Source organism: Diplotaxodon limnothrissa, linkage group LG20, assembly GCF_057381915.1.
Source record: "Diplotaxodon limnothrissa isolate DT_005_m linkage group LG20, D_limnothrissa_male_GT1.1, whole genome shotgun sequence".
Taxonomy (NCBI): Eukaryota; Metazoa; Chordata; class Actinopteri; order Cichliformes; family Cichlidae; genus Diplotaxodon; species Diplotaxodon limnothrissa.
In genome coordinates this window covers 36,419,633-36,536,810 of record NC_140615.1, presented here as the reverse complement: position 1 = coordinate 36,536,810, position 117,178 = coordinate 36,419,633, and the positions used below count along the sequence as shown (strand labels likewise).

The following is a 117,178-nucleotide window of genomic DNA, read 5'->3' as shown; positions in this document are numbered from 1 at the left end:
ATTTATGCTAATTTTGGCTAAATGTCAGGGTTAGCTCAACATAGCACATCAGCTGAAGTATCAAAAGACACGTTAATGTCTCCTCTATTTTGTGTAAAATAATAATTTGTAACATCTATACCTAACAAAGTTGTACTGACGAAAATTTAAAGTGATTTATTTTTCCTTTTAGGTCAAAAAAATAAAAAAGATGTGCTCACCTCAGATTAGAGCAGTCTTGACTACATGTGAACAGGAGGTTGACTATAGAAGAAGAAGTCACACAAAGTGGCTATTTCATTTTTGAGATAGAGCCTCTAGTGTTGGAGTTATGAACAGTGTGACAACTTACCCGTGTGACAACTTACCCCGCTCTCCCCTACTGTTGTGAGCTGTGTTGGGACTAACGCGTTATTAAGTAACACGTTACAGTAACTACGTTATTATTGTGGTAACGAGCACGGTAAGTAGTTATTATGCCAAAACCAGGAACGCGTTAGTCGTTACTGGGATTTAGATAGGCTCGTTATTCGTTGCTTCGTGTGGTGGCTATCGCGGAGCTTCCACAGATTCTGTAACATTAGCAAGTGGTGGAGGCCAGCAGGTGGATGAGGGAAAGGGGAGGCAGGAGGAGAGACCCGAAGCGGCCGCCGGTCCGAGTGTCAGGTGAACTGAACTTCAGGTAAGAAGTTATGACCTGCAGTCTATCTGGGTCAGATATAAACCAAGTTTAGGTGGAGTTTATTTTCCTTGTGCTGACGTTTTCATACTGCGTACTAGCTAGCATGACAGAGTTTCTATACAGCTGGGTGGGTGCTATGTTACTGATGTTAAACTTTATTTTGTTCATAAGGTTAATTATTAGAGTTTCCAACCGTCCCCTAAAAAACTGAGTCGTCTCGTATTCAGAGAAAATATTTTCGTTTCATATTGAGGTGAAAAGGAACACAGTTTGTCCCGGACTTCAGCTACAATGAAAAAGACACAAAGCTGGATTTATTCTGCATCTTTGCTGCACAGCTGCCTCTTCTTCTCTCATCCTCTCCCCTCCCTCTCCCGTTTCTACTTCAATCATGAAAACTGATCAATGATCAGCTGATCGGCTTTTCTCTCTTGTTTGTTTATCGCCCAGTGGATGTCGCACTAAACAGCAGCAGCACGTTTAAGCATGATCAGCTGTTGTTAGAATTTATTTAATATTAATTTCTAGTATTAGCTGATGTTTGCTGGAGCCACAGCTGTAAAGCTGCTGGTCATGATATGGTTTGGTTATGTGGTGAGAGGGAAACATGAAGATGAAACCAGGAGATGTCCTTACTGAATCATCAGAGCTGAACAGGTGATGGAGAAACAGGTTTACCTTTTAGGTGACATGAATGAGTTGAAGGGAAGTTATGAACTGTTTCTGAGAGACAAATAACACCAGGATCCTTTTCTGTGTAGCTGACAGCTGGTAACTGTGCAGGGGCGGCTCTAGCAAAGTGTTGCCAGGGGGGCAGGTGGGGCATTAACAGGGAGAGGGGGGCACAAAGAAATACTTTTCTTACTTATTCTCATTTAAAATGTCTCACTTTTAATAAATAATTATCTGAATCTTACAACAAACGATAGATTGATACATATATACCATCAGAACAGTGAACATCACTGTCACAACAGTGTTTGTTTTCATTCAAAGGCTTTATGATTTTTCCTATAATGGTGGGCCGGTCAGTCAAAACGCCCGGGATGATTTTTTGTCCCAGTCCAGCCCTGTATGCAGCTCATCTGCAGTCTGGTGTTACCTACATCTTCCTATTCAGAAGGCAGAATTTCAGAGTTCTGAGTACAATCAAAGCACCACGACTGCAGTTTTTGTGTTGGATGTAAAAAGCACACATGACGCTGTGACGTAGGCTAGAATCATGGCGGCGGTCAACGACGGTCCAGGCGTGGGATTTCTCTCGTGGAAATATGCACATTATCTTTTCCTTTCTATTGGTAGGTGGCACAGTGCACTGTGGCAAGTAAGCAAGCTAGAAGACTGGAAAAGTTATGGAAGCAACACATTAACAAGAGAAGTCTGAGTAAAACCAAAGTTACTTTCCCTAGTAACTAGTTACTTTGAAAGTAACGAGTAACTTGAAGTAACTGAGTTACTTTTGATGGAAGTAACTGGTAATGTAACTAAGTTACTAATTTAAAGTAACTTACCCAACAGTGGTTGTGAGTCCACTGCCTAACCACATGAAACCAAAGAGGGAGAGTTAACTGAAAGCAAAACAAAGTAGTACTTTCTTACACTCATTTCAGCTGAATCCTCTGCTCCCACAGGAAGTATGCAGTGTCCTCATTCTGACAACCGCATACATTAAAATCACTGAAGACAATTTAAATGAACGACGAATTTGTCACGGTCTGGTTGGCAGACCGTGGGGATGTGGGGAAGGAGGACCCAGGCGCGGAGCTCAAAGTTCAAGCAGTGTGTTTATTTACAGAGTGGAACAAAAACAACAATAAATCCCCGTGTTCTCCCAGACTCCCGTGTCGTGTCTCTGCGTGAATAGTTCGTGTCTCTGTGCTCTCCGCTCCCGTGTCAGCACCCCCCGGTGCTCGCTGCTCTTCGTGCCTTCCACGCTCCTCCTGCGGGAAACAATCCGGTTGTTCAGTGATGACGCGACGAATCCTACTTCCGGGTCTAAAGTAGTCTGCGTTTAATATGGCTTTTGTGTTGTTAACATGTTTAATGTTATGTATTTTCTTCTATTTGATCTCAAAAAGCTCCTAAAACAGTCAGTGATCACTGTTGACCTCCCTCGGCTTTTATTACCGCTAATCATTTATTTAAGCTCAGTTTTTAAAACCTTAGGATGTAACTACAGCCCAGCCCATGCAGCAGTATATGAATGACTAACCTCGTATTGTGGATGGATTATCTCAGTTGTTCTCCTGGCTGAAGTTTGGTCCTTTTACAGCATCCTGCCATGCGATTACATTTGTTCCTGACCACCGAGAACACTCACGGTAACTTTTATCGAGTGGAAAAAAAAGTTAGCTTGTTTATATTATGCTAACGTAGCTGTGTCGCTAGCGGTCACACAGCACATCATTATATACCAGCTAGCCCAACTTCAGTAACCCTACAAACGTTACTGCTGTTTAGTTTTCTGTCTTCATTTATGCTGGAAGTAATAACAGAGCTGTACGTTTTAATTTGTTTCCAAAACCCCGCAGTCAGGACATGCTATATTGTATTTAGATAGAAGCTAGCGAGCTAACTCCCTGCTAACTTCTAACTCCGTTAAATGTCATAAATTCCGTTTTCATGGATGCCTGGATGTTAAACTCAATTGTTACACCTGGGAGAGCAGAACGCTGATCATTTTATTAAAGATGAAAGACTTTAGACAGTTTTTCAACTCTCAGTAATGCCACAGTGATCGTTTGATATATGGACCTGCAGCGGAGTTTAGACCCAGACACGGCTAGTGACGTCAGACTGAACAACCGGATAGACGCAGCCGTCAGGACACAAATAACCGCGGGCATACACTTACACACATTAACTCTATTCAATGGGACGACTAACGTGGAGTCTCAAGGAATGATCCCGCGTCGGTGGGAGCTCCAAGACTCTCTTAAGTAGCTCCCCCGACGAGGCCTGATCAGCAGCAGGTGTGTGGCTTCGGGTGTGGCCAGTCCCCTTGCAGGGCCACACCCTCCAGGCCTGACGCCGCCTATAAACAAGTGCTCAGCCACCCACACACACATATACACAAGCACAGGGAAGGGGGAGCAACACCAAAATACACAACAACAATAATAATAATATAATACATGACTGCTCAGGGATCCTGGGTCGCCCAGTCCCCGGGCTGACAGAATTCATTTTATGTTATAATGTTTATAAATAAAATTGAAAAATGTAATTAAATTTTGAATTAATTTTCATCAAAATGAGACATTTTCAATTTTTTAAAGCAAAAGAAATACTGAAACTGAACAATCACTTTTATGTATGAACAATACAATTTTTGTTTTAATCTTATTTTTATTAAATACTAGGGTTGGGAATTTAATGCGTTAATTGCGATTAATTAATTTGAAAAAATTTAATCGCACTTTGCATTCCAAGCAAAGGGGAACTTTTGTCAATGCAAGATTTCCTGGTATACTGATTACACTGATGCACACATCAGAGCTACAAAGAATCAGGAGAAAGCATGTTGCTTGAACTGATCTGAGGCTAATTTCATTTCAAAAGACTACCTGACCAAAGCCTTGATAAAAGCGTGGTTTTGTGCAAATTGTGCAAAATGGAGCTTGCATACAACCGAAGCACTTCAACCTTACAGTACCATCTAAATGCAAAACACGTTGCAGCATTCCACAATTTGGGATTGAAACAGAGATCTTGGTAGGGAGGCGAAACTGTCTAACAACTATGCCCCCGAAGGCCGCTGTTAAGGTTCAAATATTGAGGAAGGAGAGTACAAACAACCATGGTCCAGAAGATCTTGGTCAAACAATTGATTTTAATGAATACACGCGTGGGAAGACCATTCTGTACGCAGACAGCACTTGATCTTCGACTTAATCAAAGCATACACAGATTTTTATAGCATCAGGGTTTAAATTAACGACGCCCCTTCATATGTCACAGACAGAATATATACACACGTCAAATCAAAACCACAATGACTTTTAACACAGTTTAAAGGAACGTTGTCTTCGTCTCTGATTTTTGCAGATGATGTGGTTCTGTTGGCTTCATCGGGTGAGGGCCTCCAGCTCGCACTGGAACGGTTCGCAGCCGAGTGTGAAGCAGCGGGAATGAGGATCAGCACCTCCAAATCTGAGGCCATGGTTCTCAGCCGGAAAAGGGTGGAGTGCCCACTCCGGGTCGGGGATGAGTTCCTGCCCCAAGTGGAGGAGTTCAAGTATCTCGGGGTCTTGTTCGCGAGTGATGGGAGAAGGGAGCCGGAGATCGACAGACGGATTGGGGCTGCAGCTGCAGTAATGCGGACGCTGCACCGGTCCGTCGTGGTGAAGAGGGAGCTGACTGTAAAAGCGAAGCTCTCAATTTACCGGTCGATCTACGTCCCTACCCTCACCTATGGCCACGAGCTGTGGGTAGTGACCGAAAGAACGAGATCGCGGATACAAGTGGCAGAAATGAGCTTCCTCCGAAGGGTGGCTGGCCTCTCCCTTAGAGATAGGGTGAGAAGTTCGGCCATCCGGGAGGGGCTCAGAGTAGAGCAGCTGCTGCTCCACATCGAAAGGAGCCAGCTGAGGTGGTTCGGGCATCTGACAAGGATGCCCCCTGGGCGCCTCCTGGGTGAGGTGTTCCAGGCATGTCCCACCGGGAGGAGGCCCCGGGGCAGACCCAGGACACGCTGGAGAGATTATATCTCTCGGCTGGCCTGGGAACGCCTTGGTATTCCCCCGGATAAGCTGGAGGAGGTGGCTGGGGAGAGGGAGGTCTGGGCCTCTTTGCTTAGGCTGCTGCCCCCGCGACCCGGCCCCGGACAAAGCGGATGAAGATGGATGGATGGATGGATGGATGTCTTCGTCTCGTCTGGAACACGAGCCCCACATCCTGCCAGACGCTGTTCCTCTTTCCAGAGACAAACATGACCAACCTCTCACCTATAAATGAGTCTACTAATGTGTGTGTGTGTGTATGTGTTGACCCTACATGCTCTCTCATCTCACCCGTTGCACTTCTGACCTTTTACCAGACCAGAGGCTCATCCTTATGTGTAATAACCTAACTGAAACTACATGTACTATGTTGAATAAATGTTTTAATCAAGAACCTCTACTAAAAGCTTAGTAAAAGAATATAAAAGTATAACAGACAATTTGAATAAGCTTGTAATTCAAATAGCCTCGTCTAACCTGCTACTCAGAATAACTTGGACTCTGCTTTCAGTTCTACAAACTCTCTGCAACTTCCTGTCAACTCCTGCCTGCAACTTAGTCTTTCTGAAAGACACACTGTTTAAACCTCTGAATACAATATCAATGCTGCAGATTATATTATTAATACAATGGTAATGATGATGATTATTTAACAATAGCAGTAAAATAATTTCCCTGCTCCACACCGCTAAGGGGCTAACGGTAGAGGATGACAGCTATGTCAGTGTTTGCACGCTAAAAGCTATGCTGGAACAGCAACGTGAGGATCTGACTCATCAACAGCAAGATAGCTTCAAGCCATTTGTCAAATTCAAATCATAGATAGAACTAACAAGAGGTTGGACAGCATTCTGAAGGAATGATGGTGCTGTTGATGAGCTGCAAACTGAAGAGAAGCGTGTGAAAAGCAAACTGAACGAGTTTGAATCAGCGGTCAGCAGCATGCACGAGAAAAACAAAGAGTTAACAACCAAGATGGATTGTTTAGAAAATCAGTTGAGGAGGATGGATGGAGGACGTAGCGGAGGATTAATAGAAGAAAAAGCAGAAACTTGGGAAACATCGGAGGATAAAGTCCGACACTTGCAGAAGAAGAAGCTGGGCCTGGCCAGTGACAGCACTGAAATTGAACGCGCTCACAGAGTCGGTCCATACAAGTAGAATGGACGAGCTGGCAGACTGTGGACAGATGTAAAAAGAGACAATTAATCCTCTCATTCGAAAGAAAGCTTTACAGTCTTTACATCAATGAAGATGTTTCAGAGTCCATCAGGAAGATGAGAAAATTACTGTTACCACAGCTGAGAGTGGCCAGAGGCAGAGGTGATATTGCCGTCCTTAAATATGATAAATTAATTGTCAAACCGTCAGACGTCAGTAATTTTGTCATTTGTAGCTTTTATGCTTGGTCTGTTTGTAAATGGCCGACTCTATACTTCTATATACTATACTACTCCCAGATTCTCCAGAACAGATTTTTCAGTAGCTCATGTTAATATTTCTGAGACACATTTAGAAGCTGCCTTTGAGAATAATGAATCTGAAATGAATGGTAAGTTGTATAGGAAAGACCGAAACAGATTTGAAGGAGCCGTAGCCCCTTATATTAAAGTGTCTTGCAAGGGGAGAGTGAAAAGAGGTTTATACCAGCCTTGAGGCCCTGCTGCAGGTACAGTGTAAAGATGCCACCACAAAGGAGCCAAAGACAAGGAGCCTCATCCTCTCTGATTCAGATGAGGAAGCCCTGTATAACTGAGCCCTGAGCTTGTGCAGAGCAGAATCCACCATCAGCTAGACGACTGCCTGCTGCAGTGAGGGTCCAGGTGAGCAGGGACCCACCCACAGCTGTCTGTACTGGCCCGCAAGTATTTGATTAGTCCCACCACTTCTGTCCCATGTGAGTGACTGTTCTCACTTGGAGGTCACATAGTAACAAAAAATGTACTTAAAGTACTTAAAATAACACTTAATTTTTAAGTCTGCCCAGTTTTGTCCAGGGATATTATTTTTGTTTCCCTGTTTTGAATCGGAATGTAGTTTAAATGTTGTTGTTTTTTTCCATAAATTAAAAGAGCTTGAGTTTACAATATTCATGTCCGTGTCTATTATTTGATTCTGCGCCCACTAAAATCCTTTTAAAGTAAATAAAAAACCCTTCTGACAGTTTCAGCTGAAAATAGTTTGACTGGTAAAGATTTTTATTGAAACAGTGTAAACACATTATGATTGATTAAGATGACATGTTTCAAAGACATTCACAATACATCATCTGCAAGTTTGTTGTTGCTTATTTAAGATATTCAATCAACCACTTAATCAGCTTAGCAAGTTAGCAAGCGTAGAACAATAATTAATCAATAAGCAAAATATGAAATCTTTAAGTCGTCACAAGTAATTAAAATCATGATAAATGACAAACTGACCAAACAGCATGATTCAAGTCTTAGTAACAAGAGTGAACATATATTAAACATATTTTAACTTCATTAAAAGGAACAGTGATGGCATCAAACAACACTTTGACATTTTATCTCATGTAAAGAAAACAAACTAAGTACAATACATTTTTTGAGCAAGCTAAAACTATGTTGCTGTTTCATATAATTTTAAAAAATATAATTCTGGAAAACGTTCAGACTTCTGAGATGCAGAATCTCAAAGGCCCAGCAGTACTTCTTGTGCCAGCTGCCTCAGGAGTTTTTATGCAGTAACCCAGTGTGCTCATCTATCACTGTATACTTTAGATCAGCCACCAAGCAGGAAAAAAAAGACTGCAATGCACTGTGATGTCTGCAGAAAAAATAATTTGTGCTGACTCGCTCTCGATTCAAGATTTTTACAAATCCAGTATCAGGAAGCAGGAAATATCACTGCAGAGCCATCACGCCCTCCTCACAGCCTGATCCAGCTCCTCCCTGCTACAGAGCAGTGCACGCCAGGATGGCCGATCGGAGCAGCTGATAGGAGAGGAGGTGGCAGCAGGGACTGAGCTGACATGGCATAAAATAAAACAGAAAGTTCACAAGCATCCATACATACATACCTTACACATACTGTATATATATGAACTAGTTATGCATATTTTAGATTTGCATTTAGGCATACGTATTCGATAAATAATCGAGAATCTCTGCACCATAAATGTGCTATATGTGTTTTTATTGTCTGTGACATTTTGATGTCAGGTTGTCAGTACTGTTGCTGTCAACTGTGTTCTGTACACTGAGAGCAAGGGAATATCTGGAGCCCCCCCACCCACACACACACACACGTATGATTGACCAGTATAGAACACTTATTAATCTATAGTCTATCTAAGTTCACTTGCTAATGTAAACCTGTGAACAAATTGTGGTTTCCTGCTAAAAGCAATTTAGTTTCAGGCAGTACATGGTGTATTATGATGATTTAGTTTCATATTGAATAACAAAAAGTTTACTGGATCTATTTATTAAATTCCTGGCTAAACTTGGATCAGGGTTAGGTTAGGTTAAACTTCCAAACTAATGAAAATGCAGAGTATTTACATAGTAAACTTTGAAGTAAATGGCAGAATAAAACATTTCAACTTGGGGTTTTATAATAATGTGTTTTAGTTTTCAATAGATAATTGAAAGGCTGATTTTATTGAGCTCTCTTTTACGTCTTTGTGATTGCTCCTTAGCACTTTTCATGCAAACAATAAACAAAGCTGGGGTTCAAAATGTCAACATCTGGTTCGATTTCCAACAAAAATATCCATAATCCGGAGAACTGTTCACCTTCCTGCTGCTACACTCCACTTTTCTCTTTTATCCAGCTGCGGTATTTGGTAACTCGGGTGTAGACACCAGGTCTGAAACTTAGAGCACAGCCTTTGCCCCAGCTCGTCACGCCTGCCAGGAAAAAACGCCCATGGGAGTTGGCGACAGACAGGGGCCCGCCAGAGTCACCCTGAGAGTTAGAAAGAAGAGTCACAGCAGAACTTGACATTCAGCTCACTTAATTTACTGAGAAATATCTCCGACTGAATCCCAACAAGCATCACAATACAAACCATGTGAATTTCTGAAGGCTTTTACACACTAAAAACTGATGTTATTTTGCTGGAAGGATTTGTGGAATTTCTTTTCTTGAACCAGGCTCGATTTTCTGATCCGAATAATCATATCGCTGATTTTGGAAATCAGATGAAGCTGCCAACAAGAGCTCAAACTGCCTTGCAATGTGTACGACAGCTTTACTGCTGTCTTTGCCAAAAAGTGATTTCTGGTGTTTGCAGGAATTTAAGGTCTTATAAATAACTTGTTGACCTAAAATCTGTCAAAAATAGGTCAATCACATCTCTCATGAAGAATATCAATTAGCCAGAAAGTGACTTTTATATATGCTTTAATTATCCAGGTAAAATTAACATTGACATTAAAAATGTATTTTAAGCTTACTTGAAGTGATCAAAAAAGACCTGGATTGATGAGAATATGGGTACAAATAAAAAGAGAAGATATTTGAAGAATATTATGAATATTATGAAGATATTTCAAAAACAGACAATTTCTTTGTTTTATATGTAACCCTGTCATAAATCTTTTTCACGACAGTCTTTTTACTGATATAAGTAAATATATCAGACGTAAAAAAGAAAAACCCACAGACAACCATTGGAAATCACTTTTTGGCACAACACTGGCAACAAAGGAAATTTCTACAAATCAACTACAATAATTTCTACAATCAAATCAGTCGATCTGAGTCGAGTCGAGTCGTGGCCAGTCGATCAGAGTAGGCACTAAAGAAAAGGTGCTAACAACCAGATTGCAAGCATGTGTGAATGGTTTGTACCTGACAGGTATCCACGCCTCCTGAAAGGAATCCGGCACATAACATGTTATCTGTGACCCTGTAATACAGGAGGAGATTACACAACCGACTGCTGAAGATCAGAATTTCCGCCATCTGGAGGACACTCGCTGAGACACCTGAGAGACAACAAGATCAAATCATGTAGAGCTTGTGGATGAATAACAAAAAAAATAGATTCTGTTTGTAAAAGTTTATATTAAACCAAACTACCTCCACAGATCTGCTCCCACTAACTACTCAAATGTTTGTCTTTCTCATTATTTTATTCAAACTCATCACTTCCAGTGTGGAAAGAGCTTTGAGACGGGCAGTGTTTCAGTACTTCTTTATTATCAGCTCACCTCCCTGCAGGGTAGTCCCCCAGCCGGTGATCCAAGCCTCTTGGTCTGAGTGGAAGTAGTAGGTGGAGGAAGGCAGGCAGATGGGTCTGATGTGCTGGGTTAGGCTGACTCTGGTGTCCAGCTCCATCAGAGCGATGTCATTGTCTTCAGTGTATCTGTTGTAGTACCTGTGAGCGATGATCTGCTTCACACCCCTCTTTACTGTCCACTCATTGGTCTGGTTCTGCACATGGAGGCCTAAAAAGGCCTCCCATTGGTCAGCGTGAGAGAGCCTGTATCAATAAAACAGACAAGGCTGTAAACAACTTCTTTAACCTCAAATCTGGAATTGAATTTAAAATAAAATACTGAATTAGATCAATGATTATTAGCCATTCAGTGAAAAGACTAACTGTCAGGGATTCTAACAGCTAGTCCTTTTACTGAATGGCTAATCATGTAAATTAATAAATAGATCATTTTAAATTTATTTCTACTTATATTTAAAGGCATCTTTACTTTTACGTGGTTTTAAACAAAGCATTAAAAGGATTGAGGAGAGACTTGCATAGCCTCTTGTTTTTCTTAGTATTTAATGATGGCACAATAAACTACCTTTTGCCTGTAATAAGTCACTTTTGTATAATTAGTTTAAATACTCTCCGAATTCTGTTGACACTGTAAAACTGTCAAAGTATGCAAACGTTAAAACAATGTTTTGAACTGTTCCAAACTCAGAGTAAATTTGTTTGTTTGTTTGGTTTTTTACTGTCTTAAAAGTACAGAGTTTGTCTCCTGAATCCAAATTGGGAGTTGGTTCCCACATAAGAGGTGGCTAAAAGGCTCTGACTCCCATTCTACTTTTAAATATCCTGGGAACAAAGGTAAGCCAGGAGTACAAGACTTAGGTACCTGATTGTTCAAGACTTTAGGCAATTGTTGTTCTATTTCCCCGCTATATAAATAAAATGAAATTGAAATGAAAGTTGAATTGACCTTGTGTGTGATTAGAAGGGTTTTAATTTTGATTTTGGATTTAACAGGGAGCCAATAAGGAGAAGCCAGTACAAGAAAGAGATGCTCTCTACTCCCTGTCAGTGCTCTTGCTGCAGCTTTTATGATCAACTGAAGGCTATACAGGAAGTTTTTAGTACCGCCAGATAATAACGACCTACAGTAGTCCAGCCTAGAATTAATAAATGCATAGGCTATTTTTTTTAGCATCACTCTCAGGCAGGATATTTCTAATTGTAGAGCTACTACTGCAAGAAAGCACTCCTACATTTCTGTTTAACATACACATTGAAGTACACATGGTGGTGAAAAATTCCAAGATTCCTCACAGGAAGCCATAGGAATGCCATTTAGAGAAAGTATACAATAATAACTAATAATTCAAAAACATAATGGGGTTCTTAGGATAGAGTTACATAACCTCCACATATTATTTAATATAGTCCACTACTTATTGGCAGTGAAAGCCCTTTTCAAGGCCATATTAACAGTGTCTGTCACACATGAATTGTTATAAAAGGATCTGTGACTGGCCTCAGACTACAGACTGAAACCTTACCTGAAATAAATTAAGCTGATCTGTCATTCAAGGTCATCTTCTGAATCTCGTTCAGTGTGTCTAAATGGCAATCATTAAAAAACATTTTTGTTTTTGTGAAAAAAAAGCATCCAAAGTGAGGCACATTGGATGCTCGGGGTTAAAATTTTGGGTCTGAGATGGAATTTCAGACGACACAACCAAAGAGTGAGAACTGGAATCCCAGGTAGAGAAAACTAGCATTGCACTGGAAGCTGTCTAGAAATTCCAGAGTAGATGACTATGAACGAGAGACTCAGGCAAGGTTTTAAAATTTTAGATGTCTGATCATGGATCCAAGTACAATCAATGATCAAACATCTGAACACTACTAAACACTCAGTACTTCAGATGGAGGAGCTCCTACTTGTAAACTGTAGTGTCTTGGACGCAGTGGGCAGCAGTCAGCAGCCAGCGGTCACTCAGCACAGAGGCTCCACACACGTGTCCTAGCCCCTTGAAGTGGAGGCTCACTTGCCAGGGCCACTCACCCACACTAGCTGACTGACCTCCCACGATACGAGTGCTACTGTACAGATTCGTCCCGCAATCTGAAAGCAAACACAGATCTCAATGTCCAAGTAACTAGAAAAGTCACACTGCAACCATCTGTGGGTGAGTGTGTGGTAAACGTACCACAGTTAGCCTCGTCAGAGCCGTCCTCACAGTCCTGCACTCCATCACACTCTGGGTTCAGTTTACTGATGCAGAGTCCATTACTGCAGTGGAAGGTGAACGCTGAGCACACTGAAGCTAAATGAAAGGAGACACACATGATATCAGTCCCTAAGAAAACTCTAATCTAACATGTCTGTGAAGGTTCTCAGTCATCCAGGTCATCGTAGTCTAAGGAGCTTGGAAAGAAAAGTTGCTTGAAGATGTTTCACCTCTCATCTGAGAAGCTTCTTCAGTTCTAAGGGTCAAATGGTGGAGAGTCCCAGATTTAAACCCAGTGGGAGTTTCCCCCAAAGAGGGACAAAGGACCCCCTGATGATCCTGTAGCTAATCACATGAGCCAAGGTGTGAAAACGGGTGTGGGTCACAATCAGCCAGGGTTTCGAGTGAGCTCATTGTGAAACCTGGCCCCACCCTATCATGTGATTTCCTGAGGTCATATGGCCCAGGGTGTGAGTGGGCGTTAAGGGGTCTGGGAAGGGATCTTAAGCTTATGTCTTCTATATTGTGTGATGATTCATGTGCCGAGTTGATTTTTTTTTCTATTCTCAAACTGATCTCCCTGTTGGAGCTCAGTCTGGGGGAGTTCTTTTTTTTCTCCTCGTCTTTCTTCATGTTGTGCATTTTCCATTGTTATAACTCTCTGACCTGTCTTCCCCATGTGATGTTTGTGTAATGTATGTATAGTCGGAAGGAATTCCTGCGCTGAAGACACGCACAACTGTCGTCTACAAACTTTGCCGGGTCCTGATGATTACCCTCGTCAGTGGTCCACAACTTAACAGTGTGTGGCTGAGCTTCAATCGACACTGGATCTTTGAGTGACCTAGTCAGTACAGCCCTGGCTCTGATATGAACCTGTCTTTTGCTCTTGTCTGTGTGAACGCTAAATTGATCATCATATCCTGTTTTATTAGGAACCTGAAAAGGAGTGTGTCACAGGAGAAGAGCATTATTGTAAATATCGAGTGTTGGGTTTTCATCTTTCACACCATGGACCACGAGCACTGTGCGGGAGTCGGGAGTACCATGAAGAAGTCACGTCTTTGGAAACTGTTACATTATTTATAATGAATAGTGAGTAAACAAACTAACTGTCACTAACCACAAAGTCCTGCATTTGGGTCCTGTTCGTGCCCTGAACCTGACATGGGGAGGTAGGTAGGTAATTGGCGGGGTAGGGAGGTGGGCGGGGTGTTGACATGCAGTTGTTGCTTGTGAAATGAACTATCAGTTGTATGTCTGGGACTTTTGTATAAAGAAAAGAAAAAACTGTTCTATAGATAAAGTTGGGGGGGTGGGAAGGATTCTATCAGAATATTTACTTCATCTCCTTTTAAACAGGCTTTGTGTAGCTTTTAGCTCTTCTGAGACCAATTCAAGTTGAGATTTAATCCACATTTTTTGCTAAACCTTCTTTAACTCCTTTTACACAAAGAGATCTTTGATGGTGTGGACTCACTGCAGTTGAGCTCATCACTGTTGTCTCCACAGTCATCCCTGCCGTTACACTGCAGAGTCTTCTTGATGCACCGGTTGTTGCTGCACTTGAACTTTCCCGGACAAGCTGACAAGACAGAAAAAAAATCCCTTCATCTATTTGCCTAGTTCAGAGAATGCTGCAATCCTGTAATTAAACATTTATAAAATAAATAAATAATTCTATTTAAAATGATTTGGGTTCAGGCCTCCTCCTGGCATCTCCACCTCTCTGCTCATGTCATGGTCCAGAGTCTGTGACTCCGTGTTTATGTTTAGTTTATTAGTATTCTGTGGTTTTGGTTACCTTGGGTGTTTGTACTCTTCTGTTTCATGGTTCATGTTCCTATGTTCTGTGTCCCCCAGTCTGTGTTAAGTTGGTGTGTTATGTCATTGCGTGTATGTGTTTCCTGTTTTATTGTGAAGGTCTGCGTCTTATGTGAGTGTTTTCAGTTTGCCTCCCTAGTCTCGTCACGTTAATCACTCCCAGCTGTGTTCCCCACCTGTGTGTAATCTCCCTGTGTTCAATTCAATTCAATTCAATTTTATTTATATAGCGCCAAATCACAACAAAAGTCGCCTCAAGGCGCTTCTCAGTGTTCTCTGAGTGTATTTAAGTTGTGTCTTCTGTCATAGTAGTTGCTGGTTCGTCTGTGTTGTTTCCCCTCGGTCTCCCTGGGTCTCTCCGTATGTATTTCCCCAGACCTCCCTGCATCTTCGTTTCTGGTTTGTTTTGTTAGTTTTACCCAGTTTAGGTTTTCCTGTTTCACCTTCACCCACGCCATTGCTGTTTGTATTTTCTTTTGTTAAATAAATGGTAAATGGTAAATGGCCTGTATTTATATAGCGCTTTACTAGTCCCTAAGGACCCCAAAGCGCTTTACATATCCACACATTCACACACTGGTGATGGCAGGCTACATTGTAACCACAGCCACCCTGGAGCGCACTGACAGAGGCGAGGCTGCCGGACACTGGCGCCACCGGGCCCTCTGACCACCACCAGTAGGCAACGGGTGAAGTGTCTTGCCCAAGGACACAACGACCGAAACTGTCCAAGCCGGGGCTCGAACCGGCAACCTTCCGATTACAAAATGGTAAATGGCCTGTATTTATATAGCGCTTTACTAGTCCCTAAGGACCCCAAAGCGCTTTACATATCCAGTCATCCACCCATTCACACACACATTCACACACTGGTGATGGCAGCTACATTGTAGCCACAGCCACCCTGGGGCGCACTGACAGAGGCGAGGCTGCCGGACACTGGCGCCACCGGGCCCTCTGACCACCACCAGTAGGCAACGGGTGAAGTGTCTTGCCCAAGGACACAACGACCGAGACTGTCCAAGCCGGGGCTCGAACCGGCAACCTTCCGATTACAAGGCAAACTCCCAACTCTTGAGCCACGATCGGCCAAATAAATACTCACCTGCACCAGAGCTGCCACCTTTTGGGTCATTTCTACAACTCCACACGTCTGCCACACCGCGGTCGTGACAGTACGAACCAGCCAGCATGGACCCTGCAGCACTCAATCCGTCCGAGGAGCTCCAGGATGACATCAGCTACAATGTGGAGATCCTCCTCGGGCTGTGGCTGGAGAATCCTCCGTACGAGCTTCGCCGCACTGTTGAAAACCGGCTACAACGGCTCTTTTCCGGCCTGCCATTGCTTCTAAAATCGCTTCCTCTGACCATGCAGGCTTTTCTCCGGCACACACCTCACCTTCTCTCAGCCACTCCTGCCTCGCTGCCCAACTCGCCGGATGTGATCTTGCCCGGCCCGTCGGAGCCGTCTGCGGGGAGGAAACGCCGATCGCGCCGCCGGCGCGCCACCCCACAGCCGGACGTTCGGGCTTCTAATTCGCCGGCTGTGGTGAGTGAGGACTCTTTTCCGTTTTCGGACTGTGTGACTGTTCATTCAGGGGCGGTGTTCTGTGCGGCAGATGATATTGTGAACAGCATATCACCTGCCCTGCAGCCACTCTCAGTTCTGTCTCCAGTGTCACCAGTGTCACTTTAAGTTCAGTCTCCAGAGCCTCCAGTGTCATCTTCAGTTCAGGCCCCTGCGCCTCCAGTGTCACCTGTAGTTCAGGCTCCAGTATTACCAGTTTCACTCATTCACTCCATGCAGGGAGAAAGTCTAATTTCAACTCAAGGTGCTTTTCATAGTTTAGCCGCCATTGGCACAGTTTGCCGCTCCAGGGCTTCCCCAGAGGCTAGGTCTCAGTCCCCAGCTCATTCTGGACCCCTGAAGTTTAAGCAGCCACCTGAGAACTGCACCATGTCAGCGTTGCCTGGGCAGAGCCAGTGCTCAGTGCATTGCTAGTCGCCTTTGTGTCAGCTAGTGGCCTCCATGACTGCTGGCTTAGTAGTGACTTCTGCTGGAGGGTCCGTAGGACCGCTCCGGTCTTCGTCTCCAGTCTCCGCTGGAGGGTCCGAGGGGCCCGTCCGGCCTTCGTCTCCTGTCGTCGCTGCAGGGTCCAAGGGATCCGTCCAGTCTGCAGCGCCTCCGGCTTCCACGCCACCGCCTGCAGTGCCCCCGGCTTCCACGCCGCCGCCTGCAGCCTCGTCTGGTCCAGCTTCAGAGCCGTCAGCCTCGCCAGCTGCAGCCTCATCATCCGCGCCAGCTGCAGCCTCTGCTTCAGCGTCGCCTGGCCCAGCCTCTGTGTCTTCATCCTCGTCTGGCCCAGCCTCCGTGTCTTCAGCCTCGCCTGGTCCTGCCTCCGTGTCTTCGCCTTCAGCGTCGCCTGGTCCTGCCTCGTTTGGGTCTGCAGCTAACCGGCCACTTTCTAGGCCACTGGCCAGGCGCCATCGCCGTCGTGGGCGGCCCCCAGACCCTCTTCGCCTGAGTGGCCGCCGTTGCCTTCCGCACGGCCGGCCCCCGGTCCGCCATCGCCTGAGTGGCCGCTGTTGCCTTCTGCACGGCCGGCCCCCGGACCAGTGCTGTCGTCGTCACCGTTGCCTTCCACATGGTCGGCCCCCTGAACTGACTCCTGTGCTGGCCGGCCCCCTGACATCTTCTGTTTTGGACTCTGTTTTCCTGTGCTCTGGTGTGCTTCTTTTCTTTTGGTTTTGGACTCGTGTTTTGTTTTTCTTTTTGTCTTTTGACCTTCTGGTGCTCCTGTTTTGTTTTTGCCATGAATGAGGAATTCCTAATAAGCATGGGACAAAATCTTGTGCTGTTCAGTGGTAACACTAATTGTCTTCAGAGCAGTACATCAGGAGTTTAAATCCCAACCACTAATGGCCTGTATTTATATAGCGCTTTTTTACTAGTCCCTAAGGACCCCAAAGCGCTTTACATATCCAGTCATCCACCCATTCACACACACATTCACACACTGGTGATGGTAAGCTACATTGTAGCCACAGCCACCCTGGGGCGCACTGACAGAGGCGAGGCTGCCGGACACTGGCGCCACCGGGCCCTCTGACCACCACCAGTCTAAGGTGGTGGTCAGAGGCTAAGGCCCCCAGGCTACATATACCAAAGCTATCCAAAGCCTACTTCAGTATATGAGAAAGAAATATATAAATGAAGCAATGCCCGCTCGGACGTTGCCTATATTAACAAGATCCACATCAGGTGTTGAGGGGCACGGCATGTTAATGAGTGGCCACTGGAACCAGGTTATGGTTCCAGTGGACAAGCTATGAGAAAGGGTATTATCAGAATGCTACTACACCAGTTACCCCTATGAAAGAGATTACATGAGGATTTGGGACCTATGAATTATTTAACGCCACAATTTACACTTACACTCAAACATATAGTTGCTCACTGTTCCAACATCTGTAAGAGTCCACAAGAAGCAACTGCTATTACTTTCTATGAGGTCTTCTACTAGAATATCTGAATACTGCATTACAGACAATCCCCCTCTGGCAGCACCATGTGGAAGGTCCTGTCCATTTGGCTAGGATAAACAAGCACATGGCTCAAAAATGAGCAGTGCCCAGAAAGGAATTGGCTGAAACACTAGAGGGGCAAAACACCATCTGCAGATAGCACATTCACTTCCTTTCAACCTGTGCACTGCCTGGATTGACGAAGAAAGCCTATGAATTAATGTGTCACACATTGGTGGCCACAACTGCCCGTGTGCTTAATGAATAACGCAGGCAGCAGAAACCCAAGAAAGAAGAGGAGCAAGAAAGTGAACCATCGTGAAAGGACGGGCCCCTGCATGGCATGTAGCAACAGCAGAAGAAGTGGCTGAGAAATCTTCCCAACAGCTGGACCTAACGACAGCACAGAGACACTGATCACAGCACAAGAACAAGCTTTAAGCACAAGATCGATAGAGACTGGGGTCTACCACAACAGGGAAGACCCTACGCTAGCAGGCAGGGCATACATGAAATGCCACAACCTAGTGGCTGACAGTTATATTTGTGCCACAAAACCAACCAATCACAGACTTGGATGCAAAAAATTCTGATTGGCTGTTTTGGTCTCCAGTCAGCTCACTAGCCACTGTAGCTAAACCCAGGCAAATATCCCAGAATGCATTTTGTCCAAAGCTCAAACGAGGCAGTTGTGGAGGAACGCAGAGTGGCGGAGTTTGAAATATTACTCTTTCTGGGTCACAACATAAACTGTGTTCATTTCTTCACTCAAAATAAATGTCTGCTCAAAGTGCAACACTTATACAATTTTTTTTTAAAATTTTTTATATACGCTCTGAATAGTGGCACAGAAATAACGCCATACTCCACAGATGCTCGACCTATTACAAAGCCATGATTTTGGTTTACTGCGAGTGATTTCTTTTTCTTTTTTTTGTTAGTATCCAAGACACGTCACACACAAAGCACAGTCACAAAGAAAACCCGTGTTTGTGTCTGGACTCACTGCAGTTGATCTCATCGCTCTTATCTCCACAGTCGTTCCAGCCATCACATTGAGAAATCTTGCTGATGCACAGGGTGTTGTTGCACTGGAACCTTCCTGGACAAGCTGATAAGACAAAAACAAAAATCATGTCATCTATTTATGTCATGGTACCAGAATTTTAGACTTCTGCATTCTATTTTTTGCAGGGTTATCTTTAGTTTTCTTCTTAGTTGTTATCAAGGTTTCTGCTTTGGCTCCAGTTGTGATTATGATAGTCTGTCTTTCAGTAACACTGCTTCTCCAGTAAGAACCATGTATTATGAAGTCTTCTTTCTGTGATTTTTCCTTGTTTAATCGCTTCCTTCTTTATTTTGCCAACCCTAGTCACCTGTGTTTAGTGTTCTGTTTTATTTTGTCTTGTTTCCCTGATTAGTTTCAGCTGGGTTCCCTCGTGTTTCCTGGTTTTTCAATGTTTTCAATACTTTCCTTTGTTACCTTTTGGGTTTGGATTGCCTTCAATAAAGAGTTAATTTAATTTAATCCCTGCCTGACAGTCTGCATTTGGGGTCCTCATTCACACACACACACACACACACACACACACACACACACACACACACACACAGCTTTGAATGAACAGATTAGTAGAATATGTAGAAATTAAATTTCTGCTTTACTCACTGCAGTTTTGTTCATCTGTGTTGTCTCCACAATCATCAATCCCATCACACAGCCAAGATTTGGGTTTACAGTGACCATTTTTGCATTGTATCTGAGATGCGTCACATGCTAAGCAGAGAAACAAATTGAACACAACAACAATAAAATGCTACAGACTGAGAGTGATTTACAGTTTTTTTGAGGTCAATTCCAGTTGATATTTAATCTGGATTTTTTTTTGCTAAACCTTCTTTTATTCTTTTTAGACTTCATACAAAGAGATGTTTGATGGTTTGGACTCACTGCAGTTGATCTCATCGCTGTTATCTCCACAGTCGTTCCAGCCATCACACTGAGAAATCTTGCTGATGCACAGGGAGTTGTTGCACTGGAACCTTCCCGGACAAGCTGATAAAACAAAAAGTCCCTTCATCTATTTGCCTGGGTTGGAAAATGCTGAAATCCTTTTATGAAAATGTTTTTTAAAAGTCCTCTTTACAGTCAGTTGGGATGAAGGCCTCATACTCAGCAGTGAAACCCTGGTCAACATAGGAGGAGTCCGAGTTAAACGTAATGGTCACCTTGTTGCTTTTGATGGTGATCACTCTGCTGTTTAAGCCATTGCCACACAACCTACAACAAAAAAAGAGATAGACAGACACACACTGAGCTGTCTGTCAGTCTGTCCATCTAAACAGACATACATACAAGTCCTAAAATAGTGTTTTCAACACAGTCTAGTGACAGGGGATGAATAACTAATACTTTCAGTACATAATAATGGATTGCATTTATATAGCGCTTTTCAAGGCACCCAAAGCGCTTTACAATGCCACTATTCATTCACTCTCACATTCACACACTGGTGGAGGCAGCTACAGTTGTAGCCACAGCTGCCCTGGGGCAGACTGAGAGAAGCGAGGCTGCCATATCGCGCCATCGGCCCCTCTGGCCAACACCAGTAGGCAAGTAGGGTAAAGTGTCTTGCCCAGGGACACAACGGCCAGGACAGAGAGGGCCTGGGATGGAACCGGCGACCTTCCGGTTACAGATGCGATTCCCAACCCCCTGAGCCACGGTCACCCATACAGTGTGATTCTGTTGAATAACACAGAACAATACTCGTCCAGCTACAGAGAAGCTTCATGACCAAACAGCCAAATGTATAAACTCAAGTTTGTTCCTGAAATGTAAATTTGAGCCAGAAATCTGAGCTACAGACTCCTCAAATAGATCCAATCAGTCATAAGCTCAGGTACTTAAATCCCCCCACCCCACCCACTCAGTGTGCAATATCACTGATCACACTCCACCTCACAATGCACCTGCTCCTCAGAGGGCATGTATGTGTATGTATATATATGTAAACGTGTATGTGGAAATATGTGTGTGTACATATGTACGCATGCATGTATGTATGTGTGTGTATGCATGTATTTATGGGTGCATCCATGCAGGTGTATGTGTAACTTGTACATATCTTTCTTGTGTACATTTGTCTGTGTTATTGTGTAAATACGTATGCTTTTGTGTACTTCACACACATGGAGAGATGCCAAACTGCCTTTCATTGTTTTTGTAACAATGGCAATAAAAAGCTATTCTATTCTATTCTATTCTAGTCTATTCTACATGTTGAACTAGTTGGATGTGAGAGAGTAACTTCTTATTTGTACCAGAAAGAACACCGCTCCAGTAATGTAGCCAAGAAAAAACAAAAGAATATGTGACTTTTTCATGCAAAGCATGACTGCACAACTTACTGATGTGTGGCTCAAAGGTTAGAACTGAGTCTAATTTTACCCCCTTTAGATTGTAGCAGTTGGCTTCACATTAGCATGTATGGGGATGAATTTCAAAATTGTTGATGTAACTTTCAAGTAATTTTTCAAGTGGCCTTGAGCGAAAGCTTTGCAGGCATGAAGAACAATGACCCATGAACCATTCAAGTATAAAAAAGGGATGGGGCAATGTTGTGCCAACACATAACCAACTACAGTAATTCTACATTAATTCTGATTCTGTGGTCATCACCCAGTGTGCCAATGGTCAGCACAAATGCAGTAAGACAATTTTTTTTTGTTTTAAGCATGCTGTCAATTCTAAAATAGGAGTTTTTCTACACCTGGGTCTGTATGATCTCAGATATTAGGAAAATCCTTTATATGGTCACCGTGCGCACACAGCTGTGCCTGTGAGCACACAACCTCCATCCACCTGCTGTTCCAACATTCTGTTTGTGAGCATCAGTTCATTAGTAAAAAGTTGGCTTTTTAGAGAGGAGCTTGTTTCAGACTGCGCTTAGAGGCTACATCAAAAGCCCATTATCCCATTAAGCCCATTATATTATTATTATATGAACAGTGAATCATGCAAAGCTACTCTAGTCCAGTCCAATAACAAAAAATTGAGATGAAAATGAGCAGAATAAATCAAATTTAAGGCAATATTCACAATTTGAGTGATCAAGTCATAAAACTCTTCTGACACATTGACTTGTGGTCTTTATTTGGGACTTGCTGACTCAGAACTCTGCAGTCTTAATTTTGGACTCATGCAATCCCACCACTGACACGGATGATGTACAAAGTCAGTAAAAGGAGGCATAAACTGATGCTTACTTACCTTTCACCGTTGATGTCAACATAATCATGGGGGCAATGCTCACTTTGATTTCCCACAAAGAACTTTTTGAAGTCAACCTTCACAAATTTTTCCTTTGCAACCTGAAAATCAAATACAGCTCAAATGTGATTATTAACTGAGAAAATGTTGTGAAAATGGATGTCAAGGTCATCACAAATCTGATGTAGATGATAGCAACCCCTTATTCATTTTTTTATTCTTAATTTTTTAATTTTTAATTTAAATGAAATTAAAATAGGATCTTGAGGACTTACCTCGATGTTCCACACACATGATGTGCTTGGAGGGTAATTGGAGGGGAAAAATGGTGAAGAGAACAAGCCTTTGTCTTCAGTCATTGTGCCACCACAATCTGAACAACAGATAGTTCATCACTATACTCAGCTTCCATCTATTAAGTTTCTAATATCACAAGAATCAGCAGAAATGTCAGGAGATGGCGTTTACACTGACACAACATAATCCTGCAGGTCAACTGAATTCTATTTCCGTACACATTCAAGTGCATAATCCCAGTTACAGTGACATGTTTTTGCCAGTGAGCTCAAACTTATGGGTTTTTTTTTATTGAATAATTATACATTTCTGAGAATGCATCAGTTTCTTGGAAGACAAAATTACACATTAATCTATGTATATAAGTGCAATATTATTTTCATGAAATTCTTTGAGACCCAGTGAAAACAATTGTTTCTTTTTTTCCTTAAAAAAACATGAAGAAGTGATAACTGTTCACAATGTGTCTGCATTTACTTAGTTTAGTCACAGGAATCTGGAAGTAGCTTGCTTTGAAGCCAGGGAAGTTGTTCTCCTCATTTGTGACCAGCGTCAGTAACATGACGTTTCCAGAGATGAAGGATAATGATTTTTGAGGATGACCACACTGTCTGAGAAAAGAACGGATATATTAACTTTTAAAGAGGAACTTTAAAGAAGCCTGAAAGGCCTGTTTTATTTCTGATAACACAGAGCAGTGATACCACAGTCCTGGGGCTGGATGCATGTAAAGATGTGAAAAAGAAAAAAGAAAAAACATCCCAAGCATTTATAAAGGAAGAATGTGTCATAAAAATACACAGCTCTCCCATATAGCTCAGACCAGATCTACACAGTTTGGTTTTTAAGTTAGGCAGGAATTAAGGTAGCTTACCAAACTAAAACATCTATCTACATTATTACAAACTTAGCGTTCAAAAACTTCTTTGCAAACAAATCCAACAATAAAAAGAATGAGTGTACCGGTACCTTTCTGCCTTTTCCCATACACATAGCTTTAGCTGTGAATTTGCAAAAATTCATGCATCCACCCCTGAAGTATATCTGCCCATCACTGTAATAAGCTAAAATCTCAAACACACAGAGGTAGATGACAGTTTAAATTCTGGGAGAGGGATTATTTGTCTCACTCTGTCAGAGCACGTTTCTCTATGGGAGCCAGCGAATCATAGGCTTTGATGAAGTCGTGCTGACAGTCGTCCTCCAAGATCAGACTGTGGAAGTCGAGCCTAACTCGGTGGCCCGGGTCCGCACGAAGCCTCCACTGCAAGTTGAGATTTGGAGGATAAAGATAATAGGGAAACCCTGGAGAATGAACAAATCCAGGGTTTCTGACGTGGATGTCGAAGAACATCCTCTCTGAAAATACATTGAAAAAAGTTCTTGTTTGACCCACACCAGCACTCCCATGAATGCATCACTTTTTTTCCCCAACAGGATATGAAGATACAAGCTTTTATATTTTGTAACCTATTTACCTCCATAAACAGACTTCTTTACATTTTAATTTTAATAAAGTTATATACTTTACTACACAAATGCTTGCAGGTAAACCAGTTCTCACCAGTTAATGGGGTCCTGGCCAAGCGTTGATCTATAGCTGTGAACACAAAAATACATTTATTAAGACACCACATATCAGTTCTTCACTACTAACTCAAATTTCATGATGCTGAAAATGTTCAGATAAATACTGGTGGAATTTTCTTTTTTAATCATGTATGATTTTATTTTGCTGTAATGTAATTATTTATTATTCAAGGTCACTCTGGTTAGCATTTGTTCAGTTAAACACATCAAAACTCACATAACTATGACAATAATGATATCTTGTTGTATCACACACTTCTTTAACAGTCTCATAAAGTCCCAAATAGTGTACTTTTTGCATTTTCAGATAAAAGCACTTTTGTGAGCTTTTTTGCCACATCAGCTGTCGAGCATGACACCTGAAACTTTTTTGCAATAGTAGCAGCACACACTGAGGCTACGTCCACACTAATTGTTTTCTCTCCGTTTTGGCCTCCCGTTCACACTGAGACGGTGTTTTCACTGATGGAAAACGCTCTCAAAAAACGCATGTTTTCAAATCTATCCGGGCTGGTGTGGACGTAGCCTGAGTCCCCATTGCCTTATTAGATACAACGCAGCAGTCTAGCAGCCACTAGAGCAAATCCAGTGTTTCAAAGACTTCAAAGTTTCTCACCACTGGGAGACAACAGTGATACAGAAGTAGATATGTTATTCTAAGTGGTCTCCAGCAAACATCAGTGTTGCATGTACCACACACTATAAGCCATTTTCAGCAGTCGTGCAACCACTTAGGAATCCCTGTTATATTCTGAATCATTTAAATCAACTAAAATCCCGCTGTGAGGGAAGTGGATACCAGAAGATCTCAGATATATGTTAACTTAATATTTTTTAAAAAGTAAATATGGTGCTTTGAGTTCAAAGGCTCATATATTAACCTAACTTAGATCATTCCTGCACTTTTCAGAACTTTTGAGATGGTTGAAGAAATGTGTCCTCTTATGGACTATGTGCATCTTCCTGTCTCATGCTGCCATCTGTTAGTCACTGCCGAGTCATATACCTGTTGGAAGTCTGAACTACTTCCTTGGCCAGAACGACCGCTTGACCAGAAAGCAACATTTACTCCAGGAACTCATTTACAATGGCAATTGATTGGGTAACAAACCACAAACAAACCTGTAAAAGAGTGTAAATTGCATGGATCTATGAGCTGTCAAACCTTGTGAGATGATGCTGCTGATGTTCAGGGTGTCACTGGGTTTCAGCAGCCCTTGTCCCTGTTGGCTCCATTCACTTTCTGCTGGAGGCTCCAGAGATTCAATGGCTTCATCCACAGTGGTTTGCTGAGGGACGGGGACATCAAACTTCGACTCATAATACACCACAATGCTGTCGTCACCGCTGTCACCCTCACTGCTCCACAAGACACAGAAAGGATTTATACAGACTTTATGTGCCCCACTGAACAAGAGAGTTCAGTATTTTAGGTACAAACCAACCCACCATATTAAAACCAACCATTGAATACTCTACAGATGTATAGAGTTAGCAAGTTTTGCACATAGTCCAAAAAAATTGAATCAATAATCAGGTTCAGACCTCCTGTGACATAAAAATCAGCACAGAAAAGGGCTACAGCTCAGCGTTTAACATCATAATCCCAGACATCCTCAAAACCAAACTGGCCATATTTATAAAACCTAATTTATGTATTCAAAATATTAATATGTGCATTGCTGGTAAATATGGACCCAATTTTGAATACCCCTTCTTTTTTCATACCTCCCAGTCTTACACATGTGGTTTTAGTGTCAGGGTCACAAGGTTATGTTTAGGCTGAGGTTTATGATTAGGCATTCATTTCTGATGGTTAAGGTAAGCGGCTAAGGAAAGCATTGTGTCAAAGACAGGTCCCCCCTAGGATAGCAACACCTGATATGCGCATGCGCGTGCGTGTGCGCATGGCTGGGCATGGCTGCCTTCTGACCACCCCGGGAGGCCATTGCATCTTGATCCATGTCACAGTTGCACCGACTCTAATGAACTGACTGTTGATTCAGCACCTTAACATCTTCAACTAGATAAGCTGATCACAGTGAACAAATGACAAACACACAACATTTAACAGTCAGCATGACACCATGGCCCCTGACAGGCAGTCAAGTTTCTATTTCACAGTACCTGAAGGCCTGGACGGTGTTGCAGTTGAAGTATTTGGCCAGCATTGAGTTTTTGAAGTAAATCAGTTTCAGCTGAAAGAGAAAAAAGTCACACATCATTGCAGCGACTTCCTTTAATTGCCTCAACAAAGACAGAAACACACAACAGAGGAAGCCACAGGTTTGTGATAACATCAAGATTACAATACAGATTCATAGCAAGCAGTCATTTAGCAAAATGAACCATGTTGTAACTGAATCATTAAGCAGTTAACCCTGCAATTTAATCAGGTCTCATTGTGTGGATATATGCATGAACTGCTTTAATTCTTTGTGGCACAGATTAAACAACAAGATCTTGATCCATCTCGACAGGATGGCATCACACAGTCGCTGGAGATTTGTCACATGCACAGTGACAGTTGAGACCAGTTGACTACTGTGAAGTCAATGTCATGTTCAAGAAACCAGTGACATGGTGCAGCCACGAGAAGTTGAGTATCATCATCGAGCCCAAAGAGGCCCACAGTGTACCAACAAAATATTCCCTACACCACTACACCACCACTACCAGGATGAACTGTTGACACAAAGCAGGATAGGGCCATGGTTTCCTGCAAATACTGACCCTACCATACAAATGTAGCAGAAGTCAAGACGCTTAAAACTGGGCAATGGAAAAAAAAATTCATAACATAGAAAAAAGTCTTAGTTTAAAAATGTGAGATGTTTTCTGTCTTCTATTGTGAATAAAATATTGGTTTATGAAATGTACAAATCATTGCAGTCCTATATTGTACAGTTCTTTTGATGTTACTGAACAGCCACAGTTTCCTGTTCCCAGCCGACAGGAGACGTACCCAAAGTGGATTCAGAGATGCTGTTCTGCAAACCTTGGTTGTAACCAGTGGTTAAAGTGATACATGCGATACAGCATAGATGGAGAACACCCATCATGCCGTGAGTCTGTTAGGTCTCACCTGTTGGCTGACTTGAGCAGCCAGCTGAGTAAACTCTGAGCTGCTGGGATCTTCATGCTCTGGCAGGAATCGCTGGTTGCTGATTCCCATGGAGCCGATGTAAATTCTCTGCACCGTGTCATCGTTGTGTACTGATGACACATACGGATGTTTCAATATCGAATATATAATTACCAAAATTTTCAAACAACTGTTTGCATAGAAAAAGCCATAACTAGCTGTGAAAGTCCAATTCAGAAAAGTCACCTGGTGTTATACCAATTACTCCAAACCAAGTTTCCGTTTATTTTTATATTATATTATATTATATTATATTATATTATATTATATTATATTATATTATAAAGAAGCTGATGTGTTATCAAAACAAGTGTCTGCATGTTTTCACTTCATGGATGAAGCAGGATGAACAGGTGAAAGAAGTAAACTTTTTCAGTACTTGGGGAAAACAAAAAAAGCAATATTATAAAATTAACTAAAAAAATATATAAAGTTCCTTATAGTTTGTGGCTGTGACTCAGCAGGTTGAGCAGGTCATTTGCTAATGACTTAAATGTTTGGTGCTTTGATTCCTGGCTGCTACTGTCTACATACCAAAATATCTTTGGGCAACACACTGAACCCTGGGTTGCTGTTCATCAGGGTGTGAATGTTAGACAGAAAGCACTTAGAAGCAAAAAAGCGCTCATATAAATGTGTGTGTGAAATAGAAATGGTGTATCTCAGTGCACAAAGTAGTAGTATTAGTAGAAAAGCAATTTAACTGTCCACTACATTTCTGTAATCCTACTAAATCAAAGTTCAGACTCTCAGATTGAAGACCCAGTTGGAATTTTGGCAGTACAATCACTAAATCTGCAAAAAAAAAAACCATCACTTAACCCTAATCCTTGTAACTGTAAAAAATAGAAGCAACAACTCCCATCATTCTGAAAAGAAAGTTCATGTGCTCTGTTAGCCCAACCATGACTGTGGCATTGACAGAATGTCCTCTTGACAGCACAGTAGGACTGATATAGATTGTATAAATGGTGAATGCAGAGGTCTCCAACTCATAAAGAATTGCTGGGTCTTTGAAGGATACCTGCTGTTACTCCACTGAGCTGAACGAACTGCACACCTTTACAAATGAGTAAAGTTTAATAAAGTCTACTTACGATTAAGCGTCACCAAAGCCAGAAAGGATACTATCAGCAGACCGACTCCTATCGACAACCTCTTCTTGGACAGACTGCAGTTTGTGCAACGGTCACCATACTGCAGACAGGAGACTGTTGTTAGAGTTTGCTCAAGATGCAGATTTGGTCACTTAAAGAATCAAACAATATATTATAAGGAAGACAACGACATTGATCAAGAAACATCTTGGGCCTGGAGTCAGCACAAATTGACTCAGTCAGTAACAAAGTCCTGCAAGGATGCATTAAAAGAAACACACAAACAAGGATTCTCTATGACAAACATTTAAGCTATGGAAAATATGAACTATAAGAGGAAGCTTTTGGCTGCTGGCAATGAGACAAGGGCAGAGAAAGTGAATTGTAATCGACACTTAAGGAACATTTTATTTTATATATTTTTGTCAAGTCAGAAGTAAAAATATTGAAGAGGAGAAGGTGGAGTGCTAAGTTACTGGGAAACACTAGATTAGTTAAGGTTTGCTAGCACCTGCATCCATAAAGTGTACAACTGAATTACACACATACAGACAGCTGCTCATTGTTGTTAATACATTTCAACATGTCTCGGTCCTGGGTGGGTGACCCAGTGCTTTGAGTTTCTTGTGTCTCTGAGTTTTTGTATTAGGATCTTAGTTCTTTGTTGCCCCAGTTTATTCTTTAGTGTCTTAGTTTGGCTTTCTTGTATTCTCTTTAGTTCTCTGAGTATTTAGCTGCACTCTGTGTCTCCCTGTTATTGTTCTCTGTGTTTCTTAGTTGCTCTGTCTCCCCTAGTCAAGTCTGCGTCTGTGTTACATTTCCTGTTTTACTTTGAAGGTCTGTGTCCTACGTGAATGTATTGAGTTTCGCTTCCCTTGGGTCTCGTTATGTCCGATTTCTCCCAGTTCAGTGACTTCAGTTAGCAGCTGTAGCTACAGCCACACTCCCAGCTTCAAGCCTTAAGAGTATCCAAACCAACAAGTGGTCTAAAAATGGTTAGGGTTATTTTTATGAAATAAAACCAGTTACTGCGACTCATGTCCACCATCTGGATTAGTCACTGTTTTCATTAATGCTATTTTTAGGCAGCCTTCTGATGACAGCCTGAGAAATTACCCCAACTTCTCGCTATAAGTGGGCGGTTTCTCAAAAGGCAGAAGTTCAACAGTTTCCTTCTCTTTTTTTTTTTTACTTTTTGTGATTAGCGTTAGGGTGGAATAAAATGATTAATGAGATTCTGTCTCTTCTAAAGAGAAAACAGTGGTGAGAGAAAGACTACAAGACTGTGTGCACAGATTATTTAGCGGTGCACAGAATTTGGAACCATTAACAACATATTAATATAAAACAAGAACATCTCTGTTTTTTAATCTAAGCTGAAACCAACAAACCTGTTCCTGATGTGACATAATGGGCAGGTTAACATTACAGATACTGGACTCACCTGTCTGGTACTTAAACTCTCCTGTGAACCCAGTAAATCCACAGTGTCAGTGTCCCAACTCATGGTTCCCAGGGGGCCTTAAAAAAAGATTCAGTGTGGTTTATTGTCCTCTTTATTTTATTTTTTATTTTTCTTTATTTAAAGATCAGCAGGTCTCTCTCTCCCTCTCTGGGTAGAAACCGACGGGTTTGTGTTGGTTCTTATTGGAAGCTCAGTTCTGGAAAAAGATTGAGTACAGAGATGAAAGATGAGATTGGTGGCCTGTTCTTTAAACCGTATTCAGATTCTGATATATGTATGAATCATCCTAATTTTAATCACATCAAATTATTAAGACAGAAAAGTCTGATCCAATCTGAACATTAATATCTCAAAAACTCTCTAAAAAGATCACATTGTCATGTCATGCCGCTTGTCCTTTTCTAAATGAATCTGTTTCATTTGGGACAGTTGCACTAAAAAAGTCTGAGTACCAGATGGTTGATACATAAGTCAGACCCATGTTTGGGCAAAAGACAAAAAGTACCATTTTTTTAAGTGGTTTTATAGAAAACAGTACAGCAGCAACAGTTTTCTCCTTTTTGTACAAAGTTTGTCTTTCATGCACTTTGACACTTTAGTTGGTTTTTGTTTTTACATGTTGCTATGATGTAGTAAAGAACAATCACAGGGACTTATTGAGTTTCAAAAACTGTTATTTGCAAATAAATAAATATTTGTCATTGGTGCCGCGACCAAAACCTCTGACTGCACGCTCACACTCATTTCTGCTGATGCCCCGCCCCCACAGGATGTGTGTGGCCTGTTCAAAAAGAACTAAAAGAAAACATATCAATTTAAAAACATTTTTCTAAGAATGCTGACATGACCAGATATATATCTATTTTCTAAATGTCATCACTATTTTACCTCACACCATAATCCTTTCTAAACCAGAGCGCACCATGGAAACTCATATCTGATTGTTAGCAGAGATTTTGCACTTGAGAAAAGAAAATCAATTCTTTTTTAAAAAAGATGATAAACAACAAAATGATTCTGGAAACTAACAGAAGCTGAATTTCATTAAAAATTAAAACAACAATAATGCATATTAATCCAAATATAAGAGATAAATGTAGTAACGCTGTGAGATCATATTTGTATTTGAGAAGAACTCGTTTGACTGAAGATCTGATTTTTTCTTCTTTTGAAAGCTTTAAATATCCTACTTGTCCGTTGCTTCTGTCAGTGTGGGAGCAGCAGCACAGAGTCTTTAATGTTGTGTCTGAGTGCAACTTCAGCAAAAGTGATTTAAACAACCACAGTAGTTTTATGTGTCAGAATAACTTAACAATTTAGTTTATTTTACTGTCTGTGGGAAAATAGAACTTTTGGCTCAGCTAATTTAAGTATCCCAATATGTCACGATGATACACCAGTATCCACAAAAGGCAGCAGGGCTGAGCACACCGCAGCAATTTTTCAACACCTCTTTTAAAGTTAAGAAATTTTTTTTTCCTTCAATTCAGCCGGCGGGACAAAAAATAAACGACATAATAATATTGAGTGCGCAGCTGCAACTCAGCTGCTAAGTTGTACCTGCTCCACCTGCACACCTTCTTCTCTTCAAACGTTTAAAAATACTGGCGACCACCAGTGATACCCTGCAGCCTCCTACTAGATACACCTATGATATCAACTAGTTATCGAATTCACTAGATTTTCAGAAACCTTGAGCTGAAAACCAGGAGCCAGGACGGCAAATACACACAGTCCTACCGCTCACAGGGAACTGCCTCAGAGCATGAACACTTCTACTTAAGTAATGAACACTTTTGCCACCTTTGACTATCAAACAACATAACAGACATGAAGGTTAAATAATAATAAATATTGTTTTAAAGGAAAATGAAAAGTGGATTCATTATATAAAAATGTAAAACCATTACATCAGTGAAACACTGTTCTCACTGCTATATCATTAGAAAAGAATTAATTCAAGTTGAATTGACACTTGAAGACAAAACCTGTTTATTGCAGACTAATCTGTTCATTCAAAGCTGTGCGCTCGTGTGTGTGTGTGTGTGTGTGTGTGTGTGTGTTTTGATGTGGTTTAATCTCAGTTAGTTTAACTTCAGTTAGCATAAAGAGATTCTGATTTGTTCATTTTCTGATGATTTAGTTATGTTATGCTTGCAGATCCACATTTACCGTACTTACATTTATATAGTAATGCGTAGTTTCACTGACCAGTTACATCCTTGCAGCACTTTATTCTAAATTTCAAAAAGTTGATCTATATCACATCCTGTGAGGTGACAGTGCTAACTACTGTAGCACATCTTGTGCCTCAAGACACAATGTACAAGACACAAGACACAATGTACTTTTGCGCTATACGTGATCACAGCTTACTATTGAGATTCCTCCATGATCGGCAAAAAGCAGCAGGAACCCTTGAACCTGGGAATCTGGATTAAGGTGGTGGGAACATTTCTTGGGACATGGGCAAGGTTCTCCTTGAATTCAAAAATTAATTTAACTTAATTCAATTCACCACTGATCCATGAAACTTTGCACAGACATGGCATATTTGACCAGGACAGTATATAATAATTAATATTGCTCCTTAATGCTGAACAACAGATGTAATCATGTTAAACGCCAGATTATTCAACTGCATGTACAAAAACGATTAGAATAGTTTGTATGAAGACAGAAAACACTCACCTTTGACTTATTTTTCAGCTCAGAGGTGTTTACGTGGTTTTCAGCTGCACACGCAGTCGGTTGTTTTAGCAAACTTCAGCAGATGTTTAAAACTGTCCACATTTGACATTTGAACCAACAGGAAACTAAGTATTTATTTAGGGAGTGACTAACGTTGAAACCAGTTCTCACCACCCACCAGTAGCTGCCAGTGTTAAAAGAACCCACAAAAAAACAAGTGAATGTGAAACTACTTTAGTAAAGCAATATTCAGCTACAGTTTTCTGTAGTAGGGGAGACCGGGGGTAGTTGTAACATGGGTCAGTTGTAACACTTCCAATTTCTCCAATCAGGGCTAAGTTTCAAATGATGTGACTCATCCTGTGCATGCCCAACTCAGTTCTGCTATCACATGTGAAAAATCAGCACATTTTGTCAAAAACAGACAATTTAACATGAAAAAAAGTAATTTGTATGCCAAAAAGTAAGTTTTTCTACTTCATTTCAATGTTTAATAGCATTATCTGCTTTGCAGTTAAACTCCATCCATCCATCCATCTTCATCCGCTTTGTCCGGGGCCGGGTCGCGGGGGCAGCAGCCTAAGCAGAGAAGCCCAGACCTCCCTCTCCCCAGCCACCTCCTCCAGCTTATCCGGGGGAACACCAAGGCGTTCCCAGGCCAGCCGAGAGATATAATCTCTCCAGCGTGTCCTAGGTCTGCCCCGGGGCCTCCTCCCGGTGGGACATGCCTGGAACACCTCACCCAGGAGGCGCCCAGGGGGCATCCTTGTCAGATGCCCGAACCACCTCAGCTGGCTCCTTTTGATGTGGAGCAGCAGCTGCTCTACTCTGAGCCCCTCCCGGATGGCCGAACTTCTCACCCTATCTCTAAGGGAGAGGCCAGCCACCCTTCGGAGGAAGCTCATTTCCGCCGCTTGTATCCGCGATCTCGTTCTTTCGGTCACTACCCACAGCTCGTGGCCATAGGTGAGGGTAGGGACGTAGATCGACCGGTAAATTGAGAGCTTCGCTTTTACACTCAGCTCCCTCTTCACCACGACGGACTGGTGCAGCGTCCGCATTACTGCAGCTGCAGCACCAATCCGTCTGTCGATCTCCGGCTCCCTTCTCCCATCACTCGCGAACAAGACCCCGAGATACTTGAACTCCTCCACTTGGGGCAGGAACTCATCCCTGACCCGGAGTGGGCACTCCACCCTTTTCCGGCTGAGAACCATGGCCTCAGATTTGGAGGTGCTGATCCTCATTCCCGCTGCTTCACACTCGGCTGCGAACCGTTCCAGTGCGAGCTGGAGGCCCTCACCCGATGAAGCCAACAGAACCACATCATCTGCAAAAATCAGAGATGAGATTCTGAGGCCACCAAAGCGAAAGCCCTCCGCCACTTGGCTGCGCCTAGAAATTCTGTCCGTAAAAATTATGAACAGAACCGGAGACAAAGGGCAGCCCTGGCGGAGCCCATCACCCACCGGGAACGAGTCCGACTTATTGCCGGCAATGCGAACCAAGCTCTTGCGACGGTTGTATAGGGATCGAATGGCCCGTAGCAATGGGCCAGACACCCCATATTCCCACAACACCTCCCACAGGACACCCCGAGGGACACGGTCGAATGCCTTCTCCAAGTCCACAAAACACATGTAGACTGGTTGGGCAAACTCCCATGCACCCTCAAGTATCCTGGAGAGGATAAAGAGCTGGTCCAGTGTTCCGCGACCAGGACGAAAACCGCATTGTTCCTCCTGTATCCGAGGTTCGACTAACGGACGAACTCTCCTTTCCAGCACCCTGGCATAGACTTTCCCAGGGAGGCTGAGGAGTGTGATCCCCCTGTAGTTGGAACACACCCTCCGGTCCCCCTTCTTAAAGATGGGGACCACCACCCCGGTCTGCCAGTCCACAGGTACTGCCCCTGATCTCCACGCAACATTGCAGAGGCGTGTCAACCAGGACAGCCCTACAACGACAGCCCTACAAAGAGGAGACATGGGCCCATCCTCCCGCAGGCCCACCACCCGCAGGAGGCGCCATAGGGGTCGGGTGCATTGTGTGCCGGGTGGCGGCCAGGAGCGGAGGCCCTGGCGGACTGACCCCCGGCTGCCAAGACTGGCAATAGGGACATGGAATGTCACCTCTCTGGTGGGGAAGGAGCCTGAGTTAGTGCGTGAGGTTGAGAGGTACCGGCTAGATATAGTCGGGCTCACCTCTACGCATGGCTTGGGCTCTGGAACCAGTCTCCTGGAGAGGGGCTGGACTCTGTCTCAGTCTGGAGTTGCCCCTGGTGAGAGGCGGCGGGCTGGGGTGGGTATTCTAATATCCCCTCGGCTTGCTGCCGGTACGTTGGGGTTTTTCCCGGTGGACGAGAGGGTTTGTTCCCTGCGCCTTAGGGTCGGGGAACGGGTCCTGACTGTCATCTGCGCTTATGCGCCGAGTGGCAGTTCAGAGTACCCAGCCTTCTTAGAGTCCTTGGGGGGTGGGGGGGGGGGGGGTGCTGGAGGGTGCTCCACCTGGAGACTCTGTTGTCCTGCTGGGAGACTTCAATGCTCACGTGGGTAACGACAGCAAGACCTGGAGGGGCGTGATTGGGAGGAACGGCCTCCCTGATCTGAACCCGAGTGGTGCAGTTAAACTCATCAAACTTAAATTATGTTATTTGTATGTCTATGGGGATATATTCTGTGTAGGTCTTTAGTGCTAATGTTTTAGCCGTTGGCTGTAATGTTAGCTAGTTCATGGCTATAGGAGTCTGGGTCAGTTGTAACAGCAACAGTCTGGGTTAGTTGTAACAATAATGCAGATGTTAAAACTTACCACACTATTACTTTAACTTATATTAAACAAGTTGGGGCAACGACATCAGCAGAGAGAGGTTCACTGGTCGCTTTTGTATATGCGGTTAATGCCATTGGCAACACAATTCCTCCACTGTTCGTGTTCCCACACATACATTATGCAGACCACTGTGTTAGAGATGGACCAGTAGGACGTACTGGTAGTGGAAATAAATCAGGATGGGTGCAAGAAACAGATTTCCTCATCTTTCTGAAGCACTTTGCAAACCACACCAAGGTAAGCCAGGATAAAAAGTAATGGAATTGCAATGCTGGTGAACAACTACATTTTTTCAGCTTCATTGTTATGTTCAAAATTGGTGCAAGAGTTGTAGGTTATAATGCCCACTGAGCCAATGAGGCCAAACTCAAGGAAGACCAACCAAAATTAATGAAATATTCAGTTGCAGAAAATTTGGGGGGTTGGAATATGTTCAAAAGCTAGATTTCTGCATTCTGTCACACGCACACACACAGCTACCTAAATGGATGTAAGTGCATTCATGTGTTGAATAAACAAAGATTACATGTTAATATTTTGTTAGTACCCTTATTTCATTGTGTTACATTTTACCCCAGGATATGTTACAACTAACCCAGACTATGGGGTTAATTGTAACATTTCACTCTTTGTGTTTGAGGCCATACCATGCAATGGGTAATTGTGCTGCAGAGAAAATAGCTGCACTATTTAATAGCAGAGACATGTAAATACTTTGCATTGCATTTTGAATCCACTACCTTAAAAGAGCTCCAATTTACAGACAGAAATGTGAAAAATGTTACAACTATCCCCGGTCTCCCCTACTGATGGTAACTGGTGTGAGACAATCAGACACAATTCAATTAATGTTCAAACCCTCAAAACCACATCATAATAATCAGATACTGAAAGTAATAGAAACATTGTTTTGCAGATAAAACATTCATAAGGCTTCCAAAGCAAAGACTAAAAACTTCAATTTTCTGTCAATTTACACATGAGAAGATGGAAACAATGGTATCTACTACTGATATGACGATTTTATACTTGTATAAAACATTATGTTGAGTACTGGTTCATCATTAATTTAAAAACACTGGAAGAAACCACCAGTAATTTCCATTTGCAAAAGGACTTAAAAAAAAAGGCAAATTAAACATAAGTTTAATTCACCAACTTAAAAGGAATTATCCAGTAGCAGCCCGCTTCAATCAGCTAATGACGAGGATGTAGTTTTGTGGTAATGAGTACATAAAGAAGGAGCTCATGACTCGTTACTGAGGAGAAGAGTCTTGGATTATTCGTTGTTTTATTTTTTTGTCGGATACATTCTGCTGCCATGTTTGTATATTCTTTAGACCTGCAGGGATCTGTACTCGGGTTTTTGAAAACACCTGACCAGGTTCAACTTCTCAAACATGACGGAAGCCGGACCACATCCAGTGGTTTTTAAGTGGAAATACCGCGAGCGACTCTGAACCAAAGCATGGCCTAGAAAACGAGCAACACGAGACATGCAAGATGCATGCAGATAAGAGTCGGTGCACAGCAACTTCTCGTGATCAGCTCAGATCTTCATGACAAAGGAAAAAAATCTGTAAGAACAAAAGTAATAATAACAGGAAACTAAAACTAACAGAATAACATTAAAAAGTGAAAATTACAAATTAAATCATCATTCTTAGAGTGAATTAACTAATGTTCCATGACATCTCGATCCATCCATTTTTTCCCTTTTTAAATATGGTTACACGGCTCAAAATAAAATCTTTCCTCTTCACGCTGAGGTTTTCTCAACCCACCTAAAAGATGTAATCTTTCTAGAGAGTCCTGAGTATATCCTGGGCTTTCTTCTTGTAGGGCATAGAGGTGCCCAGACCACTTCACCTGGCTCCTTTTTATGTGGAGTAATAGCAGCTGTATTCTGAAGCCCTCCCAAATGACCAAGCTCCTCCCCCTCATCTCTTAGGGAGAGCGCAGATGGACTCCTAAGCGCTTCCTCTCTGGGTCTTAGGTGATTTCACTCAGTTGGTCACCTCATAATTACAGAGCTGAATTACAGAATAAATCTTAATTATTCCACCATACCACATTCTGCAAAAAACAAAGATTAAGACAAAGATTCATCCATCATATCTTTTTGAACAGTATAAGCATGTCTGTTTCCAGAACCTCTGAAAGATTTGGACCACAGAGCAGTAAGACAACCACTATACATGCAGGCAGAGTCATATATACAGTGGCGCAAAAAAGTATTTAGTCAGCCACCAATTGTGCAAGTTCCCCACCTAAAATGATGACAGAGGTCAGTAATTTGCACCAGAGGTACACTTCAACTGTGAGAGACAGAATGTGAAAAAAAAAATCCATGAATCCACATGGTAGGATTTGTAAAGAATTTATTCGTGAATCAGGGTGGAAAATAAGTATTTGGTCAATAACAAAAATACAACTCAATACTTTGTAACATAACCTTTGTTGGCAATAACAGAGGTCAAACGTTTACTATAGGTCTTTACCAGGTTTGCACACACAGTAGCTGGTATTTTGGCCCATTCCTCCATGCAGATCTTCTCGAGAGCAGTGATGTTTTGGGGCTGTCGCCGAGCAACACGGACTTTCAACTCCCGCCACAGATTTTCTATGGGGTTGAGGTCTGGAGACTGGCTAGGCCACTCCAGGACTTTCAAATGCTTCTTACGGAGCCACTCCTTTGTTGCCCGGGCGGTGTGTTTTGGATCATTGTCATGTTGGAAGACCCAGCCTCGTTTCATCTTCAAAGTTCTCACTGATGGAAGGAGGTTTTGGCTCAAAATCTCACGATACATGGCCCCATTCATTCTGTCCTTAACACGGATCAGTCGTCCTGTCCCCTTGGCAGAAAAACAGCCCCATAGCATGATGTTTCCACCCCCATGCTTCACAGTAGGTATGGTGTTCTTGGGATGCAACTCAGTATTCTTCTTCCTCCAAACACGACGAGTTGAGTTTATACCAAGAAGTTCTACTTTGGTTTCATCTGACCACATGACATTCTCCCAATCCTCTGCTGTATCATCCATGTGCTCTCTGGCAAACTTCAGACGGGCCTGGACATGCACTGGCTTCAGCAGCGGAACACGTCTGGCACTGCGGGATTTGATTCCCTGCCGTTGTAGTGTGTTACTGATGGTGACCTTTGTTACTTTGGTCCCAGCTCTCTGCAGGTCATTCACCAGGTCCCCCCGTGTGGTTCTGGGATCTTTGCTCACCGTTCTCATGATCATTTTGACCCCACGGGATGAGATCTTGCATGGAGCCCCAGATCGTGGGAGATTATCAGTGGCCTTGTATGTCTTCCATTTTCTGATGATTGCTCCCACAGTTGATTTTTTCACACCAAGCTGCTTGCCTATTGTAGATTCACTCTTCCCAGTCTGGTGCAGGTCTACAATACTTTTCCTGGTGTCCTTCGAAAGCTCTTTGGTCTTGGCCATGGCGGAGTTTGGAGTCTGACTGTTTGAGGCTGTGGACAGGTGTCTTTTATACAGATGATGAGTTCAAACAGGTGCCATTCATACAGGTAACGAGTGGGGGACAGAAAAGCTTCTTACAGAAGACGTTACAGGTCTGTGAGAGCCAGAGATTTTCCTTGTTTGAGGTGACCAAATACTTATTTTCCACCCTGATTTACGAATAAATTCTTTACAAATCCTACCATGTGGATTCATGGATTTTTTTTTTCACATTCTGTCTCTCACAGTTGAAGTGTACCTCTGGTGCAAATTACTGACCTCTGTCATCATTTTAAGTGGGAGAACTTGCACAATCGGTGGCTGACTAAATACTTTTTTGCCCCACTGTAACCACCAGTCACAGCTTTTTTTCTTTGCATCCACACAAAGTCCTTTTCAAATAGAACATAGTAAGAAATAAAGCAGTGAATAAAGCAACAATGCTGGCTGTTTTAACAGACTGTATCACTGCATTATTCATTGTGACTTTTAGACTGTATGTTTTGGTAGAAGGTGTCAGTTTGCTGAGGAAGCAAATAGCCTGCAGCCTGGCACCTGTGAACAATCGTGGTTTCCAACAGGAAACTTTTTGGGGTTTGTTTGCATTTTGAATTTCCATTCCAGTTGCATGTGGTTTTAGCTGCACATCATTTGTCTACACCCGAACCTGTGAGAACCACACCAGCACCTTCCAAATACTCGACAAACTTTGCATTTCTTTTAAGATGCTCCAATAGAATCACTCATTATGTAGTTTATGTTTTTTTTAATTGAAAAACTGCTTCACAAAGTACTGAAACAAGTTTAAGGACTCTGAAATAAAAGTAATAATTGTGCTCAGGCAATGAGAGAAATAAAAATTGGCATTAAAATATCCTTAAAGTAGCTAAAGTACAGTAAAGGCATCGATTATTAGTATAATATATCAATAATATTAATTTTTTAAATTGTGACTGTTTATTGTAGGTTGTTAATATGAATTTCACTGTAAAGCTGCAGCTGGAGATGGCTTTAATCATTTAAGTCTGATCTATAATATTACAGCACTGTATATGAGTAGCTTTATATTTTGAATTCTGTAAAATAATAAGTAATCAAAGCTTTAAACTATGTGGTATAGACAGATTATTTAATGTCATTGTGCAAGAAACTATTTTCTAGTGGTTCGTCATAGCTGAATATGGAAGATAAAAGAATAAAAAAGGGCAAGAGAGCTGCAACGAGGTTAAACTGCTAAACTGTTAAAAGAACTGTTTCCTGTTGAACTTTCCTCTGCAGTTCTGGTGCTAATTGGTGCAAAAGTTGGGACTCTCCCACCAGGTCAAAGTGTCAAACCACATCAAATCAAAGAGGAACAAAACTGATACTAGGGAAATTTTCCAGGTTACAGTTTTACACAGTAAAATTGTAACTTTAACACAGTAAAGTTTTCAAGTAAAACAAGTTAGTCCTGTCACACACTCATACTGACGGATGCCTCTTTCCCCACGTCTACTCACACACGTACAGATAATTTAAAAATAATTTTAAATGAATTTTGACATCAGTGCCAGATGACTATTTCTACTATTTCATTATTATTGCTTATTATTGATTTGTAAATAATTGGACATGACTAAGCTGAGCTTATTATATTACAGTACAGTACGGGATATTTCTAAATCATCACACAGCTCATTCTCGTTCTCTTGACAGTAAAATCTTTAAACATACTCGAAATGCTTTTTGGCGTCAGGAAGAAAGGCAAATGTCAAATGTAAAAGTGAGGTCAGAGGTCAAATGTAGTGTAATATTTGGATGCAATGTGGAATTAGAATCCCCATGTAACAGTATCATTTCCTAAATGTAGCTAACACACACAAAGACAGCTGAATTTTAAGCGCTGCTTTAAAAATAATAGACATTTTATGAAAAATTTGACTCTACTTGACTTCAAAGAAGAGGTCAAAGGGCCAAAGTAAAGTGATATTTAAAATCCTTGTATATTACTCACTTTATGCCTATATATTATCAATACAAATAATAGCAGTTAGAACTTTTTTAAAAATAGATATTTTTAGTATTATTATTACTTTGACGCGCAGATGAATCAAGTACTTTCTATATGTTGACAACAACACTTGTAAGAATCATAGTTTTTAAGTTATAAGGCTTTTTGTCCATTTTCCACCAATAAATCATTCAGTCGACCTTGAAGACCGCGGTGGGTGTAAGCCAGATTTTAATGGACTGCTGACATGACCCCACTCTACATCGCCTGCAGAGTTTGATCAAAATTCATGAAAAATCTTTCAAGATATACAGATGTGACATGCACACGAGCACTACCAAAAACATAACCTCCTTGATGGAGGGTCAGATAGATAAAACAGAGGTGTCAAAGATATGGCTGAGGAGCCAGAACCGGCTCACCAATGCACTGCTCCTCACAGTGTGATAACTGCAATAAAGTAATAGGTATACGTTTTTTCAGAAAAATCTATTTCTGTTTCTGGTGTGGTGACACTAGGTTTACTCCACAGGAGAAAAACTGTCTGGCCATGAGGAGATGTAATGTGTAACACACAACTGTGAGGGTTTATGTATGTCCTCTGTAATCTGTAAGACTTGATTTAATGTGGAAAACTGACATAGACTGTTGAAATTGTTGAAATTGCATAAGGTCTTGATTTATCCTGTATTTCTTTACAGTTTATTAGGAAAATGTAAAATTTATTGACACATGCAAACATACAACAAAACACAAGGCAAAAACTAAGTTTATAATTCCAACAGGTGTGTGTCTATGAAGGTATGGTTTTAGTGTGTTTGGGATTTTTATGCTGAAAAACGAAGCTCTTTGGGAATCGCCTTCTTAGTACAGAAATAGTATTTTATGTCTTTGGCATTTTTCGTTTGTTCTCATAAAAAAAGAGGACACATGGTATCATGTGAAGCTTATACACATGATATGTTTTTTCCAATAGGCTTCTAGTAGCGAAGTGCCTAAAGATGGAGTTTAAAATGGGCTCTTTGCTAAGTCTAATCTTATTCAAATCAATTTTATTCATACAGCGCCAACTCACAACAACAGTCGCCTCAAGGCGCTTTATATTGTACAGTAGATCCTACATTAATACATACAGAGAAAAGCCCAACAATCATATGACCCCCTATGAGCAGCACTTTGGCGACAGTGGGAAGGAAAAACTCCCTTTTAACAGGAAGAAACCTCCGGCAGAACCAGGCTCAGGGAGGGGCGTGGCCATCTGCTGTGATTGGTTGGGGTGAGAGAAGGAAGACAGGATAAAGACATGCTGTGGAAGAGAGACAGAGGTTAATAACAGATATGATTCAATGCAGAGAGGTCTGTTAACACATAGTGAGTGAGAAAGATGACTGGAAAGGAAAAACTCAATGCATCATGGGAATCCCCGGCAGCCTACGTCTATTGCAGCATAACTAAGGGAGGATTCAGGGTCACCTGGTCCAGCCCTAACTATATGCTTTAGCAAAAAGGAAAGTTTGAAGCCTAATCTTGAAAGTAGAGATAGTGTCTGTCTCCTGAATCCAAACTGGAAGCTGGTTCCACAGAAGAGGGGCCTGAAAACTGAAGGCTCTGCCTCCCATTCTACTTTTAAATACTCTAGGAACAACAAGCCTGCAGAGCGAGAGCGAAGTGCTCTAATAGGGTGATATGGTACTACAAGGTCATTAAGATAAGATGGGGCCTGATTATTTAAGACCTTGTATGTGAGGAGCAGGATTTTGAATTCTGGATTTAACAGGGAGCCAATGAAGGGAAGCCAGGATATTTTTAATTTTAGAGATATGCAAATGGAAGAAAGCAGTCTTACATATTTGTTTAATATGTGCGTTGAAGGACATGTCTTGGTCAAAAAATGACTCCAAGGTTCCTCACAGTGTTACTGGAGGCCAAGGTAATGCCATCCAGAGTAAGAATCTGGTTAGAGACCATATTTCTAAGATTTTAGAAGCAGAAAATTAGAGGTCATCCAGGACATTCCTGCAGTTTAAGCAATTCGTGTGTGTTATCTGGCTTCATGAATAGATAAAGTTGATAGATAGATAGATAGATAGATAGATAGATAGATAGATAGATAGATAGATAGATAGATAGATAGATAGATAGATAGATAGATAGATAGATAGATAGATAGATAGAGTATATAATGTTCTCTCTTTTTTGCACAGTTGAGTGTGTCAGGACACATTTTACCGCGTGTTGTATTTGCATATTTATGCGACATTCATGTGACAAATAAAGGATCTTTAATCTTGAAGTTTGGTGTCATCTGCATAGCAGTGAAAATGTATGCTATGTGTAGACACAACATCACTCCCTTGAATTAGGTGCCTTGATTCATAGGTCAGTGTTCAGTGCTTCAACAAGTGACAAAATAATCCTCTGAAAATGGTCAGATATCAGGAGTCGACTGAAAATGAGTGAAAAGCAGAGAAACTTCAGAAAACCAGGAGCTCGATTATATCAGATCCCTTTTAAAATGATGGCTGTTTCTGTGATATTTGCAGGAGCACGTCTTACATATTTATTATTATGTGAATCTGCAAATGTGCCTGCAGATTTCTGTACCATTTTATCTGGTAACAAAATTTGGTACAGGGCACTAAGTGTCCATGTCAGAATAAGGAATAAAAGGAAACACAGTGGCTTGTAATCTGTATACACGACACTAGAGGTCAGTGTTTTACCAAGCATACCCCTGAATCCATTGATGCTAGAGCTCACAAGTTAGATACAAAATAGATCCAGAAATAATGAGCCAAGAGCGATTCTGGGGAATTTTGGACAGTTTGGGGTTTGTTACAAACTGCTGGACCTGCACGAGCAGTTTGTAACAGTGACGGATAAATGTTGAGGAACAAACGCAGCACACCACATTCTGATTTCTGTTGTCTTTATTAGTGGAATGGAATATACACCTCTGTGCTTTAATGCTGTTTTCTCCGTCATTCATCCATCGCTCCTCACTCTCTCTCTGAGACTGAACATCAACACTTTAACTCTGAGGCGTCTGAAATGCTGCTGATCATCTCATCTAAGCTCCCATTGTGTCACCTCAGGATCAGACCAGTGTGCTTCAGTCAGGTTCACCTGACATTTAAAAAAAAGTGACATTTAAATTGAATTACCTGTGCTCAAATGCTTTAGAACCACCACGTCATTCTCAAAGCAACATAAATAAGTTAAAGAGCAACTTAACACCCAGTTTTAACTGGAAACAGTCTTTCACACATTCATCAAATCTGTTGCACACATAACTCTGGTTCTATGAGTAGCCTTTGGGCTTCTGGAAAAATATAACAGTGTAAGCAGTAGACAGAGTCAGAAAGAACAGTTTATATTTTTCCCCAAGACTCCAGATCCTCATCAGGAGATTCCTGTTGCTTATAAATCTAAACACAGCATTAAGGAAAATTGTTATTTTCTCATTACTACATTACATTTAATTTCATCTCATTACATTTCTCATTAATAACTGGAATTATTAGGTTGCTCTTTAAACCTCGTGCTGAAACTGTGACATACAGAGAACATCTGACTGGGGGGGGGGTTATGGATGAATTTGGACCTGCCGACCAATCACAATAAAATCTATGACTGCGGTAATCACTACACTTAAACCGTGATTATTACATCTCATGGTCAGGCCAGTCCCCAGGACAGCGTCACCCCCTGAATCACTACACGTATGTCCCGTTGTAAGCCATGACTGAAACATATATATTACATCTCTATGAAGGTTTATGACAGGACTAAATTACCAAAGAAGGACGCTCAAATTTAAATTTAGATGTTTCCTGATTTCCAAAGACAACAAAGCAACATGACATTAAACAGCAGATCCCAGTAAATTACAGTCAAGCCATGAATCCCAGCCATGGCTCCACCCATCAGCATCTGCATGAGTGACAGTACCTCACTCATGAAATAACACTGGATTTATATCAACTTAAAAAATGAACTTGCTTCACAGTTTTGGAATTTAAAAGTAATAATAATTAAAAGAAACGTGTAAGGTAAAGGAAATGTAAAAAAAAAAAAAAGGTCAGAAGGCCAAAGAGGCCACAGCGTATCAGCTGGCTAATTTAACACAACCTATTTTTAAGTTTGATAATAACTGACTTAAAGAGTAAGCGAGTGGGCATCAATGCGCCTTTTTTGTGTAATTGTCATTCGACACAGACATTGGGGGGGTGGATGCCAGCTGGAGGCCATAGCTACAGAATAAAGCGAAAACATTGAGACTGCGAAGGTATTTCAGAAAACAAGCCAAAGATCCGTCCAGCCCGTCCGTCCAGTCCCCGCTCTCTCATTAAACTACAGGAGAAAACAGATAAAATACCTATAACGGTATCCATGCATATTTGTGACTGCTCATCATACGAACACATACACGCATTCACACGTACACGCACAAACAGCCGCCCGACCTCGCGCATACACACTTTGCATTCTGGCGAGGAACATGCCTGAATGATTCACTGATAATAATCTGCTTCTCGGTAATCTAACTGCTCGGTGGTGCAAACACTCGTCTTGAAAAGATTCAGGGACAGAGGGGATGAGGAAAACAAACCAACAACTGGCAGGAGAGAAAACAATAAGAGTCGTCATGCAAAAGAACAGATGATGAGATTTTCTTCCCCACTATGTCGTGTTTTTTTCTCTTTTTTTCTCTGATATGCTTTATAAATTCCTATGATCAGTAGTGCTACTTCTACTGTACGAGGCTCATGCACGAAGGAACGCCAGTCAGATACCCGATGACTTTCATCTCTTTTTTCTTTTTCTCTATTTTTATCTTTTTTTTGTTTAGATTTGAGGATTTGATTGGAAGATGCGGGTGAAAGTTTATGATACAAAATATGTTACAGTATGTACCTCTTGTCTTCTGTCTGTGTGTCACGCATTCACACTCGCTCTTAAATGGTTCAAGGAAACGCTTCAACAAATCGCTCGCGGCTGAGCTCACACGTGGCCGACGGCGTCCACTCTTGAAAAAGCATGTATGGTTTTGAATGCACGTGCTGACGTATATTTAAAGGGTAACTTTCAACACATCTGAGCACGAGTCTCCGCCCAGTGAGCGCTGACGCTACATGTTTCCATAGATGCAAACAGAGTCTTTATTTTACTCAAATCAGTGCACTGAACTCAGTTAAACTCATATTGAGTTACCATTTCTTTCCGCCTGCATACTAAGAAGTAACAACATTAATGTTCAACTTCAAATCCCTTATTTGTAGAGTTGTGATCATTATTTTAGTTATACTAGATTTAGATTTTTGTGGATTTAGCTGATAACAGACTGAGACTCTCGCACAGATTCCTCTCTGTCAGCGTTCAGATGCCAGTAAAGGAGACCCGTCTCTCTTGAACATGTAAGGTAAAGACTGTGTACAAATGCCCTGTTTAGTCTGTTCAAATTGAACTCTGGTTCATTTTCTTATTTGGTGCAGTTTGATTGCACAGATGTGAACATTATATCTCACTTGTGTGACCCCGGAGGAGGCGTCTCAGTCTGGTCGCAGAGCGGTTTCATTACAAGTGTAAACATGATTACCAGGTGTATCAACAACATTTCTTTTACAGTTATGAAGTGATTTTGTTGGTTTAAAAACGGACTCGCCCGATCCATTAACAGTAACATACTTAGCTGACTTACTGTCCAGCTGATAGATGTTCACACTTTTGAATGTCACTGGCAGCCTCGTGCTCAGAGAAACAACTATTTGTAAAGAAGCATCATGACTTGTTTAATTGGATTATACATTTAAAAGAAATAAAACAACTAAAAATTCTAAAAGTTTCTCATTTGTTGGAACTTTAGTTTAGCATCATAACATTACCTTATGTTATAAGAGCATGTTGGCAAAAGATTAAATAAGCTCTATAAATATTGTGGATGAGTTACTCGTATTAAAGCCTTTAAAAGCATGAAGACATTACAGAAGAAACAGAGGATTAATGATATAAACAAGCGTGAATCATTGCTCATGTGGATGTTTTCCACTTCAGCAAAGATGTGAAAAACAAGCCTTTTTCTTCCAAAGTGTCCGTCGTCGGGGCGAACGTACTCTCAGCGCTTAAAGAGCTTTCAGTGTCGGCGTTTCCTTTCCCCTTCAAATCTATTGCAGAATACTCGTTATGTTCTCTCTCAGTGGAAAGATCGCATAACAAATGCATTTTTTTAGTTGCTTTACACTTTGTTCCCTGCAATAATTACTGTAGTTTTAAACACACACATTATAACTGTTATTAATATTATTCTGTTCATTTGTTGATGCTATTTTCCTGCTTGTTGTAATGTTGCATATTTTGAAAGGTAAAAGGCTCTTGATCCCGGTCTGGGCGTTAGTGTCAACACTGACAAACACTTCAGAGCTACAGTCAGTCTAGACCAGAGTAATCCAGTCCAGGACCATTAATTTAACTCTCCACAGTTTATTTAGAAAACCAGGTGAGTCCAGTGCTGCTCAGACCAGCTCCTTAAAGATGCAGACTGCCCAGTGTAGTTTTGCGAGTTGCTCAACAAAGATTGTTGGGTTTCACTGAGCTTCCCAAATTATTTGAAGTTCAAGTGATCAAGAGTTCCCCTTCATGATTTCCTTGATTTTCTAAATATGAGACCTTCAGCTGCTCAGCGAGAACCGTCAGAGAGCTCGTCCACAAACTCTTCAAAAGTCCATTTGAGTGCAGATGAGTCTTTCAGCTTTTTGTTTAGAGTTTAAACCTTCATGTTTCAAGCAAAAGAGATCCAGAAGTGAACTTAGCTGTGCAGCACTGTCGCTCCATTCAGGCTTCAACATGTAGTCTGTCGTTGGAATGAAAAGAAATCCAGCCAAAGAAAACAAAAGTTCCGGCACACGTTTCCTACAAGAAAATAAAAACCTCAAAATGTCTTAGATATGGCCCTTCAAGCTGCTGAGGGTTATTTGGTTGTCTACAGGTCATCTCCATTAAATCTTTTACCAATAACTAAACCAGCCTGTTCTAAATGATCCTCTGGTGGTTGTTGGTCCCCCCCAAAGCAACAGGTAATGCTCTCTTGTTTTTATAAAACCACTCAGTCCATTCATGTCGAGTTTACACTGAAAAATAAAACTTCTGTCGTCAGCAGTCATTTAGCATGCCTCCTCTAAAGGAGGGAAAACGAAGCCAGCCAAACCATCAGCCAGTTCGGGATGACTTTTGGAGTCTTGGCTTCTTTTCCACTGATGTTTCAGGTTGAACCCTTCATGGGTTTGTGCAATGAGATCTAAAAGGTCAAAACTGTGCAAGGCGGGTCAAATGTGTGCAAGGAGACAAAATGCATGAGGGTGGATCCTAAAGGTTTAAGAAGGTCTTTTGCTTCGTTCATGAAGTTGTAGCTTTTGATTTGAGCTTTTTTTTTTTTTTTTGAGGTTCTTATTTTTCAGTTGTCGTTGGATGTGGTCGTACATTTTTCTTCCCATCTCACCTGCTGTTTTAGCTATACGACTGTTTAATCCATGTAACCAGCGAAATGCATGTGGAAGTTAAAGCAATCAGTCAGGAATCAATCTGAGTATTTTCTTCCCGATATTTCAGCTAGCAGCGCCCCAGATCCAGGATCAGAGGTTCAAAGGAAGTTCACTGGGAAAGTGGCTGGTGGGGCGGAGGGGTGTCAGGAGGAATGTCATGTGTGGAGCTGGAGGTTATAAGGAGGAGATTTTGACGGTTTCATGGGTAAAAGCTGTTGCTCGGGTGTTGCGCAGGATGCCGGGGATGGGGGCAGGCGATGGGGGGAGGCTTTCGTCCGGTGTGTTGGCCGGCGGCGTGGGAATGCTGATGATCGCAGCAGTGAAATCTTGTTCCCCGCAGTTCAGCTTTAGGTTGTCAGCCTGGGCGTTCAGACTGGAACGACTGAAATAAAGAAAAAGAGAAAAGAAAAGATAAGCAAAAGGTTGTTTTTTTATTTGTGTGATACATTTAGATACGCAGGTGTGTATCTTTATCTGATTATAGCATCTGTGTTTACGTTTGTGGCGGTATGGAGGTTGTTTTGATATGCAGGGTGTCCAGTTCCTGGACGCTCCCCCGGCTGACTGATGCAGTGGAGTTAGCCAGGCGCATGGCGGCTCGCCTCCTGGCCCTGCGGGGGCAGCAGCCGGTGGGGTTGTTCTGTGCCCCCTGCTGGCTGGATAGAGAAGTGCTGCGACTGGTCCTGAAGCCCACTGACTCAGTCATACACAGCTCGCTGTAGGTCATCTCATCTGTGAACTCATGGTTCTGTAAGCAGAGGCAGGAAGGAGGGAGGTCAGCTGAAGTTTCAATCTTGCATGTGTGGATTGTGGAAGATGCGCTTTTGCATTTCTCTGAAGTCGTAAATCTAAATCTTTGTGATTTTCTGCCTCTGCATATTTTTGTGGCCTAATTTGTATGTTACAGTTTTACAGTCTCTTAAGTATATTTTTTCTTCTCATTTCTTTTATTTTTGGGATATTTGTGTTATTTTTAGGGTGTTTTCTGCGTATGATTGTCTTTTTGTCTTTAGTTTTTCCAGATGAAGCTGTTGAAATTCTTCTGTTCATTAATCTATGTGTGATCTTCAGTCTGTGACTGCTGACCGTCTTAAAAAGTGAAGCTAAAATATCTCTCTCTCTACACTGAATGACTGTAAGCTTATTTTAATGGCATGGATGAAAGGGGCTGAATGAAATGTAAATTTCAAAATGTACTGAGAGAATCCAGAAGGGCGACTTAAAGGAAACTTTGGTGAGTCTGTTTATCCAGCTTCTGTTTCTAGGATCAGAAACAGAGTTTATATTAAGGCTTTGTACAAAGACAAAGAACTGCTGAAGATATTTTAAACTGGTGTTCAAAAAAGTAAGAGGCAGCTTGAGTTCTGTCTGCATAAGATGTAATAGTTGATGGTCCTGAGGGAAATTAAATGTCTGAAACCTCACCGTTGTCTTCTCCAGACAGTGCAGCAGGTGGTGGTGTTGGTGCTGGAAAGCCGATCTGTTCTTCACACACAGAGCTGTGCTATCGCTGTCACGACCCTGAAAATACACACACGTAATAAAATGTGTTTAATAAATAGACTGTTTTGTAGAATTGGTGATGATAGCTTCACACTTTGAGGTTCTCTTAACAAACGTCCTTTCTCTTATGATCAACACTTCTTTCTACAAAAACTTAAGTTCAGTTCCTCTTTTTAATGTCAAATATCAACACATTCATGTATTCAATGAATATTTGTAGGCTCATACTGGTCTTTGTTTGCTTCTTTGACCAGTAAAACAACAATAATCACTTTCTATGTTGGGTCTGCTATGTTTGATCCTGAGCAATCCAGTGCAGTGTTAAATCTCATTTGCACTCATGCTCATAAAACATGAGTGCAAATGAGCTGAGTTTGCTGTTTGTTAAAGGAATATGTACAGTGGTGCTAAAGTAGTGAAAAGGAGAACGGGTTTTAAAGCTACATATCTGTTATCTATATCATATTTTATCATATATATCATATTACACCAAATCAAATATGACTAAAGTAAGACTCTGGAAATGAAAACTATCTGCATTTAAAGGTTTACTGAAGAAAGAGGAAAGAGATAAAGCTGAGATGAGTCGGATGTGATGTAGAAACTCGCATCCTCGGCATAAAAAACAAACAAGTATTAATTCCTTGTATGTGTTGGCTCCAGGCTGTAATGATGCCTGGAGTTTTCCAGGCAAATGAAAACATTTTTTACATGTTACTGGTCACATTGTCAGGAAACACTTGATTGTCGACAAGCTGGTCGACGGGCACAAACTAACTTTTAGCTGCATAACACTTCATACACGTGACAAAAGTTCAAAGTGCTTCATAGAGGAAACAGTTGCAATGTAAAAGTAAAAGAACCTGAGGACACAAGAAATGAAAATGTAACAAAATAACAAATCTTATTTTTAAAAGGAAATTAGGTGAAAATAAAAGTAGAGGAGGCAAAATACAAGGAAAATGAGAACATTTACTCAAATATGACTTCTTTTCCACTGGGTATCAGAAAAATTTGAGATGCTCTCAAATTTTGATACCTCCTGAATAAGCACAAAGCTGCCAACTATTCCTGAACAGAAACAGTCCATTTATTTGAATACAGTTTTCCCAACTCCAACTAAATGAAGGTACTTTCAGCCACTCCTTTATTTCCCAAGGGTCCCTACAAAGGATGGATTCAAGATGCCTTTCTTTACACCACCTGGGTTTGTGACCTACTGAGTTTCATTTTTCCACCTGGAAACTATTCAGGGATTTTCATGGTGAATGTGTTAATCAGTAAGCTTCAACGTTTGTGCTTTGTTTTTTTCTCTTTTTGCATTATTGTTCGAACTTATTTCAGCTGCTGCTCTGTCTTCTGATCATTTCATCTTATTTGCAGCAGGGGAAGCATAAATAGATCAGAACATCTATTTTTGAGGTACGTGTTTCTTATGAGACTCACGAGTTTACTTTCATAAACTTGTGAAATGTGGGACATTGTCTGATTATGTGGGGCGGCGGGCTGAGGGATAAAGCTGCTGTACAGGCCCACATAAGACGGCACACCTGTTCAGAAGGACCATACTGTGTTTTCACCACTTTTACGAAGCGTTCCTCTAACAGCTGACGGCTCATACTGAGGATATAATAAAATAACTGCTTTTCTAAACTGTCACAGTTAAATAATCTGCGTGTAAAAAAAGATTAATAATGCAGCAAAAAGAGGCTTCTGCATACATGCACTTTAAACAGTAACCTTTTAACTAATATTTGCTTGCACTTGTAAAGGAGTCATTTTTAATGCTGAGACTGTGTGATTTCCACCACTGGATTTGAATGAGCTCATAATCTTCCCTTTGGCTCAGTCTCCTGAGACAAATCTTTGATTTAAAATGCAGAATTCTTTTACTAGAATTTAGTTTTTTTTATCAGTAACTCATCTTCAGTTCACATTTCTCCACATTAATAAGAAACAACTGCAAAAGTTTTCCTTTCATGTTTTAAAAGGCCAAACTAAGAGCTGATCAACATCTTTAAGACTCTTTTCTTCTTATTTTAATCACCTTTATCTCGCTCTTTCTCATTTTGCTTTGTTTTTTCTTTCAGCCGGCTTTTAATTGAGTTTTGTTATTTCCCTAAACTTTTTTTCACGTGTTATGATGAAGAAAAATGAAGCTCTCTTCTTGCCCTGTAGCACAGATTTCCTCCCTTTCTCCATATATTCGCCACTTTCTCTGCACCCCATTTTTCTTCCTCTTCACCCTCATTATGCACTCTTTAAATCCAGCAGTCATCCCTCATTTTGGCTCAGTGCAGCAGAGAGATTAAGACTCAATATCTGTGTGAGTCTCTGTGTGAGACCCATCCACTCACCCTCTACCTGGAGCCTAAAGCCGTTTTCATGATAAAACATTTAAACCCGGTGAATCTTTCATCCTCTTGACTGAAGAAAAAAACTGAGAGTCTGAGTCACGATTAAGCTGAAAGATAAAAAAAGAAAGTTCCTCAGATCTGCAGTGATTTAGATCCAGTTTATTTTCAGAATGTAATAAAAATATTCCTGCAGGTTCACACTGTGGGATGCATCCATCTAGTAAATAGGAACAAGACTAAAAGGCCGAGGGCTCCTCTGAATCTTTCATACTCCTCACACCCAACAAATTATGTGAGTTCTGAAATTATAACAAAAAAAAGAAACCATTCTTTTCTCTGAAAATGTTGGACAGTTATTGGTATTTAAATGGAAGTTTAGAGTGGAAACTAAAGGACATCTTTAATCACATTAAGTATGGCTGTTCTGTCACATAGCTAGCATCACTAGCATTTTAGAGAAATATATACAAGGAAAAGATGCAAAAATGGTGCAGTACTGGACACCGAGAGATAGCTTCAGATTATTTATTTTATTTTGGCTTTTCTGCTGCGTCCCAAACAACAGCTGGATCTAAGGTGCTAAAACTGTAGGCTCACCCAGTTTGTTTAAATGTGATGCCAATGGATGCTTTAACAAGCATCCATTCAAGGAGCTGGAACTAACAAACATCTCACTATGACCTAAAACCAGAGTCGCACTGGGGCAACAGTGTTTGGAGTCTCCATGAATGGCCAACATTAATGCAACTTTTACCATCTGTTGCCATCAACATATGCAGAAATTCCAATTAAACAGAGTTTGAACTAAATTAACTAACTGCTTTCATTCAGAGTCAGGCTAGAACCTCGTAGATTTGAAATAAACATTCTGAAATTCCTGCACAAATAGAGATGTAGTTGCTGGAGGATACAAATTCAAGAGCACAATGACATTGGCACTCAGCAACCTCGCTTTTATGTAGAAATATAGCCAGGATGCAACCGGTTTACGGCCCCTATGCAAACAGACCGACCACAGATGAGTTGTGCTGATTGGGCCAGATCAACTGTGACTGATTGCAAACTAAATCTGTCTGCATTTATAAACTGAATTCTTACTCTAGTGCGACTGAGCCATAAACTCATAATATGATTCACCACAGGGCAGCTTTTTTGGGACAGCAGTATCTTTGATGAAGCATGGGCCCATTTACACGCTGAGGAAAGTTCCTGATCAGTTTTAACATTTACTCTCTCATAGTTTTCCTGACTGTAAAAATGGGTCTGGCTCTTGTGGGTTAATGCCGAAATATTATATTAAAACTGTTTCGGTTGTCAGCTGCTTTTTAATTATTCTGATCATGTGTTTAATGTAAAATCTTAATCTGCAGGTGTATCTGTCAACGAAATGTAAGATGATATCAGAAGACTCTAATTAGCATTCAGGGTTATTTCATCCTGCTGAGGTTTCATCTGAAAGGTTTCTATGTGTCTAGGAAAAAAACACCAATTAGCTGCCGTTTGTTATGTGCAAAACAACAACCTGTGCAGGATCCTGAAACTACCGAATTTGCCTTGTGCGATCAGTAAAGTATCTAACCGTCTGATTTAAATCTTCACAGTACGTTGTTGTTTGTGTCTGTTGCATCTGTGGACAGTGATCAGGTTCCACTGCTCTTTTGCCAAGTTGCTGCTGGGGAAACTCTCCTCATGCGCTTCTTATTAGTGAATCACCAAACTGCTGAAGCAGCAGCTCTTCGTCTGTCTGAGGGTCTGAGGCGCTCTTTGTTTTGCTGCCTCTCTCTTAGTCTTGCCTCACCTCAGCATGTCAAAACTCATTAAATCTGCAGCTCACTTTTCTAAAAATTAAATACTGAATTCAATTTGCAGATGATAACTAAAATGACATTGACTGTTTGGGGGGATTTCGAAGAAAACAACTCACAAGTAAATCTTCAAACTTTCAGAAAAACTCTGGATAGTCACTGGTACCTGCCGTTTGATAGATGGATTTACTATTTTCTAAGAAAAACATTGTTAATGGACAAAATCCACATTTTTACAAAATAGCTATATTTACACAATTAATACATTTCACTGTAATAATTGTCACGGTCCTGTTTTTGAGTCGGAAATCCTTCAAGCTTGACTTTCTTTTTGCGTTCTGTTAGTGTCGGTCATTAAAATAAAAACAGCCAGGGTTATAGTTTTAGCTGGTGTAATGTCAAAAATATAGAATGAATTTTGCTAGACAGTTTGAACATATTTATTAAGTCCACTGAGCTTTAAAGCTAAACATGACGGTGAAATGTGTTATTTGAGGGAAATTATAAACACAAATAGAGGGGAAAATATCATTTTAGTCGTGTAAATCACAGGGACTTATTTGTATAGCTGAGTCAAAGATGGGCGTGTCACAGAAGCTGAATGTGTGGAGTGAGGAGATGGACTCAAGTGCAGACACGCGAAGAGACAAAAAAACATGAGCCGTTTATTAAGGCTGTCAAAAATAATACAAACAAAAGGGCAGGGCGAGGGCGAAACCTAAACTAGGTGAACTAAAGCTTAACATAAAAGACCTAAAAGTGGACATGGACACCTGAAACATGAAGACTCGGCATGAATACATTCACCTGGAAACACAGCAGGACAAACGGATGAGGAATGAAGACTAAATACATAAAGGAGGTGATCAGGGGAAGTGGAAACACGGGGAAACAGCTGATTAGAACGAACAGAATGGCTGTGTCCCAATTCAGGGTCTGCACGCTTGAAGTATGCATTTTAAGTGCGATTACGTCACTTCCACGCGACGACGGCTGTCCCAATTCGAAGTGTAGTTCAAATGCGTACTCCAAATGCGCCGTCGATATCCCCAAATATCAAGCGTGGTCCGGTGCACGCTTCGTGGTCCCATATATCCCACAATTCATAGCGCAGCGGTGGGTGTGGATAATTTTGCCGCAAAATAGGGCAGAAGGGAGCAGCCGAAGAGTGAACTGTCAAAAGTAAGTACTGAATATGACGTCACTTATTTATGTGCGAATGTTTAATAACGAAGAACATTAAAACATTACTGTTGGCCACCTGTCGCCAAAGTTATGTAACATTAGTGATGTTTGTACTTTAAGCGTTAACTTGGTTTTACATATGTATATATATATATATATATATATATATATATGTATATATATATATATATATATATATATATACATATATATATACATATATATATATATATGTATATATATATGTATATACATATATATATACATATATATATACATATATATACATATAATATTGTCCATATTATATTTACATTACCACAGTGAGATGACTTTAGTCTCATGAACAACATTAGCTAATTGTTATTTACTAACTAATCTTAAATGACTGTTCAGCACAGAAATGAAGCCCAACAATCATGTTTACAGTCCCATGGTCTCAGCCTCAGATACTCAACTAATCAAAGTGATGTCATGACAAAAATGAATGACCAACAAAAATTTTTTCTCCTTCATTTCTGTCAAACAAAGCTGTATGTAACGTGTCTCGCGGTTAGTATCATGGTTGCTAGGCAACCTGAACAGCGCGACGAAGCGTATACCGTCCCATTTCACAAGCCTCTCACTTCCGCACTTCTCGTACTTATAGTACGCACCGTACGTAGTACGCGTAGTGCGCGTACTTCAAGCGTGCAGACCCTGAATTGGGACACAGCCAATGACGCCACAGGGAAGTGAAACTAAACACACTGAACATGGAACACCAGACCTCTTCAAAATAAAACAGGAAACATTAAGACTTAAAATGACGAACCGAAGAGGAACACATTCACTATAAACATACAGAGGGAAAAGGGGACTGGAGATGAGACATGGAAACAGAACATGATGGCTGGGGGAAACACAAACAAAGACAAAGACATTAGTGAAACACATGAAGAGCGAGGGAGACGAAGACACAAGGGGAATCTAATGAACAATGAAGTATAACAGGGCAACCTGGTATGGAACGCCAGGACTGCCATAATGAATTAATTAAATACACCATTAAATAATTAATTAAATGTGGCAATAATTAATTAAAATTGGAATTAATTAATTAAATAAATAGTTATGACACATGTAATTAATTAATTATTGACACATTTAATCAATTATTTATGTATTTCACATTTTAATTAATTATTGACACATTTAATTAATTAATTATTGACACATTTAATTAATTATTTATGTATTTCACATTTTAATTAATTATTGACACATTTAATTAATTATTGACACATTTCATTAATTATTTAATGATATATTTATTTATTTCATTTTGGCAGTCCTGACGCCTGGCTCTCATCATGAAATAATTTTATCTGTCAGCCTCACCCATCAAACTCAGGGGGCGGGGTTAACGCTGATCGAGTCAAAACCATTGCTTTGGCCTGGTGGCCATTGTTTCTAGCACACAACAACCGGCATGTGGAAGCTAACAGAACTGAGCTTTGAAAAACCCTGTTTGTGTGTTACCAAATACCGTTTTAATATTTTTTTAGCCGAGAATGTAGTGGTTTAATCTTCATGTGTCTGGTCGGTTTGTCAAGATACAGCCTCTTTGCAAAAGTGTTTCGATGATTTCGGAGATGTCTGCCCAGTCTCACGGCAAAGCGTGGGATAGACCCGCTCGCCTCGCAAGCAATCCCACCGACAAAGCGCAGGCCCCGGTACACAGCTGTAGTAACCCCCGCTGACTTCTTTTACTGAGGTTATATTTATCGATGTTTTATTTCGTGATGTTCTTATGTGTCCTACGTGTTTCAGTCGCCAATTCTGAATTATAACTAACATTAAAAACATGTTTAAGGAGGAGAGAGAGCAAATAAATCTGTTTAACATCTGATCTTTGGGTTTTTGTTCAGTAATCAGCGTGACCTGTGTATAAACACATAAAAGAGATAACGTTGGTGTTTCCGTCATGTAGTAACTGCTGGCTTTAACTGTACAAAGGTTGTTCGACACTATGAAACACATACAGACTTCATGATGTTCGGCTAATATTTTTATTGTGAATATTAATCATGCTGACCTCGCTCTATACACCACGCAGCGAGGTCAGCATGTCCACGATATCCTCAGCTCCATGAGTTAACACAAAGTTTCCCAGCTGACTATCTAACTGCCAACTATTCCAGAGACGTGAAAATATACAGCATAAAGAAAAGTGTAAGAGACTCAGCAGCAGATTAGAATAACAGTTATACATTTAATAAATCACCAAATGAATCCAAGAAACGAGCAAACCTGTTCCGACAATTTGAATTTGTATTCCCTCAGCTGCAGACTCGCTGCTGTTTAAATGTTTGAAAAGGAAGATTAGATATAAACAAACGTCAAACATAGACTCAGTCTGCCTTCATATTTGATATGAGGCCAGCACGTATAGTGGCCTCAGCAGGCTATTACTGAAATACACGTGCTATATCATAAACTATGATATAAACAGGGAGGTCCTATTAACATGTTTAGTTTTAAAGGACACCTTCCTGCCTTTAGTCTCATTCATGAGCAGTATTAGTTTTCTTCTAACATCCAGAAGTCTGCACGATGTGTTTCATAGTTTGTAACAAGCCTTTGACAGGCAAACATAACATGACCGAAAAAGCAAAAAAAAAGAAAAAAGAGAGAGAGAGAGTGTTGACATAAGAAGAGAAAATGCTCTCAATTATGGAGACAGACAAATGGTTCATTTATGTTTGATGTGTGTTTATTCCTCCCTAAATATCGTCGGTGAAGTTTGCCATGCATGTCAGATTTTCCTGCGCATTTTTATACCTCTGCCAACAGAGAGAGAAAAAAAATCACATTCTAACAGACAGCTGGTGCTTAGAATACAGTTGAATAACTATTAAAAAACAGATGATATTTAGATGATAGTTCAGTCTAACACATGTGAACCATTAAACGTCTGTGAAACTATGCAGTTATGAAACGTAACTTTAACCTCAGCCAAACCGATTTGCTCAGTTGTAAATAAAACAGCGAAGTAAACGTGACCCGACAGACAGAACCTGAGTGAATGAAGTCCAGCGTTTAACCACTGAGAGCTAAAACTCAGCTGAGGTTTGAAAGCTGTGTGCCGGTGATTGGACATCAGCCGCTGATAAAGCTGGTTCGCCTATAAAGTGCTCTGTAAGGAAACGAGCTCCAGCAGCTCTGCGCTCGGGGAAAACACTATATTTACTTATCTTGTGCAGAAGAATGCGCTGACATTGCTTTATATCGAGCACCGGCTGCCCAGTTAAACTGTGACTATCACCAGGTAACTAGGCGTGTTTCTTGAATTAGCAGCAGGTGTTAAACAGCTGACAGATGAGGAGGAGGATGCATGCAGGTAAACTGAGGGTCTGCTGAGCTGATCGCTGGTTTCGTGAGAAAAATGTCAGCTCGTTCTTTATGTTACAGAAGCACAGAGACACAAGACCAGGCGGAAAGAGACGATCGTTCGGTGAAAATGAGAATCTGCGAATGCAACATGTGGAACACGGAGAGTGGAATATGTAAACAAACCGGTTAACGTAACCCCCTCGGTGCACTCTGCATGCTAACTGTTAGCAGAGCTAGTGAAATCTCTGAAAACATCTGAGCACTTTTGCAAACATGTTCTATGTTGACAACCTGACCAGACATACGTCGCGACATTCGCGGCTAAAACACTGTTAAAAGTGTAGCTGGTGACAGAAAAACGGGGTATTTTAAAACTACACCACCACCATTGCTGCTTGTGATTTGATCTGCATTCTGGGATAACTGGCTGCCCCAAGTCTACACAAGCAATCGATTTTCTAGGATCGACCTGTTTTGACTTACTTTGCACGGCAACCAATCAAATGTTAGAGAAGCTGCATGGGCAGCGTTAACCCCGCCCCCTGAGTTTGATGGGTGAGGCTGACAGATAAAATTATTTCATGACGAGAGCCAGACGCCAGGACTGCCAAAATGAAATAAATAAATATATCATTAAATAATTAATTAAATGTGTCAATAATTAATTAAATGTGTCAATAATTAATTAAAATGTGAAATACATAAATAATTAATTAAATGTGTCAATAATTAATTAATTACATGTGTCATAACTATTTATTTAATTAATTAATTCCAATTTTAATTAATTATTGCCACATTTAATTAATTATTTAATGGTGTATTTAATTAATTCATTATGGCAGTCCTGGCGTTCCATAACCTGGGGAAAACAAAATGAGCTTAAATTAATTTAAACATAAATCATAAACCATCCAGATATATTGAACTCAAAGCACTGGGTCAACCAACCCAGCACCGTGACAGGGTCCTGAAATGCATTGTGAGAAGTCAAGCTCACTGCAGCTAAAGTATAGATAAGTCATGATCAGCAGAATCCTAGTGAACCATATTATGGATTCAGATATCTGTGGTCCTAAAGGTGTTGGTCTGCAGTAGCTCCTTCACATACATTATGCTTATGGAGTGGATGCATGCCTGTAAGAGTGCTGTCATGATTAGCAAAACCAAGGAGGACAAAGATTTCCTGAATTTAAAGGTCAAACATCCTGGAAATCTTATTACAGAGCAAATGATGGATGATGAAGGTATTTATAACGCTGGATGATGTATGCAGAAGTAAACATCGTCATCCCCAAATTTATTGCATGTACATGTGGCCTGAAGATCTCTCTGTTCACAGTATACTGCACACATCTGTGTGTGGGACACTTGTGGGCAAACTACATGAAAGTGAGAAACTACATGTAGCTGATGAGGCCTCGTGCATGGTGGTTTTTACTGAACAGACCGAGATGCTTCAGGTCAAGGCAAATTTTCGCAGCTGCTGAAAGTCAGCACATTTGATGCCTCGTTAAGAAATCTCATGTAAAATTTATTTGCAGGCTCAGATTTATTTGTGGGTTTAACAGTTATAAAGTTTGGCCCCACACATCAGCCAGCTTTCTCTTTGGGTGTACTTTTATTTGATTTTATCTTGTTTGTTGTGGTTTATGTGACTTTGTGTTTTTCACTCTGTCTTTAGTCCCTTTATCTCTCCTTACCTTTCCACAACTTTCTGAGTTAACCTGAGTGTAATCCAGCCTTCTTCCTTGACAGTGAGAAATCATCCACTGTTAGTGTGAGTGTCTGCGTCCATGTTTGTGTGTCTCACCCTGAGCCCTCGGTCTTCTTTGTACTGGAGGAAGGCGTTGGTTGTTCCTTTCTTTGCCATGCGGATCCGAGCCAAGCGCACTTTCTGTTTGACAGAAATACAGGAAAACAGCAGCGTCAGCGCCTCACACACACACACACACACACACACACACACACACACACACACACTGTAGAGGAGCACATCATCTGTCTCTAAACTCATAATTTTTCAGGTGAATTGCAATTTTTGCTGCAAAGCTCCAGTTTTCGGGCTTTAAAGGTGCTTTTTAATAAAACGTTATTTTTTCAGCTGATACAATAGAAGCATAAAGATGCACCACATGTACGTTTAGGGTGCACCCAAAGAATAAAAATGAAAACTGATGGGCATGACAGCTACACAGAAGTCAAGCCAAAATATCACAGCTGCCTCCTATTGGCTGGGTGCAGTATTGGTCATCGTGCCAGAGGTGCACAACACCAGGAGAAGAAAGCAGCACAGTTCAGTGAACTTAGAACTGAAGAAGCTTCTTGGATGAGAGAAAAATCTCCAAGAAACTTAGATTATCTTGACCTGGATGGCTGAGAACCCACACAGACAAAGCAGCACACAGTTTCAACATATTTTGATTTCATTTATCAAAAGTGGGATGAAGCAGCGACGCTGCTTATCTTGATTTGCTATTTCTGTTTGTGCAGTGTATTAAACATTTTATGACTCCACCCAAAAAGCAAAAAAATGACCTGATTTTTCACGCCGGTGTCGATCCTAGATGGCAAGTGGCCAGAACAGAAGCACTGAAAGGAGATGTTCAAGGAGATGGCCTTAAAGGGTTGCCTTGGCCTGTTAGATGTTCGCTAGACCTCAGTCAAAAGCTAACTGCTCAGTGAGTAAATGAATCAATGCATGGCTGAAATGAGGTATCTCTGAAAACAAAAGTTTTCAGCCAACTTTAATCATAAAGGGATTTTGTTTTAAAGGCCACAGTATCTGATTAGACTCATCCCAGAACACAACATGGATGGGTGGACCTTGAAGAGGTCAAAGGTGGATGTTTAGTTACATGGTTTTTATTTGTGTTGTCTTAAACCTGCATCAGAACCTAGAAGCTGCAGTCTTACTTCTTGGTTAGACTATTTTGAGCTCGATACTGAAACGTCAGAATCAGACCTGCTGTGCTCTCCTCTTGTCCGCTCTCTGGTTCTGGTGGTAGATCCGGCTGAAGTTGGACACGATGACAGGTACAGGAAGGGCGATCACCAGGACGCCGCTCAGAGAGCAGATCGATCCAAAGATCTTCCCTGCGATGGTGTTTGGAACCATGTCTCCATATCTGCAGAGAGAAAACGTTTTTCATATGAAATTTCCGAATAAATGAATCCATTGATTCCAAGCAGGAGGTTAAGCAAGAAGAAGACTTCTTTATAGTGATCATCACATAAATAGCATTATGTCCCTCCAATAAACTTTGAGGCTGCAATTTACTATATAAACACAATTTAGACAAACAAGTTCAATACTGGGAAAATGTTGCCACTAACACGAATCACTGAAACTGGATATTTATTTGATTTTAGAGGTTTTTTTCAATCTGTAGTATTAGTTAAAAGCTAAATAGGCAAGTCCTCCACAAGATTACAGTGCAAGTGTTGAAAAGCTGCTCACACACACTCTCACAAATTCCTGGTCGCTGCCTCATGCGGCCTTCACCTTTCATTGTGCTCAGCCATAAATCACAGGTAGTGAGACGAGGACAAGTAAGAGGAGGAGGAGGAAGAGATTAGAGAGCTGGCAGGAGGCCAGGATGCTTTGTGTGATTCTGCTCAGACACACCGACGGGAGAAACCTGCAGCTGCACCAGTCAACAGTTTACTATACAAACCAGTCAACAGCTAGAAGCTGATTGATGCTCAGCTCCACCTGTTTACTTTGTTTCTTTAAGTAAATATTCAGAGAGATATGATCAGCAATCGGTCCTCCGGTTTAAGAAGTGCCGTTGGATGATGCATCCAAAGTCTCATTTTTGAAAAGTTTTCTTAGCTTTATTAAAGCAGAGATAAGCCTGAGAAATCACAGGTGCTCATATGACAGCCGTTGGTTAATCACAAGGTAGTATAAAGCATACTTGGCTCTGTTGAGACGTAAAATCTCTCATAAAGTTGTTATTATAATTAAGTCCTCAGTGAACTGTGTACCAATCATTATTACTCAAAGAAATTATTTCTTTCCAGCTGATTAAATGATTAATTTGTAAGAACACATTCCCGTTTTTTTTAACTGGTGTCTGTCTCACTGTGGATTTAACTCTTTATATTACACATATGCAAATCAGCACAGGTTGTACAGTAAATCAGATATATAGGTAATGAACTGCAGCTCTCTGCTCGTGTACCTGCTGCATTATATATCCGTCCTTCTCAAAATAAGGCCGCGACCTTGTCTGCTGTGTGCTGCTCAAATCTTACAAGCCATTTTATTATTTTTCAAAACTTTAAAGCTAATTTTAAAGCTGTGCAGTTGCTCCTCCTGAAGATGAGTTTCATAATGAATTGCTTCTCATTCTTGGCATAAATCCTGTTTTCTAAATCTAATTCCACATGTACTGAAGTGCATTCAGCTGACTGACAGACTGCACAGAATGATTTGCATTTTCCCCTCATTCCTTCATAGCTTTTCTTTATAGTCCATATACCCTACACTTTACCTCCTGGTATAAAGTGCAGAGATGGTCCGCATGGAGCCAGAACATCCTGAAGTTTAATCATCGAGAAAATCCCAGGTTCCTTATCTGCTCTCTTACTGGATCAAAATTTCTGTATCGAGGTGTTAAAGACAGATCTTCGGTGGTATCAGTGTGTGTTTGCGGATTTCCTTTTTTTCTCTATTAATCGGTTTACTCTGCGGTTAGTTCGAGGCCTTGATTTCAAATGACCTGGACTCTGAAAGCTAAACATTATGCAGTGGTACTGAAAGACAAACACCGTGTGCTAAAAGCCATGTTTGAGAAGCTGGAAGTATATTATTTCTCCTAAAATGAGCCAGAACACGCTCACCAAACCTGATCCTCTGCTTTTTGAAACCAGAATTTCCACACTTCCAAACATCAGCTCAGACCTGCATCCCACCGTGTCACTCACATAAAGCACAAAGACAGAGTGAGACACTTCTGAAACAACTAATATGGATCTTTTAGGCCCTCTCGCTGCTCGACTTTCCACTCTCCAAAGCTAAATGACTTTAGCTAAGTGATATGCAGTTAATTGTTAAGATGCATCTTTCACCCAGCTCTGTGCTTATTCTTAAATTCACTGGACTCCTGGCTGAGGAGAGTGCATCACTGACTGTAATTCGCCGGGAGCCGAGGGCGTGCTGACGGCACGCAGGTCAGTTTTACTGAACCTCCAGTGTCCTCAGCCGGGAGACATATTGGCAGCTGGGAGCAGATCAATGGAGATAACAGAGGGCAGAGAGGAACAGAAGTCATCTGTAATTGTTGGCAAAAAGCACTCAGAAGAATCGACGGAGACGTCAGACTGCGGCCAAACAGCCAGGATGAATCTGTGCCGGATCTCTAACTGAACTCAGCCTGAACATCGGAGAGGCCTGTATCTGGATCCTCCCTCCTTCATCATTTCTCAAGTTTTTACATAATTTTTACTTCAAGGTTTGTAAAATAAGCACAAACTACAATTTAATGACATTTTAAAGCATATGTATGTGTCAAAAGTGTGCAATTTACAGAAAAATATACAGCCTAGGGTCCGATACCCAAAACTAATATTTAAATTTTACTATATTTCATCTCGTTTTCATCTCTAGGCTTGTCTTGATCTCAACAGTGGAAATGCAAAGAGGAACATATGGAGGACACGAGGACAAACGCTGACATGAAACACAGGCAGGCAAGGAGGTGGAAGTAAAGCGACAGGTAACATCTAATAAAAGGTAACAAAGAACTACAGCAGTGAAGGAAACAGACAAATACAGACACATGAAACTGCAAAAGACTAAAACACAGACGTAACAGCACAGCACACATGGTCAAGGACACACAGATACTATAAGATCAAACGTCATAGACCAACACAGTGACTAAACCCTACTGCCTACATCTAACCAACATGTTAAAGCTAAGTAAACAAAAACAAGTTGTGAGTCTTCCCTTTCTGGAGCTCGTGCACTGTGGTAGATTTATGCCAGGCCAGTTCCCTTCCAAATGTAGACTCTACGTCTTTATGACTGTGGCAGCGTCACCATCAGGATATTAGTATGCTCCTAAATAACCTCCTATTGGCTTTGTTTCTGTGGTGCTGGCACAAAATTTTCACAGGAGAAAACATCAGAGCAGAAAGAAAACATCTCAGAAATCTCATTTTCAGACAGCAGCATAGTTCAGGACTTTAACCCAAAATACTGATGAAGGGCGAAGTCATAAACTTGCCAACTTCCTACAACTCCTGATGCTGTAGAACAAGATGGGAAAACAGGCAACGAGCTGCTGCCAGCCGTGTGAGTACAGCTCAGAATGCAAATGAATGGAAATGGAAATGAACCGCTCTGTGACGGGCAGACGGCCGACCGGAGCATCTGCCAGCTGTTTAACTCCGTACAGCTGGAACAGCAGCCTCATTAGCCTGCACTTTATGGACCCTGTGATTCATGCAATTGTTGAAGAAGGAAGAAAGAGCCTGCACATTCATCAGGTGCTACCATCATTAGAGGTGCCCTAACAGCCAAGTCATTTTTCCCCCCGCGGGTGCTGCAATTTAATCAGTTCAACAACAAATTTACATTTCCTCGCAAATGTTGAAAACTAAATTAGATTTCATTGGCGATTTGTATGGATTTACAGAAAAAATCCAATTCAAACCAACTTCTAATAGCCATCTTATCACAGATGCTTCAAAATTCTCATTAAAACTTGTAAAATGATTTTTTTTTTTCTTCAAATGGTGAGCGCAGCCGTATACAGAAAAACAACATTTATAAGCTGCAGTATTACAGGCGGCAGCACAAATGGATTTTCAGGTGTAACAAGAGGATGATACAAACGCTTTAAATCCGTTAAGCAGCTGTGAAACTAATATTCAGCACATCACTCATCAAGCCAGCTAACCCCAAATGTTCATGACCTTTTTCCTGTTTTTGGATAGAAGGGCTTGAGACAACAGAGATAGAGCTTAACTTTTTCTTTTCTGGGTTCAAGCAGATACCTGTCTGTTAGTATTACTGACATCCACTACATCCATTTTAAGGTGTATCCCACAAACCAAATAGCAGGTAGACTTAGCCTCCTGTAGGACTGCATCATGGGGACTGTAGTAACCTCTGTCTCTCTTCCACAGCATGTCTTTATCCTGTCTTCCTTTTCTCACCCCAACCAATCACAGCAAATGGCCCCGCCCCTCCCTGAGCCTGGTTCTGCTGGAGGTTTCTTCCTGTTAAAAGGGAGGTTTTCCTTCCCACTGTCGCCAAAGTGCTTGATTGTTGGGTTTTTCTCTGTATGTATTATTGTGAGTCTACCTTACAATATAAAGCAGCAATAATGCTCTTGGAGCTAAATAAATAAACTTGAATTAAATATATTCTGGGTTGAAACTTTAAAATCTTTTTTATTATTTTTAGTAATAAAATCTCAGCTCTGTGAATGTGAAATATAAAAGAAATTACAGATTGACAATGATTTCATTTTTAATAAAAAATGACTGATGCTGTCTTTTCAATCTATCTTCTACCTTTTATAGCAGCCGGTGATTTTTGAATTAGTTTTTTGCATTTCCACTAAAACTGAAATATTCTTTAATACTCCTAAATATCGTTTTCAGTCTTTGTGCTGAGAGAGTCTAGGCTGAATATTCAATATACTGAATACTCTGTGGATATTCGTTGAAAGATTGTCACGTCAGTTTTTGCTGATCGCTGTTTTCTTTGTCTTCAGACTTATAGCTAATCAAATATAAAGTATGAAACGTTTTTATACAGCAAAGATTGGCACAGCAACAGCAATGTCTGATAAATGTCATGCAATCATGGCTCATTTGCTTTCTGTTATTATAGTGCGTTTGCTGTTTACTGCTGGACCTAAATTATGAGACATATTTAGCTTTTCCTCTTTTAATACCAACAAACACGCACACGCTCCATTTCTCTCTCGTAGCTGTAAAGCGTCCTCCTTGTGTTTGTGAGTTTTTACTACCAGACGGCAGCAGTAAATCTGCAGTGGCCCTCCGTCCAGAGCCAAACATTACACGCAGTGCCCCTTTAATGGACCATAAATTAGCTTTGATGCGGCTGCCTGTTGGTTTGAGGGAGTGTGTGTTGAATGGAGGCATACCATGGTGAAACAGATCCAATAAACATGGAACCAACTTGTCTGAAAGATAAAACAAAGCTGTCGCACTTATGTGCAGCTAAAGTTACATTAAATATGTTCATATCTTTTATTTTTGTGTCACAGAAATCAATTCAAGTTTTAAATTAAGGCTTAAAACAGTCTCATCAGCGTCCTCAGCCCACAGCCTTTACAATGAAATGTAATCAGGAAATGATTTATAATTCCGAATCTCGCTGATTCCCACTTGAACATGTCGCCTGTTTCCTCATTTATCCACATGGTTTCTGTTTGGATGTTTTGGTGGTATCAAACACCATCCTTCTGGAAACATCATGCCAGCAGCTCCTCGCTTTATTCTTTGCAAAGACTGTAAACTGTAAGAAAACAGATGGATTTAAAGTACTGGGCCACTTAAACACTGCGCCTGCAGAAGCTGCTCGGCCATGGAAACCTAAGCCTTGAAGCTCCTGGTGCACAGCTTTGTGCTGATGTTAATGCCACAGGCAGTCTGCAGTTACTGATTCAGCAGACTGTTGGTGAGATTTACACCATCAGCTCCACTGCTCTGAAATGCGGCTGCAGAATGTGACAGAGTGGTTTCTAAAGACTTCAGTGTGGCAATAACATTGCTTATATTTGACTGTGGAACATCTAACAGGAGAGACGTTTCACAAAGTGACTGATTTGCGCATCTTTAGCACATCCTATTCTTTCCCAAATGATTGTAAAAGTAGACTGCGTGGCCAGGTGTGTGATTTTATACACTTGTGACAATACGACTGAAAACACCTGAATTCAAAGATTAAGAAGCATGGCCCAATACTTGAGTGTGTGTTTATTTAAGATTTCTTTCCATCCTGTATCAGAGCCAGGTATTATCTATTAGTAAACACAACCTGCAGCCAGAGGTAGACTTTCCCCACTATGATTAAAATCGATGCAGCGTTCTTGTACTTTCTTTCTCTTGCATCAGTTTTTTGTTTTGTTTTTTTGCATCAAGGTTCAATAACTTCAGTGTGTCTGAGGCTGTTTGATTAGGTGGAAGATTTTTTGTTCCCCAGTCAGGCCTGTTTTTCTTATTTATAAATTAAGGTACTTTTTAAGCAGATCTATAAAAATATGGCGTAGAGCTCTGGATGGATCTATGGTGGATCTAAAGATGAAGAAGAAGAAAAGAAGATCAAAAGGTCAACCAACTACATTACCCAGAGTGGCCCGAAGGCCCACAGCCATTCAGCAGAAAATAATCTCAAACATAAAGCATGGTCAACCTATGAGCCACCTCCTCTATAATGTATAGACACATTGTATACGGATTATAGAGTACATACTCACATAGTGCTCAGAGTGCAAAGGCACAGACTCACAATGAAGCCTGATTTATATTTAACTCATTCAGACAAAAACATGACTTTAATGGTTTATCTTATTCACTGACCCAAAGAGTATTACTGCACGCACACACACACACACACACACACGCACACACACACACGCACGCACGCACGTACACACGCACGCACGCACGCACGCACGCACGCACACACAGTGTAGAGTCTGATATTCTATCATTTCCACAATTTCCATGAAGATGGAAACTGTACAGTTATTGTACAGTAGCTGTAGCATGTTAGCAGCTTTAAAGCTACAGCTGATTTTTTTAAATGTTTTTCAGTCTGAACGAATTAAGGAAATGAATGAATATGAATGCCGTCTTATTCATTCAAATAGCATTTGTGTAATGGCATGTGTACCGGGATGTTCAACGTGCCTCTGACAGACGGAGAGCATGTGCATCCTTTAACACATGAAATAAAACATTAATTAGATAGAAAATTTTAATTTCCATGTTTTCTTGAGTGACTGTATCAATATTTTTGATGATAAAGAGTCACTTCACATGTTTGTGCTGGTCAGAAAATGAGTTGCAAATCATGTGATGAAAATAGAATTACCACATGGAAACAGCACAGTGCCGTTCGCTGTATCTCAGGCTGCTAATGTGTTCAGTTTGCTGAAAAAGATGAACAAAAGCTCTGAACAAGTGAAACAAAGTGAGCTGGAGCACTGCTGAGCTGGAGCTTGACCAAAGCTGAGCTTGGGAAAGCCTGGCCAGACTAAAGTCGCACATCAGTCATAGCTTAGCTGAAGTTTAGCTGGACTTTAACTGCAGCCAAAGCAGCATTTAGTTACACTTCACCACAGGTTAGTAAAGCAAATGATCTGAAATTAGCCAGATCTCATCCAGATCTGAGCTGACGTTCAGTTTACCTGGATTTCTGCTAAACAACATTTTTAGTTACCGCTCAGCCAAAGGTGCTCACCATGAACTCACTCAGACCGCGATGGATGCTCAACCAGCAGAGGTCAGTAAAACGAAGCTATTCAGCTCAGAGTAAAGTTGCTCTTTATAATGTAGAAGGTTGTGGCTGCAGGGTGGGGTGATTAAACCAACTAAGACTCTGTGTGTGTGTGTGTGTGTGTGTGTGTGTGTGTGTGTGTGTGTGCGCCATCCAATATTAAATAATGGATGGCAGCATTAGAGGGCTTGTAGCTGGCATGTCGAGAGAGGCATTAGAAAGTTTATATTGTCTCTCCGTGCATCGCTCCCTCCTTTCTCCACACATTTCCTTTATTTCTTTCCCTCTCTCGTACCCTTTCTGTTCTCTCCTCCAGCTCTCTTGCCATCTCCCATTTCTCTCTTCTTCCCGCCCTCCCCCCTCTTTCTCCTGGGTCATTATCTAGAGCTGCTGGAGCCAAGTCTCCGTCCTGCAGCAGGAGGAGGACAACACATCGAGTGGTAGCTTGACACGAAGCCAGAGGAGGGAGATGGAAGGAGGAGGAAGCAAAGGAGGGAAGAAAGGAGGGAGGAAAGAGGAGGTTGAGTGAGGACAGTCAAGAGAAGGGTGAAGAGAAAGAGAAAGAAGAAGGCGAGAAGGTCAAGATGAACAAAGAGTGAGAGAGAAGAGGAGGAAAAACAGCATATACTGAATCTGTAAATCTCAAGCATGTGCAGTCACATACAGACCTTACTATTTACTTACTCAACCTTTTAATCATATTTTCTGTAAAACGGGAGTTATTTATAAACCCAGCAGTGCCTACAGGCTAAGTGTCCTCCACACTGCACATGAAAAGAAATCTGCAGGAGAAGCTAAACACTGAATCGTTTATACCTTTATTTATTTATTGGTCTGAACAGTGGTTAACATGGAAAATACTGAGAGACCCTGTAAAAGATGCAACATTAATAAAAATGACAGCTGTTGTGCCTCAGAAACTCTCATAGCATTTAAAGTTAGAAAAATGTATTGTGCCAAAAAATGAAACATTATTTTAAAGAAATCTAAGAGTGAAAAATCAGAGTTGGACAAACTCAAAGCCTAATGATAAGAAATTACACTTTACTGTAGCTGGTTTCACTGAAATCTGAAGGTTTTTTATCTTTTCTCTTTTACAGTGTATACATGTGAAAAAGGAGAAAATGAAAGCTGTCTGAATCCAGCGGAGCAAAACGGTCTCATTCAGATATCTGACTGTAGTGACCCTGCAGCTGCACTCAGAAAAATAAAGGTGCCAACTGGAACCAAAAGTGGTTCTTTAGACTGATGCCATAGAAGAACCTTTTTTGGTGCCACAAAGAACCTTTCAAACAATGGTTCTTTGAAGAACCATTTCTTTCAGTGGTTCATTGAAGAACCTTTAAAGGTGCCCCAAAGAACCATCAAGAAATGGTTCTTTGGGGCACCTTTAATGGTTTTTCAAAGAACCTTTTTAAAAAGGTCCTTCAAATGGTTTTTTAAAAGAACCATTTTAAAGAACCTTTTTTGAGTGGTTCTTTAAAAAAACATTTTAAATCTTTCAAAATAAAATGCATCATAAATTGAATTTGAGTAGGGTAAAAATAAATACGAGCACAGCATAGACATATATTAATGGTTTATTGTCATTTTGTAGTTACCAAAAGACAAAAAGGCATTTTAGCCCTCAGCACAACATCAATACTAATACATGTCACAAATTAGTGTTTTAAACAGTAATAATTAAATATATTTGCTATACTATAAATAAATATATATATAAATACTATAGCTACAGATAACACAACAATACATGTATTGTTTAATTAATAAAACATCAGAAAGTGATAAAACACATTAGAAATAGCAATAGCTTCATAACAGACCAATAAATCAACACATTTTCATCAGCAGATGTTTGCATGTTCAGTAAAAATATTTCAACAACAAGTTTATGATTAAAATGATCAATGAACTTTAGCATTACGCTATGTAATGTACATTTCATGTTGTACTCATGGTCCTTTGTTAGTCCAGTTTAGGATAATGTCTCTGACGTATGTTTCATATCAAATACAGGGAGTGCAGAATTATTAGGCAAATGAGTATTTTGTCCACATCATCCTCTTCATGCATGTTGTCTTACTCCAAGCTGTATAGGCTGGAAAGCCTACTACCAATTAAGCATATTAGGTGATGTGCATCTCTGTAATGAGAAGGGGTGTGGTCTAATGACATCAACACCCTATATCAGGTGTGCATAATTATTAGGCAACGTCCTTTCCTTTGGCAAAATGGGTCAAAAGAAGGACTTGACAGGCTCAGAAAAGTCAAAAATAGTGAGATATCTTGCAGAGGGATGCAGCAGTCTCAAAATTGCAAAGCTTCTGAAGCGTGATTATCGAACAATCAAGCGTTTCATTCAAAATAGTCAACAGGGTCGCAAGAAGCGTGTGGAAAAACCAAGGCGCAAAATAACTGCCCATGAACTGAGAAAAGTCAAGCGTGCAGCTGCCAAGATGCCACTTGCCACCAGTTTGGCCATATTTCAGAGCTGCAGCATCACTGGAGTGCCCAAAAGCACAAGGTGTGCAATACTCAGAGACATGGTCAAGGTAAGAAAGGCTGAAAGACGACCACCACTGAACAAGACACACAAGCTGAAACGTCAAGACTGGGCCAAGAAATATCTCAAGACTGGTTTTTCTAAGGTTTTATGGACTGATGAAATGAGAGTGAGTCTTGATGGGCCAGATGGATGGGCCCGTGGCTGGATTGGTAAAGGGCAGAGAGCTCCAGTCCCACTCAGACACCAGCAAGGTGGAGGTGGAGTACTGGTTTGGGCTGGTATCATCAAAGATGAGCTTGTGGGGCCTTTTCGGGTTGAGGATGGAGTCAAGCTCAACTCCCAGTCCTACTGCCAGTTTCTGGAAGACACCTTCTTCAAGCAGTGGTACAGGAAGAAGTCTGCATCCTTCAAGAAAAACATGATTTCCATGCAGGACAATGCTCCATCACACGCGTCCAAGTACTCCACAGCGTGGCTGGCAAGAAAGGGTATAAAAGAAGAAAAACTAATGACATGGCCTCCTTGTTCACCTGATCTGAACCCCATTGAGAACCTGTGGTCCATCATCAAATGTGAGATTTACAAGGAGGGAAAACAGTACACCTCTCTGAACAGTGTCTGGGAGGCTGTGGTTGCTGCTGCACGCAATGTTGATGGTGAACAGATCAAAACACTGACAGAATCCATGGATGGCAGGCTTTTGAGTGTCCTTGCAAAGAAAGGTGGCTATATTGGTCGCTGATTTGTTTTTGTTTTGTTTTTGAATGTCAGAAATGTATATTTGTGAATGTGGAGATGTTATATTGGTTTCACTGGTAAAAATAAATAATTGAAATGGGTATATATTTGTTTTTTGTTAAGTTGCCTAATAATTATGCACAGTAATAGTCACCTGCACACACAGATATCCCCCTAAAATAGCTAAAACTAAAAACAAACTACAAACTACTTCCAAAAACATTCAGCTTTGATATTAATGAGTTTTTTGGGTTCATTGAGAACATGGTTGTTGTTCAATAATAATATTCCTCAAAAATACAACTTGCCTAATAATTCTGCACTCCCTGTATATGTCATATCAAAACAAGCCCACACCTGCAGTTGTTTCAGTTTTTCACTGGTGTTTCCTGTCAGCTGGTCAACCTCACATCCATATCAGCCAACCAAATGACAAGTTCCTCCCTTTGTGCTTCAAATCCCTCCCACTCTGAGACAAGGAGCTGAAAGAGATCGAGAAAAGAGTCAATTATAAAGAAGAGAAAAGTGAAACCCTCCTCAGAAGGTCTGACTCGCATACCTGCAGTTGACCTGTGATGGACTCCAGTTTGGCGTTCACGTCATCCCTCGCCGATGCCAGCAGCCGAGTCTGCAGGGTGCCCTGGAAGAGCTCAGTTAATGTTCGACTCCTCCTGGTCAGGCTCTCCAGCTGGATGAGCCGAGGTCTCCCCTCTCGCCGCTGCCTCTGAACACAGAAACACAAATTGCATCTGAAGCAGGAGGTGCAGATTTTTTTGCTATTCTTTTCTAAATCCAGGCTAGATCACGTGGAGGTATTTGGAAAACTTTTTTGGCCAGCGGACAACTGTTGTCTTGCAGAAAGTCAAATCAAACATATGCGATACACAATCAATTCACAAGAACACATAAAAAAATAAGTCCAGTTCTTGCCTGATTTCAAGTGAAATCTGCATCAAAACAGGGTGACAGAAGTAAAACGAGAGCACAAAGCCTCACTTTTTACAAGCCTGCTATTACAGTTCTCCTCTATGCAGACGACTTTCCTGTTTTCAAGGCACAACTTGGATCTGCTGTACGAATCTTATGGATACACACTAAATGAAACAATAGTGTGCATGACTCCAGATTCTGATCCCTCATCCTAATATGGTCCCAACATAGCAACAGCAAGAAAGCAAATGTTGAGGCTTCAAAATACAAAGTCCATAAACCAATGGCTGACGTGGGTTTTATCATAAGGGTGATAAATATACAAATTTCAGTCTGTCTTAGAGATTTGATGTTCATTTACCTGCAGATGCACTATACGTACCTGCTCCATGGTTTTTCACAACATTTTGCACATCACTATTTAATACAGGAAGTAGGTGAACTAAAACAAGTCATCGTTCTTTGTGAGAGGACCATATTAATGAAACCAACCTCAATGACATCATAGGGATCCCTAAAGATGCTCCTGCTGCTTCTCTTCCTCCTCATCCTAAGCTTCCTTCTCCTTGTCCTCGCCTTCCATCCAATTGTAATTCAACCTAATTGTGTTTCTCCCCCTCCTCTTCCTCATTTTGTTGGAGCTGTGAACACAATTAATGTGAATCTGGATTAATTTGTGCAAACAAGAAAAATCTACAGCTTTTTGGTCAGAGGTGCTCTTGTGATTTAAGCCGGGTAGAGTAGATTTATGTGTTGATGCTACCTGCTTCAGCTCTGGCTGCTGAGTGATATTTACACCCTGGCTGGATTACAAACTTTAACCATGTGCTGAACTTTGGCCCGGCGTTGATACCTCTTGTTAGTATAACGACCTCTTCTTAGCTTGTATGTATGATGTATGATGGTGGATAAATGAAATATACAAAAAAATTAACTATATTACAAAAGAACATCTATCTTGGAAACATCAAATGACCGGAGCATAACTTGTCAACTAGTCCGAAACTAAGTTATGCAGGAACAGTCAAAGACACACCTTCTCATGTCACATTTCTATTCATTTCTATATAATTCGATTAGACAATAAAGAGTCATCTAATCTAATTATTCATTCAAAACACTTATGCATAGCTGTATTTTATACAGCTCATACAGAATTCAAAGTACAGGTTCATGTGAGTATTTAATGTACGGCTCAGATCTACAGAATTTCAGAGTTTCTAGAGCAGACACAGAGCTCACGTCACAACAGGCTTCAGGCGCCATTTTAGTGACTTTAACAATATATTACATTTTAATTTCGGTCTAGCTGACATTAGGTTATGTACGCAGCACGCAATTGAACCACATATTTTAGAAGCCAAAGGTTCAAATTAGCTGGGAGCAGCTTCACTTAATTATAACAGTGGTTTTGTTAGGAAAACCGTTGGATACTAAATTGCGTTGACCTCAACGGCTAACGTATCTAGCTAATCGCTACTGTTAGCACAACATTAACAGCAAGCTACAATGACGAGTAACAAAAACAAAACAGTAATAAGGTTTTAATGAAAATGTTTTACCTTTTCTAACAGTCCCAGAATCCACAGCTTCAAAGTCCAGCAGGTACTGAAGACTGTTATCCGTTTCGCTGTCACCGTCCGTGAGTTTTTTTTTCCCGAAGGTCAAGGCCCGCCGCTCGCACACTCTGTCTGCGCATGCGCATCCCAACGACTGACCCCCTCCGTCCGCTCCCGGGAGGTTACAGTATGACCTGTTCTGACGTCACTCTCTCTCTCCCTGTCATTTATTTGGCTCGAAACACATATTAACAAATTGATCAGTGATGAACAACTACTCAGATCATTTACCTAAGCAGTGTGCTTTGTCAAAACGAAGTCTGTGTCCATTACACTGACATTCTGTTCTGCAATTGTTATTTACTTGTATTTTATAATTTGACTTTACATACTGCTGGGTGGTTTGTAAAGTTTACAATAACTAGTATTATCATTATGCTATATTTTCAAAAATATATAATAATCTCAAAAGTAATGCCTTGGAGTAGAAAATAGTAATGCTTTATTAAAATTTAAAACTAAAGTACAGTATTTGAATGTGTGTATTGTGTCTATTGTTTGCAAATATTTCTAACTTTTATTTGAATATTCAGTTTCCTACCATCTTCTCTTAAAGGGTAATTGCCAGGTATCCCGCCCTTCCCCTTCGCACACACATGCACACAAAGAAAACACACAGTATAATTCACAGCCTCATTATAGTGAATAAATATTTATGCCATTTACACCATCAAACTTAGATTGCTAAGGATAAAGAACCTTTTGTTCTTTAAAGAACCATTTGTAATAGCTGAAGAACCATCCACAAAATAAAAAGGTTCTTTGACGTATGATGGTTCTTTAAAGAACCATGAAGACATCTGAAGAACCATTTAAGAACCATAATTTTTCCGAGTGTGGAGTTGGAGCCAGCCGTCGTCATAAATAACGGTTTTACAAAAGGGGAGTGTCTCGGGAGGCACGGGTCAGCCCAAATATTCTGAGCTGCTCTCTCAGCATGTTAAATATTTCATGGCCAGAATTATGTCATCCTGCACCGAGCCACGATACCAAAGACCAGACAGACACAAGCGGAGAGGGGGAGGCTGGCGAGGAAAGATGGAAAACACTGGGAAGGTTGGAGAGTCACTCGAAATCTAAAAACTGATTCCCAGCCATAAGGACTAAAAGACAACAAATGCTGCTTCCCAATTGGAGCAGATAGAAATCCAATAATGCCGAGTCAGCCAATGGAACACAGAGACCGATCCTTATCGCCCACCTGTAATAGGGGAGCCAGCCAATCACAATCTAATAGAGGGGCAGACAGCCAATGATAATTCGTTTAGTGAGAAGAGCAGGAAGGACAATCAAATTGTAGGGAGAGCCACCCGATCAGATACAATGGAAGAAGGAGAGAAGAGCTGAAATGAAAATTTAAGGACTTTTAAAAATGTATTTCTTAATATTTGTATTTTACTATTATTTCAAAATGGGGAAAAGCCTTCGAGCTTGTACAGGAAACAGGAGGACAAAGGAGGGGGGAACAACTAAGCTGTAGTGCCTCTTCACCTCACTGTGCAATACCTTTTGTGCAATACTTTTGTAAATAGTCAACAGTGCAATAGACCTCAATACTTGAAATGTGCAATTCACTTGTATTTTTATTTTTTATTCCTATTTATTCTATTTATCCCCTTCGTATATTTTATTTATATTGTCTCTGTATTTATATATATGTGTGTGTGTGTGTGTGTGTGTATATATAATATTCTGTAACTCTGTAACTTCTGTCGGTGCTGTGCTTTTTTGGAAATCGAATTTCCCAGAGGAACCCACCCGAGGGATTAATAAAGTTCTATCTAATCTAATCTAATCTAATCTTCCAACTTTTTGCATTTATAAAAAAACAAAACGTAAAGAAAAAGAAGAAGGTTGAAATGTATCCACTCAAACTCAGCTTAATATGATTGGATATTTAAGCTCTTTTCTTTTGATTTTTAAACAGCGTACGGGCACACAGAGGAGTGGCGCTCGACTGCTTTTCTTTCAGTCATCACAAACGTGGAATATGTTCCTCACTAACTCAGCACTTGAAATAATCGCACTTTGATGTGTTTACGTGGTCCAAAAGCTTTAAATTAGAACCACTTTTAGAACAGCTGCTCTTAAGTGGAAGCTTTGGGACATTTTCATTATCATTTTTGGAAGTTGGAACGTCTTTCATACCTAAAATGTTTTCACAGGTTCTTCACGGAGAGCAGTCAATGTGACCTGAAATCACAGATCCTTAAACATGATGCCAGATTTTCTTTTTGTATATTTTGAACATTTTATAAGAAAAAAAAAAAAAACAGAACCACAATCATCCTCTCCTGCAGTGACTCCATGACTTTCACCAATGCTTCTTATGTTTGCATCTTTGTCTGTGTCACAAAAATTCCTTTTTTATCAACTTTTCTCACTGGCTGAAAAGACCTTCATGCAAATGTTGCACCAACAACCCAGAATACAGGTGCCAGTGGGTTTTCTATAAAACCTTAGAAAAAAATGGGACAGTGAGCAAAACAGCTGAAGGCATGAGTGTGTACACAAAAAGACCTTTTAATACCAGAAGAGAAGAAAAGAATCTGCTTAACATTCAACAAAATCCCCTCAGTGCAAACAACCAACAACCGCACAACAACAAGATCCAACTCAGAGTAGAAAGAGTTACAGCAAATCCTCCATCGCCTTCATGGCCGGAACAACCTCCAGAGGCGCCTCGGGGCAAAAATGCACCGTTAAGCCTCCAGAGACCTTTGCGATACGCATCGGTGTTATTACTCACGAGCAGGCAATTCAATTGTGTTCATATGGCGCCGGGTCAGGAAACTTGTCTCAAAGAGCATAATTGTAAGATGATGACCAGAAACCAGTCGTTACTCTATAGTTGACCTTAGTTATACAGAGGATCAATTATTTTAAGTTATATTCTATATAAAATGAAATACAGGATGTGTGGTTTCCCAGTTATCTGTAATAGATATATGTGATTTCGATTACTGGCCCGACACTCTGAGATATTTGAATTTGTTCATTTATGATGTAACAAATAAACCTTTTTGAACAGTCAAACAATCCAAATACGCACTAAATAAAAACACTTCCAGATGTGCTTGTAATTAACTGTTGGCATCAGCTTTGCTGTACTTTTATGGTTTAATATGACACCAAACAAGACAGATGTTGGCACGGTTATTTTTTTCACAAATTTGTAAATAATGATGTTATGTAAATCCAAACAATATGTTAATACATTTTTGGCAGCACTGCTGATCCACATCAGACTTCTTATTTATACAATGGTTTTCATGCAATCTAAAGCAGAATGTAAACTGATACAGCAATATGGTAGTTATGAATATTCATATTAAATGTGGCAACTTTCCAATGTTTAAAAGCTCTTCTGTGACCCAAGAGCTCAGACTTTAGCGTAGTCCAACAGGGTTACCGACGGTTCCCTCGTCTTCCAGGAGGAGCTGTTATTACAGATGTCTTCATACAGCCATCTGCTGCACACATGACGCGCTCATCAGGACTCAACCTGAGTAACAACGTGACGTTAAATGCAAGTTTACATCAGCGTACAGAAGAAGTGATGTTTTTTTTTTTTATTGTGATCGAATGAAATATTCAAATACACCCAGGCCATTATGTGCCATGACGAGCAGGCAAAATTGACGTTACATTATTTAAATGTCTGCTGTCAAATTTGCAGATATAATTTTTGTGTTCATTTACACCTTTTAAGGAGGTGCGGTTGTGCAGAGGCTCCACTGAGGAGAAGCTGTCTGTTTGTTTTTCCCTGGAAGTGGGATTCTTGCAAAGCTACTCCAGCAAAATCGAGAAATAAGAACATCCATTCATTCATCCAGTTTCTTCCACTTCATCAATCCAGTTCAGAGTTAAAGGTGACAACAACTCTTTAAAGTATGATTTTGTTCAACAGTTTTGTTATTGAAAGGCAGAAAACTGGTCTGAAGAGCAGAAGTTGGTCTCAACTGACTGTGTGCGTCTGTGTGTGTTTGACTGACAGCAGCAGAGAAACTGCCAGAGTGCTGATGTTACACCGTAACAAGAGACGTAAACACCATTCGGATAAGGTTTTCATTTCAGGGATTTTAATCCAGTCCCGAGCATTTGTGTCATCGCTGCATTAATAATTACAGCTAAAATGAGCCTTTTCCATTTCCTGCGTTTTATCAGCTCTCTGTGAAAATTAACTTTTGCATGCGATGAAACTACCTGACCAAACAAATGAGTTAATGCAGCTTCTAGGAACACTCAATATTTTACCATCTATGCTTCACACAACTGCAGTGAAAAGCGGTGGGAAAAAGGGTGAAATTTGGGGGTTTGAGCTTCCTGTATGGCTCCCCATGAGTGTCCTCTTCTGCCTCCAAACTGTTTGAATTGTTCTTCACAAGGACACCGGTATCGACCGGACAAGTTTGATCACCAGCTCAGTTTGTTTTTCCTCTCTGCAAACTTCTATTCTGGGTTACATCAGGCTGCTAAAAGCCTCTCTGCTCTCCTCCTCTTTCCATCCTCATCTTTCCCTTCCTTCCTCCATCACCTCTCCTCCTTTTCCTAAATCCTGTGCTCTCCTTCTGTCTGCTCCCTTTCTTTCTCCTCTCCTCCTCCAGTGTAATCCACGGCCATGTTTAATTGATAGAGTGATGATGAAAGTTGCAGGAGGAGGGATGGTTGTTCCATGTTTTCTCCTCCTCTGGTGAAGGAGATCCAGCTCTTTAAGCAAACTGAAATCCTGCCTCTCCATCCCCTCTCTCTCACGTTCCTTTCTCTGTTATTTAAGCTCTTGTTTTTTATTTCCATGCATTCCTTTACTCTTTTTAAATCTCACCTTTTCCTCTTTCAGTTTTTGCATGAAACCATCTTTTGCAAAGATAGCATCCTTGTCTGAAACCCTAAGATATGGCTGAAAGCTGCTGTCACACTTAGATTCAGGTAAACACCTTTAAATACAGGTATGGACAAGAGCTTTGAGTCCCCGGAAACTGTAACAACCCTTTTGGGTTATAGCACCACTAGGGGGGGTTGCCCTAATAGCTTTGGGAGTCTCCTAGTGGGTGTGTGTCGTTAGCGGCAGCCATTCCATGCTGCTCATGTTCTTTTATCTCAAAAGAAACCTTACTGTTGTGACAAGCTGGCGCCGGCAATACCAATGTCCACACATGTATGCACGGACGAGTACAGCCGTGGAGACCTGGCTTATAAGGTGTAATGTTGCTGACAGCGAATAAAAGTCTGTCATTGGATTTAACCGACTGGCTTCAGGTTGTTCGGCTAACCCCCACACCACACGCTAGCCGCTCCTTCCTCGCCAGACCGACGTTACAGAACCATGAAGATATAATCTTTAATGCAAATGTTTTGGCTTTACATTACCTTCTGATAGCCTTTTGTGACATTATTACAGTTCTCATCCAAGCCAGCAGAGATCTGTTATAAAACCCATAGTTTTACCTCATGGAGTATGATGGACAAACAAGGTTTTGTCAAAGCAGTCTGATTGCTTTAAACAGAAGGTGACAACTTAGAAAAATGTCAATCCATCAGTAGTAAAAACCCAACTACAGGACTGACAGGGGAGAATTTTTATATTGCAAAGTCCCTCCTTTGTGAATCTGACTGCCTCCTTCATCCCCTCCTGCTGTCTGTTACATTCATTATTAATAATTTAGATTCAATTGCATCAATACCTTACAGCAATTGATCTCAAGTTTTAAAAACTGAGCCTTTGATAAAACAAATGTTAAATGCACCCAACTGAAAAAATGGGAAGATTGTTGTGAGAGAAAGGAAGCAAATAATAAACAGACAGACACGTGATACCCGACGACGGGTGAGCTACAATCAAAGAAATCCCAAAAATAAGACGGAAAGTCTATTTTCAGCATCAGAGTGGTTGTGTTGTTATCTGAAGCTTAGACTTCCAACATCCAGATCAAAGTGAATCAAACTCTACTGTACAGTGACATCAGAGACATTCTGGACAAGTTTTACGAGCAAAACGAGCTCTGCTCACGTGGTCCGCTCGCTGACGTCATGGCGTCTTATTTATTTCATCAGGAAACGAACCCTGACAGAGACGTCAGCTTCCTCCTCTTTCAGCCCACCAGACCATGTCACAATAAAGACCTCAGAGTGATTCATCATAAACCAGATATGATATCAGGTCCAGCGTAACCCTGTCCCAAAAGCTCCACTCATCACCTAAAAACCATGTGTTGCCTCGGAACAAGTGAACGCATTGTTTTTATGAGGATTCTTGAATATGACTTGTGCTTTGTTACAACTTTGTTTAGCCCTTTAAGCAATGACCAACATCTGCTTCATATTAATAGATACAACGAGCTGCTCTAATTGCCCTCCATCAACAGTGCAACGTAATGCATCTTCAATTAGAAAGAATGAAAAACCATTATCTGGTCTGACAGCTCTGCAGATGTGGCTTGGTTTGGGAAAGTTGCAACAGTTAAATGAAACCATGAAAACAGGAAGTGAGTCCAAAAGCCACAGCGATCCATTCTGCTGTGATTCTGCAGCCACACTAATGTAGAAAATGTCCATGTGACTCAGAGATTGATGAGGATGGAAGTTACTGTGCTGAGGCACAAGTGAAAAAGTTGTGCATGACTTAATGCATCTAATCTTATGTTTGGAGTATATTTGAAAAAAATTAGATGTGTGTTCAATTTTGAAAAGTTACCAGCTGGGCTTGAATGTTGTGGGGAAGAGGGAAAAGCAAATGGACAGCTGATAAGAGAAACTTTATATTTTAAAGAGAGGGGTACATTATAAGTTGCCTGTAACCTTAATTTTGCTAGTCTAGCAAGTGTTTTTCCAATCTTTAAATGTGGGGGTCAAGGGGAAACGAGGATAGGCCAGGTCTGAATAGAAAGCAACAACAAAAAATACAGGTAAACACAGGTAAGAAAGAGACACAGGTGGAGCCAAACCCAAGTGAAACTAATCAGGGTGAAGCAGACACAAAGCAAGATCAAATATGATGCAAAAGAAAACGAAGTAGTAAAATAGTAAGTACTCAAAAGACAATGAACATTGAGACATGGGGACTAAAACTAAACAGAGGGAAGCATGGAAGGCACAGAGATCTGTCCAACAGCCAAGAATCACAGCTGTCACAAATGATGAGCTCAAACAGAGAATAGACTGTCAGAGAAAATATTCTGACTGTTGGATACATGCAGGGCTTACGACATTTTAGATAAGACTTCAATAATGTTACTTAAGGTTTTAAAGTTTTATTTTCATAGTTATTCAGTAATGACTCTTTTCTACCTGCAGGGAAAGTGATGATCAGGAGCAATCTTCTTACTTTTTCCCCACAGACAGCCGTTTTCTGACCTTCCACATGGTTGATGTCTGTGATGTGTTGAGCATTTTTAGAAGGTAACTACGATTAAATGATGGATCAGAAAAGGCCAATACCTTTAGAGTAGGCCATTTCATTCAGGTGTGTACATAATGTAGACTCCCACACAAAGGAGGAAGCCCTGACTGGTTGTTGCTTGGTGTTTGAGTGGTATCCTCGTTAGGCCTCTGTTTTAGCACTGGACTTAGACTTCTTGACCTATTTACTGCTGACAAAAACAGTAATAGTTGTTTGACCTGCTTCCAAACATGCCTGCCAAATGCAACTCAGATGAATGCACCATCATCATGTTTGCTGACGACACTGCTCTGATTGTTGGTGTCAGCACGGCTGACGAGTCAGCACACAGACAGGAGGTAAGAGCTGTGCGAATGAAACAACTAGATGTGAATAAAACATTAGACATTATAATGGACCCTAGGAAGTCCTGACAATAACGTCACTGCGCGTCAGCATATCTGCTGCCAAAAAGTTCAGGAACATCCCTAATTCTCTGCATCGATGTGACTAAAGGCCTTATCTGGGTATCAAACACTCCCTGGCATAATAAAAAGAAAAATAGCACCTATGGAGTTCTGTTATGACCCAGATTTGCCTCAGTGTGCTGGCAAGATAATGGTATGATCCTCTATTGATTAGTCTTTAATCCACTGGGAGATTTTAGAGCTGAAATATAAATATAACCTGAGAATCGATGTGGCAGTGAGCAGTGAGCTGTAGAGCGCTATTATTAGACTCTAGACACTGAAAATAAAACCAACTAAAACTCTCCCAAAATAACAGACATGCTGACAGTTTCTGTGTCCTCACTTTTGGACAAATGGTACATAAAATATCAAATAAACCATGAAAGCAACCATTACTCATCAGGTGAACAACCAGGAACCGCTTCATGTTCTGGTATAAGTTATTCAGCTTCAGGTGCTGTGTTGAAGTTTAAATGTTTATAATGTATAAAATATTGACAAGCTGTTTTACTTTTTGTTCTCAGCTGCAGGTTTATAATAAAATAATAATATAATAATATAATAAATAATCATGCAAGGCTGAGCTGAAAGAGAAGACATAAAGTAAATAAAAAAACGATGTACATCACATGAAAACACAACAATAAACTTAATAAACAATAAATTAAATTAAAGCCTTTTTAGCCATCCACAAAGCAAAATCCACACAATAAAAATCTTCATCACAAAATGGAAAATATCTTTTAATTTAAAACAATGTTTAAATTAAAAAGTAAAACAAGTTTGTGAATCTTATTTAAGATGTTCAGTCATGTTGGGTTTAAGGCCCCAAATGCAGACGTTAGAGTCAGACAGGTTACACAAACCAATGAACTATTTAAAAGAACAAACAATGAAACAAACAAAAACAGAAATTATATCAGAACAGGTCCAAAAGTTAGGAATACAGGGCGATCAAGAAATTAATAAAAAGACTGAAGAAAATACAAGATAAGCGAGAGACAAGAGGGTGATGGTCAAAAGAAACAGATGGGACCAATTCACAGGTGGAAACAATGAAGGCAACTGGAAAAGCAGGGTCAAAGAACAAAGGCAGGAAGTACGTATTTCAACACATGAGCCTTCAAAGTAAAACCTAAAGACAATTAGCCAACAAAGGCAAACATGAAGAAGGACGTGAACCTACAAAAAGACATAAACAAACTAATGAATATATATTTTCCTGATTTTGTTTTGTCTTTTCTTTTAATAAACAACTATTCTTGTACAATGAAAATCACACAAACTCAGGCATGCACATATATTCTCACATTTATTTACCAAAACTGTGCTTTATCATGTATGATTGCGCTGATGATCTATGTGCATGGATCTGTGAAGTGACTAAATCCACAGTGCTGATGGACACACCTCTGTGGGTTGTCCTCTAAAGGCAGTTTATGCTAGTGCTGGCAAATTAACCAGCGATGCTCTATTGCTTTGCTGTTTTTAAAGGCGCATGCAGCACTTCTAAACTTCTAATTTCACATATTTGTAGTTTTCAAGTTTTAAAAAATAATTCTGCGAGCTGCTTTTGTATGACACATAACTTATTTTTACTAATGAGGAGGTTTCTCATATAAACAGAGTGACCACGCCAGCTTCCACACAGCAAAGGGCACTTCAAATAAACCAATTATTTAAGATTAAAACAAATATACCGTTCTCTGTGGGCATTTCTTTTGACCTCAGGGAGCTTTACGTCAGTTCAGAGGAGAACAAAATCATTTGCTTTCTTTCTACATCTCCCTCTCTCTCTTTGTTTCTACGCCTCGTTCTTCCTATTTTCTGCCCTCTCATTTTCTCCTGTATTTACATCTCCCACGCTCTCTCCCTTCTCCCACCTACCCTCCTCCTCCTCCCCCTGCATACTCCTCTCCTTGTTATGAACTCATCGGTGTTTGTTGCTGAGAAGAAGCTCACGTTGTTTCAGAGCGTCTCTAATGTGCTTTATTTGTTCATTTTGCATAATCTACATTTCCATGTTTATTTTTACCTCTCTCTCTGTCTCTCCCTCTCTCTCGCTCACACACACACACACAGACACGTGATTTGAATATCACATGATGTTTTAAATGTTTTAGATAAGCTGTACACGAAGAGAGAGGAAGAGGGAAGTGCAAAGCTAAGGAAAGAGAAAGAAAGAATGAAAGAAGGAATGATGACACATTGATAAATAAACTGCCGTGTGCATGAGCATTGTGTTTGCTTTGACAAAGACGATGTTGCTCTCTGACTGGCTGCCAGATATCTGTTGAAGCGTTCACCGGTTTCACTGAAGAGTTGACTCTGTATGTAAACAGAAACATTTTACACTCATCTTACATCTTGTCATCGGTCAGAAACTTGGTCAAACCTCCTCAAGCCTGTTTCAAACCTGCAGGATGCTTTGACAGGACGATCCCTTCCAGATATTCCAGCCATCTTTAAAGTAACTGTAAGAGGCCTTCAACACATTTTAATTATATATGACGACTTCTGGAACTGATCAAGGCCCTGGAAGATCTTCATGAAAGCTCAGAGCACCTGGAACTCTGTTGGGAGAGCCTTCAATTGAACTACTTCCGGAACAACTTCAAAAATGTTCAAGTTCAAGTCTGCCTGAAGCCTGTCACATGCGCTGGAAATCTTAAGTGCTCACGTTGAAGACAACTCACCTTGGTGGTGCTCCTAAGAGTTGTTGACCCACCTTGCCCTCCTGTGAGCTGTTAAGGTCACATGGAACAAGGTGTAACTGGGAGTAGACCCTTCAAAGACACTGTTCCATTGGCCGTCTTTTAAATAAATTAAATCATCCCAACATCTTAAAGCGATTTTTAAAAGTCCACTAAAAAAAAAAACAGGAAAAAGAATCTCTTGACCATTTATGACACCACCTCCTCTGCAACTTCTTCAAGATTTTCTCTAACCTCCATAATTCCTTGTGTAACAGGGATTATTGTAACTTCGTAAAGAACATGGAACTCCAAGCAGCTATAACACCACAGACTTGGAACCCCCACAAATATTGGTGCTATGAGTCGTGTAATTTAGGCAGAATTTGTGCTCTTTTTTTATCTGAAAAGAGACAGAAACCTGAGAGTTAATTATCATCTACATTGGACAACAGAAACAAAAGTTTAAAAGACCCAAAAATTAGACCCCAACTTGAGTTGATAAAGACTCTATTTTTTTTCCCCCAGAGGGAAGTTAAGTCTCCGCCCACAGTGCAGCTGTGTAAAGGTATTCAGGTCCCCAAGGAACATGAGCTCAGAACAGTTCAGACGACACTGACTTAAAGTGCATTCATTACCTGGAGACTTACCCTGACCTTAAACCAAGTCTTCACACTAGTTTTACAAATTATAGTCCATTATGCTGATGGGTCCTCACAGTGTCTCAATATAAATAGATCTATGTCCCCATAACATTAGTAAAAAGAGCACACACTCGTGTGTGTGTGTGTGTGTGTGTGTGTGTGTGTGGGTGGGTGGGTGGGTAGTTGGGTGCATGCACATGTCTGACAAACCATCTGTCTCAATTTCTGTCACATAAAATCATACTTTAATCAGATTATGACATCTTCTTACCACAAAAACCACCTGAAAAATCATAGGCTAGTGTACGTAACCATGGTAACAGCCCCAATCCCATTTAGACTCGGAAGCATGGAAGTAAGTGTGTGTGTGTGTGTGTGTGTGTGTGTGTGTTCGTGCATGTCAGGGGATTTGTGATGAAATGAGGATTTCCTAATCACAAAGCAACAAGATAAATTACTTTCTTGCCATGTTGAAGGACACTGTGAACGGTGTTTGGGTGCGTGTGCACGTCTCTGGGGTAAAAGTAAAGAATCAAATCCTTAATTACATTTTGCAATAAATTCCTGGTAGTGCTTGTTGAAGGGAAGAGACCGAGTGTGTGCACATGCTTATGTATCTCTGTGAGGACCAATGAAGGTTATTGAACTTGTAAGGACATTTCAGTCGACAGAGGGTTGAATGATTGTTCAGGTTTTATTTTAGTCTGAGGTCTAGGCTAGAAGCTATATTTCATCATATTATATTGTACAACTGATTAACATAAAATGTAATTCTGGTAAATTAAATATTTCTATTATGATAGATGATATCCATCTATTTTTTTCTATTTTATTGGTTTGAGAGAATTTTGCTTTTAAGTGATATAATAGTTTAAAACTACACTATCTATACGTATGTGCAGCAGATTGCACACTGCAGCTACAAAGGTCACTGATTTCACAATAAAAGATGATCCTGCCTGAAAATGTCTAACAGAATCAGGTGTTAAAAAAATTAATATCATAAGAAAACAGTTTGTACAGATAAGGAACCATTTTAAACATCAACTAACTGCATGCACTGCATTTAGGTACTATGCTAATATTTGGGATATTAGAAACCACTTCTGAAACTAGTCTAAACCAGTCTAATAATATTCAAAATTCATTCTATAACCAGATTGAAACCAGTCTAACGTCTAAAGCCGACTTGAAAATCAGGCAAAACTAGTTAAAAAAAAAAAAAAAACTCCATCCAGAGCAAAAACAGTTCAAAGTCTGAAACCATTCAAAACCATGGAGTCATCTGGGATTACTTAATGAGAAAGAGACAGCCTAAATCCACTGAAGAAATGTACGTTGCTGACTGACCTACCTGCCGACTAGCTTAAAAAATGGTGTGCAGGTGTACTAAAGAGAACTGGTTCAGTTCTAAAGGAAACTGGTCACACCAAACTCTGATCTCGTTTATTTTTCACTTTGTAAAAAGCAAACTGAGAAATGACTGAAATGTTTTTGCACTGGGGCCGTTTCATTTGCACATCACAGCTAACAAAGTCTCTGAATATTAGGCTGGAGATCCCTGCTGAAGTCATTCATGAGCACTTATTGCTGTGTGCACCTCCACATTACAAAAATGTCTCTATTAGCCTACTCTGATTTGTACCACCTGATAATTACCATGTTATATAATGACCTGTGGTAAATGTCATGCTGCTGCTCCGACACTGTCTGAATGGAGCACCTTATACAAGTGTGACCTGTTACATAACACGCACAGAGGGGAGCTATGCGGACTCACTTTCTCATTGCACTGTGGGAGAATGAAAGTTGATTTAAGGTGTAATAAATCAGTTGTATATAACTAATCAAGCTTACTATTATCATGACATCATAAAAATGAAAAACTGTTCACAGGAGAGATGAAAGAAAACATTATGACAGTCAAATCAGTTAATTTATTTAAATATTTAACAGCAAACTAGGAAACTGCACCATAAAAGTCACTGAGGAAAGCTGTATTAAAATGGCACTGAGGAAAATGATATGGTTAAAAACAATAAAAATGTAACTTTTGGAAAAGTGAACACAAAAACTGGACTAAAGTGTCGTTCATAAAAATGTAACTAGAGGGAAAGTGGATTGATGTGCTAATATATAGAAGACTTAGTAATAACTATTTTTGTCATGGAATTAATGCATTAAGAAGAAAGCTGCTCTTTTTAAATGAAATTTACAATTTAAAATTTAGAAAACGTCCAAAATGAAAACACTTTGAGAGGTTTACGACTCATTAAAAGGAAAACCATCAATCTAATCCGTATGAATTTGAAACCAAAGAAAAATGAACAACCTCCGAGTAATTGTTATTTAATGCATCCAGCACTCATCTGGACTTCTAGATCTGCTGCCCTTCACTTACAGTTTTTACCGAATGCCTAAACACTAACTGTGATTCCTGTAGCACAATTTCTAAAACTAGTCAGACGTATAGCAAAACCACTCACTGAGTGTGCAAAACTAAAAGCACAAAAACTGCTTTGCACTCAGTTTGCAATTTTGTAACACACACTTTGCACAACTGTAGGCACAATTCACTGCACAACACTCAATTTCCAAATTTCCAACACACTCCTAGCAAAAGTATACACATGTATGGCTATCATTAACACTAATTTGCCAACTGTCTGGCACACTTTCACATGTGAAAACTTTCTTAGATAATTCGTTCACTTTGCAATCAGCCTAAGCACTATAATACAGGTAAGCTGTGTGTGCGGAGTACAATGGAGGGAGCAGAAAGAGTGAGAAGTAGAGGAGGCCGAGGAAGAGGACGTGGAGGTGAAGAAGTAGGATGAAGAGGACGACAAGGACAAGGAGGAGCAAGAGGAAGACGAGGAGGGGGCAGAGGAAGCATGTTCACTGCAGACCACGTAACCCATATAGTCATTATGGCGATTGCAAATAATCCTATACTTGGAAATAAACACTTGTGTTTGTTTTGATGTGTTTGAATAAACAGCAGTACTTGAAGTTTGGATCCCTCTATGCTTATGGATCTATGACAGAAGTATGAGCTCAAACTGACATAGCCTACCTTGTGCACAGAGAAAGCAAAAGCCAGATGTGTTTTGTATTCATACCATCAGTGTGCAGTTGGCGCATTGTGTGCTTAGTAGATGATGGCTTGTGTGTACTGTTTGATACGGAAACACCATTTTTACAAAGGTGTGAAGAGTTAATCTAGCTGTGTTTGCTTTTGCAAGAGAACTACAATGTTTTGATGATTGGGTGACAGGTTTTCTTATTTGTGTGTAGAGTTTTGCTAAATTAGCCAATAGTTACAAAAAATGTGCTTAAGCAATCAGAAAAAACTGTAAACTTCCTGCATAGATCTAGAACAGCATAGATCAGAGACTCATTACAGTTGCTGCCAGGAGTCGATCGATCGCAGGTTATTGATCGGTGTCACACTGTGGCCCTCAAAGCTCTCCGCCAAGGAGACAGCAGTTGATTTCTCCTCTGTTATGGATCTCTGGTGGAGTTCTTACTCCATCACAGCCCAGTAAGATAGGATAGATGTAAGGTCACATAGATCAGCAAATCCCCTATCAAGGTGATCACGTGATTCCCTCCTCTATTTTTCTCTGTGTCTCTCTCACACAGGACAAAGCTAAATTAATCTACAGTACGATTTAAAAAAAGAGGCAAATTTCATTTAACTGTGTTATTTGTTCAGGCGGTTTTCTTTCTACCTTTGCGGAGACCAACATTGGTGCAATACTGTCATGAACTCTTACCTAATAAAACCAATGTTTCATTCTTACATAATATATAAAGTCAAATCTTCAACCATCTCTCTAAAGGCAGGTGAAAGGAACATTGTGTGGTTCTCTGTACATGCTTCACTTTGCTAAGTATCTTTAGGCAAGTTCTCATCCAAAAACGTAAATGTCACAGTCATTGGTTAAATTAAGACTTTTGCCTCAAATCCTTTCCAGCGTCTCAAAATCTTGCCAAAGGTTCAGATTCTAAAATCTCGCCTGAAGCATTACAGCAGGGGTGCTCAATACGTCGATCGCGATCGACCAGTCGATCGCAAAGGTAGTATTGGTAGATCGCATGGCATTAAAAAAATAGATGCCAGCCTATCATCCATCCCGTCACTTGATTGATACAGGGAAGCCAGTCAGATGACATCAGATTTTTTCTGACGCTTAGGTCGCTGCGCATGCGCAAACAGCGGCGCGAAGTGTAGTAAAACTGACAAGCTAGTCAGCGAGTTAACTCCAATTTTTAGCTCTCGGTTTTTTCTCTTAAACCTGGCCGTCAGCAGCTACTGTCCGGACTATGCATCCCTGGCTGATTCAATTCAGTGCAAGTCATCAGAGTAAACTCAGGTAATGACAAAAAATTTACATAGTTAATTGTGTTGTGAAATATTGGATATTGCGGTTATGCATGTATATACATTGTAGATATAAAGAATCCTCAATATATTTATAAATAAGTATATGTTTTGGATTTTTGTAGTGGGTAGATCATTTTGACTTGGTCATTTTATAAGTAGCTCACATGCGGAAAAAGTGTGAGCACCCCTGCTTTACAGTATTCAAGAATCGCGCCTTATAACTTTTCAGAATCTAACATTCAAGAATCCAGTCTATTTCTAAAATTTCCAACAGTTAAAATATGAGAATTGCACATCTGAGCAACTTTGGATCTCCAGGAATTGCAAAGTACTGGAGGAGAGAAATCAACCACATGTGCCAACAATATTTTCTGAACTAGTGAAATCGTTGGTTATTTCCGTCCATTTGTGACTGCTTATTTTCACTTGGGTGTCACTTTAGCGACTTTAAATATTTAAAGGCACTCAAACACACGGTGCCATAAGTCTCAGAACAATCAGCCCATGCCCGTGGCGATTTTATATGGCAGCCTGTTAGCAGAAGGATTTTTTGGACTCTGATTATAATTTTTTCATTTTCTTCTACTTGGAGCTGTGTTTGAATCCTCTGCCTCCCCACCTCTTCCTCTCTATTAAAACATTAACAGTGTATGCCATGTGCTGAGATGGCCTATAATTCTGTTTTATAAGGCCAGTGCTGCTCTTGCTCTCAGGCTCATATACATCCTGTTCCTCAGAGGAAATGGCTGCTTCCTATCTCGTTCCTATAAATAATACCGATGGTAAAGTGCTCAGCAGCAGTACAAACTCTGTACGGCTGAAATATACAGAGGGGGTAATAAAGTTGTTCTTATACGCTTGTGTTTGTCTAATGTGTTTCAGGTTGGATTAACCTCCCGAGGGCCATAAATGTGTGTTTGACCCGTACTAACAACCAGTGTGTTTTCCCAGAAACTAACCAGGACTCGACTGGTGAAAAATGAACTCGATTAAAATTCAGATGATTTTGCACAAACTCACCAAGCAAATAGCTGACTATCTTTTAGCAATATTTCTTTGTTCTTGAATAATATTTCTTTCATATGCAAAACTATGAAATTTATGATTAACTTAGAAAGATAGAAATGTTTAGAAAGAAAACGAAGAAAAACTGTGGATGAGCTACTCCAACATCATCTACATATTAACTGATCCAACACTGAGTTGGGACTTTGAACCTCCTTTTAGTTTGTCTTGTAAAAGTTTTTTGCTTCCCAAAAAAATCTCTTTAATATTTGAAACTGCACTGGAGAGTCCTCGATACAAATGCGTCTCGTTTGTATTCTAGTCTAGTTTCCGTGTCATGGCCACTCTTTAATTTCCAGCTGAACAGTAGAAGAAAATCTTAATGAGATAATTTCAGCTCATCAACAGGTGAATAGAGTGTTTCCCCAGTGAGGTAAACTATTAATTGTTCCATTTAAATGCTTTTTATCAGACCACCTGAAGGAAAGCGTGGATTATCTGAAGTCCAGACACAAACAGTGTGCACATTTTCCTGGCAACAGCTCTCTGAATGAGCTCCAGCAGATTATGTTTCCCCTCACATATATTGCTTCTGGACGGGCTGCAATGGGTTTATGATTTCACTTCCAGTTTATTTGTGCAGTGATAAAACACAGGAGCAAAGCAATAAAAGCAGCGCGATGAAAAACAGTGATAACAAACTGAACAAAGAGAAACAAATGAGCAGATTGGACCACAGACAAGAAACAAGCTGGAGAGAGAAAGGAGGAAGAGAAGCAATGAGAGATAAAAAGAAGAGTGATATGCCACGGGATGTAAAAAAAAAAGAAGAAGATGAAAGAGCGGAGGACTGTACGTAGAGAAGAAGGTTTAAAATCCCAGCTGAAAATCAAAATTCAAGCTGCATTTGAAAGTCTCTGAAAGTCTATCATCGTACAAAAAGCGTTCATTTAAAAATCAGACAACAGCAAAAATATGAGAAATAACATTCATGTCCCTGGTGATCATTTTCCCATCATTCATTTAGTTAGATTTACTTCAAGCATCTATACTGAACGGGTGAAATGTATGTTTCCTGCTTATATGACTGTTTAAACTGCTTCCTACTTAAAAGCATATGAAACATGAAGACACGCAGCACCAGACTGAGAGACGGCTTCTTCCTCAGAGCTGTGAAATCCATTTCAATGCTGTGACTTTTTGCACATATTTATTCTGCACACCTGCGCGAATGGATAGGGTGGATTCCATTTTTTCATAGTGCTGCTTTTTATAGTGTCTTTCTTCTGTGGGTGTACATAGATATAAAAAGTGTAGTTCTGTGTGTATATATGCATGTATAGTATATACATCAGTATGTAAAAAGGGTGAGCTAAGTGCTTCTTCTCTGTGCCGAGAGCTACCAAACGAAATTTCATTGTTTGAAACACATAAGAAAGGATTCTTATTCTTATTCTTTCGAGCAACTCAAGAAACACTGTACGCTAGGGCTGCCACGATTAGTCGACTAGTCACGATTACGTCAACTATCAAAATTGTCGACGACTGATTTACAGTTTTTTCTGAATGCTCAAACACTAACTGTGATTCCTGTAGCACAATCTCTAAAACTATTCAGACTTATAGCAAAACCACTCACTGAGTTTGCAAAACTAAAAGCACAAAAACTGCTTTGCACTCAGTTTGCAATTTTGTAACACACACTTTGCAAAACTGTAGGCACAATTCACTGCACAACACTCAATTACCAAATTTCCAACACACTCCTAGCAAAAGTATACACATGTATGGCTATCATTAACACTAATTTGCCAACTGTCTGGCACACTTTCACATGTGAAAACTTTTTTAGATAATTAGTTCACTTTGCAATCAGCCTAAGCACTATAATACAGGTAAGCTGTGTGTGCGGAGTACAATGGAGGGAGCAGAAAGAGTGAGAAGTAGAGGAGGCCGAGGAAGAGGACGTGGAGGTGAAGAAGTAGGATGAAGAGGACGACAAGGACAAGGAGGAGCAAGAGGAAGACGAGGAGGGGGGAGAGGAAGATGAGGAGGGGGGAGAGGAAGGGTAGGAAGAGTAAGACAGTTTTTTCCGAATGCCTAAACCCAAACTGTGATTCCTGTAGCACAATTCCTAAAACTATTCAGACTTATAGCAAAACCACTCACTGAGTTTGCAAAACCAAAAGCACAAAAACTGCTTTGCACTCAGTTTGCAATTTCGTAACACACACTTTGCAAAACTGTAGGCACAATTCACTGCACAACACTCAATTTCCACATTTCCAACACACTCCTAGCAAAAGTATACACATGTATGGCTATCATTAACACTAATTTGCCAACTGTCTGGCACACTTTCACATGTGAAAACTTTCTTAGATAATTCGTTCACTTTGCAATCAGCCCAAGCACTATAATACAGGTACGCTGTGTGTGCGGAGTACAATGGAGGGAGCAGAAAGAGTGAGAAGTAGAGGAGGCCGAGGAAGAGGACGTGGAGGTGAAGAAGTAGGATGAAGAGGACGACAAGGACAAGGAGGAGCAAGAGGAAGACGAGGAGGGGGCAGAGGAAGCATGTTCACTGCAGACCACGTAACCCATATAGTCATTATGGCGATTGCAAATAATCCTATACTTGGAAATAAACACTTGTGTTTGTTTTGATGTGTTTGAATAAACACCAGTACTTGAAGTTTGGATCCCTCTATGCTTATGGATCTATGACAGAAGTATGAGCTCAAACTGACATAGCCTACCTTGTGCACAGAGAAAGCAAAAGCCAGATGTGTTTTGTATTCATACCATCAGTGTGCAGTTGGCGCATTGTGTGCTTAGTAGATGATGGCTTGTGTGTACTGTTTGATACGGAAACACCATTTTTACGAAGGTGTGAAGAGTTAATCTAGCTGTGTTTGCTTTTGCAAGAGAACTACAATGTTTTGATGATTGGGTGACAGGTTTTCTTATTTGTGTGAAGAGTTTTGCAAAATTAGCCAATAGTTACAAAAAATGTGCTTAAGCAATCAGAAAAAAAAGTAATAGTCGACGCGTCGTTTGAAGCTTTGTAAGATCACAAAGACGCAGGAATAAGTAGCAGGATTTAAGAGTGTAATAATGGACTGAAACAGAAGATGGCAGCACTGCATGTACAAGGATGCCAGCTGCCGTTAAACCCTGAAGAAGAAGAAGCTGTGTCCCAGAATTCATAGCGCGGCCCAGCTCAGTTTCCAACAATGGCGGCAGCTAGTTAGTTTTAATATTACTCTTATTATTCTTTCTGGGTCACAAAATAAATGTTTAACATATTTTCAGGCGAGAATGTAGCTGTGTAAACCTCAAATATCTGCTCAGTTTATCAAGACACATATTTTCAAAAGCGCTCCGACGTTTTCGGAGACATCTGTTACCCACTAACTCGATAGCTAGCCGGGGGCGAGGCTCACTAGAGCCGTGAGAACACCGGACTCCCAGCACATCGTTTTCAAACCCACCGCCGTCTTTCGCTACTCAGGTTAAACATGATATATAAGTCACTTACAAATGTTATTGTTTGGCTTTTTTTAGTATTTTATTTGTTCCTGAGTAAATCGGTTATAGTTATAGTTTTTACACAGCTGAATAAACGTCAAGCAGACAGCTGATTATCAGAAGTGTGAGATGCTCGAGAATTTACTCCGGTGTCCTGTTATATTTTAGATAGCAAGGAGTTTATTAAACTTCACCGAAACAATCTGCAAATTTCATTAAAATTTAATAAACTATCATCTTGTCTTTATTTTTAGTAGGGATGGGTACCGGTATCCGGTGCCATGATGGCACCAGTTCTGACATAAACGGTAGTAACCAGACCGAAAAGCAGCGCACATTTCGGTGCTTTATTTCTGTGCTTTTTTTTCCTGAGCTGTGATACACTTTAGATTCTAGCCAATCATTTTACGTTTCTGAGGATAGTAGGCGGGGCCGGGTACGTACGTTCTTTTAGAGCAGAGCTACAGATTAAAAATGCCCAAGACGAAGTGGTCAAAAGTCTGGCTGTACTTCACAGCAAAAGATGCAAACTCAGCAGCCTGCAACAAGTGCTTTAAGGTGATACTGTGATACTGTCAAAGGAGGCAACACCTCTAATCCGATGAAACACCTGGCGACGCATAGCGTTTTTTTTAAAGCCGAAAAATGCGCCGTATTTGATAGCTTGCTGCGAGACCTCACACCGTGCACATCTACTGCGGGTGGGTTGCCTGTTAGCTGACCCGGAGTTAGCAACATCCCCCAAAAACCCGAAGAGGAGAGTCCTGGCCCCTAGCCCTGCCAGTGTAGCAGAAATGATGAGGATGATGATGCAGCAGCAGCCCTTCTTCTCTGCGTGAGTAGCTTAATGTTGTTCGTGTGTAATTTACGTTGAGTAGGCTAACCACGTTATTACATTAATGCATGTAAGGTGAACTAGCAAACACCATCATAGCTACATGCTGCTGTCTTCTTGTTTGATGGCAGATACTCCCTTCACCCTGGCCAAAAAGGCTAAAATGACCAAAGAAAAAGTGGAAAACAGCTGAACATGAGAGGTTTTTGGACAAAGTTTGTGTTTTTTCCATTGTTTAAGCTTCCAGCCAAGAGTGATGCCATATATGCCCCATAGCTGCAGAAAAGGCTAACATTGTTATCTTTTTACAAAAAACCAGCTGAACATGAGAGGTTTTTGGACAAAGTTTGTGTTCTCCATTCTTTAAGCACCGGTTTGAGCACCGTTTAAGCACCGGCACCGTTTCAAAAGTACCGGTTTGGCAACGGTATCGGATAAAACCTAAACGATACCCATCCCTAATTTTTAGTTAGCACATACCTTAAACACTTAAAGCTGTAAGCTAATGATAGTTATATAAGAGCAGATGCTGCTGGTGCAATAAGCTGTACGTTTTAAGTCCAATGGATGATGATCTGATTAGTCGACTAATCGCAAAAATAATCGGGGACTAGTCGACTATCAAAACAATTGTTTGTGGCAGCCCTAGTTGTCACATGTCTCTATTCCTCTAGTACCTACTCAACTTGATTCAACTTGATTTCGGTTGTTTTCCATTACAACTGAGTACCAGTTCAATGTTCTTGGGGTCATTATACCAACGTGGTCTTAAGTCCCATAATCTCATTTGTATGCAGCACAAACAACACAACAATGGAGAACCCTGGAAAACCCTAAAAACGAGTGGAAAAGGCCAATAGCAGTGAGTTGTGAGTCACACAGCAGGCCAGCCCTAATATCTCGCTTTATCCTTCTTTTTGGTTCCAGTGAGTACCATAATATTTCAGATTAAAATAATGCTATAGTCAGTAGATTTAAAGCTACTGAATGAGTCCATAAACTCATTAGAAAAGCATTTACTGAGGCAGGATTTCTCTAATTGGAGTTCTTCTTCCAACCACAGCAGTCGCCCCCTGCTGGTCTTTGGAAAGAATGCAGCTTTAAGCTTCTGCATTGGCTTCAGTGCTTGAACACAAACTAGCAGACAATGAGTCAACATATTTACCACTCTGATGAAAACGTGTCCATACTGTTCAGCATTACTGGGGCCTTCATAAAAACACAGATGCAAAACTCTGGGTCACTCTGCTCCAAAGCTCCAGGGAAATGAAATGATGTCCATCATTTCCAATATCAAATTTCATTTTTATTTTGACAGCTTTATTAATTTTTTTCTACTTAATTTATGAACATCAAACATCAGAGGAGATTATTAAAGAAGAGATTTGAAGAGGCTGGTGACTGCTGACCTGATTTCCACAGGTCAATATTTGGGCCGTTGAGGCAATTCATCCATCACAGTGCAGTTTTATTTATTCTGTTAGCACACATGTTTTCTGGTGTGAAGCCAAAGGGAAGGAAAACAGCAACAAAGCGAAGGAAAGAAAGGGATACTCGCTACAAGGGTGTAGAAAGAAAGACAGAAGAGAAGAAATGAAGGAAAGAGGGAGGAGGTAAAAGCCCTGGTTATGTTTTGCTGCCTGCAGAATCCATTTAGAGGTCAGCCTCTCCCTGCTGATAAGTAATGGACCTGGAGACAGAGGAGAGGAGAGGAGACCTTTGACACACCTTTATTATATCAATGCCTCAACTTACAACCATAACTGAAAATGAATGCCAAATCAACATATGAACGACCCTCCCCTCCCACCATCAACCCCACCCAAATACAATAAACACAAAAAAAGAAAAACAAAACCAGAAGACACTCCATTCAGCTTTCTTCAAAAATTCAAAACTAAATTATCATCAGTGATAATACACAAAACTCCATTAATGCCCCAAATAGAGACAAACTCTTCAATGTTGGACACCATCTTGTAATAAACAAACTTTCAAACGTGCACCTACTAACCATTTAAACATAATTCCTAAATTAACAGATCCGGTTCCCTTCATTTTGTTCCTCCTTGTGAGCCATATACTCATCTTAGCCTGACCTATTAAAAAATGAATCAAGCAAACCTTCCTACGCTTCCTACCCAGGATAAAGAGACCCTCCTCCAAAACACTCCCAAGGCCAAAAAAAGGCCAGCTAGCCTGGGACAGCCAAGCCACAGGTGCTGCAGTGTTTCCTCAGTCAGACAGAAAGGACAGTGGTTCCCTGTTCGTGGATCCATATGTGCCACGTGTCTGTTCGTAGCCACGGCCCCATGCACTATTCTCCACTGGAGAGCCGCACTGCATTTCTCTGTGGGAGGTTTGTACAGGGACCTCCAGCTGCCCCTTAGAGATGACCCCGGAGCCAACACACCTGACCACTTCGACTCCAGAACACCAGCCAACAATCCCCTGTTCAGCACCTTTACAGCCACCTCATATATAGCCTTCTTCGAAATCGTTGACAGGTCACCCAGAACGGGTGTTCGAAAGGAAAGAAGAGAGCCTCCCTCCTCATCCTGCTCCCCAACTGCGGCACAAACAGACAACGAGGGAAAGTCAGCTGTCATGTTAAAGGTGGGGGGAGGGTTAAGTCGGCCTGTTCCAGCTCAGAGGGGCATCAGGCAGGGATGCCCTCTTTCTGGTATGTTGTATACGCTGGCCATTGAACCCCTTTTACACCATCTTAGACAGGGACTCTCAGGTTTTACCTTTGAAGAAGCAGGAAGTCCAGTAAAATTGTCAGCTTATGCTGATGATGTTACGGTTTTTATAACCAGTCAAAGTGATATTAAAACACTCAGACAGACACTGGACTTATATGAGCGAGCATCCTCCGTGAAGGTTAACTGGTCAAAGTGTGAAGGTTTCATTTTGGTAGGGTGGGTTGATGAGGAGGAGCCAGTGTTACCAGACTTACAGTGGAACAGGGAGGGACTGAAGTGTTTGGGAGTGTTTTTGGGAACTGATGCCTTTCAGGGGAAGAACTGGGAGGGTGCTGTTGAAAGAATTGCTGCCCGGTTGTCTCGATGGACTTGGGTCCTGCCACAGTTGTCCTACAGGGGAAGGACTCTGGTTGTTAACAACCTGGCCGCTTCTGTACTCTGGCTACTGTTGTTGAACCTCCAGCCTCTCTTATAGAGGAGATACAAAAAAGACTGGTTAATTTCTTTTGGGGAGGGTTTCATTGGATCAGGTCTGCTGTGCTGTCCCTACCTGTGTCAGAGGGGGGTCAGAGTTTGATTGACCTTCGCAGCCGTATCACAGCGTTCCGTCTTCAGACAGCACAGCGTTATCTTTATCAAAGACAACAACCACCCTGGCTCAAGACTGCATCTACGCTGCTTCACAGAATAAAGGACCTTACATATGACAAGCACCTGTTTCTTATAGACTTAACTGGCATGGACCTTTCACAGACCTCTGTTTTTTACCAGTCTGTTTTGACTGCTTGGAAGACTGTTTTTAAAGTACAGAGAGACTGTTCTCAATTTTATGGTGATTTTGTTGAGGAGCCTCTTTTTTACAATCCCTTGGTGCCAAGTAGGATGCTTGTGTGCAGAGGTTCCTCGTAAATGCTGGTCTTATCAAGCTGGCGGGCCTGAGGACGGCAGGGCAGTGGAAAACAGCTGCCAAGCTGGCTCAGGAGACTGGAATCAGATCTCTGCGCTTTCTGGAGAAGTTAGTGGAAGAAGTCATGGGTGGTCTTCCTGGACTCGTAAGGGCTGCACTGGGGACTCGCTCTGCCGGTGGTCAACCAAGTTCAGCAGCGTATGAATACAACAATTTGATCCAAGAAATGAAAATATTCACAAACCCAAAAGCTTCCAAAGTTTTAAACAAATAGTGGTGATCAACTCTATCAAAAGCTTTTTCTTGATCCAGAGATAAAAACCCCAAATCCAAGTCCTTGAGCTTGGCCAGATCAATAATGTCTCGAATTAAAAACAAGTTGTCCATAATAGTTCTTTCAGGGACACAGTATGCTTGATCCACATTAACAATCATGTCAATACAGGTCTTCAACCTGTTAGAAAGACATTTTGCAAGAATCTTGTAGTCCGTACAAAGCAAAGAGACAGGCCTCCAATTTTTGAGCAAGCCCAGGTCCCCTTTCTTTGGCAGTAAAGTCAAAACTGCCCTCGTGCAACTCGTTGGCAAGATCCCAGTGGTCATACAGAATGTGAAAACCTCATGAATGTCCTCTCCTAGCAGCGACCAGAATTCCTGGTAAAATTCCGCAGGAAGACCATCAACTCCTGATGACCGACCACCATTGAGTCGTTGAACTGCTGAAGACATCTCCTCAAATGAAATAGCAGACTCCAACACAGCCGATTCAGCCGTGGCAGCCCCACCAGCATCTTCGTCACACATTCAGGGTCACTCGTGTCAGCACTGAAGAGGCTGGCATAAAAGTCAGTGGCAAGCTTCCTCGTTTCCACTGAGTCAGATGTCACCTTCCCATTTGGAAGCCTTAAGTGCAACGTTTGGTGTGACGCTCGAAACCTTTTCTCCAGCTTAAACAAGAACCTTGTTGCTCATCCATTTCTTTAATAGTAGAAATCCGAGTCCTAATAAGAGCACCCTTTGCCCTTTTGTGAAGAAACTTGCCCAAAGCCTTCCTCCTGCTGTCCCAGGTATTATTTGTATTATCTGTCCCACTTATAATCTCAGTCTCTAGCCTCTTGAGCCCTCGTTCTAAGTCCTCATAGTAGTCTTTAATAGCGGTCGTTGCATGTGATGTGTACTGGTGACAAAAAAGCTTAATCTGTGTTTTCCCCATCTCCCACCATTGAGCCAAATTGCAAAAGTCAGTTTTCCTTTGTTTCCAGTGGCACCAGAAGTCAGAAAAAGCTCTCTTTGTCATGAATCAGCTGCACGTTAAAGTGCCAGTGCGAACAGATGGAAGATGCATCAATAAAGAAATATCTGCAGTCACTAAATGATGATCAGAAAAACCAACAGGTGAAATCTCTGCTTTAACGAGTCTATTATTATACATCTGGTTGACATATAATCTATCAAGCCTAGCTTCCTTCACACTGCTCTCAGAAACTTTAACATATGTATACTGTCTGGTTGTGGGATGGAGCTTCCTCCACACATCAGTCAAATCCTTCTGAAGAATGATTGTAGACAAAAGTGAGCTCGAAGGTGGGTGAGGCTCTCCTGTGTTTCTGTCAACTGAATCAGAATCTGAATCAGAATCAGAATACTTTATCAATCCCAAAGGAAATTTAGGGTTACAGCAGGCAGCACGCTAATGGCGCATGCGCACTTAAGTGGGTTATGCAATTCCATTCCCCTCCCATCACTATTATTGAACCACTATTTAATTTTGATAACTCATCATTAATTTTACAAAATAATCGCACACGACCCGCAGCTGAGTTATGGGCGTACACATTCATAAAAGCAAATGATATTCCCTTGATGGTTGCTTTTACTACCTATGCCCTTCCCTGCTCGATCTCACAGACAGAACCATGACTTAAAAAAGCCTGCCCACTCCAACTCATTCCCCATTCTGTCTCATTATCCATAGTGCTATGTGTTTCCTGCAAAATGAACACATCAATGTTTTTGTTCTTGCTAAGCTCCACCAAGACTGCACACCTTTCCCTATCCCTACCCCAATTAATGTTAAGTGTGCCTACTCTCAAATTTGCCATATAAGACAGAGAGAAGAGGAGGAGAAAAAGAGAAAAGACAGTGAGACGCTTCCAGAAAGACACCCTTAGTGCTCAGAACATTTTACTATGCTTTTAAAGGAGCTTTTCCTCATTTTTCCCTCCTTAACTTAGTCAGGATCTTTTTAAGACGGAATCTTTTCTGTTTGCTCAATTGTTCATAACCAACAACTCTTCTTATTTTCAGAACAGATTTTATAAAAAGATCAACATCTGGAAAAAACTCAGTGACTTCCACAGACTGCATACCAAATGTCTCATCCGAAAAGCGGTTTATATCTTCTAAGGAATACGACTGCTGATGGTCTTCTTGTGAAACAACATCAGAGCATTGTGACCGGGAATCATCTTTCAACAAGTCGTCTTCCTCATTTTCTGTGCTCAAAGAACCTGAAACTACATTCACAATACCCACCTCCCTTGCCGTTACTTTGGTCTGTCCACTGTCCTGATTTTCCTCCACACTTTCCCTGTCCTGTATGTCATCACATCCATCCTCCACCTCATTAGTCCCGTGTACTATCCCCTGTTCTTCTAGCCCAGCCTGTGGAGCACTGGCTGCGACCTCCATTCTGTCACCCTGCGCCGCTAGCTGATGACAGCGCGGCTCGTAGACGGCTCCGCACCGCTACGAGCCGCCGGTTCTCCCGTACCAGCATCTACAGCGCGCTCCTGCTCACTCACCCCACTAGCATGAGCCTCTTGTTCACGGCGCACCTCCTGCTCTTTGTGAGGGCAGGATGAGCGTTTATGGCCAACATCACCACACTCAAAGCACTTCATGCTACCTGCACTGGCGTAAACAGTATATAAGCCGTTTTCAAATCTTATTTTAAACAACACTTCCAGTGTCTGCGAAGGATCGTTCAGGTACATGAAGGCCTGCCTTCATGGTGACTGGCATCTTTGCAGCCAAGACGAACAACCCTGAACCCGCTAGCAAACTTTCCAAAGCGGGTCAGTTCCTTTTCAAGTAGCTCATTCGGGATGAACGGCGGGACACCAGACACGGTGACCCGCGTAGATGACACAAACAGTGGCGAAACAGTCACAAACAAATCATCCAGAATGATCCCCCTTTCAACCAACGGGTGAACCAAGCGCTCCTCACAGCCTTGTTCATCCGAGAGCCATAAGTTATATTCTCATGGCCCACCTGTTCACCAACAGCTAGCAGAACCTGCTCACGGTGTACTGCTGGGGTGCCACCACCCTGGCCCCATGTATAATAGACAGGGGAGGCGAACCCTCACTGGGGAGGGACGCCATGACTCAAGGTAAAACTGGCCAATTAACTAAAATTCTTCACTTCACCCAACACAATGAAATAAACTTGCCTTACCTTGCTTTTAACCACCCATAAGCCCAAAGTTTTCCGAAAAAAAAACAGTCCAAACGTCCCAAACTCACTCAGCAGCTCCACGCACTCACCAAACACCTTCACACACCCATTCACTCACACTCCCAGCATGCAGTGCAGGAAGGAGAGGAGAGGTGCATGTGTTTTGTTAGACTTTGAAAATTGTTCTCTTCTCTCTTGCTTTGGGGATTATGATGACGTTTTATATTTAACATTTTTAACATTACTTTTGAAAACATTGTTACCAGTTGGTTTCTGGACTCCACATTTTGATGTTTGTTTTGAAGCCAGAAGTGACTATATTTAAGTGAGATGGTGGAGTACTAAGTAATCAGTTAACAAGCTTGGTTACGAGTTATAACCATAAACTAGACAACACTTCTTCAGCACCACACATTAAGCCTTGTAATTTGTCAAATAATTCCATTAAAATGTATTTGTGAATTGTATTTGTTAGCAGATGGAGGCTGGGGTGGATGGTGGCCACACAGTCCTCCACACAGAGGATCACTAAGAATAGACTGATGATGATCACTTTGCGCATCACCAGTCAACTAATGTGGACACCACATGACCTGCACATGCTCCTGTTTTCCTATAGCTCATTATGTACAAGATGTCCTTTTGGGTTATAGCCAGTCATAACTCAAAGTGAGAGGGGTCTGTCTCTCTTAAGATGTGTTTGTTTTACGTGTAGGGGTTAATGTTTCAGCCCACAGAACATTTTAATTTGAGTTAATTATTGAGCGCTAAGTGCTGCTGTTTATTTCTAATGTGATGGCTTCACATCAGAGCTATGAAACTTTAAACTGAATGCGTTTAAGCATTAAAGCCTTCTGTCCTATATAGGAGATGTGAAACTGCATTAGTTTGTTGTACAATCAAAGTGATGCTAATTTTAATGGAATAGGTTTTCCCCCCCTAATTGGTGCTGTGTTAGGGCCACAGTATTATTGGTCACTTTGCACACCAATGGTGACGTCGACACAGTTCCATAGCAATTATACCGGTGCTTAGGGCACGAGTACCTTCTGCAGTACGCTTGTGAACGATGGGTGTGCCACCCAGGCAAACCAGCTACATCAGCGCTGGTATGAGAGGAGAATAAGTCAAACCTGGAAGCAAAAGAGTTTTGTTTCTAGAGAAAATGTAATCTTTTCAAACTGCTCCCTCTGTACAATCTGGTGGCAGCACAACACGTGAGTTACAAAATTCCCAAAACATCATTTACGTGACTTTAAGCTTTATAAAACTCTCTAACCCATTAATCTTGTTTTGCAGTGGATGCGATGCAAAGTGCAGGATTTTAATAGCCAGCATTGTGCTGGAAAAAACCCCATAAAACCTTTTATTTTCTTTCACCCAAATAAGTCAGTGTTTCAACTCTTTACATTTTAACACTGCTGATTGTTTACTACAATACTGAGCAGTTTGAGTCATTCGCGGAAATTCACACTTTCCCATTCACACCTTTTGAACTCTCTTTCTCTCCATTCACAGACAGGTAGGTGTAAAGAGTCGTATAGAGAAGACGCGCTGACTGTGTGTTGTTAAAAAGCAGTATGGTCGGCTCGCTCTGAGCTTATGGCAGATTCCTGACTCACGCTCTATTTCTGATGTTTCCAAAGGCTCTTTGAACAGCAGATAATAGATCAGGGCTGGAGAGCTGCAGGGTGAAGACACACACACACAGAAACACACACATTCAAACTCCATCCACATGGCAGCGGTGATGAGTGTAGGCGGCAGCAGGGTGAAGATACACCACCGTACTCGACAAGCAACGAGTGGGAAGCAAACACACAGACACACACGCAACGCACACACTTCATCTCTTTTCATGGTGGAAACAGACAGTAAAACTGTCTTCCATAACTAATAATGAGGACGTATCCATGTCCCGACACGAGAGTGTTTACGGAAACTGAACATGCCAAGGTTGCCATGGGGACGATCTTAACAGGTGTACAGTCATCAGTAGCAGGATAAAAATCTGTTACACGTCAGGCCAGCAAACACACAACACTGAACTGATGTTTACCCACCCCAGGGTCGTCATGGTGACGATGGTGTACCAGAAGGAGGCCGGGATGGAAGTGAAGGTGGAGCCTTTGGTGCCTTTCTCGGCGTAGAACATGACGGTGGCGAAGATGATGATGGCCATGGTGAGGGAGAAGAGCAGGAAGCCGAGCTCGGAGGCGCAGCTCTTGAGCGTGTAGCCCAAAATCCTCAAACCCTGTGAGTGACGTGAGAACTTGAAGATTCGGAAGACGCGGAAAACCCGGAGGGTGACGAAGGCGCCGCTCACGTCCTCGTTCTCGGGCATCACCAGGCCAATGTAGTATGGCATTATAGCCACTACGTCAATCACAGACATCACAGAGCGCATGAACTTGCAACGACTGGGCGCGGCGAACAGGCGCATCAAGTACTCGAAGGTGAAGATGAGCACGCAGGCCGTGTCCATGCAGAAGAAGGCCAGCTGATATTTCTCCCCACAGGGAAGGTCCTTAACTCTGCCCTCTGGAGGCCGGCAGGGCACCGTCTCCACCACGTTGGCGATCACTGACACAGCAATGAAGAAGCCGGTGACATAGTAGAAGACAAGCGCCATGGTGGAGGTGTGAGGGTTCTCAAAGGCTCGCCACAAACGCTCCCTGGGGGTGCTGTCAGGAGGAAGTGGGGCGTCCATCGACTCGTTGGCCTCTGTGTCCTCTGCCAGACGCTCCTGGTTCTCTTTTTTCCTGTCTCTGTATTCCTTCACAGGAAAGGGGAATGGAAAAGAAAAACTTTAGTGTCGCTTACATTAAGTGCCTGATGTGGCTGAGCATATAACAAAGGGATTCTGTAACAACTGTATGTAGTTTGTGATGAGATCAGGTTTCTTCTCATGTAGAAAGGATTTTTCAGAAGACAGATAAAAATACAAACTCTAGGTCCATTTACTATGAAAGGAGAACAGGTGAACACACATTACAGGCACAACAAGCATCCATTTCTGATAGTCTGTGCTCACACAGAGTTCCACAAATCCCCTCGTACACCTACGCTGTAGATAAGGAAAGACCCTATGACTTTAAACTGCCTACAAGCAGCTGGGCTGCCCTCGTACCCTATCCTTGAGCCAAAACATCAACAGACAGAAGTCATACAAAATCCTTTCAGATAGTTATTTGTCCTTTTCTAATGCTGATACATAAGAGCCTTTCTCAGGTTTCTGGAGTTGACCAATCAGAGTAAACCATGAATTTTGTGATGAGGTGAAGCTCCAATTCAGCAATATTTTACTTATATCGTTTAAAGCAGCGGTCCCCAACCATTTTTGCGCCACAGACCGGTTTATGCCCGACAATATTTTCACGGACCGGCCTTTAAGGTGTCGCGGATAAATACAACAAAATAAAACTAGTACCGGTACTGAAAAAATGAAGATTTATTCATAACACACGTGAAAAGACCCAGGAAAACCGAGTTAATGATAAAAACGATAACAAAATAACGCTGAAAACCGATAAAAACCCTGAAAACCATACATTTCACACCTGAGCCTCAACTCTCGCGGCCCGGTACCAAACGACTCATGGACCGGTACCGGTCCGAGGCCCGGGGGTTGGGGATGGCTGGTTTAAAGAACCTCAGAATAATGCCGTTTGGAAGGCAAAGAAGAAGAAATACTTTAAAGTAATTAACTAATATTTTTAACTAATAGGTACCTGTTTCTGTTGTCACTTTCATGGTCATTGCAGTTATTGCTATGATATTAGTGACAAGAAAGTATTATTTTGGTTAGTTATGTGGCATACTTCTAATCAAAGAAGCATCAGAGTAGAGCTCCTTTGGTGAAATAGCCCATCATTGGCTCAATAATTAAATCAGAACAATGCTTTCCAATATTTACGATGTTTTTATCTTAGTTTTAGAGTTTGTAATAACTTTCAAATCAATTAATTTTATTGCTGCAACACCAAATTACAACAACAGTGGCCTCAAGGTGCTTTATGTTGTAAGGTAGACCCTACAATAACACATACAGAGAAAAACCCAACAATCATATGACCCCCTATGAGCAAGCCCTTTGGTGACAGTGGGAAGGAAAAACTCCCTTTTAACAGGAAGAAACCTCCAGCAGAACCAGACTCAGGGAGGGGCGGGGCCATCTGCCACGGCCGGTTGGGGTGGGAGAAGGAAGACAACTTTCACAACTATGTCTGAAAAATGTAGTTTACTGAATACTTTCTGATGCATAAACTACAAATAAACAATACAATACTTTTCCCCTAATCTGGGGCAAAGACACGACTTTGACATGGTTTACTCGCACTGACTGCAATCCCTCTAAAACAGATTGGTGAAGGTCTGCAATAAATCAAGATCCAATATATAAATATAGATCATTTGCCAACATATATTCACGGCAAGTCAGTCTGTGCTGATGAGCGCAACTCCTCTGTCCATCAAATAATAAAACAATGGCTGTACATTTAACACAAAAAACATGTCTATGCTATGTGTGTGTCAGTTGCTGCTAGGAGTGTTCATCTATTTGGGATGAGAGGGAAAGAAGTTATCAGGAAGAGTGCGTAATTGGCAGGGCTGGATGGGTCAAAGCTTTGAGTGCATTAACAAAACTTTGGCTCTGTCCTGTTGCTGTTTACTCAGTCCTCACTCTGAGCCCCACACAGACCCGCTCTGCAATAATACTGATATGTTACTGAGCCAGAGCAGAAGTAAACTGAACTCAATAGAGAGTCAGAGTGAGGAAGGAGGAGAATACTATTGCTAGACGCATACGAGGATGCACGTTTACCTTTTTAAAGGGAGCAGAGTAGGTTCCAGTGTTTCAGGCTTTTTGTAACATTTCTACACAGAGATCAGAACAGAGATAAGCCATCACTCCCTGCCTTCTCTCAGCAGTGCGCACACACAGAGAAGCATCAATGTTTCTTGCTTTGCTTCCCTCCAAAGCGCTATTTCATAACATGTCTGTCAAAAGGCAACTCATCGTGGGACTAATTGGATTTATGTTACAAAATGTCGACATTATAATTAGTCAAATTAATATCTACGATGCAGTCTCATAGTTCAAGTACAAATACAATAGACGGTTTAACATGCCAGAATTAAAACCGTTAAAGTAGCCCCGTTACTTTACTGATTACTATAATTAGTTACTTTATTACTCAGTTACTTTTAACAAAAATGATACACAACCTGAATACATAATAAAGCGATAGACCTTTCAGCCCAATTCTATTTTTTTCTGCATAATCCATCATATAAAATTGAATCAAATGAAAAGTCTCTTTTTAAAACTTTTTACTTTTAATCTTTTAACTTTATGCATTAAGAAAAAAATTAATTATTTGCAACAGACTTGGAGAAATGTGTTTAACATTTAAACCTATTTTCTGCATATTCCAGCATATAAAATAAAATAATGTTTTGTGTTTGCACTCACTCTTTCAAATAGATGCAAGTGAAACACAGCAGAAAATAAAGAAAATTGAAGATTCAGCAGCACTGAGTCCTGTTGCTCTTAAACCTGTTGTCACCTGTTTAGCAGGATTAGGGCGGGGCAGGTTTGCACCGGTGCCACAGCGGTTATGTCAGTGAGAGGATCCGGGGGTTTCTCTGTGAATTTCACATTCTCATGGCAGCGTGCTCAGCACTCGCTCAGATTTGAAATGTAATTTTTTGCTGTATAAAGACGTTTCGTCCCACAAAGAATGTACAGTGGACACTAATGGTTTTGTCACTTTTTACAGAATCAAACTAGTAATGTGAGTACTTCCAAGCTTAAACGCTGCATGGTCGTGCTCTCTCCTGGACTCCATACTGTTGCTGCCACATACGTCGCACGCTCGTACATCATTGTCATGAGACACTCTCACAATCAAAATCCGTTTAGTAACGCAGGATGCTTATGGGAAAGTAGCAGTAATTTAATTACTTTTTTGCAATCGTAATCCCTTACTTTATTGCTTACTTGAAAAAAGTAATCAGATTACAGTAAGCTTTGGTATTGAATATTTAAGTTAGATTCGACGGCACAAAAAGCTGTCAGTTTAAAGAGAGGATGAATATTACGCTACTGTAGATGATTAAGTAAACTGTCTCTTTTGATGAGAGATTTTTTTCCGCTCTCCTGCAGAGCATCACTTTTTTAAACACCTCTCTGAACCTCCATACAGGGAAGGGGGCATCTTGTTTTGCTCAATGAAATCAACAGCAAACCTTCAGAGTCTGAGAGTTAATAAATATATGAAAATGACCCATCATAGGCTGCAAGTTCTAATTTATGAATGACAGTCAGGTTATGGTTGATCTTTTCACTCATGAGTGTGGCTGTTCCTCTCTATCAGCTGACCACAGCAGCTGCATCATCAGTGGCCAACAAAGCCAACAAACCAAGCACACATATTTTTTCAGACATAACAAGGCTTTTGAACTATAGCTTGTGAGACTGCAGCCATGGTGCAAAACTCTGATTCTGTTTTACACAGTGCAGAAAATCCCAAAGCACTGCGTGCGTTTAGGCACGTGGAACAATAACAGCATTAACACACAGATGGCTCAGGATCTGACTGAAATAACATTTTGTGTTTTACACAGAGTACATGATGTTAGCTACAACACATAAATTTCAAGCTTGTAAAAAGGAACAGTTTGTAATAAAGCAACTCTCTGCTCTCCAGCTGAGAAACACACGCCTAAAACTTTCCCTTACACTAGTAGTATGATGATCTGGGAACAACACCAACACGACGATATCAGATCGTGCAAGTACTTTACTCTCTGTTTACATTCGGCCTAGTCTGTGGCTGAGAGAGTCATGCCTGATATGTGGAATCTGCACGCTCCATTGGTGACCAGTCCACCCCAGGCTTCATACAACAATGCATGAAAAGTTATAGCAGGCTGACTCTTCTTATCCCTGTGTTATTGCTGTCTTGACCCACCAAAGTTGGTTTGAAGACAGGAACTGACTGCGACTAATCTCACGCCTGGTCCCCGTCTTTAAAGGAGTCACATGAAAAGCAAGTAGGTCGGTCACTGTTGCAATAACTTCGGTCACACAGCTGCCTTTTCTGTAACGTTTGGGAATAATGCTGTGTGGTTTGAGATCAATTGATGGTTTCTTGTAAGGCTAATGGAGTTTAATCATTTATAAATGTGCTACAAGTGAGTCCTCAGTTATCTGCTTTGATATTGAACCACAATAATTCAAAGAAGGGGCATGGTTCAACATCATAAAGGTAAAAATTATTAGAAAATTCAATTCAAGTTTATTTATACAGCGCCAAATCACAACAACAATTGTAAGGTAGATCCTACAATGATACATACAGAGGTAAATCCAACAATCACCCCCTATGAGCACTTTGGCGACAGTGGGAAGGAAAAACTCCCTTTTAACAGGAAGAAACCTCCAGCAGAACCAGGCTCAGGGAGGGGCGGGGCCATCTGCTGTGATTGGTTGGGGTGAGAGAAGGAAGACGGGATAAAAGCCAGATGCTCTCTGGAGAATCTGATGCATCCAGGTTGAGATGGAGCAGAAAGCTGAACTTTGCTTTTCGCCCGACTTTCTGAAGATGTTCGTTCAGTTAAAAATAGACACAGACTGATGACAGGAATATATATTTTTATAGAGGAGTTTTCATTTTAAGAAACAAAGTACTTTCACCCGGTTTTTACATCATTCTGTATTAAATGATCACTGTTTCTCTCTGTAGCACCTGCTGCTGGCATTCATGAAAGCTTTTAGCAAGACAAGTAAAATGTAAAGCAGCGAGCCGCTTCTACAGTTTGATCTAGAAGGAGAGTTAATATTCAGTAAATGAGCAAATTTCAGTAAATATCAAACACAAGAATAGAATTTGTCAACTAAAGGACTAAAAATAATTTTGTGGGAAATTGATGAAGACTCAAAGAAAAAAAAAAGAATTTAGATTCCAGAATTTGTTAGAGCTGAATCAACATTTGTGGAAATGATCAGATCTGCCAAATAAGAGGAAATGAACAATTACTCATTCATGAGTCAATGAATGGGTCAGCTATAAAAACGGGGATATAAAAATAAAGTCTGTGCAGACAAGGCTAATAAAAGGGAAAACAAGCTCTGAAGGTGATCTGTTGTGCTGAGAGTGGGCAGGGAACAAAGAGACTTGTTTAAGGCTCGTTAAAGAAATCCCCTACAGAAAGCCGTTGTAAGGAGCTTTCCAAAATCAGGACCAATAAAAAGGCAAATCAGATTGTATTTGGGCTGCTGCCGTTTCCGAGGGCTCATCACCGCTGTTTTAATGAGTCGAAGTTTGATAATGGGGTTTGAGAGCAGCCCTTGTTAGTCGTCCCCTCAGATCCATCAATGTTTTTACTCTTTAGGCGTTTGGCTGATGATGTTCCCCTCCAGAGAGACTTAATGAGTGCAGAAGCAGAATAACCAGCATTAGAGTCAACCATTAGAAAGAGATAAAAGGTCAAAGGTTCACATAAGTACACTACAAATGATGCAGGCGTTATAAAGTCGTCTAAAAGGACTGCAGTTAAAAGAACATAAAGCTGAAACCTGCTGCCCTCATCATTTGGACTGTTAGAGCTGTAATGAAGCCCAGAGGCTCGATGGAGTCATTGGGCAAGAATATGCAACATTTTGGGGTTTTTAATCCAAAATCTCACTTTTGTCTATAAGGATTGTTCATACCGCACTATTCAGAATGTTAAATGGCCATTATTAGACGTTTTAACCCCATTAGATGTGGTTAGCAGACATCCTACTACACCTGATGGTTCAGCAGGCTATTATTACATCCTTTATTTCCTTGATTGTAGACAGTGGCAAAGACTACTGCATACACCATTAGGAGCAATTTGACAAACCTGAAAAGCAATAATGTGACTGATGACAACTGAAAATGTGTCCTCTGTTGTTCATAACGGAACAAAATCCAATTTATCTCTTTAACTTGATGAATACCAATCTGTGTATAAGTGGGTTCTCATTTGTGATGCAGTTTGTAACAATTAGTAACATTTTGAACTACAAAGGGGAGGCTTTGTAGAAGAAAGAGTAGGTGTACCTCCATGCAGCAGTCTCCAATGATCTCCGGCACGATGCCGTAGAAGGCCAGCTCTTCGTCAAAGGCCTGGATGCACTCGTGTCGTGGGTAATGGAGCTTTCCTGTGCGGTAAAAGTTCAGAATGTGCCGGAACATCTCGTGATCTCTGTCAAAGAAATATTCCTCTGTGTCCTCGTTGAAGAAAAACTCTTTCTCAGAGGAGCCCAGCAGTGTGTCAGGATAACGGTCCAGGGTGTTCTTCCATGTCTGAAGAAAAAGGAAAAGAAATAAGAATAGAGGAGTTTTCTCAGGTTCTCATGTACAGTAAGCATCAATCGTCCATCTTTTTATGTTATACCACTTATTCAGATTCAGGTTGCAGGGGCAGCAGCTTAGACCTCCCTCTTACTGACCACCGACTCTAGCTTAACCAGGGAGACACAAAGACATTCCCAAGCCAGCTGAGAGACATGATTCCTGGGGCTTCCTCCCCAGGAGGACATGTCCAAAATACCTTGCTTAAAAGGCATCCAGGAGGCATCCTAGTGAGATGCCTGAACCACCTCAACATGCTTTTTTTTAATGTGAAGGAGTGGTGTCACTACTTTGAGGCCTTCCTGGACACCTCACCCTCCCAGACAAATTTGTTCCTATCCAGTTTTATTCTTTCAGTCACTTCCCTGAGCTTTGAGGTGGTCAGACATTAGCCCCATGGGACCTGATCAGGCACAGCCCAAAGAAGCAGCATGCTGTGAGAGTCAGGTGGGTTGGTGGAGGCCACAGTTACTGAAGCTCGTTCCTGGGACATGCAATTTCGTCCACGGTGTTGCATTGGAAATAACACCCTCAAATAGCAAAAGTATCTAGGCTGCTATAAGCAGTCCGTCAGTGTAAGCAAACTACTTCTGTTTAAAAAGATCTAAACTTCAGCAGGAAGCAAACAAACTGCCAGATTAGTTTCCGACAACTACATGAAATCGTGCTGCACTGCTATAGCCCACCGACAAACACGTCTGTGGAGAGAAAAGAGAAAAGCTTGTTTCAAAATGCTGCCAGCAGTGAGATCCTGGATGTCAAGGTTTGAGCGTTTAGAGGAATGTTCTGCTTCATTCCCAAGTTGGTAACATTTATTTGAAAATAAATCAAATATAACAAGTCCTTTGAGAAAGTGAAGAACGTGGTAACGACTTCTAAACTGAAGTAACCTTCCCACTGGTGGTTTGGGGCTTAGTGAAGTGACCCGTGTAAAATGTACAAAAGATTCTAAAAATAAAAATCCAAATATCACATTCACATGTGAAAAGCAAAAGTGCTGTTTGAAGGAGGCAGTGAGATGTTAGATGGGAGCAGTGGACTGTCAGTAACTAAAGGTAACGGTGAAGCAGGGCCTTTTTAATACCGCTGCTGTTTTGTTTAGGATTCCATATTAAATGGCAGCATTACTGTAACTTTCTATTTTTACAGCAACTTCAAGCTGCTGCATTTTGTTTTGAAAAATGAGGCCAAAGTCACAAGCTCGACAAGAACTTTCCACTCATTTTGCCACCGCAGCAGAAAGTACGCTGAAAGCTACCCAAATCTATTTTAGTTGTGGAGCCATTTTATTATTATTTCTACCCAAATGCACATCAATGCGCTGATTAGACGTACAGGATTTACAGCTTGCTGCCGTGGAAGTAGGAGCGTGGCTGGAACACATCACGGGAGCACGAGTCTCTGGAAATAGTTCTGTAAGTGACAGAGCTCTTAATTTTCCTCCTAGAAAATGTCAAGTGACTGTAACACTTCAACAGATAATGAGTTTTAATAACCTTTAGAGTGTTCTTCTTCATTAAAAAGGACAAATGTACGAATAATTTTAGAGGAAATTAGAAGTTGACCTTTGTAGGACCTGCAAATGGAATTTCAGTCCACTTTGATTTGGGGAGCGTTCACAGCAGGTCCTGATTTCAGTACTGTCGCATTCAATGACTAGAAAACCGACCAACACCATAGGTTGAATTCCATGTTTGAAAGGCTCATATTAAACAACCAAAGCTTCGAATAATGAGGTCTGCATGAAGCCTACAAATAATCCCAAAAGCTGTTGTCTGCTCTAAACGTTCTCTTTCGGAAAGCTGGCTGAAAGCAGGAGGGAAGCGAGCTAAAACGGCATCTTCCAGACAGAGGATGAACTGCACCGAGGCCCAGTTCAAGACAAGTAAGGATTATTTTTAACTGAATCATGCAAATCTACTCCAGAACAGTCCAAGAATAAAAATGTGGAGCTGGGAATATTTCTTTCCTGCTTGCTGTGTTGGAATAACATCCCCCTGCTTAACTGTGTGGATCAGTGCTGTTTTACAGTAATCCCACAACAGTAAACATTCAGGAATAACTGAAGAGTAACTGCTCATAGCCAAAGCATCGTTTTCAAAATGTGAACAAATATAGGCTAATATAGCATACAGCATGATTCAGTTAATACACTGGTTTGTTTTTATGTGAAAGGAAAATAGGTCAACTTTAATGAGAAAAAATAACGACAAATTAAGACCTGCTAACTTAAAACAAACAAAAAGTAATAACTCTAAGAGAGCTGGGAGTCTAATTAAGGTAGTTTTTCTTATCAAAATCCAGGATCACTGAGGACTGTTTTTGTTTTTCACTATTATTATTATTATTATTATCTGATACACTTGCTTTTAATAGACTGTGCTATACAGAAAAAAAACACTAGGAAGGAGGGGGCACTGAAATGTAACAATGTTGAATTATTATACAATGCATATAAAATTATATAATATATAATAACTGAATGGCATTAACAGAATCTTTGGATCTGCTGTAGTTTATGGAGCTGCTCATCCAACAAACGCAGTGTGTAACAAAGGCTTTGTTGACATCAAAAAGACGCAGCAGGAGGCAGAAACTAATTTAAAAGAAGCACAATTCACCTGAAGAAACTCTGCATTTTCTTGTCATAACAAAGGGAACCTCACTTAAGACTGAATGTCAGGGAAATAAAGCTGCTTGCTGTAATTGAAACTCACTCACTCATGTTGCACTGCAAAAAATAAATAAATAAATAAATAATTATTGAACTACAGCTGACAACCTGCAAATTTTGCACAGCTGATATTAATATTGGCGTTGTCTACTGCTGGAATTGTGTTTACACATGCAGAAGAGTGCTTTTAAATCTAAAAACCCAAGAAAAAAAAAGAAAAGTTTGATGGAGAACGTGGACACGAGCATAAACACTGCTTATGCACCACAGGCGGTTGATAAACGAGGCCTCTGATTTGTCACGAAGCAACCCGGCATCCCGAGGATTTACATTCATATTGGACAAGCCCACAACGCATAACTTACACCCAGCAGTGACACACACGGGTGGAGGTACGTCCTCTGTAGGGTGGATGTTAAGGCTGCTGAAGCTAAGGGTGGTGGATGTTAAGGATTCATTCATGCGGGACACCAGCAGGACAAACAGGTGTGTTCTGGGCTTCTAATTTCAAACACATGCTACATTCATTAGCTCCTCAGAGACCCAGAAAATAACTCTTCTAGTTATTCATCAGTTATGTACGTAGGAGATTATGAGCATGGCATACATAATGCCAACGTGGTGCCCAGCTCCTCGGCTTTCCTTTCCTCCCAGGGCGACTCTCACATATGAGATTCTTAATGTCAACATTTAATTTAATCTCAACAGTTTAATTTTCTGAAACAGAAAATTATTTACTAAAGAAATATCTGATGATGTTTATACACAATGCTTTGTTAGAGGTTAAGTTTGTATGCATTTCATTTGTCAATTAATCCAAATCGTTTTTATTCAACAACATCAACGTTTTAATTGTTCCATCCTGTTAAATGTAAAAAAAATTTATTTTCTGATTTTTAATTTATTTCAGTTTTTGTTGTTTGCTTGCCGTTTTTTTATTTTTAGGGTTTCATATTGTTTATTGAAAGGTCAAAAAGTCTGTCTTGGTACTCCAACTTCCACTCGTAATTTAAAGGCATGCACATTAAGTAAAGTGGGAATTTAACTTGGTCCTAGGTGAGAATGTGAGTGGATGGAAGCTCATAACACACAGTAAGTGTCCTTTACACTAAAAACCAATAAAAACAACCTAATATTATATTTCACTTACAGTTTTTATATAAACTTTACAGTCATAGTTTTAATTTTAATCTATTAAGTATGTTTGGGGAGTGTAATAGAAGGCATTGGCCTTGATGACACGCTTACTACATCTTTTCATTCTTGGTTAGGACGATTGAAAAGATCTCCTGGATGATTGAGGATGCATCAAGAAATTGAAAAGATGTTGCTTTTATTTCATGTTTTTAAAATAAAGTCTTCCTTTCTTTTTTATTGTTTTGAGTTCAACCTTTGATGTTCAGTGAAAATAGTGTAAATTTTCTCTTTACATAACTCGAACTTTTCTACAAAGTCAGTCACAAAGCTTTCAACTGTGAAATCACACATTCCTGTAACTTGCAGCCACTTTTTTGAAAGCATTTTTAGAGCACGCTCAGTGGACGCCAGCACCCACCTGGAACCTGACCCCGCTGACGTTGAGGTACAGGATCTCATCCGATCTGGACGAGTTGTCCACTGGAGGTTTGGGCATCGTCTTTTTGGCCAGCGGCAGCCAACCAACTGCCGCCGCCCGTGCAAATGGCAGCCATGTCGCCACGCCGGCTGCCATGTTGTATCAGAGCGCCCACCTGTAGAGTGTGAGAGTTCTTGTCCTCGTCGAAGGAGGGAAGAGCGGATGGAGCTAATGAAATGTTTATTGGCTCGGTTAAAGCCTTGCTCACTTCTTCAGCTGCCCTGATTTCCTTTGGCGGTCTGGGCAGTGAGATGCGAGGTGGTTGGACATGTTGGGGGGGAAGGAAAGGGGAAGGGAGGGGCCAGATTGCAGTTGGGTGTCAAGCCATGAAAAAAAGCTGTAAAGGGGCAGGAAAGCAGATCGATGAACAAGCGTGAGGCCCGTGCTTTTATTTTGTTGCAGTTTGGATGGTCTTCTCGTGACGCCGTCCTTT

The 117,178-nt window shown here is 40.9% G+C and overlaps 2 protein-coding genes across 2 annotated transcripts; both read right to left on the bottom strand.

The window, feature by feature from the left end:
* Positions 1–9,153: 9,153 nt before the first annotated feature.
* LOC146611404 (suppressor of tumorigenicity 14 protein homolog) lies at positions 9,154–30,052 on the bottom strand. The gene is made up of 20 exons (XM_085345668.1): positions 29,990–30,052; positions 28,546–28,645; positions 27,389–27,519; positions 26,431–26,501; positions 25,469–25,662; positions 24,278–24,313; positions 23,844–24,072; positions 23,191–23,324; positions 22,692–22,789; positions 22,417–22,517; positions 20,291–20,424; positions 20,095–20,199; positions 19,813–19,920; positions 19,150–19,254; positions 14,273–14,377; positions 12,772–12,888; positions 12,503–12,686; positions 10,566–10,837; positions 10,204–10,340; positions 9,154–9,315 (listed from the first exon to the last, which is right to left on the bottom strand). Exons 1-20 carry the CDS (start codon positions 30,050–30,052, stop codon positions 9,154–9,156), a joined length of 2,586 nt encoding a protein of 861 aa, XP_085201794.1.
* Positions 30,053–48,711: 18,659 nt separating this feature from the next.
* Positions 48,712–116,841, bottom strand: kcnd1 (potassium voltage-gated channel, Shal-related subfamily, member 1). The gene is made up of 8 exons (XM_085344502.1): positions 116,686–116,841; positions 112,163–112,408; positions 105,131–105,843; positions 61,728–61,890; positions 60,576–60,659; positions 49,963–50,058; positions 49,035–49,285; positions 48,712–48,919 (listed from the first exon to the last, which is right to left on the bottom strand). Exons 1-8 carry the CDS (start codon positions 116,839–116,841, stop codon positions 48,712–48,714), a joined length of 1,917 nt encoding a protein of 638 aa, XP_085200628.1.
* Positions 116,842–117,178: the final 337 nt, after the last annotated feature.

Bases quoted from the DNA above. Each gene is read 5' to 3' on its own strand.
- LOC146611404 (XM_085345668.1), bottom strand. From the start codon at position 30,052: ATGAGTTGGGACACTGACACTGTGGATTTACTGGGTTCACAGGAGAGT. The intron at 24,314-25,468 runs GTTTGACAGCTC...TTGTGTTCACAG, and splicing joins CAGCAGCATCATCTCACAAG to CTATAGATCAACGCTTGGCC. The intron at 23,325-23,843 runs GTGAGACAAATA...TTCTTTTCTCAG, and splicing joins GAGAAACGTGCTCTGACAGA to ACAGTGTGGTCATCCTCAAA.
- kcnd1 (XM_085344502.1), bottom strand. From the start codon at position 116,841: ATGGCAGCCGGCGTGGCGACATGGCTGCCATTTGCACGGGCGGCGGCA. The intron at 49,286-49,962 runs GTGAGGTTTCAG...CTCTGCTTACAG, and splicing joins ACTGTCTGGAGAAGACAACG to AACCATGAGTTCACAGATGA. The intron at 48,920-49,034 runs GTAAACACAGAT...TCTTTATTTCAG, and splicing joins ACCTCCATACCGCCACAAAC to TCGTTCCAGTCTGAACGCCC.